The following is a 121,896-nucleotide window of genomic DNA, read 5'->3' as shown; positions in this document are numbered from 1 at the left end:
GGCTGGGGCCAAGGCGTGCGGCGCTCTGGCGACACCCAATCAGAAACGTGGCCGGGCTTTGGCGGGAGGCGGGAAAGCTGCGGCTGTGCAGATTTGGCGCGAGCGCGTCTGGGCTCTCCGGCTGACGGTGTGGTGTTTGTCCAGGATCCTGTCGTGGACAGTCCCTTTAGTTTTCTGTGGGAGACGTGAGAAGGCGCCGGCACTGAGGTGACGCAGCACTGTGAGGTGGAAAGGAGAGGAGGCCCGAGTCCTGGGGGGCGGCGGAGTTGGGTGAGGGGCTAGGGCGAGGACCGCGGGTTCCGTAAGAGGAGGAGAGCTCAGATCGCGGGAGGGTGAGAAGGTCGGGGTAGGGAAGGGAGACGTGCGCCCTCGGAGTGCTCTGGCAGTTGTGCTGAGTGCGGCAGGAGGGAGACGTTCCCCGAACATCTGGGGCTATGTGGGGCCGAGAGTTGGGTAGAGCGGGGATTGAGTGCGGAGTGAGGGCTTGAGGAAGCCTGTAAATGTGGGAGGCTGCTGGGCTAAGCTGGTGTTAACGATGTACCCCGTGCCTGGAGCCAGGGGGGTAGAAGTACTATGGACGCCAATTAAGATCGACTTGTTATTGTATGTCTCGAGTGGTTAAAAATTTGGGCTCTGGAGCCAGAATGCCTGGTCTTATATCCTGCTTTGCTGTGACGTTGGGCCTCTCTGCCTCTGTTTTTTTATCATTAAGATAAGGATAATAGTACCTACCTCTAAGGTGGTTGTAAAACTTAAAGGAGTTAATACCTAAAATGTTTATGACAGCCTTTTACTCGTAGTAGGTGGTGTTCGCTATTGTTGCATAGATTCGGATATGAAGCAAAATTAAATGCTAAAATATTGTTACAATATAATCTACTTATGAAATGAATTTCGATCTTCGGTATAAGTTACATGTTAGTTGTTTTTTCTTCACTTTTACATATTGACTGGCTGTCCTGTTCTCTTTTTTGTACGCAGCTGTGTTGCCGTCATGCCTCAAACCCGCTCCCAGTCACAGGCTACAATCAGTTTTCCAAAAAAGAAACAGCCTCGGACATTGGACAAAGCTAAAAACTCCAGTGACACCAAACTAGAACTGGCAAATGTCCAGGCCATACCCCGTTCTCCTTGTGCAAAAATTCTGCCTCTTAGCCCCAGAAAACGTCTGGGTAAGCTATCCATTATTTGAGTACAACTTTTTGTCTGGTAGCTCTCGACCTCTCTTTCTCAATAATAAGATGCCTTTGAAACAGCTTCCTGAGTTCAGTTAAGACCACTCTGTTCCCTTTGGTTATTTTCAGAATGGTTGCTAAGTGCTTACTGAACTTCAGAGTTAAGCTACTTATTGAGATCACTTTCTGAACTACTTAATAGGTCTGATCTTCAGTTCCTTAATACTGAACTTGGTTCTGTCAGTGTTTTAAACGACCTTGCAGTTAGTTATATAGTATTTTGAAACTTGCCTCGTTAGTTGTGAAATTAAGAAAAACAGGTGACAATTCTTGTTTTAGAGCAGTGGTTGGTAATCCTTTCTTTTTTCTTTCCTTTTTTTTTAAAATTATTTTTTGTTTGTTTTTTCCTTTCTTGTTTTAGATCATCTGTTTTTAATGAGGGGTGATTTGGTAGGATCTGGAGACATTTTTAGTTGTCATAACTGAGGGGGTGATACTGATATAGTGAATAAAGGCTGGGAATGCTGCTCAATATTCTACAGTGCACAGGACAGTCCCCCACAATGAAAAATTACTTGGTCCAAGATATCAATGGTGCCAAGGTTGGGAAACCCTGTTTTAGAGCAATCCTAGAATTTCATCCCACTAAAACCTCTACCAACTAGTAAGACTCAGTGGTGCCATCTGGTGGCCACTATTTGCTTCTGGATGAGAGGCATTTTATTTTGGTGGTTCTGACCGTGATAGAAATTCATCCCCCTTTTTGGGGGGGATGCAGAGATCTTTCCAAGTCCTTTTACTATCCACTGCTATGAATGACCACATTTTGCTTTTAATGTTTCAGGTGACGACAACCTGTGTAACACTCCCCGTTTACCTCCCTGTTCTCCACCAAAGCAAAGCAAGAAAGAAAATGGTCCCCCTCGCTCACATACATCTAAAGGGCGCAGATTGGTATTTGACAATCAGCTGACAACGGAATCTCCTAGCAAAAGAGAACAAGCCAGACTTCACCAAAACAAAATATGTTCCTCAGTTCCAAAAGGTCAAGACATTGCAACAAATTCTGAGCAGAGATGTCCACTGGAGAAAGAATCTGCGTGTCTGAGACTTCTCAAGCAAGAAGGTTGGTTCTTACATGGCAACTGTTAGTGCAGCCTCATAAACATGGCTGGTGATTCCAAGTGAAACCTGGTGGGTCTTCTCAGTCACCTCTGTTGTGTCTAATTGTCCTTTCATGTCTGGCACAGGTACTTGCTACCAGCAAGCAAAGCAGGTCCTGACTACAGCTGTCCCAGATCAGCTGCCTGCAAGGGAAAAGGAGATGGATGTCATCAGGAATTTCCTGAGGGAGCACATCTGTGGGAAGAAAGCTGGAAGTCTTTATCTTTCTGGTGCTCCTGGAACTGGAAAAACTGCCTGCTTAAGCCGAATTCTGCAAGACCTCAAGGTACATTGAGAGTCTGAATTATGATGCTCTTGCCAAAATGACACTTGGTTATCAAGGGTTAAGAAAAAGTAGAAGTGCTTAGGGCACTGCAGTTTTCCCCAAAATAAGACATTTTTAATTTCACTGTCTAAATCTTTCCAAATGAAAGTGGACCTTATTCTCTTGTATGCTGTTAACTCTTCAAAGACACTTCAGGTTCCATCAAACCTTTATCTGAGGCCAAAATAACTCGCATGTTTGCATTTTTCTAGAAGGAACTGAAAAGCTTTAAAACTATCATGCTGAATTGCATGTCCTTGAGGAGTGCCCAGGCTGTATTCCCAGCCATTGCTCAGGAGATTTGTCAGGAAGAAGTATCCAGGCCAGCTGGGAAGGACATAATGAGGAAACTGGAAAACCATATGACTGCGGAGAAGGGCCCCATGATGTAAGCATTGCTCTGCTGCATGTTGCTCTGTGAAAATCTGCAGGATCCATTGCCCACAAACTCACATTCTCGTCTCTTGAATGTATCAGTTTGCTCATAAAAAGAACATTTCCTATATTTTCTCTCTGAGGGGTAGTTACATAAGCTTAAAGGGAAAGAAGAAAAGAAAAAACAAAAGCCTTCTAATTTTAAATTGGGGGAAAATGTTTTTAAACTAATTACTTGAAAAACCTGTATGTTACTTTCTGGTGATGATGGGGGGTATCATCATAACAGTGACTGGAGGTGGGACAGATTATGATCTTCAAACTGGTCTTTTTTTTTTTTTTTTTTTTTTGCCGTATGTGGGCCTCTCACTGTTGTGGCCTCTCCCGTTGCGGAGCACAGGCTCCGGACGCGCAGGCTCAGCGGCCATAGCTGACGGGCCTAGCCACTCCGTGGCATGTGGGTTCTTCCCGGACCGGGGCACGAACCCGTGTCCCCTGCTTCGGCAGGCGGACTCTCAACCACTGCGCCACCAGGGAAGCCCTGGTCTTTTTTTTTTTTTTTTTTTTTTTGCGGTACGCGGGCCTCTCACCGTTGTGGCCTCTCCCGTTGCGGAGCACAGGCTCCGGACGCGCAGGCTCAGCGGCCATGGCTCACGGGCCCAGCTGCTCCACGGCATGTGGGATCTTCCCGGACCGGGGCACGAACCTGTGTCCCCTGCGTCGGCAGGCGGACTCTCAACCACTGCGCCACCAGGGAAGCCCTTCAAACTGGTCTTAGCTGTAGGAATGTGACCTAGTGTCAGCCCAGATCAAACAGATTGGAGAGTTAAGGTGAACATGGATACTAATTGTTTCTCTTTTTTTGTAGTGTGTTGGTGTTGGACGAGATGGATCAGCTGGACAGCAGAGGGCAGGATGTACTGTACACACTGTTTGAATGGCCATGGCTAAGCAATTCTCGGTTGGTGCTGATTGGTTAGTGCTCTGTTGTTTATGTTACATGGTGGTTCTAAAGACCTTTTTCTAATCTCTTCAGTTTATTCATCACATATTTTGTTTTGTTTTGTTTTTTGGCTGTGCCATGCAGCTTGCGGGATCTTAGTTCCCCGACGAGGGATTTAACCTGGGCCCCAGCAGTGAAAATGCCGAGTCCTAACCACTGGACCACCAGGGAATTCCCTTATCAACTATTATTTGATCTTACACCAGCTTTCTGCTTTCTTACCAAAATAAGAAAGTTACTATAAGATAATAGGAACCTTAATCTAAGTCAAGTCAACTTTGTTAACTCTGGATAGAAATGACATAATGCTGCATTTCAGAGACAATTGATTTTGGGAGTATCTGATCCTGCTTATAATTGAACAATTCTAAACATAACTCAAAAAGAGCATTCTTCGATGATTATACACATCTTATCTAATGGGTATTGAGGGTGGGGGTGGGGGAAAGTGCGAAGCAACTGTTGGAATGCTGGATTATAACTGGAAATTTTATTCAGTTTTTTGGTGGGTGTTTTTTTGTTTTTTTAATATTTATTTATTTGGCTGCACTGGGTCTTAGTTGCAGCGTGCGGGATCTAGTTCCCTGACCAGGGATCAAACCCGGGCCCCTGCATTGGGAGCGTGGAGTCTTAACCACTGGACCATCAGGGAAGTTCCTTATTCAGCTTTCAGAGGGTTTGGTTTTCCTTTTACGATGATTTGACCAATGATGCTTAGTGTCATTTATCTCCTCCTCAGGTATTGCTAATACCCTGGATCTCACAGACAGAATCCTGCCAAGGCTTCAAGCTAGAGAAAAATGTAAGCCACGGCTGTTGAACTTCCCACCTTATACCAAAAATCAGATAGCCGCTATCCTGCAGGATCGACTTAATCAGGTGAGTGCCAAGCACTGTACCAAGCTGAGTGTTCCTTGTATCACCTGTGAAGGTGGTTCAAAAATATTTTGCTTTGATTGCATTACTAAACAGGGAGTTCCTATAGCCCATTCATTTTTATATGAATTTCTACTCTTGGCTCCATTTTAGATGCCTTAGTGTTGGAATAAAAAGAGTTAGAGGAGTCACCCAAATGCTTCTCTAATGGCCTTTTAAAATAGGACCCATGGGGACTTCCCTGGTGGCGCAGTGGTTAAGAATCCGCCTGCCAATGCAGGGAACACGGGTTCGAGCCCTGGTCTGGGAAGATCCCACATGCTGTGGAGCAACTAAGCCCAAGCGCCACAACTACTGAGCCTGCGCTCTAGAGCCCGCGAGCTACAACTACTGAGCCCGCGTGCCACAGCTACTGAAGCCTGAGTGCCTAGAGCCTGTACTCCACAACAAGAGAATCCACCTCAGTGAGAAGCCCGCCCACCACGAAGCCCGCCCACCCCGCTCACCGCAGCTAGAGAAAGCCTGTACGCAGCAACGAAGACCCAACACAGCCCTAAATAAATAAATAAATTTATAAAATAGGACCTATGAAAACACTTTCTCTATTGGAAATGACCAAATAGATTTTAGTTTAGTTTAGTTTTGCTAATTTGAGTTTCAAGTGCTTTTTTTTCCCTTTGTGAACCTCTACCACATTCCTACAAAATGCTTAAATGTATGAAATCCCCATTTACTTCTAAGCAGAAAAGGCGTCTTAGACCCTAAAGGTTGGTCAATCAAGTCTGGGACCTAAATTGCAGAGGGGAAGTCTTATAGTTCAAACTGTCATCTTCTATGTCTTGTTCAAAGGCATCTAAAGATCAGGTCCTGGACAATGCTGCCATTCAGTTCTGTGCCCGCAAAGTCTCTGCTGTTTCGGGAGATGTTCGCAAAGCGCTAGATGTTTGCAGGTGAGTTATGGCACTGTTGGCTGCTTTTATTAAAAAAAAGAAGTGCTGTTGATTGTCTCATGTAACTCAAGTGAATGTGGCTTAAGAGGCTCCATTCTGCCACTTTTTACGCTTAGAAAGGAGGACTTGTTTCTCAGTGGGGAGCTCTGCATTTCCACCGGTGTTAATGTCTGAAACATTATCAGTCCATTACCTACAGAGGGAGAAACAAATGAGATGTTGCTGGCACTCCCTGTGGTGATTATAGATTGGTTAATTACATTTGTATTAAAAAAGACTCCAGTTTACTTTTCCATTAGCTGGTCTCAAGCAGGTTTATTTATGGACCTGAACCATCTTTGCCTTTAGACTTTTTTTTCCCTTCCTTTGCTTTTGTGAGCACCCCTTCCTCCAGTTTGTGGTCCCCCACAGTTGTACTCCAGACCTCTCTCTCCCTTCCCATCCCCCGGCCCCTCCTGCTGGGGAAAGCCTCTGTGCTGACTGATGAAATTTCTTCCTTCCCAGTAGGGACACTTGGTCCATTAAAATGATACTTGCTGTGTTGGCCCGCTGGTCCAACTTCCCCCTACTGCGATGCAGAAGATCCAGGTCTGGCTTATGGCTTCCTGTGGGCAAAGTACTTTGGAGAGAGCAGTGGGAGAGTAAGCTCTTCCTATTGCTAGATGGTGTCATCCTGGATTTGAAAGTTTCCCCTAGTCAGCGAACTACTTGGGTAAAGACTGCAACTATGAGCAAGAGTCAAGTAGGCCAGTGTGGTTCTAGCCTACACATATCCTGTGCGGAGATAACTGAGGACCCTCCTCTTAGGTCTGGTGTGTATGGGCGGTACTGGCTCTCTTAGTCAAGCACCCACACTACGTGTCCTCTCTCCCATCCATGACAGGTTTTCCTTGTTCAAAATGTTATCATTGGCTCAGTGTACGATGACTTACTTGGCCTCTGTAATAGGAAACCATGTAGTGTTGAAGTTTCTCAGATTCCCTGGTCCATGAATTATTTCAAGGCAATTAAGTCCCCTGGAGCTGAGACATAACCCAGTTTTGTCTGGGGGCTTTAAAGTTATAAGACATGTTGCTTTTTGTTAATGTGCCTGTTTTCGAGCTTTGGTGGTTTGGTGTGGTGTTTGGTTTGGCTCAGCCTAAATTAATTTTAGAAATTTTTTTTTTTACAGGAGAGCTATTGAAATTGTAGAGTCGGATGTCAAAAGCCAGACTATCCTCAAACCACTGTCTGAATGTGAGTAGTTTATCTCCTTTCTGTCTTCCTTTATAATTGGAAGCTTAACTTCTCTGAGGAAGGAGATAGAGAGCTGAAATGAGCATAGTTAAATCCACAGTTAAATCCACACTCACCCATTTGTGTACGGGTGTCGTGTTTTTCATCAATTTCATCCACTTTATTTCCATCTTGCCTGCCAGTGCTATAATCCATGTGTTACTGGAAATGAGTTCTCCAGGGTGTTACATGAATGGTTGGGACAGAGTCAGTTTTCTTTCCAAGCTCTAGGAATGAAAACTAGACAGTAAGGTTGGATCAGCTTCTCTCTGGGTACTTACGTTGAGTGCACTTTACATCTCAACATAGGTGAAAGCAAAGCCTGGGAAGTAAGAGAGTCAGACAGGAAAGAATTGTGTTCAACTTGAGATATCACAAGCCTTTAAACAAGTCTAGGAGGATGGAGGTACAAAGATAGTATTGCTACGGTAAACTGCAGCCGTTTACAAAAATGACAAAATTAATTTTCCTTTCCTTCAACCTTGTTCTCTTAGCTATGGCAGATGTAAAATGTCCATGAACTACATACCTTGTGTTTAATATCCACTCTTAATCTTTAGAAACAGGACAGTCTGATTTGATTGTTTCTTCCTTCACTCCTGCACTGGTTGAGTGTTACTAAAATTGTTTCTAGCACCATAGTTCCACAGAAAACTCTTTTTTTCATCAACTTGTTGAAAGAAAATTAATAAAAGTATTTCAGAATTAGCCAAACTTAGTGCTTAGACTGATAGGTAATATTTGCCAATGCATAGACTAGATACTGGTTTCTCTTCAACTTTTCACATTATTTCCTTTTTTCCCTTACCAATAACATTTAGGCTTATCAGTGGACCCTGTGAGCACTGCCTACACACATACAACTAAAAGGGGTTGTGAATTCCTGTCATAAATTATTAATCTAATTCCTGTCTTTTGACCTCTGGTAGGTGTGGTTAGCTTTTTACAGGCTCCGGACGCGCAGGCCCAGCGGCCATGGCTCATGGACCCAGCCGCTCCGCGGCACGCGGGATCCTCCCAGACCGGGGCACGAACCCGTGTCCCCTGCATCGGCAGGCGGACTCTCAACTACTGAGCCACCAGGGAAGTCCCGGTGTGGTTAGCTTTTAATGGCTCTAGAAAGGTATAGGGAGACTGACTTGAAATAAATATAAGAGGACACTCTCCAATAAATAGCACTAACTGGGCTTTGACACAGCGTGGGTACACCAGTGTTGAAGATACTCAGATACAAGCTGGATAGGTGACCACTTTTTTTTTTTTTTTTTTTTGCTGTACGCGGGCCTCTCACTGCTGTGGCCTCTCCCGTTGCGGAGCACAGGCTCCGGACGCACAGGCTCAGCGGCCATGGCTCACGGGCCCAGCTGCTCCGCGGTATGTGGGATCTTCCCAGACCGGGGCACGAACCCGCGTCCCCTGCATCGGCAGACGGACTCTCAACCACTGCGCCACCAGGGAAGCCCAGTGACCACTTTTTGGGATTGTTTTGAAGAGACTCAGCTGTTGGTAGGGAGCGAGACTAGACCTCTAAATTCCTCTCAACTTTAAGATTCTGCTTGTTTGATCGCTGATCTCCAGTTTCTCCATGATGATTAGTCCTCGGTAGCATCCCATTTGTGATCATGAAATAGAAGCAGACTCTTGTGAGACAACTGACCTGGTCTCAGGAAGTAACCTTAGGCAAAGGTTGTTACAGAGCAAATCGCTCCCCTGTTTTGCAATTCCTGTGTCCAAACAATGAGGCCACAATCCTCCGAAGCTTGTTGGCAGTTTCCCAACCTCCAGACTCTGAGATGGTGCTATCTGCTAAGATATCCAGTGACATTTTCTCAAGTGTTGCTCTCCTGGAGATCAGCTTGGGCAAATGAACCCAACCTCAGAGGTCATTTGGGGAGGCTATCTAGAGGACTTAGGTAGGATTGTCCATGTTTAGCCACTCTTTTTTTGATGTGGACCATTTTTAAAGTCTTTATTGAATTTGTTACAATATTGCTTCTGTTTTATGTTTTGGTTTTTTGGCCGTGAGGCATGTGGGATCTTAGTTCCCCAACCAGGGATCGAACATGCACCCCCTGCATTGGAAGGTGAAGTCTTAACCACTGGACCGCCAGGGAAGTCCCCTAGCCACTCATTTGATTTGAAATATTAGGTAATTTTTTGAGCCTTTAAAAATGACCAGGGACTTCCCTGGTGGCACAGTGGTTAAGCATCTGCCTGCCAATGCAGGGGACACAGGTTCGAGTCCTGGCCCGGGAAGGATCCCACATGCCGCGGAGCAACTAAGCCTGTGCACCACAACTACTGAGCCTGTACTCTAGAGCCCACGAGCCACAACTCTGGAAACCGGTGTGCCTAGAGCCCGTGCTCTGCAACAAGAGAAGCCACCGCAATGAGAGACGCCCGCCCCACAACAAAGAGTAGCCCGTGCTCGCCGCAACAAGAAAAATCCTGCTCGCAGCAACAAAGACCCAACGCAGTCAAAAATAAATAAATGAATTTAAAAAAAAAAAAAAAGACCAGGCCCAGCCATCTTTGTTTCAAGGTTCTATCCTTTGCCTTTGAGATATTAGGAACCTTCCAAGCAAGGCTGAGTACATTGGTTCTCTGTCTGGTCCTTATTCTTTCATGAGGTGGATTTTGTCTCTCTGACATTAAATTGCACTCTACAGGATAAAATTGCTCACTGTTCTGCCCAGAAGAAGGATAACTGTACTTTCCAAGTCATGTCACACTTTGGCATCTTTCTAAGGATCACATTTTGTCTCATCCTTTGGCTTCTAGTTACAGAATTGGAACTTCTGCTTTGCTCTTGAATTTCCTTCTGTTAAAACTTAATATCATCTGTCTCAATACCCACAATATTTTAAAAATCTAATTAAGCTTGATTTATTTACTTTATAGGTAAATCACCCTCTGAGTCACTGGTTCCCAAGCAGGTTGGTGTTATTCACATATCACAAGTCATTTCGGAAGTTGATGGAAACAGAATGACTTTGAGCCAAGAAGGAGCACAAGATTCCTTCCCTCTTCAGCAGAAGATCTTGGTCTGCTCTTTGCTGCTCTTGACCAGGCAGCTGAAAACCAAAGAGGTCACTCTGGGGAAGGTTAGTTGGGAATCTCAGCAGATGGAGCTGGGGTGGAGATGAGAATCTGCTTTGCAGAGCAGATATTTTCCAAAAGGCCTATCACGCTCCAGCTGATGTGAATTAAAAATGGATTTTAACAGTAAGAATAAGTACTGGTATCATGTAAAAGGCAGCTGACTTTATTTCCCTTGGGTTGTGGTTGAGACTTTACCATTAATCTTCTCCCCTTTATTTCTGCCTCTCCCTATGAAATATATAAAGCCCCTTTCTTGCATTACAGTATAGGTTTTTGGCAGTATCTCCAAAATGCCTTTTCAAGGATTTCATTGAAAAGGGAGAGAATTAGGGTATTCAGATAACTATTTTGCAAACCCAGATTCACATTCTTTTAAAAGATTACAGGGTTACAAGAGATATGACTTTTGGGCTTCCCTGGTGGCACAGTGGTTGAGAGTCCGCCTGCCGATGCAGGGGACACGGGTTCGTGCCCCGGTCTGGGAAGATCCCACATGCCGCGGAGCGGCTGGGCCTGTGAGCCATGGCCGCTGGGACCGCGCGTCCGGAGCCTGTGCTCCACGGCCGGAGAGGCCACAGCAGTGAGAGGCCCGCGTACCGCAAAAAAAAAAAAAAAAAAGATATGACCTTTAAGCAACATTTGTTCTCCCTTGTTTCCTCTCAGTTATATGAAGCCTATAGTAACGTCTGTCGCAAACAGCAGGTGGCAGCTGTGGACCAGTCAGAGTGTTTGTCACTTTCAGGGCTCTTGGAGGCCAGAGGCATTTTCGGATTAAAGAAAAACAAGGAAACGCGTTTCGCAAAGGTACAACGAACTGCTTCTTTGTGACATTGCTTTTAACTGTCCTGCTTTGGCGAGCTTATCTTTTGCTAAAGTAAAGATTTAAAAATGACCACAATTAGATAAACAATTTTTTTGTTAGGTAGGGTTTAAGGTGTGTGAAGATAGGGCTGTAGTATGAATGAGATTTTTTATTTTTTCGGGCTGTTGCAAAAGCAGTGTTTAACTTGCTTGCCTCTTGTGAGACAAGTTTAATACGGTAGAAGTTTGTGTAATAAAAACTGCTTTTGTGAGTTCTCCACCATGAAAAGTGCTTTTCTCTTTGCAGGTGTCTCTGAAGATTGAAGAGAAGGAAATAGAGCATGCTCTGAAGGACAAAGCTTTAGTTGGAAATATCTTAGCTACTGGATTGCCTTAAATTCTTTTCTTTTATACTAATACTCTGCCTAAAAGTATCTGGCTGGCATTTGGAGAGGGATGGAATCTTCATTTTATTACTTTATATACACTTAGGTCTGAAAGCAAACATGACCTTTTTTACTTAAAACTGATAAAATTTAAGCTATAAATTCGTGAATATTAGCACAGAATTATTTATCTTTGGGTCTTATTATGTTTATGCATTAAAAACAACCAAGTAGACCCTTTTTAATTACATTCACTGCCTCTACCTCTAGTGTGCCTCTAACCAACATGCTTGCAAGTATACAGACTTAGGCTGTGGAAAGTTTATATATTTATCTCTGTTTCCTCAAACATTGGTGTATTTTAAAGAATTTTTGGACTAGAGGAAGAAGAATGAAAAAGGGGTTGATCCAGGAAAATCAGCAAGTCCACGTGGAGATCTGGAGGACACTTTGATCAAAGAATGTCTTTCTGTTTGGAGTATACTGTGTTCATGTTGCACATACTTCCACGTTGTGACTTTTTTTTTTTTGCGGTACGCGGGCCTCTCACTGTTGTGGCCTCTCCTGTTGCGGAGCACAGGCTCCGGATGCGCAGGCTCAGCAGCCATGGCTCACGGGCCCAGCCGCTCCGCGGCATGTGGGACCCTCCCGGACCGGGGCACGAACCCGTGTCCCCTGCATCGGCAGGCGGACTCTCAACCACTGCACCACCAGGAAGCCCCCACATTGTGACATGTTAAAGACTCATTGAGTGTCTTGGGCACTCCCAAGCTTGTGGAGGTGGTAAGGAGGATGTGACTACAGGCTGTGAATATATTTATTTTCAAGTTGCATTCTTTGTTTTCTTAAGCAGTCACATTTCAGGAGAGCTCAGACTTTCAGAAGGCAATGTGAAAATTGTGAAAATCCTCCCCAAACTGTCCCACTGTCCTGGCTGCCCTCAGATGAAGCCACTTGTTTCAAGATGCCTTCATCTGGGGTTGGATTTTCAATGACACCTCATTTTCCCAGTCTTCTAGGTAAATGCATCCATACGGTTACTCAAGTCTCCCCTCTCTTCTGGGTTTGGTTTCCAGTGGCATTAAATGGCAATTTGTGACAGGGACGCCAGAGGGCACCATTATAACACTGACTGCCTCGAAAGTGCAGGCATAGGGCTGGGGTAGTTTTGAGAGAAGGGGAAAAGAGAAACTTAAGTTTGCTTCATTTGGGAGGTTGCTGTACTTTTATAACTCGAGCAAATACTTGGAATGCAAACCATGTGTGCTATGAATGGTCTGAGAGCCAGTGACCAAGTCTGCTGCTCCCTGAGCTCTTGTGCCTCCTCCCGCCTTCCCAACATGGCTTGGGTTTGAGAACTTGATATGTGTACAAATGATCTGTTGGCCACTGTTTCGTTCATGCTGCCCACTGTATCCTTGCAATGTGATCTGGTCTACAGCAGGTGGTATGGGATAGAAGGGCACACAGAGCCCTCTGAAATGAACACTACCCACCGGTGTGTGTAGCAGCGCATAGTCTATAGACAGGAGTCTGACTGTCTCACCGTCACACTCCTTTACTAGAGCATTCATTCCCTCTGAGAGCAATTTGTGAGGGGAGGACACAGTTCTATACCTAGAAGCTTGGAAAGTGTCTGGGGCTATAAGGGTTAACCAGCATAATTGCAGAGATTGTCCGAAGGCTGATGGAAAGCAGAGACTGAATGGGATTGAGAACAGATGCGGGGCTTGATTTAAATTACATTTTATTGGATGCTGCAGCCTTAAGAGACGTGACTGCTTTACAGTTTGTTTCCACACTGTGGGCAGCTGCTGTCTGTTCTGTGTCCACAGTAGGATCCTGCCCAAAAAGGAGCAGCCTCCCCACCTCGTTGTGTTGGAGGCTTGGCGCCTTCCTCTTAACTGCAGGGCTGGAGTCAGGAACATGGCTTGCCTCGCAGTGGGGCTGCTATGCATCCTCCATGGCTCTGAGCCAAGATCGCGTTTGCAGATTCAAAGGGGCCAAATTTCTTTCCCCTCTACCTCCTTTCTCTCCCTTTCCCCTGGTATTTGGAAATCAGGTTTTCTGTGTACTAGTTTGTTAGTTTCCTTTCCTTCCATTCTCCCCACACTGTCAATTTCTAGGTCATTGATGCTCTTAAGACTTGAGCAATTGGAGCAGGGTTGGTTCTGTCAGTGATGCGTGAAGCTGACTTAGAGTCCCTGTTTGGCTTCTGCTGCCCTTGTGGGAGCAACACCTGATGCATGTTTGTCAGCGAGGTCTTCAGTGTGATTCAGACAGCTGGAGCAGACTGAGGGGGCAGAAAGTCCTTTTCTCACTGAAGCTGACAGCTCTGGGAAGGTGGTGGGATTTTTAAGGGGCTGGGCTGAGCCTGTGGTTACTTGTTTTTTGCCAGGAGCATAGGCTGTTTCACAGGGAGTAGTGGCAGAGATGCTGACCTACATTCTTCCTCTTGAAGGTGGTGGGCTGTGTGTCTGTATCCTGGTTTATTTATTTTTCTTCACAGTAGCAGATGAAGCTTCCATAGAGTGTTGGTGGGTATTGCCATGGAACGCACACAGACACAATAAAACTGGCATGAGTTTCAACCCCAGAGCTGCAACTGACATTTCTGGCTCAGTGAAGACCTGCCTGTGGCTGGATGACTGGCAAGACAGTGTGAGGTCCAAGCTATCCAGAGATCCAGAAAGTCGGCAGAGCTCTCTTTCTTCCCCTTCATTGCTCCCTGCCTTTATTCAGTGTCCTTTTAAGATGCAGCAATAAGAATTGGGAAGGAGGAAAGAGATACGACTTGGGGCTTTTAAAAAATATCTGTGGAGAGGTTACCTTGACTACTGAGGGAGACAAAAAGAGAGAGCCGAGATGGAGATTTTATTTACATTTGTATCTGTCCCCAGCACTTAGTACAGTGCCTGAGACCTGGGAGGTATTCAATAAACTTGTTGAGTGAACAGATACATGACCAAGTAAGATGCTGCCTCTCCCTCCATCTTGAGGACAGTTCTAATCTGGAGGCAGACATTGCTCGTGCTTTTGCACCGAGGTGGAGAAGGCCATTGTGAAAGAGGGGTGCTCCATCCTACAACATGTGTCAGCACAGCATTTATCAGCCTCACAGATGCGTTCCAGTGGCTCCCTCTGATGTGGTATTTTGCTTGAGGCAACTTCCATGTTGCTCCCAGGAAGCCTTGGCTTTGGGGAGAGAGTCCACCTACAGGCTGGGAAGAAGGGGTGCCTGTCTGGATGTTCCCTAATGTCCCTAGAGATGGGCCAGAAGCTGTGCCTCTAGTTGGCAAGGTATCAGGGAGAAACCCACCTCTGATGTCCCACTTTTATTTTTTTGCCGTACGCGGGCCTCTCACTGTTGTGGCCTCTCCCGTTGCAGAGCACAGGCTCTGGACGCGCAGGCTCAGCGGCCATGGCTCACGGGCCCAGCCGCTCCGCGGCATGTGGGATCTTCCTGGACCGGGGCACGAACCCGCATCCTCTGCATCGGCAGGCGGACTCTCAACCACTGCGCCACCAGGGAAACCCTCTGATGTCCCACTTTTTAACTTCTGGGGAAAGATGTGATCTCCGGTTCCTCCCGAAAAGATCAGGTGCCCTCGAAGACATTTCTGTCTTAAGCTACGAACAGCAGCAGGTCTCTGTCTCCCAGAAGAGGTGGTTCTGTAGCGGAAGAAGCCTTGCCCTCTGGCCTCCGCTTGATTTCAACCCCAGCCCAAGGCGCTGGCAGGAGAAGCTAATTGGGTGCAAGGGGCCTGGGTGAAGGCTGTCTGAAGACTGGCGAAAGGAGAGAGCCAGCTCTTTTTTAAAAAAGCTCTAATTGAGTTCTGAATCAGCCTGGCTCCCTTTGATCCCTCCTCTGTTTCCCACACTGCATGAAAGAGCTAGATCAGCACTTTATAACACGGGTGCGTCTGCTCCCCACACCCCCACACACCCCCACCCCCACCCTCGTGCTCTCTGCTGCTGCCATCCACTGCTTGTCTCCTTCAGTTAAGATAATGAAGATGCTGAGAGATAAAATATGTATTTAATAAGGGTGGGGGGAGGGAGGCGGGAAGGGACAGCCGGGGCCTTCCCTAGTTTGGGGCCCCGCCAAGACTCAAGCTGAAGGCGAAGCCAGAGTAGGACTTGGCCCCAGGGTGTAGGGGTTTCCGGCCCCCGATCCCGCTGACTTCACTGCCTGCTGCTTGCCCTAAATTCCCCCACCTCCACCCTCTCAGCCCCACACTCCTTTCTTTCCTCCCTGCTCGCTCCCAGTGGCAAAAAGGGAGTCTTGCTTCAACCTTATTTTCAGCTGGTAGCTTGGCCTTTGGTGCAGTGCCCCCCACCCCAGAGTCAGCTGCAAGGTCGGGCTAGGGCAGCCCCTCCAGCCTGGGCCTGTTGAAGCTGTGGGTTCACAGTATGGGGTGGGGGGGGGGTGAAAAAGGCTGGAGTTAATGAAGACCAGCTGTAGCCTGGGTTCTGCCCACAGTTAGCTGCAGGCCATCCTTTGGTGGTGGTTGGAGGGATGGAGGTGTGTGACCTCCATCCCTGGGCACAAGGATATCCTGTGGCAGCTGAGGCCTGTGCTGCTCTGTGAGCATGGCTTTATCCTTAGGTTGTAAGGGAGTAGTCTGTTTCCCTCTTCCTCTACTCCTCCCCTCCCCAAATGACACTCAGCCCTTATTGAGCTTTATAACTGTAGTGGTGGCCCAGCTGAGATTTGAATATCTCCGGGCTCTTCTGTAAACACTCATTAACTGCCTGGGAAGAACCGAGAGCCCTGTTTAACAGCTGGGAGAGAACTGAGGCAGATTAGGGTGAAAGGCTTGACCTGAGCTCACCCCATGGACTCCACCCCGGGGCCCTCCAAACTTCCCGTCCAGCTCCTTTCCCCAGTTCCTGCCTCTTCCAGGAAGAAGACATGCCCTCTCCCTTCCCTCGACTCTGTCCCTGACTTCCCCTGGCCCTTCACCCCATGACATTTTCCCTGCCCTGGTGCTGGAGATATGTGCAACTCTCCTTGCAAAATGTTCTCCCCCCAGCCCTCTGCAGCTTTCCCTGGCCCACCTGGCCCACCAACCCTGAGTTCTCCCTCTGGAGAAGGTGGGCTATCCTAAACGGGGTCTGTAACCTTGAAGTTGATCTAATTGTGCATAAGAGGCCCTCTGCCCCTCTATATTTATCCTAAGTCGTACCTGGGAAAATATTCTTTCTTTTACGTATTCATTCTACTAAAGTCTCAGGATCCTATTAAGGGCTGGGTAGGGGCCCGAGTTGACCCCTAGGTTCTGCATCCCCTTCGTTCACTGACAATTGCCATTTCTGCTAATGGATGCAACCCAAATTCCCCCAGCCCCACCTGCTTATACTCTCACCTGGCTCTGTATATCGGCACACACTCCCAGATCTAAGGATATAGAACTGCCAGTTTCCAACTGCTATCCAAGTCATACTGCTCTTTTTACTTGCTGGAAATCAGGACTTTTATTTCCCACTTGACGTGGTCTTCTAGGCAGTTAGGAATAGTGGGGGAGAGAAGGGGAGACTGTGCTCTGTCTAGGAGGGGGAGGGTAGAAGTGAGCTCCCATCCAAAGTGAACTCCCCCTTCCCCAAATTCTCAATAGCCAAGCTACTTGGGAGTGATTAGGAAAGCGATCTTAACCCCAGCTTCAGTCCCAAAGCCCAAATTCATCTGGTCAGGGCAGGCAGAAGAAATGTCTTCTTCTCCTGTCCCATAATATCCTCAGCTAAAATCAGCCATGTGCTGTGAATTTGACACTGGGGACTCTTGCTGTCCCAGCCCATGACTCAGACCTCGTCTTTCTACCGTGAGTTCTTTCTGCCCCATCAATTCAGCTCTGCATCCGCTGACCCAGTCAGGGACGGTGGGAGAGGGTGGGGAGAGCCTCCTGGTTGGAGAGTGGGCTTTAGGACCCAACGGGAACCCGTGCCTCTTGCAGCAGCCTAACCCAGAAGCAGGGGGGAATCCTGAATCGAGCTGAGAGGGCTTCCCCAGTTCTCCTGGGAACCCCATCGCCCCCCGCCGGCACGCACCTGAGCAGGTAGGACCACGCACACCCCTTCCCAATTCTCCCTCGGCCGCCTTCCGCCTGGCCTCTCCGCTTCTGATCTGGTCTTTTCCCTCTCGGCAGTTCAGGCTTTCCCCATGCCTCCTCCCCCACTGCTCGCTGTAGTCCAGGGAGGTGGGAGCCTGGGAGCTGAAGGGTGTCTGGAAGCTCAGAGCCCCTGCGCCCTCCGGCGCCCTTGCTGCACGCCCCTCGAGGCATTCCCGTTCTCTATCTAAGAATGGCAAGTGGGGGGAAGGTCTGCCCGGGCCCCAGCCCCTGCACCCTCCTTTGCAGTATTGCCTAATCCCCCTTCCCCCACCTCACCTCGAGAGGAGAATTGGCAGAGCTGGGGTAACAGAGAGCCGGACAGGGAGCCGGACGGGGACCCGAGACTCCCTGGGAGATTTCTCTCTTGCTTCCTCTCTGCCCCCCCAGCCCTAAGAGCTCAGGACTTTGCCCCCCACTCCCTACTCACCTTGTAGAACCAGAGCCCCCTTCCAGGCTCATTGCACACTTGAGTGGCCAAAGGCTTTGCTGGAGGGTAGTGGAGGTTGTGAACAATTCTGTGTGTGTGTGTGTGTGTGTGTGTGTGTGTGTGTGGCCTTTTTCTCTGGGGAAAGTTCTTTCAGGTTAAAGAGCTGTCTTTCCCATCCCTGCCAACACCTCAACACCTATGAAAAGCGCCCCCCCCACTGTGAGTCTGTGTGTGTGTGTGTGTGTGTGTGTGTGTGTGTGTGTGTACCATATGGTTGTAAGATCTATAATCTTAGGATGGAGGTGACTGGGTGCCTTGAGACATCCCAGAGTGTGGCCCAGGCCAGAACAGACTCAGCCCAGATGGCTGGGGAAGGGGGTGTGGACCAGATCAGGGAGGCCGCCCAGCCATGCCAGCTCCCTGGGCTCCTTGGCTTTCAGAGCTCAGGCTCCTGGTGTTACCCCAAAGCTTCTGCCCTCCTGCAGGCTCTCTGGGAGAGGGTTGGATGATAGCTACTGTTTACAGTGACTTGTTTGTCCCTCTCATTGGGGGCTGAGAGGCCTTGTTCTCTGAAGATCTAGGGCATCTCCTTCTGGCTTGGTGGGTTTGCAGGAGGGGTGTATGGCTTGTCGGGGTAACCGTGTTTGTAAGTGTGGGTGTCGCCTCTGGGCGTAGCAGACTGGGGTGGGGAGCAATGGAAGAGATGGGTCATGTTTTGAGGGAACCCCTCTAGCTCTCTGTGTGGTAGGTGAGTGGCACATCCCTATCTGGTAACTCTGTCTGGGTGTGGGGTGTGTTCTATATCCCTCCATGACCCCCCAGATCCCCGAAGGGTTGGTTTTAGAGGAAAACTTGGATAATAGCGTGACTTCATTCTGCTCTTGACCCAGGAAGGAAAGTAAATTCTGAGTGTGAGGTGTGAGCGGTGCACTGAGAATCAGGCCTGAATGTGAGACTCAGCTCGGTCTTTTAACTATGTGCATTCATACAGCTCTCTAAGCCTCTGGTTTCTTCATTTATAAAAATGGCTATAGTAACAAGACCCACTTGCCTAATAGAGATACGGCCATAAAGACCTCATAAAGCAATGTATCCTACAGCCCAGTGCAAATGGTAGTAATGGCGCCGGCGGGGGGGGGGCGGGGGGGGTTTCTAGGATGGGATTCTCTTTCTAATCTAGGTCATCTCTCCGTCTTCAGCTCCCTTCCCCCATCCTTGCCCATCTGGGGGATGGAGGAAGCAGACAGGGTTTTTGCCCCAGGGGCTGCAGAATTCCCCTAATGTAGGTTGTAGCTGGCCCCCAGCTCTTTTCCTCTGGGGCTCTACACCTTCTCCCCTGAGCCCCATCTCCACCTTCCTCCTGTCATTCCTGTTCAGCGTCCTTGTGCCTGTCTCTCCCCTGCCCAGTGGCCTCCTTGTCCGGCTCACTGGGCAGGAGCCCTAATCGGATTCGACAGCTGAGATATGTGTGGCGGCTGAGAGCAGGCAGGAGGGAAGCCAGTGGGAGGATGGTATGAGGGCTGCCCCTGGCACTGCCCAGGCCTCCTAGGCACCACCTTGGGCCTGCTGACTCCTGGCTTGGCTTGGCCCCAGGGAAGGGGTGCCAGGGGAAGCTCAGGAACGAACAGGCTGGGGTCTGGAGATAAGGGAACTGGAGAACACACCTAGGACCCCAGGACCTCTTTGATATTTAGTGCCTTTAACCTCAGCATTTCGGACTTTGACCAGGAGGAGAGGAGAGTAGGTGAGAGACCGGCTGGCCCGGCCCCCTGCCCATCCCCAGGGCTCTGCTTTCTTCTCTCTTCTTGTTCAGAAATGTGTTTGCTTGCCCCATCCAGCCCCTCTGGCCAGTTCCTCCTTAAGGGCCACATCTGGGAGCTGCTGGGGCACCATGTGTCTGCCTCACTCTGGGCTGTTTCCTCCACTCCAAGGTATTTCTCTCATTCACTCTCTGGGCCGGGCGCCAGGACTCCTGGGTTTCCCGCCTGCCTCATGGTGCAGGGCTGCTCTGCAGGCCTCCAGAGAATCGCTAAGCCGGTTTCCTTCCTCCTGCGTGGGGAGGGCCTTCTCCCAGGGCTGGGAGGTGTCAGAAATCCCAGGTGGGTTAGGGGTCGGGGCACTGTAGCCCCTGGTGCCCCAGCACCCCGGCCCCTCCCTCCTAACCTCTGACTCAGCTTCAGGGCAGCATCTGCCCAGCCTGGCAGGCATGGCCTCTTCTTGCCTCCAGGCTTCCATCTTTCCGTGTGGGAGCCAAGATCTAGCCTCTTGAGCTTTTTTCCCATGGTATCTGGGGGGGGGGGCTACCAAAACCCCTCTGTCTGCACCCACACGTTTGGGGGGGCGGGGGATTAGTGTAATTGAGGCTGGGGCACTATTTTGTCTTCCTTCCAGCTGGGCCAGGATGAAGAAAACCAGCACAAACTTCCCCACACCAATTCCCTCTGCCCTCAAAAGACCAGTCAGTGGAGCCAGGCCCTGCCCTTTCGGTGCCCACAATGTGGTTGGCACTGATTTTTCAGAAATTGGGAAGGTTTCCCTCTAGACCGCTGGCCTCCTCTCTCCTCCTCCCGTGGGGTAAGGACAGCTCTCTGATTGTAGGCACTTCTGGGCAGGCCTCCCCCTAGAGAAGGGGTGTGGGATGCCCTCGAGATGGCCAAGTTGGCACTAGCCCCAGGCTGGAGGGCTGGACCTGATTTGGGGCTGGGAGTTTGTGGGGGAGAGCAGGACATGGGCCTCCCTGCCCCCCTCATTTCCTGCTCTTTGGGCAGCTGTGGGCGAGAAAGGCTGCAGGGACTATTTTTAGTTGGTCTGTCCCCTGGCAGGAGGGACGTGCAGAAAAGCACGGGGCAGGCAGAGGGGCTGGCCAAGGTGAGGGTAAGCAGGCGGGTGGGGGAGTGAGGCAGGGCCAGAGGGGCAGCAGACAGAGCAAGGATGCGTGGCGGGCAGGGGTAGAACCTTGAGAGGGGGAGAGGGTCCTGACCTGGTAGATGGGCTGGACTGGGCTCTCTCTGTCCAAATAGACTCAGAACCAGAGGGGCTTTAGAGGTGCCTGGACCATCCCTCCCCCTTACAGAGGGCAAGACTGAGGGCATGTGACTTGCCCTAGGACCTTCAACCAGTCGTTGACTGCACTGGAACCCCAGCCCAGGCCCCTTGCACTGTTTGCTTTTCTCTTGTCATGGTCTCTCCCCCGACCTGGCTGTGCTCCCTCCCCTCCTGCAGCAAGGGCTGGGTTCCTGGTTTGTTTCCTTCTCTGCTTGTTTACACAGGGTCTCCGGTAAACCCCAGCTGGGTGTGTTTGTAAGTCTCCACCATGTGGAGAGAGTCTGTGTCCAGGCTGGAAGGAGGTCAGGGCTGGGGTTTGTTTAGGTGGCCTGTGGCCACAGATGTGAATCAAGGTGCTGGGCAGGTTCCAAAAGTCTCACAGGCTGGCGAGCCGGGAGCTTGGAGACCCCTTTGAGAAGGGGCATCTCGGTCTAACTCCATTTTAGAGACCCAGAGAGGGCTGGGGGTTGTGCCTACAGTCCCAGGATGGGTTAGAGACAGACCAAGGGCTAGGATGCAGCTTTCCAGACTCTCCAGAGCCTTTTGTGAGTGCCCATCCTGCCGTGCCTAGGTCAAGGTGGTTGTTTGCCAATCCGCCTCAACCAGGAAGGGGGTAGGCATGGGGAGATTGCTGTTGGCTTCTGATCACAGTCAGAAGTGAGCCCTTCTGAGGCCTAGAGGCAGAGGCAGCTGGTTGGAGGTGCAGGGTAAGAAAGTTCAGTGCAGAAACATGGTTCCTCAGAATTCAGCCTCATCCCCAGGGCCACCATGTTGCACAGCTGCAGGGGGCGCCATTCCATAGACCAGGGTATGAATGGCACCCTCTCTCTCCAGTTGTTCAGAGCCCTGCCTGTGTAGCCGCTGATGGTGCTTCTGTCCCCCACCTTCTTTCTTTGAATCAGCTTCAGATGCTGCTGGAAGAAGGTGTCCCAGACAGGCTTGAATCCAACTCCCCACCCTCCCTCCTGCCACCCGATGGCTCCTAGTCCCCTGCCACGGTCTCAGTGGGCCACAGATTGGGTGCAGGGGCCCCTACCCCCTCTCCGCTCAGTTTCTATGTCTCTGGGGGGCTTTCTTATCATTCCCCCCCCCATCAGGCAGGCTGCAGTGTATGAGAAATCAATAGTGCAAATGGATTGAGGTTGTTCAGCCGGTCGGCTCCTCTTGGGCCCCATCAACTCTCCCAGGACTTGGGGAGTTACTCAGTCCACTTCTGGCTCAACATACGCAGAGATACACACACCTAGTGGTTGTAGCCTGGGCACTGAGCACGGGAATTATTCTTTCTGTCCATCGCTGTCTTCTCTCTCATTCTCTCTCTCTCCCTCTCTCTCATATACTGGGCTGGTCTTAGCATGACAAATACCCTTGAACATTTATTGTTTTCTAGCTTGGGTGGAGTCCACTGCCAGCCAGAGGTGGGAGGGGAGCAGGTGGGTGAGGCAGGCTGTGCCCAGGGAGGAGGACGAGCTGGGGAAGGGATTGGGTGGCAGCCCACCCCATCAGCCTCTGGTAACTCGATCCCTGCACCCCACCCTCCCGATTCCCCTCCTGCTGAACAACTTCAGCAGCTGCTGGCAGAAGCAGGGCTGGCAGAAGTGTGTATGAGTGCATGTGTGTATTTGGGGGGGGGGCAGGTGGTGGTGAGAGGGGCTGTGGCGGCAGGAGGTGTTGCCAAGACATGTTAAAGGAGACTCACAGCCTGGGTACAACTTGGGTGGCAGGCGGAGGCGGGGCTGGGAGAGTGGGTGGTGAGTGATGGGCAAAGGGCAGGCTTCAGGGGAGAGGCAGGGCAGCCCAGGGGGTCTCACAAAACTTGTCTGCACTGGAGCAGGGCCTGGCATGGTGGGGGTGAGCAGTGGGGAGGGGGCAGGGGTGGGTAAAGCCATGGCTTGCCCCAGGATGCCTGTAATGCACATAACCATGGAGGACACAGCCTGCCCCTGTCCCCAGTCCCTGGGCTGTTCCTGCTGGATATCACAGTCTCGGTGACTAAGTCACTTCTGTCCTGGGGCTGGCAAGGTGCCAGGCTCAGCTCTTCTCGGTAGGTGAGTCACTGCCCTGGCATCTCCCCCGGATGCAGCTGAGTCACTGGCCGTGCCTGCTGGGCAGGTGGGCATCGTGCTTGCGGGTGGGGTTGGGGACTATGTGTGGAGCCCCCAGCATCTTCTCTGATCTCTCTCTGGCATTCCCTGGCCCCACCCACAACTCTGCAGAGCCAGGCAAGGCTGGTGTTTCTTCCATATGCTCTGCTGAGAGGGTAAAGGAAGAGGGAGCAGGGTACCGCATGGAAATGTATTTCGTTCAGAGTAAATGGGAGGGCGTGTGAGGAGGGGATTGTGGGTTTGAATCTTAGGTCTGCCATCGACAAGCTGTATGACCTTGAGCAAGGCAATTCCCTGGTGAAGCCTCAGTTTCCTCATCTGTACAATGGAAACAGGAGCCCTGCCCTAGATGACCCTCCAGGACCGTGAGAATCAGATGTGCGGAGCCATGAGGGGGCTTTGGGGATGAGCTGGGTGGCTGCGGAGGGGGAGAGGAGTCTGTTGGGGTCGGTTCGGGTTCCAGCAGACACCTCCACCCCACTTGCATCCAGATGGTCAAAGTTTCCCATCCTCTGTTCCGATGATTACCAATGATGCAGGAGTTCCCCACAGGCCATGAAAGGGAGGCCTTGTTTTGGGGGAAGTGTGGGCTCTCCCGGGGTGTTTCACAGCTGTTTTGTATCTCCTTTGTCTGTGTGGGGGGCCTGTCACCGGGCCTGCACCTATCAGGGCTCTCTCAGATTTCCTCTAGTGGGAAGAGGGATCCCTGTCTTGGGCAGCCAGCTGCTCAGGCTCCTCCCCCAGCCCATCTCCTTCTGCCTGCAGCAGGGGAAGGGTAGGCCCCAAGAAGGAGTGTCTTTTTTAAGGAGTGAGGAGCACCTGGGACTGTGGCTTTTCTCCCTCTGCCAGTCTCCTGCTGCCTCCTTCTCCCTCCTGCATGAGGGTCCCTGGAGGGTGTGGGGGGGGTGGGGACACTGGAGTGGGCCCAGCACAGCTGGAGTTCAGCTGGGCAGGGAGGGAGTGCCCTCAAGGTGTGCAGGCTGTATGCTTGTATACCTGGGTGCGGATCTTCTGTGCGTGAGCAACTGCCCCCTGTGGGGAGCAGGTTTGTGGGCGCATGAATTTCTTCCCTCATGTGCCTGAGGGTCTACTGCTCTGTCCAGGAGTGTGCCACACTTGCACCCTCTGCTTCATGACCTTGTGCATATGCACAGATGCCTGTCTTGTATGTGCTTGTTCTGTGTGCATACATGTGCATACATATGTGCATACAGGTGTGCTCTGAATGTGCACGTGCGTGTGCACATATGCGTGTCCTGGGTGTGCATTTGCACACCTGCATCTCCGTGTGCGCGAGCGTACCTGACCCTCTGTGCTGGCAGGTGTACATGAAGGCCACCCTTCGTGGGAGGCAGTATACCTGTGTTTGTGCACACTTGTATTTCTGTGTCTGTGATCCTTCCCCTCTAGCCTCCGCGGGAAGGAAGACTGGTAGAATGTAGGCCAGGAGGAGCCTGTGCGGGCTTAGGGGCTGGCTGGCACTAAGTCCCCTCCCAGGCTGGTCCCTCATCGGGGCGGCGCCCCCTGCTGCTGGCTGGACTCAAGCTAGAACGCCTTTGGGGGGGGGAGCTGGGGGGGAAGGGGTTAAGCGTCGGCGTCCACATCTGGGAGCCATTGGCGCATTCCTGCCTGCTGAGCGCATGTTTGCGGATGGATCTGGACGGGACAGGGTGGGAGGGGCTGGGCGGGCGGTTCGCACCGGCGGACGGAAATCCAGACGGGAGCGGGAGACGGCCAGGCCCAGCAGGCGGGAAGGGGCCTGGGGAAGCGTTGCCCGGACGCTCTCCCCCTGTGCCGCCGGACCTCAGGGCACAGCGTCCCGCCGACCCTGCTTGTCCTATCTCACCCAGGCTGGGGCCCCAAAGCTGGAGAGAGACAGATACCTCGGTCCTAGACCCGGCTGTGCAACCGGTGCCAGGGTGATCGGGGACTAAACCCGTGTCCACTCCCAGCCTGCGGTTCCTTGTCTATAAAGCGGGGGCCGTCGGGCCGGTGGGTTTGAGAGCTCAGCCAGCCGGGTCAGGGGTGGAGGCCTGGGAGTGTGGCACTTCCCCTTCCAGTGGGAAGTCCTGTGGGGTTACTTGTGGCTACTTCTCTGACCGGGGACGGGGAGGGGGGTGTTCCCTATTGATTCCTCTTTCTCTCCCCCAGTGGACTGCTAGAGGTGGGGAGATGGTCCTCCCAAACGGAGCAGCAGGCTGGGAGGGGGCTTGTGGCTGTGTTGGGGATTGGGGTCTCTGCAGAGGGAGAGTAATTCAGATCCTGCCCCGCTGGAACAAGAATGCGAGCTTTCCTGGCTCCTCCAGCCTGGGCCAGGAGAAAGAAGCTTTGGGTCTGAGAGTCCCGTAGCATGTAGGGGTGCTCCTGGGCGCCCCCTACTCGGCTCTTGGAAGATCACAAGAGCCGCTGTCCTTTTTGGGGGAGGGTTCTGGGGTTTGCTGAAGGGTTGGGTCGGGCCAGAGTTCCTCCGACCCACTTGAGCTGGAAACGTGTTTGGGGGAGACAAGGTGAGCAGGTGTACTTGAGGGCGGTCTACCTGCTTTTGCACTCCTTTTTTGCCAGTGAGAAAATTAGGATTTAGAGAGAGGAAGCGACTTGCTCAAGGTCACACAGCTCTCATTTTCAAGGGTTGCTGGAGGAGGATTATAATTATGGGAGTCAGGGGCTTGACAGATAGGGCCGGAGTCACTGTATTCGCTTCCATATTACGTCGCAGTCCCTCTAACCCCGGTTTAGGTGTGAGGGGTGTGTGCGTATGATCCTTGCCCCTGTGAGTGTGAAGAGTGTGTGATACCGCACACTGCAGTCCTTTCTCTACCGAGCCCTCCTTCCATTTTTTGCGCAGAACTCCCCCTTCTCGCTCTGAATGTCTCCTTTTGGGTCAGAGGGAGGGATTCTCCCAGATTCCCACGGTCCAGCCTTCTGCTAGGCGCGGCTCCTTTAAGACTCGCCCTTTCCCGGGTCTGTTAAGGGGAGGGGGGGCGTGATACTGTGGGCCCGCCCCTGGTTGCTGATTGGTCGGAGGGCGGACGGGGGCGGGCCCGAGGGTGAGGGCCTCCCCGCTGCTCGGTACCCTCCGCCCCCCGGTCTGGGGCTCCGGGTAAAGTTTCAGCCTCCGCACGTGACTCGCCATGGCCGCTGCTTTCGCCCCGCGCCCCTGAGCCGCGGCCCCCCAAACCGCTCCTCTCCCTGGACCCCGCAACCCCTGACGCCGAACGGCTCCAAGGCTCAGGGTCAGGGCAGACGCCTTGCTCGCGGGCGACCCGGACGGATTGCTTCCCCCCACTGCGAGGTAACCTCTCCCCCGGGGATTTTAGAGAGCCTCCGGCTCCCGCAGGCATCGCGGCCCCTTGGCCTGCTCCTGAGAGGACCCGTGGGCGGGGACCCGGTGCCGGACGGGTTCCGACGGGAACCTGGGGTTTCCTAGGCTTCCCAACCCCGCGCCACCGTGCTCAGGGTGGGGGAGCCCCGTCTGTCTGCGCCCGTGTCTTCGCGCGAAGCCGTGAGGCGTCTGGGGCCGTCTGCCGCGCGTGTCTCCGGCGCCCGAGCTGTGGCAGAACCGCCGCTGGGAACTCCTGCTCTCTCTCACTTTTCTCCTTACAAACAAGCAAAACAAAAAGACTTTCAAACCTGTTTGGGGAGAGATCGGATGCCCAACGGACTAGCCCCCTCCTTCTTTCTCTCCTGTTATCTGAGCCGCCCTGTGGTTTGGGGAGAATCAGCCCGGGGGCCCACCCCCACCAGAGGCAGCCGGTTGGGGGGCGGGGCCCATTCAGCTGGTGTCCCCCGTGGAGCACGGGGAGCCGTCAGATTGGGGACGGGAGCCAGTGCAGCCAGGGAGGGATGTCTCTGGGTCGGGTGGCACCATGGAGTCATGGAAGCTTTTGCGGGTGTAGGGAGGAAGGAATAGATTGGTCGTCCTTGCTCTGCTGAGGGTGTCTGGGACCTGGTGCCACCCAGAAGGCGGGGAAGCTGCTAGCCAGATGTGTATGTGGGAGGGGGGCGCTGGAAAATCTGCTTGGCAATGCCCCTTCTCCTCTCTGGACATTGCCCTATTGTCAGGCTACGTGAGAAGGAGGCCAGGCCTCCAGTGTGCTAGGCTGGGGATGGGGACTAACTCATGTGGAAATCAGATAAGAAAAGCCCCCCGGTCTTGGAGACGCTTTTCCACCGTTCATCCTACCTTGGATAGGTTGCCCACGTGCTGGCATGGAGGGGTACCCTTGGCCCCCACTAGTGCCAGCTCCCTCTTCTGTAACCAGATTGCCTTCTACCTGCGAGATGAGTGCACGAGTGTGTGTGTGTGTGTGTGTGTGTGTGTGTGTGTGTTTTCAGAGGAACACTCCCCCACTCCCCCACCCCATGCTGCTTACCCCCAACCCTCACTTCCGCTCCTAACTGCCATTCCTCCTCCAGTTTCCTGGTTAGGAGATTCAGGGATATCTCTTGTCCCTTCCCTGGCTGCAGTGGTCATAGGGCAGGGTTCTGGGGAAGTGGTTCAGTAAGGTTGCCAGGTCTCGCTAGGAAACGGGCTCAAGCCCCAAACTCTCTTCCAGGGCTTGTGCTTGATGGGGAGGCTGGGCTGGGGAAGCCCCAGGGTGCCGTGGGGGGTGGTTTGGAGCCTTGGGGCTTCCCCTGTGAGGGGTGGAGAGGAGTCTGGGGGAGGGAATAAGAGAAAGAGTATTTGGACCTGGAGGAAGAAGAGGGGTAGTTGTGGAATCAGGGAGTTTGTGGCTATGAAAGATGTTGGTGCAGTGGGAGGGGCTAGGACGTCAGTTCTGCCTGGGAGTCTGGGCCATGTCAGTCCTGAGACAGAGCGGTCACTAGGGTCAGACTGGAGTTGACCCTTGGGAGCTGAGGATCTTGGATTTGGAGGGTGTTAATGAGTGTGCATGTGGTGGTCACCTCAGGACTTTCCCGGCCAGACTGATGAGGGCAGTGCAGATGCAGTGGCAGTTCTGAGAAGACCCTGGGCTTGGAACCGCTTAATCCCGGCCACCTCCTCTTATAGCCCCCAAATCCCCATCCTTCAGGTTGACCCTAAATGCCCCTGCTACCACTCTGGGAAATCTCTCTGGTCCCCCTCCACCTCCCAGCCATGTGGCAGCCTGGCAGGAAGCTAGCTGCGGGCAGCCCCATCCTGATCACCCCCATGCCGCCCTGCTGGGCATAGTCACCCACATGTACCATGACGTGGTTCCTGCCACCATGTCTATTGTGGGGGGAAAGGGCATTGTCTGAGTGGCCCTTAAGGTCTGTTTTGGGGGTACTGACCCAGACTCCAGTTAATTAGCTCCCCTTCCCCTAAATCATTTGGTCTTGGAAGCTGGCTCTGCCCTCTGGGAACCCCTCCACCCCCACCCTGTGCCACTCCTTGCTCAGACTTGAGGGTATTAGGTGGGTTGTCCTCAGAACTATGTGACAGGGTGGGGCCTGCCCCCAGATAAAACCTCAGTGCCCCATTCCCTGTCCTCTGGGTGGCAGGGGCAGGGCAGGACCCAGACTGTGCTGTACGGGTGGGTGTGTTTGGGACTCTGTGGGGTCCATTTAGGAGCTCTGTCTGGGTTTGGGGGTGATGGGCATCTGGGGAAGGTAATCCTATCCCTGTGATGAGTAAATGGGGTAATCTCCACTCGCCCAGCACCCCACACCCTTTCTAGTGGTGGTGGTTTGGGGAGTGTGGGAAGCTGGCAGGGCTCCTGGCAAGATGGCCAGGGTTGTCTTGACTTACTGGGTTTTGGGAAAGGAGTGTGGCAACTGATACCCCAGTTCCCAGGGCTTTGGCTCCATGTCCTCTCTGACGCCTGCTGTCTTTCCTCCCTCTGTTCCCCTTTCCACCCTCTGGCTGCTGTACGGAGCCCACAGGGTTTGTGGGGGGATGTGGGGTGGGAGCGAAGGCCTGGCTCTCCGTGTGTGTCCAGGGAGTGTTCTGGGGATGGGCAGGATTGGCTGAGGGAGTCTGGGTGTCCCTGCAGAGTGGGCGGCACTCGGGGACCAGGCCCACAGTGTGAGAATGTGTCAGTGTCGGTGTGTCTGTCCTGTCTGGCTTGGGCGTGGGCGTCTCTTGCTTCGTCTGGATCTTGCCTCCCGCTCCAGTCCCCGCCCCCCCTCCCTCTCAGCTGGGACCGCCTGCTTGCTCTCTCTCTCTCTCTGCAACTGGAGCCTCCCTTGCCTGTTCCTGGAATTTGGAGAGGAGGAGGAGGAAGAGGCAGGCAGACAGACCTCCCACACTCCAGCCCGCCCGGCCTGGCATCGTGGGGAAATGAAATAGGTGCGGTGGAACTAAGGTTTCCCTGCCTTCCCCAGACCCTCCAACACACATCACAGAGTCCAGGGGGCCAGGTCTTACAGAAGGGGCCTGGGCTGCCCCCTCCCCACCAGGCAGCAGTGCCTCCTTCTTTTACCCAGCATCCTGCTGGCCAGGGCCCCTGCCTGGACCTCAGGCACCACTGTCAGCCTGGGGAGCGGGTGGGGGATTAGACTGCTGCCAGCCTGGCCAGCACCTGTTGCCAACCCCCAGCCCTGTAACTGGAGCAGGCCAGGGAGGGGGGCTGCAAAATGACAGGTGGAATTTCTGCAACCAGGCAACCCCCCACCCACTGGATATGCCTTTCCCTTCCGGCCCCGGAACAAGGAAAGCCTACCCCCCCCCCACCAAGTGTCAACCTGATCTGGTGGGTGATGTCCCTGTCCTGCCTGTGGGGGTTATAGGGCCCAGGACATGGGCAAGGGGATGAGTTTATTGCTGCTTGCCCGATGACCGCCAGCCGCATCGCTGGCTCGCTGGCTGCAGGGCTGGGCTGCCCTTGTCGTGTTTTCTGAGCTCGGCTGCTCTGGCTGGGCTGGGGGGTATGGGGGTGTGTGGATGGGGGTGGTTCTCTGTTAATGTTTTAATTGCATAAAAACTGGGAGCTCAGCTCCGGGCCAGTGGGGAGTCTGGGTCTGGCTAGCCGCCCGGTTTGGGCTAAATATAGTCTGGGACATCTGCAGAGAAGGGGAGGGGGGTGGCGGGAGGTTCCATTCCCCCCGCCTCCGGCCAAGGTGCCCTCGTCTGGGCGAGCACCTTGGAGCAGGGAGGGGGATTCCTCAGCAGGAAAGGCAGGGGAGAGGCGGTGGGGGCTGGGCACTATTGAGACCTCGCCTGCCTGGAAGCCAGGAGACGCCTGAGCTGAACCCGGAGGCTCAGGAACTGGGCTGGAGTGGGGCGCGCCGGGGCGGATCCAGTGGCCCTGCTCGATTTTCCCCAGAGCTGCCTGAGGTCAGGCAGTCTCTGTGTGTCACTGCGCCCCGGTGGTGTGCCACCGTGACCCACTCGCTCTATGTGTGCCTGTGTGTACACACCTACCTTGGAGTAGCTCCCTCCCGGCTCCTCCCCTGGAGCCTCTGTCCCCTGGGTCCTACCGCAGGTCCCCAGCCTTCCTTCCTTGTGTCCCTCGCCCCACAGTAAACCTTCAGCCCAGGAATCGAGACTTGAGAAGGGGAAGCTGCGGTGGGGAGTTCTCTGATCTCCAGTCACGGCAGGAAGTGGAAGGGAGGGGGACCCAAAGGGGAGAACCGTGAGTGGCAGGCGGGAAGGGAGGGCCCGTCAGCCCTGCGACCGACTGCGCACACTGCAGTGGGGTCGGGTGTGTGTGTGTGGCCACCTTCCCAGCTGACCCCTTCCCTCCAGTTCCAAGTAGGGGAAACTTAGGGGACAGCTGATTCCCCAGGGGCTGCTAACAATCTTTCTCGCCCCCCCCCACTGAAAAAACTGGCTTCCTGTCACGTGGCTGTCACTTCCTGGCCCTCTGTGGTTCCCGGGATGTTTGTTGTTGGTTGCCATGGAGATGGCCGCCTTGGGCACTACCCTGGTTCTCTTGGGGAGGGAGCTGCCCCTCCCCCTAGGCCCACAGTTTTGGGGGGGGATTGGGGGGCATGCCCAGGGGGCTGTTTCAAGCTGAGTGTGTGTGGTCTCCGATGCCCCAGATCCCCCAGGGCACCCCAGACTTCTGTCTGTGGGAAGGAGTCACAGCCACCTACTCAGACTGAGCGTCGGGGAGACTGTGACCACGTCTGGCTGTGCTTGGCTGACTGTGAATCTGACCGATTGTGCAGACCCTGTCCCCTCCAGCCTGGGTCCCGCAGTCCCAGAAAGATGCCCGTTCTTGGAACCTCCGCGCCCTCTCCCCTTTCCCTTTGGAGGCTTCTCCCGTCCTGTGTTCTCATGGAAACTACCTTCCCCAGGGAGTTTCTGTGGTTTCTTGGGGTCCAGGCTGGAGTAGGGAGGGGCTCTGGGCAGGATCCCCAGTTGTGTGTGTTTTGGGGCCGGGGAGGTGGTGGTCTGCAGGGCCTCCTCTCCCCTCCACACACAGCCTGCACCCGCTTCACCCTGATACCGCAGGCCCTGTGCTTTAAGGGGCTGGTCCTGGGACTTTGTGACCATCCGCCCCACCCCCTGGTGGGCTTCCCTGTTCAGCTGGGGGTGGAGAGGGGAAGAGATTCCCCCTAGTTCTAGCCCCACCTGAGTAGGTGGGTGTGGAGCGTGGGGCGTAGGAAGTTCCTGGGGGTCGCTGGATGGGGGGTGTGGGGCGGGGCACGGTCTGACTCAGGCCTGGTCTGGGGTCAGAGCCAAAAGGATATCCTGAGGCGGGAGGGGGGCGGGGGCGGGCGTTCCCGGCTTCCCTGCAGCCCGGGTCCCTAGGGAAGGACGCCGGGAGGGGGCTGGTAGCACTGGGTCGTGCGGACAGTCTGTCCGCCCCGGGGTAGGGTTGGGGCAGAGCTGAGGGGTTGGGGGAGGCGGGTTGCAGCCGCGCAGCCGCGCACATACCTGCTGCTCTGTGTGTTCGGCAGACCCCGCCCCTTGTGAGAGTTATGCTTCCTGCACCGCGGAGAGGGGAGACAGTGGTGAGGGGGCAGCTGCCAAGGTGGGGGTGGGGAAAGCCCCGTGCCAGGCTGGCTGTGAGGACGGTGGTTTCCAGGCTGGGGGGGTGTCCCCTTTTGTCTGTGCCCCTTCGGTCCCCGACCCGGACAGAGCTGCCTTTGTGTGGTCCACACACTCCTGTGGTCTGGCTGCGGCCTCGGCAGCCTCATCTCTTCCTCTTCCTGTTTTCTTCCTTCCCTGTGGGCCCATCCCTCTCCTTGAGGCCTGGGCTGCCCCCTGCCCTTTCACCTGTTCTCTGCTCCAAGAGAAGACTGGGTGGGAGGCTTCAGCTCTGGTTCCGGGTGGGCCCCTCAGCCGCCCTGGGCTTCGGAGGCCCTGGGCACATCTCCCAGGGGGCTCTGGGGTGCAGCCCCTGGGGTGCGGAGTCGGGACACTGCCCTGACCAGCAGACATCCCCCCCACACACACTTCCTCCTCCCAGCACCTGGCCTGTCCTGGGCTTGGGTTGTCCAGTTGCCCTTTCTGCCTGGTATTCAGTCACTGCGGGGATGATGGCCCGTGGAGGTCAGGCAGCCCTGTGTAGCTGGGGCAGAAGCTTGGGCGGGTACAAGTTGGGGAGACACCAGATCCACTTTTCTGGGACTAGGTGCTGTGTCTTGAGGCAGTGGGCAGTGGCAGCATCCAGAGGCCAGACGCTGGACTTCAGCACTCCCCTGACTCTCTCCGTAGATGTGCTCAGGCCCTGCACGTGCTTGGGGCAGGTTTTCCAACAAGTCCCAGCTCCAGCGAGGCAGGCCCGGGCTTCTGAGGACTCGTGGGGAAGAGGTGCCCTCCACTGTCCCAACCTCACCCCGCTGGTCCTTCTCAGGCCCTCCTGGGGTGGTCTCTTTCAAAATGAGGCTGGCCTTGCTGGCTTCCTGCAGCCCAGAGTCTGGAGAGCAAAAGGTAAACAGAGGACCGGAGTGGCCAGGAGAGAGGGGCCTCTGGAAAAAGGGGGAAAAGGGAGTAATGTTCACCATTCTGCTGATCTGAGGAGTGTGGGGGAGGGGAGAGATTTTGGCTTTGCGTGTATGTGAGTGTGTGTGTATTTTTCTGGAAAGTTTATAAATAGTTCCAGCCCACTGTTCTGGTTTGAAATCTGCCCTGTCCCGCCCTGCCCTGCTCTGCCAGCTCCTGACAGGGGAGGGGGTCCAGAGGGGCTGGATCTTTGCTTCTGTCAGGGCTGGAGTCCCTGTCCCCCACCCCCAAGTTGAGCTGGAGCTTTGGGTGTCATTTGCATATGATTCACTGACTGTCTAGAATGCCTAGGAAAGCCCCTGTCCCCCCTTCTTTTAAGCGCCCCAATCCTTATCCCCTCCTCTCAGCCCGTCCAGGACTGCCTGGCTTCTATTCCTTGCGAGCCATAGTAGTGGGGTAGCCTGGGAAGCAGAGAGGAGGGATTGGGTGAAGAAGGGGGGCAGGGCCAGCTGGGTTTGGGGACCCCTGGCTCCTCTTCCCTGAGGGTAGGGGGGGAAATCGTCTATTCCTCTTTCCCTCCTCCCCTCCCCATGTCCAAAGGTTTCCCTTTTTTGGTTTGTGAAATGAAAGAAGGGAATTTGGGAAAGGGTTGTGGTCAGGCCTCCACCCACACCCCGAATATTCCTCTCCCCACATTCCTGTCCTCAGTCTGGGGGGAAGCAGACCCTGGAAAATGGGTAATTCTCCCGCTCAGCCCTGTCAGCAGCTGCTAGCCCTGGCTGGGGAAGGGACAGCAGACATACTGCCCAGGGAGGCCCCGACCTGGTGCTGGCAGGCGCGGGGGAGGGAGGGGACCTGTTGCCCAGCACCTCCTGTGTGCCGGGTGGGCGCTGTGCTAGGTGCTTTCCAGGACTTTTATCTCTTAAATCACACAGCCGGTTGTTGAGGTAGGCAGTTCACAGACGAGTAAACAGATGCTTAGAGAGGTTAAGTGACTCGCCTAAGGTCACCCAAAGTGGCAGAGCTGAGATTTGACCCTTCAGACTTCTGGTTCTTTCTGTTGTCTTCACAGCTTGGCCAACATTTGCCTTTTTCTCCAGATGTGTGACTCTGGGGACATAAAGAACGGGTAGCTGGGGACACCTGACACTGGGGGAGGGATCCTGGAGCCTTTTGAGGGTGAGGGAGGCCCCAGCGGGCAGGGGTGCCTGGCTGGTGGCAGGTGCTCTGGCCCTCCCCCCCCACCCCCCCTTTCTGCTGTGCCGAGGCTGGGCTCCGGGTTTGGGAGGTGTGGGCCTGTGGTTTTTCTCTCCCTCAAGGGAGGGTGCCCACGGGCAGTGGAGGTGGCGGGCATAGGGTGGAGGTTGGATGTGGGTAATTTGTTTTCCCTTTCTTTGGTGCTGGTTTTGATTCTCTGACAGTGTCTTCTCCACCCCTGGGTGCAGGGGGCCAGGGCCCAGGCATCTCCCCAAGGGTCGTAGTTCCAGAGGGACCTTCTGAGGCCAGGGCTGTGCTCTTTGGCCCCGCCCCCATCATCCCTGCCCTTGCCCATCCCTGTTCCCTGGTCAGCCTGGCCCTTGGCCCATTTCTGTAACCTTTGCCCCTTCCCTTGGCTCAAGGCCTTCCCCAGGGAGCTAACTGCATTGAAGTTTGCAGGCTGAGCTCCTTTAGTGAGGCTCCGATGGGGGTGGGGAACACCTTCCAGCCTCTCCCTGGGGTGTGTATCTGTGGCTGAGGTTTGAAGTACGGTCCAGTTTCAAACTCCTCAGGGGCAGAATTGAGGCATTAAGGCGGCTGTCGTTAATCTCTCCTCTGGGGTCAAGGGTTGGCTCCAGAGGGTCCAGATCGAATCTGCTGCTGCCCCCCACCCCGCAAAAGCTGGGTCAGGAGGCCTGGGTTCTGGAGTGAATGGCTTCCTGGGCCTCACCTCAGAGAGGCCGGCCCCCATTTGGACGTGAATCCACCGGCGTGCTTCTCTGTGTCTGTGGACCCTGCTGTGTACTGGGGGGCCGGCCCGCAGGGAGGCAGGTGCAGAGGTTCGCCTGGCGGGGTGAGGGCCAGGGTAAGTGCAGTTTGGGAAACTCTGAGGCTGTGGTTGTGCGTCTGTGGGGAGCTGTGTCCCGGTCCGGGCATGCAGGCCTGGAGCCGGCTTCACTGTGTGTGGAGCCCAGGTGTGGAGGGATCGCATCTCCGGATTTCCTCTCCTCATGTGTCACGTGCGTGCCCGCACGCACCCAGGCTAGGTGTGCAAGCACGCGTGCTCTTGTCCACCGGACGCTTTCCCTGGAGCTGCGCGTGTGAGTTTCTGCAAGTGGGTGTGCGCATATGTGAGGGTCTGACTGTCAACGCTGGTGAGGCTCAGCCAACCCCTCCCTCCCTTGCTGGCTCGAGTTTCCCTTGTGTGGCGCCCCTCGGGGTTGTGGGGGGCCAGGGCGGCAGCTGGCCAACGGGTGGGGTCCCTGCTCCTCTGACGTCAGCCTCGCAGCCCGGGAGGGAATTGACAGGGGCGTGGGGAAGGAAGGGGGCACCTCATTCAGGAGTAAGAAGAGAGGCCCTATGGTCGTCATAATTAGTAACAGTCAAAATCATGCTCGTTAACAATAGGGGAGCTGCCCCCTTCCTTGCAAGTACCTGTCCCCCTCCCCCTCCCTCAGCCCCGCACAGTCACAGGCTGGCTGGCCGGCGCGGCTGGGACCCGAAGTCCTGGCCTCGTCCATAGTGGCCTTGGCAGAACTCCCCCATCCCAGGCATGGTCCGCAGCCAAACGCTGGCCATGTGTGTGTCCTCTGGACTCCAGGTCCGAGCCTGGAGCCTGGAGCCTGGCACCGCCGGAGCTTGGGGAGGAAGGGCTTGGAAAGGGAGGTAGTCCTTATTTGGGATCTCTGTGGCCCTGTCTTCTTTTCTTTTCTCTCTCCTTCCTCCCCGCCTTTCTTTCTTCTTAACAGCTTTATGGAGATATAATTCATATACCATAAAATTCACCCATTAGAGTGTACAATTCACTGGTTTTAATATATTCACAAGAGTTGTGCACCTGTCACCACAATCACTTTTAGAAAATTTTCATCACTCCAGAAAGAGCCCCCATACCATTCAGCAGTCACTTCCCATTTCCCTCGGACCCATGCCCCAGCCCCTGGTAACCACAGTCTACTTTCTGCCTTTATAGATTTGCCTATTTTGGACATTTCACATCAACGGAATCATACAATAGGTAGTCTTTTACAACTAGCATCATGTTTGCGGGGTTTATCCATGTTGTCGTGTATATCGGTACTTTGTTCCTTTTTATGGCAGAATAACATTCCATTGTATGGATGTACAACTTTTTATTTATCCGTTCATCAGTTGATGGACATTTGGGTCGGTTCTACTTTTTGGCTGTTAGGAGTGCTGGTATGAACAGCCACACCCACGTACAAGTTTGTGTGTGGACTTATGTTTTAACTTCTCTTGGGTAGATACCTAGAAGTGGAATTGCCGGGTCGTATAACTCTTGTGTTTAACCTCTTAAGGAACTGCCACACTGTTTTCCAAAGCAGCTGCACCATTTTACATTCCCACCAGCAACGTCTGAGTGTTTTAGTTTCTCCGCATCCTCACGTACTTGTTATCAGTGTTTTTGATTATAGCCATCTTAGTGGATGCAGAGTGGTATCTCATTGTGGTTTTGCTTGGCCACGTTTCTTTCTCTCTTTTCTTTTGTCTCTCACATATGTCATATGTGTGGGTATACGCACACACTCATATATAAATACGTGCATATTTATTGATACTGTTTATATATATCCTCCTGGACCTCTTGTGGATGCTTCTTTTTCTCCGTCTCGTTCTCTGCTCTTGTTGCTGCCTGTCTGTCTCACCGTGACGTGGAATTTCTGGGTTCATCTCTGTCTCTTGCTACCCGTGGTGTTATCTCTGCATGTCCTCGCGTCCCAGCTGTTCAAACAGGGTATGGATTTGTGGATGCACTGGTGGAGGGGCATCTGGCCTTTCATCTTCTGCCCACCTCCCACCCTCTCCAGGGAGGTTGCTTCTGCAGACAGAGTATGTGGGTGAACTCTGAGATCAGTCTCCCTTGCCCCTCCATTGCCTGGGAGTAGGGGGCTTCCACCCTGGGCAGTCCCTGCCCATCATGCTGTTGGGCAATGGAGGTGATACCCAGGAGTCCTCAGGTCCCATTTCCCTATTTGTATGTATGTAAACGGGCCTCCCCTCCAGCCCGTGGGACAGACCCATCTGGGGTGCTCGGGCTTGGATTTGGGGGGGAAGTGGTGTAAGCGGGGGCCCCCTGGCTTAGGAGTCATTTTTCTGAGAAGTGCCACCGCTTTAGGGAAGCGGCTTTTCCTCCCCCTCCCTCCTCCCTTCAAGCACACGTTCTCTGCATCTTGACCTCAGGTAACCCGCTTTGGGGGGAGGAGGGCCAGCTGCCTTCCTCTGCTGCAGGAATCTTCTGGGGTGGCATGGCACCGGGGACCCTTTCCTCTCAGGATTGTGGGTGAGAAGTCCTCCTCGGCTCTGGGCTCTGTCCCCGTCTCCCCAGCCTGGCTCTGCTGTCCTGCCACCCCCAGCAGTGTCTGGGCCCTACTCCCAGGCCGTCTCTGCCAGCCAGGCATGGTGCCAGCTGTCTGCTCAGCCGGGTGCCACGGGAAAATCGCCGGCCGCCCAGGTTGGGGAGCTCCGCGGGGAATGCCCGTGCGCCTGCTCCTCAGTGCCCACTCACCTGTCTTTTTTCTCTCTGCAGCATCACAGGACATGGCCTCCCCAGCCACCTAGCTCGGGCCCACCTAGGAGAGGGATCCTTTCGGCGTCCTGAAGGCCAGCTCTGGACCTTCCTGGGAAAGTGTCAGCTCACAGAAGTGTGTGACCAAAGGACCGGCTCTTGGGACGTCCCCCAGCCCACCTGGCCCCCAACTGGAGTGGGGGCTCCAGGAGGCTGAGATCAGCCTGCTAGCCTTGGACCGCAGCTCCAGGACAGAAGGGGGGGTGGGCTGACCACCCAAACCCCCTCTGGGCCCAGGCCCCATGACCCGAGGAGAGGCGGCCTGAAGCCTGCCAGAGCCTTCGGCCAGACTGTCTGCCTGCCCTTCTGACTGTGGCTGCTTGGCATGGCCAGTAACAGCAGCTCTTGCCCAACACCTGGGGGCGGGCACCTCAATGGATACCCGGTGCCCCCCTACGCCTTCTTCTTCCCCCCCATGCTGGGTGGACTCTCCCCACCGGGCGCTCTGACCACTCTCCAGCACCAGCTTCCAGTTAGCGGCTATAGCACGCCATCCCCGGCCAGTAAGTGGAGTGGTGGGCATGGTGGGAGGGGCGGTGGAGGGCGGCAGGCGAGGTGGGCCTCTAGGCACATCTCTTCGGCAGTGGCGAGGGCTCCTCCAGACAAGGGGGATCGTTGTTTGGGGGGCTTGTAGGCTGATGGCTGTGACTGCGTTTGGTGTTGCGGGGGACAGAGGGAGAGCTGAACAGTGCTGTCCTCCGGCGCCTCTCACGCCGCCCCCCACCCAGTGCTCTGCCGTGGAGGGCCTTATAAATAGCTCCAAGGACTGGACACGGAGGCTGGAGGCGGGTAAACAAACCTCTCGACATTTGGTGGAAATGGCAGCTCTACTGCGAGCAGCGCCCCACCTCCGCCCCGCCCCATCCAGTGCCTCTGGGGGAAGGGGCCTGAAGGCGTAGAGTCCCCTCCCCTCGCCTTGGCCAGGCTAGGTGGTGCTTCCCTTTGTGGGGAGGGTGAAGGGGGGCCCACAGGCAGCCTGGTGGGTCGGGGCAGGGTCCCAGGAGGGGGCGCTCAGCCTGGACTCCGACTGTGGATGCAAGCCTGCTCTTGGCCGGGCCTGTGTTTCCTCTCCGCCTCCGCCTTCTGCCACAGGGGTCGCCTGTTGGCTGGGTGGGGGTCTTGGTAACCTTCCCTGGCTGGCCGAGCCAGGTAGTGGGAGGTGGCGGCAGCTATGGCCAGCTGGCAGAGTCCAGGCCTCGGGCCTGCCAGGACGCTTACAGTAACTCGGGCCCCCAGGGCCCAGCTGGGCGCCGGGCCAGGGCTTGGCGGGGGGGAGGGAGCCGGGGCCTGGCCTGGGGCAGGAGGGGGTGGAAACAGCAGAAGGGGGCCGTGGACGGCGGGCTGGCTGGTCAGCTGCTGACCTGGGAAACGTGTCCCACCTCTCCTGGCAGGCAGGTACTGAATACCCTGCCCCGGGCACCCACCGCCTCTCCCGTGGCCACTGGCAACATGCCTGGCGCCGCTGCCCTGTGCGCCCCGGCTGGGCTGGGTCAGTGCCCCCTTCCCAGTGTGGGGGCAGCGCCCTCTCCCCGGAGCCAGGGAGTCTCTTTGTCCCTGGGGCAGGCCCTGGCTGGGCGCCTCACTGCCCACACTGGCCGGCTGCCCACTGCCACCACTGCTTCCTGGCTCACCTCCTCTGGCTGCCCGGTGGCCCCCTCCCTCCCAGGCCCCACCAGCCACTGGGAGCAGGGGCTCTAAGTCTGTGCTCCTTTAGGTCCTTACCCTTTGTGCCCTGGGGCAGGGGGCAGGCGGCTGCTGCCTACTCAAACCTCCACCTTCTGTTTCCTCCCTTGGGGGTGTGCAGCCGCCAGCACTTTGACCTGGGAGTCGGAGTTGGAAGCCCGCCCGCCGATTCTGGCCTGGTCTTCAGTCTATGCTAGGTGATGGGGGAGGCCAGTGTCTGGGTTCGGGGCTGCTGGGGAAGGAGCGGGTGTGTCTGTGTGGGGTAGTGCCTGCGTCCATGGGGACTGGGATTCATATCCCAGCTCCAGTGACTGGAGTGTCTGCTTCCTGCCAGGGTGGGGTTTTCAGGGAGGGAGACATCGACATCGAGGGTGCTCAGCCTGGTGCCGGTGGACAGCTTGCTCTTCCCGAGGTGATAGGAACAGAGCCCCAGACACTCTGTCCACCTGGGGCCTGGCTCATGGAGGGTTGGATGGGGCTGGGCCTGACCCCTGACCTTGCCCTGTCTTGTGCCGGACAAGCAAATGTTTTACCCTTCTTTGAATGTTGCAAGCTTCTTCCTCTTTCTTAGAGGTGGGTGGGGAGGGTTTCCGGATACCCCACTTCCCATCCTGCTAACCTTCATCCCCCAGGGTGGGGTGCCCACATTTCGGGTTAGGCAATGCCCCTTCCTGCCCCCTCCCTTTGTGAGCCTGTGGGTTGCCCTGTCCCTTCCTAGTAAACAACAACTTCTCTTCCTACCCATGGCCCCAGCCTCTGAGCTTCTCCCTGACCTTCCCCTTCTCTGGGACCAGAGGTGTGGCCAGGAACCTGAGGGAGCCCTGCATCTCCCTCCTTCTTGGGCAGGGCTGAGGGGCTTGGAGACCCTGGCTCTCAGCGCTGGGTAGCGAAGCGTGACAGATCAAAGCTCAGGCATGGAGGCAGCCTCGCCTTCCCCGCTCTCCCCACCTGGGGGCTGGTGCTGGGGGTCAGGCAGTTCCTAGGAGGGGTGGACATCTGTGGCCCCCATTCCTGTAAGGAGCGATTACATGCTCTGGTCCTCTGCCGCCCTTTCTGTAGGCAACCTGGCACATGAGGCTCCCTCCTCCCACTTCCCACCAACACAGGTGTTTGGTAGTCCTCCCTCCACCTCCCATTCCTCTCCCCAGGTCAGGAGGAGGCTGGACCTTGGGTGTACCCTTCAAAGACCCGGGGGCCTGTGGAAGGACAGAACTGTTCTCCAGGTCACTGGGGACAGGTGGGTATCTTTTCTGCTGTCGGCTCCCTGGGAGACGGAGTGGCAAGCTCCAGAGATAGGCCAGGATCCCCCCTCTAGACCAGCCCCTGGGGCGTGGTCTCTGAGGACTGGTACTTACTGTGGAGGGTTGGGATTCAGTGTGCCTTGGGGGGAGGGTCAGGGTTGGGTGTGTTTTAGGGGTGGGGAGGTCAAGGTTGGGTGTGTGTTGGGGAGGGAGTCGATGGCTTATGTGTATTGGGTGAGAGGGTCCGAGTGCGTCTGAGGAGAATCAGACCCAGAGCCCGGGAGGGGTGTCAGTTTGTGTGCTGGAGGGGGCGGTGACTTAGGGCACAGAGGGTGTAAGGGGGAGGCGTCTGTGATTGTGTTGTGTGTTTGGGGAGGGAAGGGTCTTTATTTCTTATCACTAGTCTAGGCTGGAGAGGAAACAAACCTGCCTTTTTTGTTGCTCCCCTGGGAATTCCACGGGGTCGGGGAGCGGGGGGTGGGTGGGTGGAGGAGAGGTGGAGTACGCTGTGTAGCGAGTTCTGGCTTTGCCACTTACTAGATGTGATAACCTCTCTGAGCACGTGTCCTCGTCTGTAACCCAGGGATCTGACCAGAACCTCCCTCAGAGGGCTGAGATTAGGCGAGATCTTTGCTGTAATGCACTCTGGTCTTCACCTTGCCTGTGATCATGCTGTCTCCTTGCCGTGGTACCCTGTGTTACGACAGTGGAAAGGGACCGTGGCCCTTTCTGGGTGGGGGCTGGAGAGAACGGGAGGCTAACATCTGTGGAGCACCTACTGTGTGCCTGGGACTTTATCTCTGTTTTACAAATCTTAATCCCGACAATCCTGGGAGAGGGACATTATCTCCATTTACACATGAGGAAACAGCACCGGTGGTTAAGTGGCTGAGCTAAGTGACCTTACAGCTGGGCTGTTTTCTACCATCCAGATAGGCAGCTGCGGGAGGGTATTGTGGGGAGCCCTCCTGGGTGTGGGGAGCTCAGGGCCATGGTAAAACCCCCTCTCCCATGGCTGAAGCCCCGCTTCTGCCTCAGGACCTTCTGCTTTCACCCAGTAGGGGGCGTAGGGGACGGCCTCCCCCCTAGCCACGCCCCCTTTTCTGTTTTTGATCCTGAAGGCTGGAGGGAAAGACCGATAAGAGGCCTGGGCCAGATCTCCATCCTGTCCTGGAAGCTGCGGATACAATCTGTTCACACCCATCCTCGCCCCCAGATCAGCCCACTGCAGCCCGGGGAGTTTGCAGAGCTCAGCGGGCACCCTCCCTGCATCTCCATCCAGACAGACACTGTAGGAACAGAGTGTAAAAGCTACCGTTCTTATTTTGTTTCCATTTGTGGAGTGGGGGCAGGGAGGTTGGAAGCTATCTGTAGAGGAGCTGGGGATGGGAGCCCCGAAAGACTGGGTCCAGACTTTTCCTTTCCATCCACACATTTGCTGTGTGGCCCTGGGGTCTGGGGGAGCCTGGAGAGACTGGAGGGTGTGAGCCCTTCTCCTTTCCCTCTCCTCTGCCACTCCCCTTTTCAGTCTGTATCCTCCCTCCCCCTGCTCCTGCCCACTCTTTCCCTGGACAATAGGAGGGACAGCCCAGGGAGAGGGGGGACTGCTAGCAGTGCCCTCCCTAGGGTCCAAAATGCAGAGTCAGCCAAAAGACTGTTGGACAGGGTTTTGAATGAAAATGCGGCCCCCTCACCTTTTATCTCCAAGCATTGATAGTGCACAGGCCCCCTCAGGGCAGGATCCCAGCATGGGCAGGGGGAGGGGACTCAGGGAAGGAAGCCTGTCCTCTTAGGCTGGCCAAGACCTGAGACACTGTGTCTGCCCGTGCCAAGGGCCCTGTGCCCATGGGGATGTGCCAGTGCAGGCCCTGACTACCCTTTGAGGGGTAGTGTCTGTGGAAAGAGGAAGTGTTTCCCTTCTCCAAATCACTTTGGGGCGGTGCCTACAACGCCCTCCTTCTCTGCGTTTTCAGTGGTGGGGCACAGCCCATGGAGCTGGACCTCCCAGGGTAGACTGGAGGCCCTCTGCCCCGACTAGATCAGAAATAGAGGCCCTCCCCTCCCCATTTTGACTTCTGAGCTGCTGGGAACCTCAGCCCACGGCCCAAGTTCCCCTTGGCAGAAGTCTTAAAGGACAGCTCTTCCTGCGCAGCCTTGGGCAGATCACTCAACCTCTCTCGAGTCTGAGTCTGTTTCCTCCTCTTTAAAGCAAGACTCCTAATTCGTTGCTTGCTGGGCAAGTTGCTATGAGGCCACGGTGACCTGCTTGCTGGTGAGGGCCTGGGCGAGCTTCAAGTACCCTGCAAAAGCAGTGATGACGAGGGTTGGGTGGAGCCGGGCATTGTCTTGGGGGATGGCTACCCTGTACTGGGACCTGATGTCCGTCTGGCCCCGGGTCTCATGACGTCCTGTTTGTTATCCCCTCCAGATGGGGTTGGGGACTGGAGGGACCCCTGCCTGGCACAAGCGGAGGCCACTTCAGTTCTGCCCATACCTGCTGAGGGCCTGCTAAGCACACAGTCCTGGAGGAGTTGTGGGGGACACGGCAGAGGAGGACGGGGCCCCAGGCCTGCCACTCGGTCCTCCGCACGTCCCCCGCTGCCCCCCCCCCCAGGCGGCCAGAACCTTCCTTTTTCCCTCTTCTCCCATTGCCCCAGGACACTGCGTTCTGCTCTGACTTGCCCCATGACCTTGCTGTTGCCCAGAACAGGCATCTCACCCCGACTTCTCCACTTCTCTAGCTCCGGAAATCCTATCCATCTTTCAAGGAATATCTCGAATACCGCCTCTTCTCAGAAGCCTTCACAGATGTTCCCGCTTCCTTGCTCACTCGCTCCCTCCTTTGAAGGCCCGCAGGTCCTTATTTTTTCTCTTAACAACACTCATCTCTCTACCATGAAGTGACTCTCTCCACCTGGTACCTGCAGTGAGCTGTATCATTTGGGAGATCTTTTACTGATCACCAGGTCTTCGATGGCAGGGACAGCCCCAGATCCGTTAGTACCTTGAAGCTGTGAACACAAGGCCTAGCACATAACTGGTGCCCAGGATCTACGTCGTTTGGGAGGAGATACCAAGGGCTGTGGAAGCAGTCTGCCCTCCTCCCCAGCAATCTCATAGACAGCCAAGGCTTGCACCCAGCCTTCCACCTGCAGCCCAGACCTCACTTAGGTGAGACCTCACTCTGGAGCCCAACACCCACCCGTCCACCTGCCCAGCAGACTTTTGTACTTCGCACTCTTGGAAACTTTGCTGTAGCACAAGCCACACACCAGAGTCCTCTTTGCTACCTCCTTTCCCACACTACCCCCTATCCGACCCCCCCCCCCCGCCACATTGATGACTTTCCTCTATCACCACTGCCAGTTTCTTGGGCTGTGCTGCTATTGTGTGCTGCCTGGACTGTTCTAACTGGTCTCTCTTGCCCTCCTACCATCCATTCTTCATACAGCTTCACACGGTTAAATCTGATTTATAACACTGTAAATCAGATCTTGCCTCTCCTTTGCTTGGAACCTTTTTGTGGTTTCTCCCTGCATTTGAGATAAAATCCAGCAAGCTCACCTGGTCTGGCCTCAGCCCACCTCTCCAGCCTGGGCCTCTGCTCCTTTTTCTTTTGAATTTTATGTTATGTCCTCTGTTAGTTCACCAACGTCTGTAACCCCAGGACCCTTGCACAGGCTCTTTTACTGGGATTCCACTCCTTCCTACTCTTTACCTAACTTCTAAACTTCTACTTTCTTTAGGTCTCTGCTTTGACCTTCCAACCTAAATTAGGTGCCTACATTAATTCTTCAAAGCATACTTTATGTGCTTACTTGTGTCATAATACCAATTATCTCAGTTTGCAATTATTTATAATATGCAGTAATAAACATAAATATATATATTTGTGATTATTTGCTAAGTGGCTGTTGCACCATAAGGTCTGCAAATGCAGGCTCCCCAGGGTATCCACCTGGGAGGTGCTCAGAAAATAGTTTTCCTCGAATCGGCCTGGCATGGTGGGAATATGGGCTTTGATGGCAGAAAGTTCAAATACTCACTCTACCCTTTAATAGCAGTGTGATCTTGGACAACCCACCTAACCTTGCTAAGACCTTAGTTTCTTTATTTGTGAAATAGGAATAATACCACTTATCTCTTACGAGTTGCTGTGAGGATTAAATGACCACATATGTTAGGAACCTGGCTTTTAGACGGTTCTATCCTCGGGAAGCACGTAAATTCCTATCAAATGAGGGAGCTCTGCTGCAGGGTCAGAGGGAGCAATAAGATACTCTCTTCTCCTGGGGCATTCCCCCCGCCCCCCCCGCCCCCCCGCCCCCCCCGCCCCCCCGCCGCGCCTTCCTGCACCTACCCAACCCAGGTCTTTCTTCCAGTGAAACCGGCATCCCGAGGGCTTCCGGGAGGAAGTGGTCAGCTGAAAGGCACCAGCCCCTCCTTTTCTCTCTCCAGGGCTAGACGGTGCGGTGGGGGGCCCATGCTGGTTCCGCCTGTGGGAGACACCCTGGGCGGGGCTTTGCTCGACTGAAGCACGCCGGGCATTGCGGGGAGAGCCCCCTCTGCACGCGTTTGTGTCAAAGCGCCCGAGCTGCCGCATCGGGTTCCGGCGGGCGGGCGGCCGGAGTCACACATGATGTCACAGACAATGACACAAGCCGGGTGTCTCATTCCCACGCGGTGCCCGAGCTGCACAATGTCATACCCGGGACACCCGGCACGGCGCTAACACTTGGCCACACGCACCCCAGACCTTCGCCTCCTGCCGCCACTCTCCGCGTCTCCGGGGGAGCGGCCCGACCGGGCAGGGGGCTGGCGGGTGAGCCCCGCGGGCAGGCTGGCGAGCGGGTGATGTCACGGGCAGCGGTGGGTGGGTCACCCGGAGGTGAGGCGCCGCCAGGCGAGTTCAGAGAGAGTTCAGCCGCATTGCATTAGGCAAATGAGGTCCGGGCTGGGTGGGGGTGTGTGTTGGGGGAGGACAGCGGGACCATCCCCCTCCTCCCGCCCACCACCTCCCTCGCCTTGGCATCGCGGGGCCGGGGACTGACCAAAGCACGGGGGAGGCTGGGAGCCGGAACTGGGACGGGGGAGACGCCCGCCCCTCTTCCGTCCTGGAGCAGCCCCCTCCTCTCCCGGTCCCCAGCCTCCGTCAGTACTCCGTGCACTCCTCCTCTCGAGCCTTTTACCCCTTCCGTCCCCTCTTCTCTCCTCCTCCTGCCCGGGCTCCCCGCCACTTGCCTTCCATGGCCCGCCTCTCCCTCTCAGTTCCCGGTTTGGCGCCCGCTGCTGCCGGACCCGCCGGGAAAGGGTTAAGGCAGGGGCGGTGCCTGGACGGGACGGGGCGGAGGAAAGGGGGTGGGACTGCAGGGGAGGGGGCGCGTAGGCCGGGGCTGGGGGCCCGCGGCGCGCACCGCCGGAGACCGAGCGCAGGGCGGCCGCCCCTTGCCTGGTGGAGGCGGAGGCGGAGCCGCGCGGTCCCAACCCCACCCGGAATCCTCGCCCCGGAGAAGCCCGGGAGCCCCGGCTGGGAGGAGGAAGTGCTCGGTGACTCCCCGCCCCGCGCCGATCGCGCCCCCGGCAGGCGCACTCGGGGAGCCGCGGGACGCTGCCTCGGACACTATGAGACTCGCGACGGGAGCCCCCTCGAGGTGAAGACGCCGAGTTCCCGGGCCTCGGCCGGGCGTTCCCGGGGTCAGCCGAAGGACCCCCACCCCCCAGTCCCCCCGCCCCCAGTACACACAACTTCCCTGCTTTTCACCTGGGACTCGCAGAGCGGCCGGCCGACTTGGACGCGGGACTAAGGGCAGAGGGCGGCCCCCGGCCCGGGTCTCCAGTCGGGGCGGGGGGGACGTGCCCCTCGCCCCCAGCAGCTCTCGGATGGCGCCGCCGGCTGAGTGAGGGAGGCGGCGCGCAGGACTTATCCGCCCGGACCTCTTGTCTTCGCGGGGAAGATGTACGAGAGTGTGGACGTGGGGGCACTCACCCCCACCCCCAATCCCTTCCTGGTGGTGGATTTTTATAACCAGAACCGGGCCTGTTTGCTCCCGGAGAAGGGGCTCCCTGCCCCCGGTCCCTACTCCACCCCGCTCCGGACTCCGCTTTGGAATGGCTCAAACCACTGTAGGTACCGGCCTATCCCTCCTATTGTGGGAGCTGGGGGGTGAGGGTGGGCTGTAGGGCTTCCGCTCCACCAGGAGATGCAGGCCTGGGGGCGTAGTGAGGGTCTTGTCTCTACCCTACCCTCCACTTTCCCTTGTTTCTCTTGCTGAAAGTAGGGTGCCCTTGTTGGACAATTGGACTCCCCCGAGTAACCCTGGGCGCTATTTCTGTTGTATTTGGACTGAGGAACTTTGGGGGTTCCTCCTTTCAGGAAACGTTTGTTCATCTCTCCTTCCACTTTTTGCAGGGGAAGTGAAGCCCCTTGCCCCCAGTTTATATTCTTCTTGCTTGCAATCCGATAGCTTCACAGCTGAGTGGTCCTTTCTCCCACCCTGAAGGGTGGGGTAAAGGTCCTATCTGTGGGCTTGTCTGCTTCTAGGAGGAGGGGCCTCCTCCCCAGATCCCACCCCTGCCAAAGCTTTGGGGAGAGCCTGTCCCGGGCGACAGCTGCTGCCCCCAGCTCTTGAATGTCAGGGGAGCGCTCCATTTCTTTGGTGTTGGCAGTGGGGTGTGGCAGGAAGGGGCAACTCCGTCAGATACCCGTCGGCCAGCCTAACCGACCCTTACACCTTGGGGAAGGGCACCTGTCCATCTGAGGGTTGTCCTGGCCCTAGACACTTGGCTGGCACAGGCTTCTATGCCAGGAAAGGAGGGGAGAAGCTACTCTGGTGGGAAGAATCCCCCTCCCCATGATCCTAATACGGTTTGTTCTCTGGAGGATGAGTTTGATTTTTTTGTGGGTCTGGGGCTACTCTGGAAATGAGGGCTGCATCCCCTCCCAGCTCAGCCGTGTCCTTTTGTTACCGTGTTTTCACCTGGGGATGAGGCAGGCACTGGGCTGTCCCTTCTTAAGAGGGCCGCTGCTGATGAGAACCCTGGAGTCCTGGCACCTCCTCTCCTCGCCGTCCTCTGGCTGGGTTCAGGCTTCCCTGGAAGGGAGAGGCCCTGTACACTGGCGGGAGCTGTGAGTGCCTGGGGTGCACACCTGGGCATGTTTATACCCAGCTGTGAGGTAGTGTACCTGGTGGGGGAGAGCGGTGCTTAGGCGTTATTGTTACTTGGCTCCGGTTCTGTCCTCTCCCCTGCTCTGGGCTCAACTCTTCCCTGGGGGGCTTCTCCCACCCTCCCGGCCTGGCTGCCTCTCCCTTGCCTGCCAGGGAGGAGGGGTAGAGTGGGTCTCTGGGGGCCTGGCAGATTGCAGTAGGTTGAAGGGCAACCCGCAATGCCTTTGCTCTGGGAAGAGAGACCTGAGGTGCAGAGACGCCCATCCCTGCCCCTTTCAGAGCCACCTCACCCCCAGCCTTTATTGTCCCGCCCCCTGACCTTTGCCTCTGGGGCAGATTGCCTGGGAGGCTGCAGGCTGCAGACCGTGGGAGGGAGGGCGGGGTGTGCGTGGGTGCACTTTAGGAAAAAAAAAAGACAGGCGAGAGGTGTGACACACACTGGGACCCTTCTTCCCATCCTTCCAGAACTGGAGGAAGGTGTTCCCTGCTAAGTGGGATACTTGGGGCATGGCTGCCATGGGCACTCCCTCCACAGCCTTGGCCACTTTTGCCAGAGGACTGGGGAGGAGATGGGATCCGAGGCCTTGGGCTCCAGCCCTTGGGGGCAGCTCAGCTCTTTCTGGCCCCAAACTGGCCAGGCGAGGTAGGGGGAAGCCTGGAGGCCCTCGGGCAATGGGGGAAGTGGAGGCCTGTTCCCCCGCACCGTGTGTGGGGCAGCGTGGAGCCAGAGGCCCCGGCTCCCCTGTTCCCGTGGCGGGAGTGTCGGGTCTGTGGCAGTGGGTTCTGCCCCCAAAGCTTAGTGGGCCGGGAAAGTGGCTGGGAGGGTTGTGGTGTGGTACAGGCTGGGAAGGCCTGGAAGCTGGGGGTGGTGACTTGAGTGTGTCTACAGTACACGGGCTCATGACCGAACCCCTGGGTGTGTGTAGGTCCTCTGGTGACAGGAGCCCTCCTGCCCCCTCACACCGAGTTCTCCACTCTCTGCTGCCACCTCCACCAAAGGTGGGAAGAGACTGCACGTGGGCTTGGGGAGAAGACCTTCGCGATCCTGCAGGGCCCCGGGGACCTTGCCCCCCTCCCCCAGAATCCCCGTTTTGGGGCGCCAGAGGACAAGGGGTACAAAGGATGTGGCTCTCCATCTGTCCCCCACCAATCTCGCGGCTCACGCCTCCGCCCGCTCCCAGACGTCCAAGAATGTGAAGCACGTGGATGCCCGTAGTGGGGGGAGGGGGGAGATGCTTATCGGCGGCCGCTGGGTAGGGGCCTTCTTCCGCCGCCGCCGCCGCCGCCGCGCTACACCCAGAGTCACCCCCACCCTCCTCTGGGGTGGAGGAAGGGCGAGGCCCAGCGCCGTGCGCCCCCTCCCCGCCCCTCCCCGCGGGCTGCCAGCGGAGCTGCGGAGGAGCGGGCGCCAGCAGGATTGGGAGGGGAGCCGCTGGCCGGGGGCCCGGCTGATTTCCTGCAGATCTCCTCCAGGAAACCGGCCCCTTGTGCGGGCCTGCGAGCGGCTCTGGGGCGCGGGGACTCCGGAGCGTTCTGCCCACCAGGAGCCGAGCGGGGGCGGGGGAGGGGCAGCCTGGCAGCGCGGGCGGGAGGGGACGCCTGGCTCCCTGGGCCGGTGCCATCCGTTCGCTGGGCGCTGGAACTTTTGAGCTGAGAAGGTGTGGTGCTTCTCCCGCCTCGTCCTTCTGCAGGAAGAGGAGAGATTTGTGGGCTGGGGCCTCTGGGGAGGGAGGTGAGCGGGAAGGGGCCAGGCCGTGGCAGTCCTTCCCCCGCTGGGTGTGCAGAGTTAAGGCTGCGTCCTGACTCTTGCAGAGGCTGGGAGCGTCCTAGAGTGCCCCTGCTCCCCTTGGCTGCTGGCTGGTGGCCCGGGAGGTGGGGACTGAGCCGGGGCTCTGGGTGCAAAGGGCACAGTGGGAAACCTCAGAGCTGTTACCTGGGTGACAGGTGGGGATGTGCTGGGCGTGGGGCGTGCAGACCAGTGTGATAGCCTCAGAGGCAGCCAGCTGCTGTGGGGTGGGCCGCAGGGAGGCCTCAATGAGCCCAAACTGTGTACCCTCACCTTCGGTCATCTCCCCCGTCCTGCCAAAAAGTGCAATTTAAAAAGCACATTCTTCCAGTTTCATAAACAGCCTCTGGACTTTGCCTCAGCTCCAAATTTCTACAGACCTTTGCCTCCCCAGTCAGTCCCTGGTCTTAAGCTGCCTGTCCCTCATCTGGGTACCCCCTGTGTCTCCCCACGGCCCCCTCCCCTTAACCCCACTCCATACCCCAAAGCTCTCTCTGTCCTTTCTCCCCCTCTCCTCTGGTCCATTTTAGAGGTCGGGCCTTGGGGGAGGTGGGTCCAGGGCAAAGACTGGATGGGGAGGGAGAGAGGGAGGGGAGGGAGGTCAGAGCCTCCTTCCTCTCTGGTCAGAACTCTGACTGGGATTCTAGGCCATGATCCTCCCCACACCCCCTTGTCCTTGACACCCCACCCCCACCCCCCACCAGTCTGGATTGTCTATTGTGACTCCTTTTACGTCTTGGAAAAAGTTAGCACAACAAAGGGCTCCTTTGTCGCTCACCCCTCTGCCTCCTGGCCTCACCCAGGCCCCCCAACCCCGCCCCCCCCCCCAGCAGCTGTTCTCAGGCCTCTCGCCTGTCTGATTTGCTTGTCTGGCCTCTGGGAGAGTGAGGTGGGGAAAACCAGGCCAGGACGGTTCGATTTGGGGTGAGGAGCAGAGGGTGGGGGAGGTCAGCGATGAGTCCGGCTGGGTGCGGGGCTGGTGTCGGCAGTCACTGATCCTTTGCTGCAGGCCGCCCTCTGGGCAGGGGCAGGGACGTGGGGCCACAGCAGTGCTGGTCGGCCGGACTGACCAGGGAAGTGGTGCCCAGGCCCAGCTAAGAGCCAGGGAAGGCCTGCCAAGGTTGTTGGCCTGGCTCCCTGTCAGCAACCGCCTGGCAGTCCCTAGTTGTGTTTGCAGGTAAAGGGGGAGGGTGGTAGCATGCAGCTAGCCAGCCCCCCACCGCTCCCCGCCCCCATCCACGTGCTGCTTTTCTCCGTGCCTGGGCTTCGGGGCCACATGAGCCATGAGGTGCTCGGGCAGGAACTGTGGGCCCCTTTGAATTCCAGAACCTCGTGTGCTGGAGTTTGGGGTGAGACTAGATGGGATTCTGGGGTGTGGGAGGAAGCAGGGATCTATCTCCTCAGGGAGGCATCCTTGCCCCTCCTTGGCCCTGGGCACGTGGACTTAGCAAAGCTTCAGGAGGGTGCTGGGTGGCCCCTTGGGAATCTGGGGTTGACTGGGTCACAGTTCTCATCCAGGACAGTACACCCCCAGCTGTCCTGGCTTCGGGCACAGACAGCCCCCCCTGTTCTGCCTGGGGTGATGGGCATGGGGCCAGGCACTGGGGAGGATTTGTAGGGGGAGCTGCCCTTGCTGGCTAGGTCACCCGCCTGGCTGCCCTCTTAGAGCTGAATAACAGGAGGGGAGGGGAATAGTAACCGGGACACAGGGCATAGTATCGTATGGAGGCCAGACAGACAGCGCATTGATGGGAACAGACCCCCTTTGTCATGCTTTTCCCCCCAGACAGGGGGCACCCAGAGCAATGGGCTTCCGGGGCCCACAGGGACTCTTCTCCTTGTCTCCAGGGGGTCCCCCTGCTTATCTCAGGGAGTCCCCACCTGCTGTGCCCCAGCATTTGTGACTGTGCACACCCTGCCTTGGGTCCCTGGCCAGGGGATTGTTAGGGTGGAGGAGGGGCTGTGGCTGCTGGCAGAGGGGGTGGAGGGGGGAGCGGAAGCAGAGGGGGTGGGGGAGTGGCCGGCTTTGAATATCCTGTTGACCCCAGTTTCCTCTGTCCCCAGCTTGTGTCCTCTTCCCTCCCTCCTCATCAGGCCTTAACTCCTTCCTAACATAGGGGAGATGGGGCGGGGCTGCCCAGAGTCCAGGGCTGTGGAGCCAGGCTGACACCCACGCCCAAGCGCCAAGTACTGCCACATCCGTGTACAAATCTGATGGTTTATTATCTGCTCCTTCTGGTTTTGAAGGTGGGGTCCTGCGGAAGCAGGCAGGACTGAGGGGGTGCTGGAGCTTCATCGGCAGCCCCATTTCCCCAGTCGGGCTGGGAAGTCCCAGGTTTCCTGAGACCGTGTCCCTGCCCCAGAGTTTGACTCCTGGCAGCAGTGGGGTGGCTGGGAGAGGCTCCTGGGAGAGATCAGGAGGCAGGGTGGGCACTGTACTAAGGATGGTGACCTGGGTCTCTAACCGCCCTTCTCCTCTTGTCTCTCTAGCCATTGAGACCCAGAGCAGCAGTTCCGAAGAGATAGTGCCCAGCCCCCCCTCGCCACCCCCTCTCCCCCGCATCTACAAGCCTTGCTTTGTCTGTCAAGACAAATCCTCAGGCTACCACTATGGGGTCAGCGCTTGTGAGGGCTGCAAGGTGAGTTGAGGGGGTCATTGGGAAGGACATCCCTGATTAGATAAATGGGATGTTCCCACTGCCGAGGGCTGGGACTGTGCCGGTGGTGGTGGTGGTGGTGGTGGTAGTGGGTGTCCCTGAAGCTGCTGCTTTTACTTCTGTGCGGGAGGTGGCAGCAGCCTTGGAGGAGGGGAAGCCTTCAGCAGAACCTCCTTCCCCGTAGATGAGCAGGGGTCCCCCAAACCAGAGGTCCCCCTCCTGCCTCAGCTCTTTTCCCCATCATCTCCATCCTCCAGCTGGCAGGGTGTACACCCGCTCTGCTACCGATGCCCGGGTTGCCATGGTGAGCTAGCTGCCGACTGGCTCTTGGCTGGGGACCCAGGAGGCCTGCCCTCTGTGGCCCTGCCTGAACCTCGCCATGGCAGCCTGGCAAGAGGCCGTTAGGAGCAGGCGCCTTGCCTTGGCCTCTCCTTCAGGTGCCCAGGCTGTGGGCTTCCCAGAGTCTGGCTGGATTTCCACGTGCCCATGTTTGGCTCCAGGGTGCAGATGTGGCTGCCACCTTCCCAGCAGCTGTGGGCATGGCCTCTCCTCCTCCTCTCCCCAGGGCTTGAGCCTCTGTACCCGTTTCTTCCCCAGAGATTGGGGTTCCGAAGCTGCACAGCTTTGAGGCTTGGGGCCCTGGGCTGCCCCTCAGTGTGGGGCAGAGATAAGCGCAAAGCACCAGGCCTTGGACTCTGTGTCTGCCTGTCCTGTCTGGTTGTTCTTGGTCTGCCGTAGCCTGTCTGTCGGTCTCTCTGTTAGCCCGTGTGGGCAGCCCCTGACCAGCCTGGTCTACCTGTGATCAGTCTGTGCGCATCTGCCTGGTTAGCGAATGTGTGTTTTGCTGCCCTGCTCCCGAGCGCGCTCTCCACCTGTCTGGCCAGCCTGTGTGTGTGTCTGTGTGGCCCCTCCTGCTTGCCTTCTCTTCTTGTGCTCTGAGCCCAGGGCTGTGGGTTCCAGAGCTCTGCCTCTCTCTCCTCTAGCCCCATCTGCCTCTTTACTTGACTCACCAGCAGCCCGAGGTCCTTTTCCCCAGGAGAGAGGAAGCTGGGTCTATGCGTGTGGGTTGGGGGAAGCCCTCTGCCCACCTGCAGTGTTGAGGCAGCAGGTACTGGGATTCTTCTCGGGGTATCCTTGTAGGTGGACCCTTCCCTCTGCCTTATCTGGTCTACTCAGGTAGTTGATGTCCGAAGCCCTTGGGGGCAGCAGCCACCTGGCCCTCTGCTCCCACGGCTGAGGCCACGGGCCAGCGCTCTTCCTACTGTGGGTGTGGCTGACCTGACTCCCTGCCCTCCATACCCAGGGCTTCTTCCGCCGCAGCATCCAGAAGAACATGGTGTACACGTGTCATCGGGACAAGAACTGCATCATCAACAAGGTGACCCGGAACCGCTGCCAGTACTGCCGGCTGCAGAAGTGCTTCGAAGTGGGCATGTCCAAGGAGTGTGAGTGCCGTGGGCAGGGCGGGGCCGTGCGTTGGGCAGGGCACGAGTGCCTGGCCCCTAAAGCTGGGTGATCAGGGGCTTGGGGATGTGTGTGTGGATGTGAACGGCCGTGCTCGTGACGTGGTGTGCAGGCTTGTGGTTGAAGACGGTTCACCTGTAGCTTCAGGGACCTGTCTGTCTCACGAGTTGTGTGTCCCTGTGCGGACAGCCCTTCCTGTTCGCGTGAGGCGGGCTGCGTGTGCTCGCTCACGTGCATGCGTGTGTCTGCGCCCGCTGCCTTGCTTGCCGGCCCTGCTTGGCTTTGGGGTGGGGCTCAGAGGCCTCCCCGAGTCCCTCCGGATTGTGCATCTCAGGACAGGGGTGCTGCTGGGTATTTCTTGTGTGTGTGTGGGGGGGGCCGGGGAGGTGCTGCAGGCATAGGGATCTTAGAGCCTTTGTCTGGTGGAACCTGGGACCGGGAGTTGGAAGAGAGGATTGAGACTTCCCCGATCCCAGAGGAACGGGGGCTTCCAGTTTGGGCTCAGCTGAGGCCCGATGGAGGGAGAGAGGGAGGGCTGGACAGGGAGACCCTCTTGTGTTGAAATCATGGGTGTTGCCGTGGTGACCGGTGATTGATGATGTCAGAGATGAATGACGCTGACAGACGCCTCCTTGTCTGCGTGGCCGTTGCCATGGTGCCTGAGCCATGGGGGATGGGGTGGGGGAGGGGGCTGCAGGACCCTCTAGCCCTTTGTGGGCAGGGCAGTGGAAGAAGGAAGCTGGGAGGGGACGAGGGGGGGACACGAGCAGCCCCAGACAGGAGCAGAGGGATCCTGCAGCACCCGGCCACCTCCTGCCTCAGGAGGAAGGGGCTGCGTTGTCCGGAGCCCAGGAAGTGGCTGCTGTGCGCTGCAGAGCGGGTGACAACTTGGGACCCACAGGCCTGGGACCCTTCCCTGCAGGGCCCGGAACCACCTCCTCCCTCTGCTTCTGCCACCTTCCGCTCCCAGAGCTTTTCATCACAGAAGGGCCAGGGTGGGGACCCCCTCTCCCTTCCACCACCAACTCCCCCTTTCCCTCCCTCCTTCTCCTCTCTGGCTGCTCTGTGCCCCGGAGCTGAGCAGCTGCCATTTCAATAGAATTAAAGCTTCCGAATGATAAACGTCTTGTCACAGCTGCAATTTTCTCTTCCCAAATTATCCCCCCACTCTCTCTCTCCCTCTCCCTTCTCTCCCTTGCACTTTATTGAATTTGCAGAATCGACATGAGTGATCTCCAAATTATGCCTGCCCCCCCCCACCGCTGCCCCTCCCTGGGCCCCCCACCCCCACCCTCTCTTCCTCCAGCGTCAGCAGCCGCCGCCACTGGTCCTGTGAGTGATTGTGTGTCTGGGCTAATCGGCTGGTAACGACCCCATCGCTTCTTTAAAGCCGAGTGGTGTGTGCGGCTCAGCGCCCCCGGTGATTTGTCAGCTCCCCCGGCTAATGGGCCGAGAGATTCTCCCACCCGGGCCCCCCACTCTCAGGCTGGGGAGCCCTACTCTTCGCCTGGCCGCCCATCCCCGGGACCCCAGGGAGACGGCTGCCCGGAGGGCTGGGGGATGGTGGAGGCAGGAGCCGGTCCTTCCTGGAGGCAGGGGGAGCGGGAGGCAGGGAGGCCGAGCCCAGACGTGGGACACTCGCCACACGTGCCTTCAGCCCTGGACCCCCGCGCGTGCGCACCCGGAGTGTGAGCTGGAGTAGATGCGTGGGAGAGCAGGCGTGCGTGCGGTGGTCACGGGGCCCTGGGGCAGGCCTCGGTGTGTGGCCCGGGTGGGCACGGCGGGGGGCGGGGGGGGCACCGTGTGTTGCCGTCCCGCCTGCCTGTGCGCTCGCGTGTGTACGCATTCATGTGCGCGCCCCCGCCGGGTGGCCTCCTGCGCAGCCGGCTGCTCTCGGTCTGGTGGGAGGAGCTCGGGCTGGGGATGGACGGGCTTGGGGACGAACCGCCGGCCGCACTTGCCCTCTAACCGCGCGGCCTGGCCCCTCCACAGCCGTGAGGAACGACCGAAACAAGAAGAAGAAGGAGGCGCCCAAGCCCGAGTGCTCCGAGAGCTACACGCTGACGCCGGAGGTGGGGGAGCTCATCGAGAAGGTGCGCAAAGCGCATCAGGAGACCTTCCCCGCCCTCTGCCAGCTGGGCAAATACACTACGGTACGGCCCCCCGGGGGCACCCCTTCTTCTGCCAGGCCTGCCCCTCCGCACCCCTGCCTGGGCCACCGCCGCGTCCCCTCCACCCCCACCCCGCCTCCCCTTCCTCCCCGCCGCCTCCCATCAAGGAGCTCTCAGGAAGTGAAGGCAGTAGAGGGCAGGTCTGCGGGGGCTGGTGGAGCCAGGCTGAGAAGGGTGCCACGAGGGGAAGGCCCTCACTCTCCCCCGTCCTCCCAGAACAACAGCTCAGAACAGCGTGTCTCTCTGGACATTGACCTCTGGGACAAGTTCAGTGAACTCTCCACCAAGTGCATCATTAAGACTGTGGAGTTCGCCAAGCAGCTGCCCGGCTTCACCACCCTCACCATTGCGGACCAGATCACCCTTCTCAAGGCTGCCTGCCTGGACATCCTGGTGAGGGTCTGCACCCTGCCCACCTGGGCACTACCCCCGTGTCCTTGGAGGATGTCCTGCCACTCAAATAACCACCTCCCTAAACGTCCATCTGGAATCGACCTGTCCAAATACCCACCCACCCAAATAGCCACCCTTCCTCTCCCCCATGTGTCCACTTAGCCACTCAGCCCCCGGATGTGCACTGGGTCACCCGTATAGCTATACACGCATGCATCCACCCTCAGTCCATCTTTCCATCGGACCTTCCTTCCAACCACCTGTCTTCCCATCTGTTCAGTCTAATAAAGATTCTCCTGGGACCCTGTGTGGCCAGGCCTTGAACTGGGTGTCAGGAGCAGAGGTGAACACACCACTGTCCCCTCTCGAAAATCTTCTATTGGTGGAGGCAACAGATATGTAAACAGAGCTTGCAAAACTGTGATAAGCGCTGGCTGGAGATGGGGGAGGGCTGTCCCCTCCCTGAAGGACAGAGAGCCACACTGCTGGACCCTAGGGAGGACGCCCCAGCGGAGGTAGCATCTAGGAGTTTGTAGAAGGGGCATGTGAAGCGGCTGCTGGTGTGGGACCAGCTGGATTCAGGGGACTGCAGGGCATCTGCTGGGGCCAGAGGGTGGGCTGGACTGGAGGCAGGATGGGGGCGGATGGGATTGTCAAATCCAGGGCTGGAGGGAGGACTGTCCTCCCTGTCTTCCCTGATGGGCTCAGCCCACCTGTCCCTTCTGGACCACCTCTAAGGTGGTTGAGATGTGGAATGTTGTGGTGGGACGTGACCAGGCTGCTCTTCCTGATAGGGGTGGGGTGGCAGGTGGGATGCAAGAGGCAGGATCAGGGTTTGAGAGAGTTGAAGACAGTATACATTTACGGAGCTCTTGTTGCGTACCCAGTCCTGGGAACTGTAGGCATAAATCCACTGCGGTCTTTGCCTTCTTGGAAATTCTAGTTTCCCTCTTAATTCTCTGCGTGGAGGCAGGATGAGCTAGATCAGCTGTCTAATATAGAGGCCACTGGTCATGTGTGGCTATTTAAATTTAAATTAATTAAAATTAAATTCAGTTCAGTTTTTGAGTTGCACTTGCCACATTTCAAGTGCCCAGCAGCCACATCGTGGCCGGTGGCTACTGTACTGCACGGTGCAGACGTAGAACGTGTCCAGCATTGCAGCAGGTTCTATGGGACAGCACTGGTCTGGCTGCCTGCCAGGTGGTCCTCGGGGGTTGCTGGTGCTAGAGGCGCTGGGGGATGTGAGTTCCTGAACCCGAGAACCCTCTGCACCCAGATCCTGCGGATCTGCACGCGGTACACGCCCGAGCAGGACACAATGACCTTCTCGGATGGGCTGACCCTGAACCGGACCCAGATGCACAATGCCGGCTTCGGGCCTCTCACGGACCTGGTCTTCGCCTTCGCCAACCAGCTGCTGCCCCTGGAGATGGACGATGCTGAGACCGGGCTGCTCAGTGCCATCTGCCTCATCTGTGGAGGTGGGCAGGGCGCCTGGGTCTGGGGGCCAGGCCCAGGGTGGTGGTGTGACCCCCAGAGCCTCTCCTGGGGAGAAGCTCAGGGATCATCAGATCAGAAAGGGACCTGTCAGACCCTTGTCAGACCCCTGTTAGAGGGGGAAACCGAGTCCCAGAGGCGCAGGGTCTGGTCTGCGGCCACACGGCAAGGGAGTCGTGATGGAGACCTGGATTCTGGTTCCGTTTCCAGGCAGTGCTCCTTGTAGGGGGCTTAGGAGTGAGGACCTGAAGGTCAGGCCACCCAGGTTCAAGTCCTGGCCAAACGCTGACCTTCAACAGGTTGTTGAACTTCTCTGAGCCTCTGTTTCTGTAAAATGGGGGCAGTAATGGTCTTCCCTTCATAAAGTCGATGGGAGGATTAGGAGATAATAAATAAGGCACAGTGTGCCCAGAGTAAGACCCAGTGAATGTTGGCTGCTGTCATTATTTTATTATTATGAGTTCTACCTTATCAGGCTGGTGTCTAGAATAATGGGCAGGAGTGGGAGACCTGTCTCTACTTAAGGTGGCACTGCCTGTGTTCAGGGATCCCACCTCCATGAACTTGGCTCTCAGGGGGACCTTTGGACAACCCCTGTCCCCAGCCCCTCTTTGCTCACATCTGAGAGCCTCTCAGGGCCTTTGTGTGTGGGGACCGCCCCCGCCCTCCCCCCGCCCCCCGGCAGAGAAGCTCAGCCCGTGGTCTGGGCAGGCGTGCCCCCTGGTGGTCAAGGCTGGAAGTGCAGCTGTGATCCTCGCTGGGCTAGGGCAGCTACTCAGCCGGCATTTCTGCTTCCTCAGACCGGCAGGACCTGGAGCAGCCAGACAGGGTGGACATGCTTCAGGAGCCGCTGCTTGAGGCACTGAAGGTCTATGTGCGGAAACGGAGGCCCAGCCGCCCACACATGTTCCCCAAGATGCTGATGAAGATCACAGACCTGCGAAGCATCAGTGCTAAGGGTGAGGCTCCCACACCTGGAGATGCCCCATGTGTCTGCTGGGGCTGGGCCCCAACACCTGGCCCAGGACCCACCGTCCACGTCCAGGGTCAGGCCTCCTGCATCTGAGCTGACATCCCACGTCTTTGTGCCCATGTGATGCCCCACTCACCGGACCCCACCTTGCCTAGGTGGGTGACCCCTGCCTGTGAGCCCCAAGGGGGCAGTGTCATCTTTGCGTGGTGGTTAAGGGCTCTGGAGCCAGACTGTGTGGGTGTGTGTCCTTGAGCAGGTCAGACAGCAGCTCGGAGCCTCAGTTTCCCATCTGAGGAGTGGGGATAATGATGGTGTTTACAGAGTTGTTTCGAGATGTCAGTAGGAGAGTCCACAGCACACAGCGCATAGGAAGGGCCCAGTGTCAAGCCCAGGCAGTCTGACCCCAGAGCCCGAGTTTGGGACCACTTTGCCCTGCTGCCCCTCAGCCGTGGGGGCTTAGGAGGGCTGCCTTATGTCAAAGAGCTGAGCCCCGAGTTCAGTGCACGGTGGAAGCTGATATGGGTAGTACTGACCCTCCCACCCCCTCCACCCTCCCTCCTGGAGCCACAATTGCTTGTGGGGCTGGAGGAGCAGGGTGGGCATGCTGACCTCTGTCCCTCCTTTCCTGCAGGGGCTGAGCGGGTCATCACGCTGAAGATGGAGATCCCGGGCTCCATGCCACCTCTCATCCAGGAAATGTTGGAGAACTCAGAGGGCCTGGACACTCTGAGCGGACAAGCGGGGGGCGGAGGGCGGGATGGGGGTGGCCTGGCTCCCCCGCCCGGCAGCTGCAGCCCCAGCCTCAGCCCCAGCTCAAACAGAAGCAGCCCGACCACGCACTCCCCGTGACTGCCCGTGGACACAGCCCTTGCCCCGTGCCCTGGCTTTTCTCTGCCTTTCTACCAACCATGCGACCCCTGCCAGCCCTGCCCCCCACCTGTCCTCCCTTCCCTGGGGGACCGGAGGGAGGCGGTGGCGACTCTTCGGACAGAGGCCCGGGCCTGCGATGGACTGCCCGCTCCTGCAGATGTCAGGGCTGACATCGGGGGCAAGGACTGAGTGAGGACCCCTGGTCCCGGACCTCAGGATGGGGCCCGGGGGCCTCGTGTTCATCAAGACACCCCTCTGCCCACCTCTCCACATCTTCATCACCAGCAAATGCCAGGACCTGGCTCCCCCATCCTCAGAACTCACAAGCCATTGCCCCCCCGTTGGGGAGCCCCCCTGCCTCGGTTGGTGACAGAGGGGGTGGGCCGGGGTGGGGGACTCCCCCTGTACATACCCTGCCGTACCAACCCCCAGGTATTAATTCTTGCTGGTTTTGTTTTTATTTTAATTTTTTTTTTTTTTGGTTTTGATTTTTTTAATAAGAATTTTCATTTTAAGCACATTTATACTGAAGGAATCTGTGCGGTGTATTGGGGGGAGCTGGATTCAGAGCTGGAGGGGGGTGGGTCCTGGGGGAGGGGAGTGGCTCAGAAGGGGCCCCCTCTCTCCCTAAGTCCCTGTGCCCCCAAGCCCTCCTCCCCAGCCTTTTCCTCTTCAGTTTTCTCTTTAAAACTGTGAAGTACTAACTTTCCGAGGCCTGCCCTCCCCTCTCCCTCTGCCTAACCACTGGGCGTGGACAGTTTCCCGGCAACCCCTGGAAGGAGGGGGCTCCCCCAAGAGATGGGGCAGGGGCAAAGCAAGGGGGCCTCAGAACATAAAGGCGTGTGTTTCTCAGCCTCCTGTCCTTGGCACAGCTGCCTCCCCATCAGAGCCCACATCATTGAAGCCCTCCAGCCCCCCCACCCCCGAGCCCCGTGAAGGGGCTGGCCAGGGGATCCGAGCTGCCCCTGCCCCCCAGCCTCACAGCCACCAGCACCGCCCACAGGGCCCCCAGATACACACACACACACACACACACACACACACACACACACACACACACACACACACACACACACACACACACACACACACACACACACACACACACACACACAGTGGACAGACGGGCCGGCAGACACTTGTGGCCCGAGTTCCTCCATTTCCCTGGCCTGCCCCACCCCACCCCCGTGCCCCCTCCTTGCCCCGCAGGACGGGCCTACAGGGGGCCCCCTCCCGTCACCCCTGCACCCCTGGGTTTGGGGAGCTGGCTCTGCCCTGCCCTCCTTGCCCCGGGGTTGGGGTCTCATCCCCCCAGAGCCCGCTGGTGCACCTGTTACTGTTGGACTTTCCACTGAGATCTACTGGATAAAGAATAAAGTTATATTTATTCTACACGTGCCTCAGAGCCTCGCTGCCTTGCCGCCTTCTCTCGGTGTCTGGGCAGGGGCTGGGGGTTAGCTGTGGGCGCTGGGGGGGCCAAGCCGCCTTCAGAGCCTGCCTTGCTGTGCTGGGATCTTTGGAGACCGTGTGGAAGGAGATGGGCCTGCCCTTAGAAAGCCCTTGGTCTAGGGGCTTTCACAGCCCGTTAGGGACCCCAGTGTGGAGTGGGGGGAGGGGAGAAAGGGAGAGCCTGCCTGCGCCTTCAGGGAGTCCCCGTTCCGAGGGAGAAAGCCACCTCGGCCCTCAGAGTCCCTAGCCCTTGGGAAGCCAGAGGTTGAGTCTGGGGGGTCACTTAGTGGCAGAGTTCTATTTTTGGAGTGACCACAGATGACCTTCACAGCAGGAGTGGCAGTTGGCATGGGGACCTGGGTCAGGGGCTTATTGCAAACTAAGAAGAGCTCAGGATTGGGATGGAAACTTGGGAGGCCCGCCCTCTTGTCCCTCTGCCTCCAGGAAGAATTGTCCTGCCCTCCCCTGTCCACCCCTAAGCTCACTTCTGTGGGCAGGAGGCACAGAGGACAGACAGGTGACAGGGCACTTGGATGCTCCTGGTTGAGAGGATGGAGTGTGACAGGCCTTGAGGGTCCTCAGAAGCCAGTTCCCCCCCCTTCCCCGCCACTACACATCAAGGCCCAGAGAGGGCAGTGCCCTTGCCCTTGGTCACACAGCAAGTTAGTGGCAGATCGGGGAACAGTACTAAGGGCTCCTACCTCTCAGCCAGGGCTCTTTCCTGGATCCCTGAAGCCCTTGAAGAAGCATCAGGCACTGAGATCTTGGGGGCGGGGACGTCTGGGGAGGTGGCAGTGGAGGCTGCGTTTGGGGAGGGTTAGCGGGGCGCCTGGGCGAGAAGAGATTCCTGGGCGGGAAGAGCTCCTTCCACGGGGGTCCACCTGCCATTTATACTTCAGCCATCAGGTGGCGCCAGATCCTCACTTATGTCACAGTCTGGCCCAGGCTGGAGAGGGTGCTGAGGACCGAGGCTCTCTTCCTCTAGCAAATACTTTCTAACACTTTCTAACAGGTTTCTTTATGAACCTGACATAATTTAACATAACATACCAAACACATGCTTTAAAAAGTCACCACGCTGGCACACTATATTGTAAAGGAGAAATTCAGGGAAAGTACTGTGAATTTCCACGTGTCAATGCTTGGGCCCAATCACTGGGCGGATAGGACACAGTCTTATACTTGCTTCTCTTTTTTTAATGAACATTTGGATTTAAAAGAAGTAAGAAGGTCGGAAGCTATTCTGTACAAGGAGCCCAGGAAAATTAAAGAGTATGGGTGGATAAAAACCAAGAATGAATAATAAAACCATGCCAAAAAAAAAAAAAAGTCCCAAACTAAACCCTTAATGTTTTATATGTAAAACAGGGTCAGGTAATTATAAAGAGGCTGTTCACTATGTAAATGTCAGTGGGACATTCTAAAGGAGTGTGTGACAATTCTTTATTGTGGGGGGACATTGGCATTCTTAGTCCCTACCCGCCAAATGCCAAGAGGGTGCCCCTCCCTGTGACGACTAAAGCAGTGACGCCCACACTTACGAAGCGCCCCCCTTGGGATAGTAACTTTGCTGCTGGGGCTCGAGGTTGCGCTGGATGGTTCATAGTTCACTGTAGAGCAGAGTTTCTTATCTACGGCACAAGTGACATTCTGGGCTATGAATTATTTGCTGAGACGGGCCGTCCTGCACACAGTAGGTGTTTAGCAGCAACCCTGGCTTCTATCCACTAGTCGCACCTTCCCTCAAGCTGTGACAACCAAATATATCTGCAGACGTTGCCCAATGTCCCCTGGGGGGAAAAATCGCCCCCAGTTGAGAACCACTGCTGGAGTCTGGTCATCGAGGGCTGACGTGGGCTTTGCCTATGGGAGCACAGGGCAGAGGCATTTAACCAGGCCTGAAGCAGGGCTTGGACGGCTTCCCGGAACAGGTGCTCTCTCCCAGCTAAATCTCTAAGGGGAAGAGTTAGCCAGGTGGAATGCAGAGGTAATAAAAAGCTCCTGGTTGTCAGAAACTATCCCCAGCTCTGTGTTTTAACCATTTTGGGTTTCGGTGGAAAAGGCAGAACAGGTGAAGCTGTAGAGGCTGGGACGGGCTGGTCAAGGCCAATTCAGGAGCTGGACTTGATCCTGAGGGCAATGGCAGTGAAGGATTTGAAGCTAGTGAGTGAGGTGTTCAGATTAGAATTGCAGGGGGCGGGAGCAGAGGCTAGGAAGGGAGTACCCCAGGCCATCGGTGACCGGCTGACCCTGGGCAGCCTCTGAAGGGGTGGAGAAGAGTGGCCAAGGGGAGGAAATGCTTAGGTGGTAAAACAGGAGGACCAGGTGATTGATGGGATATGGAAGGCGGGCAGAGGACGGGCTCTGGCAACAACAGACGGAGGTGGCCAGGGTGGATGGGGACCCCAGCAACTGAGAGGAGAGCTAAGGAAGCTGGGGCACCATGTGAGTTGCTGGTGACCCCCTCCATGCCCCTCACTCCACTCCGGCCACACCAGCCTCCTTGTTGGCCTCCAAGACCTCCAGCTTATTCCCGCCTCAGGACCTTTGTTCTCGCCATTCCCTCCAACGGGAATGCTCTTCCTGGAGAAGCTTCATGGCTGGCAACTTGGTATGTTCTTGCTCCCCGTCACTCCTCAGGGGTGTCACTCTCTCTCCCCTTACTCTTTACACTGGTACAGTCTATATTTATTGTCCACCAGAATGTGAGCTTCACAGGGGCAAGTTTTGTTCACCGCTGGAGCCCAACACCTGAATCTGCTAATAGCAGCCACTCGCCACGGGTGGCGGCCGAGTCTTAGATATGCGGCTGGTCCAAATTGAGATGTGCTCCAAGCGCAGAACACACCCCAGACTTCAAAGACTTAGTACAAAACGAAGAATATAAAACATCTCCTCGATACTTTTTTTATATTGCGTGTTGAAAAAGTACTTAAAGAAAATATATTACTAAAATGAATTTCACCTGTTTCCTTTCACTTTGTAATGTGGCTAATGGAAAACTTGGAATTATATGGGTGGCTCACCTCCTCTTCCTATGAAACAGTGCTCATCTTGAACACTGCCTGGTATACACTATGTGCTCAAGAAGTATTTGTTTAATGAATATATATGGAAAACAGCTGGACATTCACATCTGAGTTTGCATGGAAGGGTCCAGGCGGCAGACGCAGAACTCACTGTAGGTGGAGGGACGGTAGCACACACCGTGAGCGTGGATAAGTGCTTGGGCCTGGGGAACACCACCAGTTCCTCATCCAGACCAAGTTTACTGAGCACCTACTATGGGCCTGTGAGGAGGAGAGAGCTATGCATCCAGCAGTAGTGCTGCCTTGGGGCCTCCAGCTCTGGTTTGGGGCTTGGGCTGTCTGTAAAGGAAGCCATCTAGTTTCTTCCCAGGTGAGACCAAAAGGCAGGTAGGCATTAATTAGCTAGCGGAAGGGGGCAGTGCAGAGAGGGAGGCCGCTCCAGGCAAAGGAACAGCATGTTGAAACACTTAGAAGCAAGATTGGGTACCGTGCTTGGTAGGAACAGAAAACTCGGCATGGTTTGGGGCATGGCGACCTTGGAGAAGCCAAGGGGAGGGAGCCTGATGAAGCAGGGCCAGACGTGCAGGGCTTCAAAAGCCTCGTTCAGGTGCTGGACTTACCCTGAGGATGGGGGAGCCCCAAGGACGTAAGTAGGGGAGCTATTTAGAAAGACTCCTCCAGCTGCTGTGTGGAGCCAGGCAGGAAAGCTGAGGAAGAGGCGTGAAGGAAAAAGGAGGACAGAGAGGAAGCGACCGGGGACACGGAAGACCGGGGCGCTGGCAGCCTGCTCGGCAGGGTCTGGTGGAGCCCCGGAGGCGTGGTTAGATGGTGGAGCCCCGGAGGCGTGGTTGGATGGTGGCCCCTGGAGTTTTCAGTTTGCTGCTGGCTGCTTACGGAGAGCATCCCCACTGGGGCAGTGAAGGAGGAAGAAGATGGGGGCAGAGGAGAGACAGGAGGGGAAAAGGATGCAGACACGTAGACAGATCCTTGTATTTCCCCGGGGGTGGGGCCGCGGCGGGGAGGGAGGAGGGGAAGCGGGTGATGGCTGCGGGAAAATGCAGGGCCAGGAGCACACGTTCTGGGGGAGGTTTCTTCTGAGGATGTCTATGGACTGGGGTAACAGCAGCAGGGTGAAGAGGGGGAAGCCAGAAAACAGTCCTGCCCTCTGACCCCACTGCCCACCCCCACTCTATCTCCATGAAAGGAGGGCCTAGCCACCTTGCCCAGGCCACAAGGCTGAGAGTGTAGATGGTGCCCAGACTGAGGCCTCCCCTCCCGCTCCCGTCCTGTGTGGGCTCCAGCAGGAGGGCAGACCATCCCATGACGCCCCTGCAGGTAGGGAGGGAGCCACCGTGGCTGCTGCTGGCACTGGGTCCTGGCCACTCGCACAGTGCGCGTCAGAGATCACACACACAGCTCACACAGGGCGCACAGATGCACGCGCATACGCAGAACGCACACGGGGTAGGCCCACACGTGCGCAGAGAGCCTGCAGAGGATGGACATGTGCTTGTGCACACGCGTGCACAACCAGAGCTCTCCCAGGATATATGCGTGCATGCGCACACACGCAAGAGCTCACACAGGTTTGACGTGCGCTTGGGCACCCACAGCTCACACCGTATGTATGTGTACATGTGTACACAGAGGGCCCACACAGAGGCCACGCCTCAGTCTGAACAAGGAGAGGCCCCCAGGGATGCTGGTATCACCGTTGTTTTTGTCCCCAGTAAAACAACCCGGGCTCCACCGGACCCTCCACTTTGCACTAGCTCTGCCCTCCTCTTGTCCACTTTCTCTCAGCACCCAACCCCCCCCCCCCCCCAGCCTCCTTCCTTTCTGCCTGGATGACGGCACCAAGGACCGGCCTTAGTTCCTTAGATGTCCCCAGCTTGGCTGGGAGCTGCGGATGCTGCCCGGCGGGCCATGCCCCCTGTGTGTCATCTGCTGGGCAGGGGACCCTGCGAACAGTTGCTGCAGAGCTGCTTCTCGCTCCGGGGTAGTGGGGTCTGGCCTCTGACCTCACCCCCGCCCCAGGCAGCTCTAGATGGCCAGGTCCTGGCGGACGGTGGCCAGCGATGCCTTGCTGCGGCCGCTGCCGCCCTCGCTGTCGCAGGTCGGCGCCCGGTGAGCATAGGAGGGCGGGGCGTAGGGGTCGGGGCCCGGGTGCCTGGCGGGCAGGGCGGGCGGCGGCGGTGGGAGCAGCTGCTGCGCCTCCTCGTGCGCGCGGTTGCAGCGGTTGTCGCGCTCGGCCTCCTGGCGACAGTGGCCGGCGCGCGGGCGGCCCTTCCAGAGCAGGTGTCCCAGCTCGGCCACGCTGAGCAGCGCCGAGAGCAGCCCCACGGCGAAGTAGAAGATCACGAAGACGGTCTTTTCGGTGGGCCGGCTCACGAAGCAGTCCACCGTGTGTGGGCACGGGGCACCGGCGCACACGAAGTGCGGGGCCACGCGGAAGCCGTAGAGCAACGCCTGGCCCGCCAGGAAGGCCAGCTCGGCCAGCAGGCGCAGCGCCACGCTCAGCAGGTAGCAGCGGCGCGCGCGGCGGCCCCCCGGGCGCCCCGGGGTCCCCAGCGACCCTGCCCCACCGGCCGCGCCGCCCGGCTCCTTGCTGGCCCGGTGCACAGAGTAGATGACGAAGAGCACCGGGGGCGCCGACAGCAGCAGGATGTGGAAGAGCCAGAAGCGGTAGTGGGAGACGGGGAAGGCGCGGTCGTAGCAGGTCTGGCGACAGCCCGGCTGCAGCGTGTTGCACACGAACTCCTCCTGCTCGTCCTCGAACACGGCGCCGCCCACCGTGGCCAGCACCAGGATGCGGAAGATCAGCATGACCACCAGCCACAGGCGGCCCACGAGCGGCGACTGCAGCTGCACGGCGTCCAGCAGCGAGCCGAGGAACGCCCACTCCCCCATGGCGCTGGGGATGGACGCGGGGCGGGCAGTCAGAGGCTGAAGGATCGGGATCCCCAGCCCTCCGTGCCCGTCGGGGTGGAGTCAGTTGGACCTCCTCTAACTTCGAGGTGAGCCAGGGGGTCAGCCAGGCCTGGGTTTAACAGGGACTTTGTGGGAACAAAGGGCTTAGGAAGGGGGGCGGGGCGGGAAGGGTTAGGTGATTCTCCACTATGGGCGCTGGGGAGGAGCTCCACTTTGGTGCTCTAGTCAGACACCCACGGGCCTGCTGGGTTGAACCCTTTGCTCCTCCAGAGTCCAGGTTGGTGGGAAAGGGCCTTGGAGATCAGCCCGCCCCCCACCCCCCACGGCCTCTGACTGCATTTGTAGAAGCGGGAACCCAGCAGCGCCCTCGTGCTCAAGGATGCTTTCTGTGGGCAAGAGTGGTGCCTCAAACCCAGCTCTCCGTCAGACCCAATTTGGTACCCCTGGGAGAAGTGGAGTCAGCAGACCCAGAAGGACCCACCTCCTTCTTTCTCCGCCCATTTTCCTGCCCTTTTTACTGCAGTGAACTGCTCTCAAAATTGGGGAGCGGACTCAAAGGTAACGCCGCTTCCATAACTCTACCCAATGTCCTAGGTGTCCCCCGCCATCTGAGCCCAGCATGGCAGGAATGCCGGCCCAGCTTCTCCCATCTCCTCCCTGGTGTCCCTCTGTTTCCAGCCTCCCATATCTCCCGAGAACCCCCCCAACTCCCCCCACCCCTCACAGGTCCCACAGGCCCCTGATGCCCCCAGACTCTCACCCGTACGTAACCACTCGCCCTGTAGCTGACGCGGGGATGTTAAAGCCGAGTAAAGGACCTTGGGAGGTGGCTGGGACCTGTTCCTCCTGGTCCCTCTTTCATTTTCCCTTTCGGATTTTGCCCGGGATGGATGACAAGACAGGATGGCCGAGAGGGGCTAGCTCTCCCCTTCTCTTAAAGGGACAGGGTGACCCTGTTGGCTGGCTCCACCCCTGAGAACAGACCCAGGGCCACACCCCTTGCTGGGCTCTGCCAACCTCCCTTTCCATCCCCTCACTCGCCCCCACCCCACGGCTGTGTCCCCAACTGGAAATGAGGGAAGGGGTTAACCAGGGCTGCCTCTCTCTCTCTTTTTTTAAAATAAATTTATTTATTTTTGGCCGCGTTGGATCTTCGTTGCTGCGTGCGGGCTTTCTCTAGTTGCGGTGAGCTGGGGCTACTCTTCGTTGCGGTGCACGGGCTTCTCATTGCGGTGGCTTCTCTTGTTGCCAAGCACGGGCTCTAGGCGCGCGGGCTTCAGTAGTTGTGGCTCGCAGGCTTCAGTAGTTGTGGCTCACGGGCTCTAGAGCACAGGCTCAGTAGTTGTGGCGCATGGGTTTAGTTGTTCTGTGGCATGTGGGATCTTCCTGGACCAGGGCTCGAACCTGTGTCCCCTGCATTGGCAGGCGGATTCTTAACCACTGTGCCACCAGGGAAGCCCCAGAGCTCCCTCTATCGCCAATCACCAATAAATTCCCCCAAACTGGAAGGTTTAGGTCCACTATCAAGTGACTGTCCCGTCTTCAGGGCTGGAGCAAGGTTTGCTGCGGTGTTGGAGGCACTGGTATTTTTTTAAAATTAATTAATTAATTAATTTATGGCTGTGTTGGGTCTTCGTTTCTGTGCGAGGGCTTTCTCTAGTTGTGGCGAGCGGGGGCCACCCTTCATCGCAGTGCGTGGGCCTGTCACTATTGCGGCCTCTGTTGTTGCGGAGCACAGGCTCCAGATGCGCAGGCTCAGTAGTTGTGGCTCACGGGCCCAGTTGCTCCGCGGCATGTGGGATCCTCCCAGACCAGGGCCCGAACCCATGTGCCCTGCATTGGCAGGCAGATTCTCAACCACTGCGCCACCAGGGAAGCCCGGAGGCACTGGTATTTTAAGAGGCAGCAGACACCCGGTAACTCTCCTTCTAGCTCTGCCACTGCTCACCTTGGACCAGTCGCTCAGCTCTTCTGGGCCAGAGTCTCCTGGCTTGTCAGCTGGGGAGCCTGGGCCGGCTGACCTCCAAGTTCCCTTCCGGCTCTGCGTCTTAATGCTAAGGTCCCAGCCATGTTACAGAGAACAAAAAAGTCCGAGCCTGGAAGAAATTCCCTTTTGGAAAAACCTTGAAGTATCAGGAGTATCTGGCTTTGGGACTTAAATAAAAGCTTCTGCTTCCTTCCTGCTTTTCTGTAATTTCCAGATTTACTGTAATGAGTGTGTCATTTCATAATGCAAAAAATAAATAGAAAGCAAGGCTTCTTTTCCCCCATAAGGCTCTGAACTGAGTCACCTACTGCTCTAGGTGGCAGGAGAAGCTGTCCCATAGGGGAGGAGAGTTAGGACGACCAATGGTGACCTGAGCGGCCAGGGAGGGGACACTCCCAGGTTGAGCACTTGTTTGTTCTCTCTGCCTTTTCAGGAGTCTGCCCAACCCACACCATTCCACTCGTCCACCTGTGCAACTGCTCCGGGCCAGGCCCTGCGCCCCACTTATCGCGCGAGTTAGCTCGCTTAGCCCTCCTGGTGAGCCGGCAGCAGGGCAGCTGAGACTCAGAGCGCTAAGCCACTTGGTACACTCACGCGGCAAGAAAGAGCGGCTCCGGGCCGCACGCCCAGCCTCACTGGTTCGGAGACCGTGTTCTTAAGCACATCGTGGAACTGTCCCCTTTCCAGCCTGGCTGGGCTTCCCAGGTGGTGTCCCAGGGCCTAACAGTCCCCAGGGCTTTGTGTGGGGCTGGTGGGGGCCGTGCCAGGACTCTGTCCTCTTCAGCTATGGGGGCCGATGGGGATCCCTGGCACGATTTCAAGAAGGGGTGGGAAAGGTATCCTTCACCCACACTGGCTCAGGGGCCTGGCCCAGCCTGGAAAAACCCTAGGTTAATGCTTGGGAGTGCTGGGGTTCCCTTGGGACTGGGCCTGGGTGGGGAGACACTGGCCTGGACCAAGTCCAAAGGAAAGAACATGCTGGGGCCCATTCCAAAAACAGGATGTGACGTTGAGGGCACTGCTGACCTCCCCATTCCCAGCCTCCACCTGCTTCTGGCTAAAGCTGCTCCCTGCCCCCTGCCCCCCGGCCACGGGGGCTCAGCACATACCTCATCTCCCCTGGAATGGGCCCTGCCCTGGACGCATGGCCACTGCCGGGTCAGGCCACCAGCCCAGCCTGGAAAAATCCTCATCAGACCAGACCCATCTGCCCGTGGAGAGTGGAAAGTGGCAGAGGTGGTGGGCTGGGCTGGGGGGGGTGGGGGACATGGAGCCCACGGTCACCCTGTGCTGTCCCCAGTCCCTGATACCACAGGGCCAGACACAGGAGACTCTACAATCTCCGGGGCCCATCCTTCCTCCCAGACAGCGCCGTCCAGCCTGGGAGGAGGTGTCGCTGTTGTTGCCCAGAGCTGGCGGCACGTGGCCCTGTTCTTGGCCAAATGTGAGGTCTGGGGCTGGGCTCAGAGCCTGTCCTGCCCTGGTCCACGTTCAGTCTCTGTCCCAGACACCTCACCCTGACCCGTCAGGCTGTGGAGCCACTTCCCATGCATGTCCATCACACATGAACACACACATGCAGGCACACGCATGTTGGCACCTGGTAAATTAATACTCGTGACATCATCAACGCACGGCTGTATTTTCTCTCCCCTGTGTCCCTCTAACATTTAAAAAAGTCTTTACATAAATACTGCCTTTTAGTGAGGCCTTTCCTTGCTGCCCTAACTGGAATTTAACCCCTGACCTCTATCCCCTTTCTTAGCTTTATTACCTTTGCACTGACCACTTCATAACATACTTTATATTTTTCTTATTTATCCTGTGTAGCATCCATCTCCTCCGTTAGCGTGTAAGCTCCATGAGGGCAGGGATTTTTGGTGCTTTATACACTGTCTTGACCCCAACACCTAGAACAGTTCCTGGCACTTAGTAGAAGATCAGTAAATATGTGTGGGGCAACAGAATGAATGAAATGGGGTGAGAGGATTGCGGGAGGTGCAGAGCTCCTCTGCCCCAAGAAGATGAGGACGCTGCTGGTCCGTTGGACACTCTGGTCTCTTCCAGGGCTTTGATCACTTACATGGCCAAGGGTCTTTGGAAATCTTGCTGTGCATTGGACCAGTAAAAGTAATTGCAGATCTGAAGGCAGCTTGGAGTTGGCTTGTTTTTACTGATTCCTTTTTGTTTTTCAGAGCAACTTGACTGCCTTCTCTCAAGACGTCATTATCAGGAGACTACAATTCTCCTCAGAAGATGCTTTAATGGAAATCACCATCTCCTCTTTAGTCATTCCAAGAGCATCCACTTTGATGTGGTTGAGAAATATCGTGAAGGTGATTCTGTGTTCAACTCTAGCCACAGCTCAGCGGCTTGGCAAACTGTCTCCTCATTCTCCACAGGTAAATTGTCACTAATGAGAGTGCCTATCAGTAGGTCAGGTGGAGGCTGCATGGAGGCTTTCTGGTGGTACCTGACGCGAACTTGTGGCCACCAGTTTTTAGCATTTTAATTCCTTACAACTGAAGGGGTCGGCAAAACTCAACGATTCTCCTCATTTATTATTTTTAAATTAAATACTCTTGACATGGTTGCAACACATATTCTACTTGTAGGAAGCATGTTGTTGCATAAAACTGTTCTACAGTGTTGTCATTTATTGCCGCGTGACCATGTGTGCACACGTTACTCTTAAGTATAAGGCAGTGTAGTGACACCAATGTTCCCTAGGTGTGAGTGTGTCTACTATCACTAGTTCATTCATAAACAGGGCCGGGAATAAGAAATACACACTGCAAGAATCAACTTACCGCAAGGGAGTTCAGTGCCTTCCGTGGCATGTAATAGGCCAGTGAGGAGCTGCTCTTTGTTAGTTTTAACTGTTCCAGCAGACACAGCATATTCGAGATTGATCTCTTCTCGTGATGCACAGGACTGTGTTCTATTACTATGTTTAGGGCCAGACTGGAAAAGTCAGTCTTTCTAATGAAAGAGGATCAAGTGAATGATTCCTAAGTAAAGAAAGGACGATCTTCATGTGATCTTTTTTTTTTTTGCTTTTATTTAAAAAAAGTTTTAATTGATGTATAGTTGACTTACAATATTGTGTAAGTTTCCGGTGTACAGCAAAGTGACTCAGATATATATATGTATATTTCTTTCTAAAAATTCTCTTCCATTATGGGTTATTACAAGATATTGAATATAGTTCCTTGTGCTTACAGTAAATCCTTGTTGTTTATCTAGTTTATATATGGTAGTGTGTATCTGTTAATCCTATACTCCTAACTTATCCCTCCCCCCTCCCCTTTGGTAACCCTCCCCTTTGTTTTCTATGTCTGTGAGTCTGTTTCTGTTTTGTAAATAAGTTCATTTGTACTATTTTTTAGATTATACGTATAAGTGATATCATATAATATTTGTCTTTCTCCATCTGACTTACTTCACTTAGTATGATAATCTCCAAGTCCATCCATGTTGCTGCAAATGGCATTATTTCATTCTTTTTTATGGCTAAGTAGTATTCCATTGTGTATATATACCACATCTTCTTTATCCATTCATCTATCGAAGGACACTTAGGTTGTTTCCATGTCTTGGCTATTGTAAATAGTCCTGCAATGAACATTGTGGTGCTTGGATCTTTTCTGGATATATGCCCAGGAGTGGGATTGCTGGATCATATGGTAGCTCCATTTTTAGTTTTGTAAGATACCTCCATACTGTTTTCCACAGTGGCTGCACCAATTTACATTCCCACCAACAGTGTAGGAGGATTTCCTTTTCGCCACACCCTCTCCAGCATTTATTATTTGTAGACTTTTATTTTTTAAGGTTCTTTTCCTATGTAGGTCATTACAGAGCATTGAGTAGAGTTCCCTGTACTGCACAGCAGGTTATTATTAGTTATCTATTTTATATAGTAGTGTGTATATGTCAGTCCCAATCTCCCAGTTTATCCCTCCCCCACCTCCTCCTTATCGCTTGGTAACCATAAGTTTGTTTTCTATATCTGAGACTCTACTTCTGTTTCGTAAATAAGTTCATTTGTGCCCTTTTTTTAGATTCCACATGTAAGTGATATCATATGATATTTGTCTTTCTGTGTCTGACTTTACTCAGTATGACAATCTCTAGGTCCATCCATGTTGCTGCAAATGGCATTATTTTGTTCTTTTTTATTGCTGAGTAATATTCCATTGTATATATGTGCCACATCTTCTTTATCCATTCTTCTGTTGATGGACATTTAGGTTGATGGACATTTAGGTTGCTTCCATGACCTGGCTATTGTAAATAGCGCTGCTATGAACATTGGGGTGCATGACTCTTTTTGAATTATGGTTTTCTCAGGGTATATGCCCAGGAGTGGGACTGCTGGATCATACGGTAGTTCTAGTTTTAGTTTTTTAAGGAACCTCCATAATGTTCTCCATAGTGGCTGCACCAATTTACATTCCCACCAACAGTGTAGGAGGGTTCCCCTTTCTCCACGCTCTCTCCAGCATTTATTATTTGTAGACTTTTTTTTTTTAAGCAGTTGTTAACATTTAATGAATCTCCCACCAGGTGGCTTCAAGCTACTAGGACACGTGCCCCACCCACACCCTTAATCTTCTCAGCTCTTCTGCTGAAGAATCTGGCCTTTACGATGCAGGCCGCTTTGGGAGTTTTCCTTCCTCAGAACATTGTATTGATAGTAGCCTGAAGGTACCACATCAATGATAGGAGCAGCTCATCTTGTTCTTGACAACATTTACCCGTGTCTGCTCACCAACCAAGGTTCCACAATTTATCACGGTTCAGAGCTGGGCAGAAGCTCTGGTCTCTCTTTAAGTGGTAATGCCAGATAACAACTTTCCCAAAGTATCCTGGGTGATATTTGTGGAAGTTGATCCTGTGGTGATGCATGCCACCAGCATTACCGTGGCCTCCCGGGTGCTTCCGGTGTTTGCTGTTGCAGCTGTGGCTGTATCTCATGTGGCCCTAAGTTTCCAGGTCTCCCTCAGTCTGGATGGCTGTAGACTTTTTGATGATGGCCATTATGACCGGTGTGATACCTCATTGTAGTTTTTTTTTTTTTGCGGTACATGGGCCTCTCACTGTTGTGGCCTCTCCCGTTGCGGAGCACAGGCTCTGGACACACAGGCTCAGCGGCCATGGCTCACGGGCCCAGCCGCTCCGCAGCATGTGGGATCTTCCCAGACCGGGGCACGAACCCGTGTCCCCTGCATAGGCAGGCGGACTCTCACCACTATGCCACCAGGGAAGCCCTTTTGTTTTCTTAAAAATAAATTTTATTTATTTATTTTTGGCTGCGTTGGGTCTTCGTTGCTGTGTGTGGGCTTTCTCTAGTTGTGGCGAGCGGGTCTACTCTTCGTTGCGGTGCGCGGGCTTCTTATTGTGGTGGCTTCTCTTGTTACGGAGCACGGGCTCTAGAAGAGTGGGCTTCAGTAGTTGTGGCACGCGGGCTCAGTAGTTGTGGTGCGCGGGCTTAGTTGCTCCGCAGCATGTGGGATCTTCCCGGACCAGGAACTGAACCTGTGTCCCCTGCATTGACAGGTGGATTCTTAACCACTGTGCCACCAGGGAAGTCCCTCGTAGTTTTGATCTGGATTTCTTTACAGGTCCATGTGATCTTCTCTGCAGCATTCAGAACCAAGGCTGCCACATCCACTATCCTAGGTCATCCTGGGTTCTTTAGGTACCAAAATGGACTTTGGAGAAAAACAGAACCAACAGGAGGTATATATATATATATGATTCGTTATAGGAATTAGCTCAGTTATGGAGGCTGGGAAGTCCCAAGATCTGCCATCAGCAAACTGGAGAATTAGGAAAGCTGGGGGTGTAATTCAGTTTGAGTCTGAAGGCCTGAGACCCAGGAGCACTGACATCCAAGGGCAGAAGATAGACGCCTCAGCTTAGAGCGAATTCACCCTCCCTCTACCTTTCTGTTCTCAGTGGATTGGATGATCCCACCCGCATTGGTGGGAATCATCTTAACTCAGTCTACTGAGTTACATGCTAATCTTTGCCAGAGACACCCTCACAGACACACTCAGAAGTAACAGTTTACCAGCTATCTGGGCATGCCTTAACCCGGTCAAGTTGACACATACAATTAACCATCACAGGGTTTTTCAGTACAGCCTGCTCAGATTTGCAAGGAGGCAGCCCATGAGTGAAAAACACCTGAGGGCAACTCCTGGAGTGGTACCAGTTCAGCGTCATGTTAGAACTGGAACCCATATATTACTTTTATAAACAGAAAAAAAATTAAAAGTTATTTTCATTTTGAAAGAAAACATGTAACATCACTATTTTTGTAAGCTATGGGAAGATACAAAGAAGAAAACAAAAATCACCCAAATCTCATTAACCAGAGAAAAGCAACTGACATTTTGCTGCAACTTGCAATAAGGCCTTTCAATGCATATTGCATTCTCGAACTTTAGTGTGCACCAGGATTAGCTGGGGTGCTTGTTAATACAAGTGCTTTTAAGTCAGTAGTTCTGGGGTGGGCCCGATAATGAGAATTTCTAACCACCTCTCCAGTCTTGCTGCCACAGTCAGTCCAGAGGCCACACGCAGAGAAGCACTGGTCCAGAGTTTACACCTCTGCTGTTCCAAGCAGGGTCTCCAACCAGTACTATTGACATCACTTGGGAACCTGTTAGTAATACAATTTCAGGCCCCACCCCAGACCTACTGAATCAGAATCTGCGGTTTAACAAGATCCCTAAGGGATTTGAAACACAGGTTTGAGAAGCACTGGTTTATATTTGAGCCTCATACTGTCTGAAAGATAGCTTTTCCTCCCTACTTTATTGTGATCTAATTTACACACAGTAAAATGCACCATTTTATAATTGAGTTTTGACAAATTATATTAAGAGTTTGGTATCTTTTCCCCCCTCTTCCTAACAGAATGAGAACTTTCCTGTGCTACCAAATATTTTGGGAAAACATGACTTTTAACTGATTCTATAATACATGGTAAGTAAGGATGTGCCAGTTTAATTAGTTCTTCTGTTGTGGGACATCTGTGCTGTTCCCGGTTTCTCACCAGTGTAAACGATGCTTCAGTGAACTCTTTTGGACACAAACGTTTCATTTTTCAGACAATAATTTTCCAAAAGTGTTATTACTGAGGCAGGCAAGAACAAACATCCATTACGGTAGGAAAAAAAGTTAATTAAAAAATTTTCTATGTGGGAATTCCCTGGTGGTCCAGTGGTTAGGACTCTGCGCTCTTGCTGCCGAGGGCCTGGGTTCAATCCCTGGTCAGAGAACTAAGATCCCGTAAGCCACGAGGCACAGCCAAAAAACAAACGCAGATTTGCTATGTGTTTGGGTTTCAGGAAAAATGGCCAGAAATCATTTAAAAAAATTCCACTGCAGGAGGAAGAGAGGGATGCAATGTATCCTAAACAAAAAGGCTTAGAAAACTTATTGTATCACTTATCAACTAATTTTTGAATCCCTTATTTTCTCAATAGCCATTCTTTTGTAATTTATAGTTGATGTAATATGTATTTATCTAAGCAATGTTGCATATGTGTAAGGAATAACTACATTCTATAAAGGGTTTAAATGTGTATAACCACGAAGTTTATTAGCACTAAAATTTTTAACTCCTAGAATGTCAGTGGCTTAAGGAATGAAGAGTCAAGGACTGAATTCACTTGTTTCAGTTAGCAAGTGCATTACTGATCAGGAGAGAACTTCTAGTTTCGAGAGGGAAACATTCCTGATTTTTTCCTTTCCAAAGAAGGTTTATATGCTTTTGTCCCACGATTTAGTTTGTAAACAAATGCATACATACCAGACAGGGATTTCACCTTTGACTTGTAACCTGCTTTCTTCACTCAGCAATGTCCTAAATACCTTTTTATGTCAATAAATAATATGCACGATCATTCTTTTTTTTTTTTTTTTTGCGGTACGCGGGCCTCTCACTGTTGTGGCCTCTCCCGTAGCGGAGCACAGGCTCCGGACGCGCAGGCTCAGCAGCCATGGCTCACGGGCCCAGCCGCTCCGCGGCATGTGGGATCCTCCCGGACCGGGGCACGAACCCGTGTCGCCTGCATCAGCAGGCGGACTCCCAACCACTGCGCCACCAGGGAAGCCCTGCACGATCATTCTTAATGAGCACCTGGTATTCCTCATTGTACCATAATTTGTTTAAACTAATTGTTTTGCCAGATGTCTCTTGTTGGACATTTAGTTTACTTTCAATTTTATTATTACAGAAACTTTTTTTTTTTTTTGCGGTACGCGGGCCTCTCACTGCTGTGGCCTCTCCCGTTGCAGAGCACAGGCTCCGGACGCGCAGGCTCAGCAGCCATGGCTCACGGGCCCAGCCGCTCCGCGGCATATGGGATCCTCCCAGACCGGGGCACGAACCCGCGTCCCCTGCATCGGCAGGGGGACTCTTAACCACTGCGCCACCACGGAAGCCCTATTACAGAAACCTTAATAGGCATATTTGTATGTGGCTTTTTTTTGCAATAATTACAGATTTACATGTAGTTGTGAGAAATAATACAGAGATCCCTTATACACTTTGCCTACTTTCCCCCAATGGTAGCATTTTGTAAAATTATGTTGTAACCAGGATACTGATATCTTTTGTTACTTGAACTTGCATTTGTGTGTATTTACATAGCTTTTTGCACATGTCCAATTCTCCTGAACTAAATTTCTTAAAGTGAGAATTGCTGGGACAAAGAGTTTGACCTTTTCGTCCAGGTTCTAGTGAAAGGGCTCATTTTCCATATCTTTATCAACACCACCCTTGGGGATATGTTTAGGCTATCCCTCTGTAACGCAAGACTACTTTTCTTCTAGTACTTCTTTAGTTTTGTTTTTGATATTTAGTCTATTTGAGGGACTTCCCTGGCAGAGTGATTAAGACTCCAATGCTCCCAATGCAGGGGGCATGGGTTCTATCCCTGGTTGGGGAAATAAGATCCCAAGTGCCACATGGTGTCACCAAAAAAAAAAAAAAAAGTCTATTTGAACTTAACTTTCTGGTAAGATGGGAGGAAGGGGTTAGATTTTTCTAAATTTTTTTCCCCTAAATGATTAGCCAGTTTCCCCAATATAACTTATTGATATCATCAAGCAGTTGACTAGTTTATCAAAATATTGTTAAAGTAGGGAATCATTTAAAAAAATAAGTTTATATTTAAAGTTATTTATTGATGTAGGGCCAATGCCTTTTGAGTGTGGAAGAGGTGAATTTAGCTCCCACGTTTAAAAATCTCAGGAATAAACCTGGTTGGCCCCAGTTAGGTCATGGTGCCTCTCCCTCAGAACTATCACTATGGCCAGGAGCAGGCACATCAGAAAATGATCAGAATAGTTCTCAAAACCATTTTACAGTGAAGAGTGAAGAAGGATATATTTTAGACTAAGGAAAAGAGTGTAGTGCAGGGGGAAAATGGGCAACAATCACGGGTTGCAATATCTACAACATTTTATTAAAGCACAAAATTGTTGGAATTAAGCTAAATAGAGAAAACATAGTAAATAGTTACGAAAAACATTGATAACACCACTCAACTCACACACATATAACGAATGCAGGAAGGTCTTAAAAAGTTTACAAGTTGAAAATTATGGAGATTTCCTCAAACTGGATGTAACAGCTCGCTGCTGAGTATGGCATCAATATAATATATAAGATCTTTGAGAGAATGCTGTCCCCGACTCTTCTGCAATCTAGTGCCTCCTAGAAATTTGTTCCTTGGGAGATTCAGACTCACAGGCAGCCAGAGGGGACAAGTCAAGAGTTGAGATAATCTCAACTTAGGGTCTAATTTTCTTCATCTAATTGACTGTGTTGAGGTTATAGAGACACAGCCATGGTGTTTTTCTTCAGCTCATTCAAAAAGATATGAAGAATATGAACAATTTTTCACTGCTTAAAAATTCAGCACATAAAAGGCTGAGCGAGAAGTATTTGGTACTGGAACTACATAAAGTTCTATCTGATGGAAAATTATCTATGAAACTAAGATAAAACAGAGAAACTCATCATGCTGTATCTCATATTTTCAGAAAGTAGGCAGAGTAGAAACTTTTACGTCAAAGTGCTCCAATTTTAGCTTAATGAGTGGTCAAACTACATTATGCTGAAGTGACCACACAACTGCCTCTAGAGCCCAGAAGAACCTAAAATCAGATTTAAAAGACAAAAGAAAACAGACTCAATACATATACAAAGCAGAGAAAAAACAATCCCACGAGATGGTCACTACTTAGACAGTATTATATAAAGATAAGGGACACTTGGGCTCTACTTCACTTTGATGGTTCTGAATTAAAACTACCTTCCCCAAACTAAATTCAGAGGGGAAGAAACTGAGAGATTCACATAAATTTAAAACCAGTCTTGAGCTCAATAAGACAATTACTTAAAATAATCACCTCACATTTTAAAACAGATCATCTTCATCTGATTCTTCGAGGTACTTTATAGGTTTCTTTGTCCGTCCCGATTTTGCCCGAGAAGCCACAGCTGAGTCTAAGTCCAGGTGGAAGTCATCACTGTCCTCCTTGGGTTTCTAAAAGAGAAAAGCCCAAGTAGTTTGTACAATGTCAACCTGACAGCAGAATTTCGATGCAAAAAATATATCAACAGACTACAACTCAAGGAGTTTTCCACCTTCTAATGAGTAGTAAGAAATTGGGACTTCCCTGGTGGCACAGGGAATCCGCCTGCCAATGCAGGGGACACAGGTTCGAGCCCTGGTCCGGGAAGATCCCACATGCCTCAGAGCAACAAAGCCCGTGCACCGCAACTACTGAGCCTACGCTCTAGAGCCCGCGCGCCACGACTACTGAAGCCTGCGTGCCTAGAGCCCGTGCTCCAAAAGAGAACCACAGTGAGAAGCCCGCGTACTACGACGAAGAGTAGACCCTGCTCGCGGCAACTAGAGAAAGCCCACGTGCAGCAATGAAGACCCAACGGGGCCAAAAATAAATAAATAAATTTTTAAAAAAAATAGAAAGGAAAGAAATAGACTGAAGGCAACTCTCTCATTGACTAATTAGTGGCATATTTAACTTTTTTACAACTAAACTACGTAGAGTAAAAGGCTAACGGACTATGGGATTTAAATTTATTTCCTTAAAAATGTGCCAAATTATTAGGAGCAAAGCTTGGTTATGTGCTTCAAAATACCTACAGCAAAAGGACTGACTAGGATAAATACCTTGCTTGTGACTGCTTTAGAAATCATTTTCTCAAAATTAGAGTCGGAATCATCAGAAGTGGACGGCTTCCTTTTGCGGTGACTCTTGGTTTTGGGGGGATTAGGCTTTTTAGAGACATCAGAATCCAAGTCTGGATCCTTTTTGGTTCCTTTTGGTGCAGCCCTTTTTTTGGCCCCTGTAGTAGAGGTGGAAGACTGACCTGCAAGTGAACACAGGAATTTGTCAGGGACACTCTTAGCTGAATTGTTCCCACAGTGAACCTTCTTTAGCAACCTGTTGACTGCTTATATTTAACATAGGAAAAGACAACCTAACAGAGATGAAATGCATTAGAGAATCAAAGTATTCTTAAGCATATGATTTTTTTGTAGGTATATGCTTCATGTTAAACATTTGCAACTGTTTCTAACTCCCATCCCTGTCATAGAAATGAGCTAACTAACACCTGGCATTTTGAGAAACATGCTATTTTTAAACCTTTTGACTAGCAATTTTGATTATGAAGATCTAAAGATTTGTTTTCAGTTGGTAAAGGCTTAATTTCAATATAGTAAATTTGGGGAATAAAAATTGAAGCTGACTTGTGGCAGCCAGTAGCTAATCCCAATATTAACCCATCTCAAAGACTGAGGCTCACTTTTTGCTGCCATCTTCTTCACTGTCACATTCTTTTTAGGAACAGGGTTTGTGGTTTTAGTTGCAGCTGGGAAATCAGCAGCAGGAGAGCTTGGAGGAGGTGGTACATTATCCTTGGCATCATCAGCGTTAAGGTCCGTTACTTCAAATGGAAAGGAAAATAATACATATAAGCAATACATGAAAATCTGTTTACTGCTTTTGTCCCTGCTCTGAATTTCTATTTAAACACAAAGTCTGTGACTTTCCTGGAATATTTCAAACACGCTTTTATAACTCTGTTCTAATTACTGAGTTCTTCATGAGCAAACAATAAGTTTTTGTATCTCTAGCACCTAGCATAGTACCTGGCAAGCAAATGATTACTTTTAGTACATTTAGTTTAAATGTAGAACCTATTTATGTGCAAAACTAAACCTAATGAACAATATCAATGTAATGCTAACAAGAACCCACATTTATTTTCAAAGACAGGACTTGGATGATGTAGGCCGGGTTAGAAGCCGGGTGGACCTGAGTGCTCCAATAAAGCAGACATCTCACTACTTTTACTTAACATACCTGATGTGGCACTTTTCTGTGGCTTCAGTTCTTTGTTAGTATGTCTAGAATAATAATAATAAAAAAATCCTGATGACCAATTCTAAATGTGTCAACAAAGAATATATCCTCAGCTATTAAAAACAATCATGATAAAATCCCTATTAGAGAGGATACTTACTTTGGGGAAGTTGTGGTCCTAGGTGGACTAGCATCTGATGGGACACGATCTTCATCTTGAGTGTTTTCATCAAAATCTGAGAAATCTTCATCTGAATCCAAATCCATTGTGAATTTGGTTTTTGCTGTTAAAAATATACATATACAAAGAATCAAAGAGGATAACAGGAGAAATATTTAATCCACAGATTAATATAACATTTCCTGAAGATATAAGCTTCAGTTTAATCTTCTAAAAGATGTTTTAGTTTCTCAAAAATGTAATTACTGCTCTAAGATATAACAATTTCTGGGATTATGTGCCTTGAAATAGATTGCCCATTCAAATCTTCACTCTTCCTTACTTGCTGCTCTCCGTGGCTCTTTTTCTCGGGGAGGGACATCAAAATTACTTTCGTTACTGTCTATATCTGATTCCGAATCAGACCAGGGGTTTCTCTTTTTGGCTTTCTTGACTGGTTTAAATGGCAATGTAGTTTGTTTCTTTGTCTTGGTACCTGGAAGGGAGATAGGAATTAACCATGTTTACATATTCTTTGACTCACTTTTCTCCATCTATCATCCATCCATCCTTCAAATATTTATTGAACTCTGTGCTAGTACTGGGAATAGAATGGTGAACAGAAAAGGACATAGTCCCCCTTTCTGTGGAGCTTATAGTTTGGTTATCTAATCCCATATATAATAATAATCCCACATGGTATATATGTTTACATAGGGCATGTAGTATGTATGCATATGTATATAAATAAGAGGGTTTTCCAAGAAAGAGATGCTTAAGTTAACTAGTTGAAGGGAGTTGGATGACAAAACATTCCAGTTTAGGAAATAACATGTACAAAGCCCTGTGAGAAAACATAGTGCACTTAGGAAACTGAAAGAAATCCATTATGGCTGGAAAGCAGAAGTCAGAGGGAGAGTGGCTGGTCTTTTTTTAAAAGTCTTTGGCTGCACCCCGCGGCATGTGGGACCTTAGTTCCCTGACCGACCAGGGATCGAACCTGCGCCGCCGCCTGCATTGGAAGGCGGAGTCTAACTACTGGACCACCGGGGAAGTCCCAAGAGAGTGGCTGGTCTTGTTAAGGATTTTGTTTTAAACAGGGAATCAATATGACCAGATTTGCATTTTAGAGTTCTCTCAGACTGTAGTGTGGAGATGGGAAAGGCACAAGAACAGATGCAAGATCAACAGAAGGTTACTGCTGAAGTCAAGGCGAGGGAAACAGCTCAAAGGGAACAGAATGGCTGGGACCGAACCTCGAGGAGCATTTAATGGCTGAGTTAAGGAGGTTTAAAGTCACTAAGTCTTGTTAATTCTTTTCCTCAAATGTCTCTCATACCAATCCTTTGCTATTTATTTCCCTCATCTAGGCCCAAAGATAAGGACAGACTCCTTATTGATCTGACTTAGTCCTTTCTTCATATTCTTCCTTCATACACCTACCTATTTCATATCTCCTAGTTGAATCTAATCTTATCCATCCTCCTCCAACAACCTGGTTTTCTAACTCTCCATAATCTGGTTTAACTATTTTCTACTATTTTCCACTCTGTTAAGGGGCCTTCTCATCGTCCCATGCATATTATATGTCCATTTGCCTTCTCCCAGTCTAGAATACCTAAATCTTACCCAATCTTTAAGACTCTAAACCAAGTTTTACCTCTTTCACAAAGCCTCTGCAATCTACATGTACCCACACTGATCTCACCTTTCTCTAAATCCCTACAATGGCTAGTATGTACTGCTTTACCTTTCTTTCCTGATAAACCTCTTGAGGGTAAGCGCCATGCTTCCCCACTTCTTGTGTCCTCACAAGACTTGAGATAGTGATGGGAAACGTGAATGTTCAAAATACTTATCTGATTCACTGCTTTTATATGCTAATTGATTGCTAGGTAGGTTTAAAGTTAAATATGTGCTGTATTATAAGGCCAATATATAATTTTCCACAACACAGCACACACAACATACTTTTATTACTTCTTTTTAATACTAAGATGTTTCCAATTATTTTATTCATCTTTGTATTCCCCACAGAACTGAACGTTATCTATCAAAAGTAGATACTCAAGGATAGACATATACATCAATCAATGGAATAGTTAAGAATCCATAAATAAACCTTAATATTTATGGTCAATAGATTTTTGGCAATGGTGAAGACAATTCAACAGGGAAGAAGGTTTTTCAATATATGGTGCTGGGTCAACTGGATATCCACATGCAAAAGAATGAAGTTGACCCCTTCCTTATGCCATATACAACTTAATTCAAAATTACCTAAATGTAAGAGCTAAAACTAAAAACTCTTAGAAGAAGATAAGGGGTAAATCTTTTCTTTTCTTCTTTTTCGCCATGCCGCACAGCTTGTGGGATCTTAGTTCCCCAACTAGGGATTGAACCCGGGCCCATAGCAATGAAAGCATGGAGTCCTAACCACTAGACTGCCAGGGAATACCCTAGGGGTAAATCTTAATGACCTTGGATTTGGCAAAAGATTAGATATGACACCAAAAACATGAGCAACAAAAGAAAAAAAGAAGATAAATTAGACTTCATCAAAATTAAAAACTTGTGCTTCAAAGGACACCATCAAGAAAATGAAAAGATAATCCACAGGCTGGCAGAAAATATTTGAGAATCATATATCTGATAAAGGTCTGGCATCTGGAATATAAAGAACTCTTACAACTAACTCAACAATAAAAAGATAAATAACCCAATTAAAAAATGGGCAAAGGATCTGAATAGACATTTCGCCAAAGAAATATAAAAGCCCCAAAGTGGAAACAATTCAAACATCTAGCAGCTGGCGAACAAATAAATATAATGTGGTATATTCATACAATGAAAAACTATTTGGCAACAAAATAGAATGAAGTATTGATACATGTTACTACATGAATGATCCTTGAAAACATGCTAAGTGAAGAAGCCAGCCACAGAAGAACATATTATATGATTCCATTCATAGGAAATGTCCAGAATAGGCAATCTAGACACAGAAAGTAAATTGGTGGTTGCCTAGAGGGAGGGGGAGTTGGGAGAAGATGGGGGGTGACCAGTAATTGCGTACAGTGTTTCTTTCCAGGACAAGAAACTGTTCTAAAACTGAGTATACTAAAACCACTGAATGGTACACTTTAAATGAGTGAATTTGGTATGTGAATATCTCAATGAAGAAGTTAGAAAAAAGTAGATATTCAGTAAAGGCATAATCAAATGGTTAACAGAATTTTTACTTCTATTTAATTTACTGAGTGAGTGTTAAGTATATCCCAGGCATGGTGTTGAACTCTAGGGATAAAACAACATGACTAAGATATGGTGACTGTCCTCAAGAAGCTTTACATATGAATATATTACATATATTAAAACCTCATAACTGGCTAGAAAGTGAAATCTAATAAACTGAACACTTTCTTTAGATCCCAACAAAGTATTTCATTACAAAATGATCTCTTCTAAAATAAATCAAATCCCAAGGACAATGTTAGGGAAGTTCAAGTATACTTCAGATATAGCCCTTCTTCATGTACCTCAATAAGAACTTTTGAACATCTGTATGGAACGTACTAGGTAACAAACATAATTTAGTCTCAACTCTATATGATTTTCCTTAAAATGTTTTAATACCTGGTTCTATTTTCTGTTTCTTTTCTAATCTCTGTTTTAGGCCTTCTATTTCCATCCCATCCTCTCGAGAGCTTCCTTCAGTATTTTCATTCTAAAAGACAGCAAGACAAAAATGGTTAAGTTCTGCCCGTTTATTATTTGGAATAATATAAGGTCAAATATACAAATATATATCTGTCAAAGAGTGATTTTTTTTTTCTTTGTATTTTGGCTAAGAGCTCTGAATAAAAAAGGGTATGGGTATGACTTTTTCAAGATACTTAAACATTAAAAAAATCAGGCTCATAAGAAAGGAAAGTTATGATTAGTTGATAAATTCCTGAGTACGGGATTAGAAGTTTTATGATTAGTTCAATTTTAAGTGGAAAAATACTTAAAGTGTTTTATGTATAATGCTTTCAAGAGTATTACCTTAATTTTTTTTTTAATTTTCTTTTCTGCCTCTGCTTTCATCTCTATGGTCACTTGGGGGATGACTCTTTTTCCACATGGAGAAGGCAAAACTTCTGCCCTTTGTGTTTTTTTCCCCTTTGCTTTCCCACCTTTCCCAGGAAGTCCTATTTGTTCATCTTGTTTCTCCTTTGCTTCAACAGCCTACAAAAGGTTGATATAAAAAAGCAAGTTTAGGGAAGAGATATGGGAACATATGTATAACTGATTCACTTTGTTATAAAGCAGAAACTAACACACCATTGCAAACCAATTATACTCCAATAAAGATGTAAGAAAAAAAAAAAAGAAAGCAAGTTTATAAGCTAACAAAGACATTACAGCATCGATGCCACTTTATAGGGACAGAATAAAAGGCAACGGTTAAACTGATTTCAATTTGTTACATCTTAACATAAATTTGTGATAAGCTGTTCTATCAAGTATACCACCAATATTAAGGCATACTTTGTAAACTCAATTAAGAAATAAGAAAGGATGTGATTCCAGTAATGTACATTTATCCAATCAACTGATTACAAGCTGGACATCCAAACTGAAGTACAATAATATAAATCTACATGTTAGGCCTTTTATCTTAATTTATGAAATACTTTTTCTTATGTTAAGATAATACTGGAGAACAAACCACATTAGCAATTTTGGTAACAGAGGATCTCCTGAAACTACTGATTAGCTAGCCCTGAAGGAAACTATTTTTGTCCTTTCAGGTTTACTTGAGGGACTGGGCTGGTTTTCTTCCGTGTTTGAATTCTCTTTATCTTCTCAGTCCCAATAGGTGAAAAATCAACTCCTGCCCTTTCCCCTCTTTGTCCAAAAACTTTTAGGTAGTATGTTTCTTGGCACCATTTACTTTATTCTAACTAGTTTCTAACAATGTTATTTTATGTGTTATCTTGGAATGTATCTCCATGCCTCCTATATTCTTTCTATTGCCAATTGTGAAATTTCTTGACAAAGAGGTATATTGCTAGAATACATTATTTCATTAATAAAAATTCTAACACAGGCATTATAAACTACATACCTCCAGCTCTTCAACAAAAGCAGCCAAGTCTTCTTTCCACAAATCTGATGGACTCTTTCTCTTTAATGTTTCTAGCTCTTGCTCCTTCATAAGATAGTCAGAAAATTAAGTTAATTTATGTGCATAAACAGCATTTTCCCAAAGCACACAATTTACTTTCACCATTGGAATACAACCAAGCAACATGTACTATCCATCAACAACTCACTTTTTCATTTCTTAGTCTGCACAGTTCATCTTTCTTTTCCTTGGTTAGATACCAAAGAGGCATATCAAGAAGGTAGTTGAAGGTTGGTCCAGAATCTGTTACAGAGTCACTCTTTTCAGTTTCCTTTTCATTGTCACTCTCTTCATTTTCTTCTTCATCTGCAACCTAAAGGAGAAATTAAAATGTAGCTTTAATAGGAAATGTGAAACATAGACATTAGACTATACATAGTCTTTAATAAGACAGAAAATGCTAACCAAGAAGTTACCTTTTGCTGGGCTTCTTTCCAAGCCTTCACAGGATCCGAATCATAACCTCTTTGAATCAGAACTTTAATTAATTCTTTCTTAGGCTTGTTTTCTGTTTAAACAAATGTGAACAGAGATAGTAGTTTTGAGCAATATTTTAGGAAAGGGATAAGGTTTTACCATATTAAGTGAAAAGATTAAAACTGGAGATTAAACTGTCTTCTTGCATAAATTTGTACATCCTGGTGGATAGTCAAGTCTGCTCCTAAACCACTGACAAATGTAAATTACCACAAGGGGGCAGTCAAATCATATATGAGGTAGTGACTTAATCATAACTTGAATAACAAGACAATCAAAACCTTTATTTCTGATAAATATTGACCTCAATTATATCCCCTGGTCTTCTATTTATTTATTTATTTTTAAAATTTATTTATTTATTATTTATTTTTGGCTGTGTTGGGTCTTCACTGCTGCTCATGGGCTTTCTCTAGTTGCGGCGAGCCAGGGCTACTCTTCGTTGCGGTGCGCAGGCTTCTCATTGCGGTGGCTTCTCTTGTTGCGGAGCACGGGCTCTAGGCACACGGGCTTCAGTAGTTGTGGCACGCAGGCTCAGTAGTTGTGGCTTGCGAGCTCTAGAGCGCAGGCTCAGTAGTTGTGGCGCACGGGCTTAGTTGCTCCGTGGCATGTGGGATCTTCCCGGACCAGGGCTTGAAACCACGTCCCCTGCATTGGCAGGAGCCTCTCCCGTTGCGGAGCACAGGCTCTGGACGCGCAGGCTCAGCGGCCATGGCTCACAGGCCCAGCCGCTCGGTGGCATGTGGGATCTACCAGGACCGGGGCACGAACCCGTGTCCCCTGCATCGGCCGGTGGACTCTCAACCACTGCGCCACCAGGGAAGCCCGGCAGGAGGATTCTTAACCACTGCGCCACCAGGGGAGTCTCCTCCCTGGTCTTTTAATTTCAACACCCGAGTGGGCAAGTTTTTAGTGCCACTCATTCAGACATTGATTTCTCTTGATTATAGTCCCCTATAATGCATTTGTTCCCTTTTTTCTATAGCACCCCTCTCCCAAAGTTTACTGCAATCAATTTGTTAGACTTTGAGGGACACTGAGAGTTACTAGTTATAATAGAGTGAGGTTTTGAGTACCACCTTTCATCAATTAACTTGATATAGGTCACACTTTTAGGCCCTCTATATTTACTCCTCAAGAAGACTGGATAGTCTCTAGTATTTCCTAAATTCCAGTCAACTAAATACTTTTTACTTTTTATTTTTCCTTGAGTCATATCCAATATTACTTATTTTAGCTTTGTCTTAAGCAATATCATCTGTGAAATTAGGGGACTGATATGCCATCGTTATTGTATTTTAAAATATCCATGAAAATGAACATGTAACTACTAAGTTAAACATTTTCATGTACCATCAGAAAATGATCCTGTGATCACTGGTAACTTGTGTTGTCATGTTTTGGGACTTGCTACTACAACCCATAGTTACCTGGCTTTTCTAGTTTACTCTGGCCAGAGCTGAGCCATTTCTTTCAACCCTCCAGCTTTAGTCAAAACTGTTTTCTTCCTGGTTACTTAAACTCTGATTTAGTTGCTTCTAGAATGTCTTAAAAAAATTCCCTTAGACATGACTTTCAGTCTTGAGTATACCATTTACTTATAATATAAGCCATTTAAAATCCTCCTTCCTTTTTTTGTTTTTCTATCAGACTTATCTCTGCTCTTTATCAATCAGTTTACACAGGGACCTCTTCTAGCTCTCTGTTCTTTTCCTGTCTAAATGTTAACTAAATCTTGATTTCTCACGACGCTCAATCTAGGAAAAGCTATCTCTTTTAAACTATAAATGCTAATTTAGGTATTTGAAAGAAATACCTGTACGTGTAACCAGTGGAAATAAACGGATTTTGCCCGCCCTCTCCATCATCCCTCTCACCAAAAATGTTTAAAGGAAGTGAGGTACGATAGTAATTTTAGTACAGGAAGTTATTGTTCCAAAAACATACCAATGATTATTTTGCCATCTATTTTCTCTAAGATAAAGCGAGCCTGATTATTCAGTTTAGCAGATTCAGCGCCAAGCATCCCCAGAAGCCATTCTTTTCTTAATCCATAATATTTAAGCCTGAGTTCAAAGAAGTCTCTTAGAATATCCAACACTGTGTCGTATTTCTTTAAACAGCCTACGTGGTCAAAAAGCACCTAGAAAAGAAAAACAAGATTGGAGTCAACAACAGATAAATTGGCTAAACTTTAATCGTTTTAGAGAAATGACTTTATCCTTTGAAACTGTAAAAGTAGCCTAAGATATCCTTTTAAAATTGATATTAATCTTTAATATAAATGGAAACATATATATTTCTCATGAAACAAGACATACCATAGAGTTGCATGTGAGACTAGTTTGGAGTTTGAAGACTTTGTGTAGTCCAACTCTCTCTGCCTCTGCCAGTTTTTCTTCAGTCATCTTCACAACAAACTTCACAGTGGTGTCTGTGTGGTATTCCCTATAATCTGTTATCAGAGGGGGTGTCTTCTCAGTGCCATTCAACATGGGTTCTAGAACCTGTTCTTTATATGTCTAAAGAAAGAAATAATCCTTCTGTAAGTTTCTCAAACATAGGCTCCTGAATATTCAACAAACATCAGTATAAAAAATGTTTCCCCTATCACAAAAATCAAAAAAGAAACCCATAATTACGTACCTGGGTCCATGTTCTGATGGGAAGCTCTGAGATTTCAATGGTTGTAGAATTAAGAATAGACATCTCACCACTAATCACATATTGATTTGGAGCCAGCTCTTCAATAGTACCCTTGAAGTTCTTGTAACTTGGAAGCTAAATTAGTATTTTAAAAAAGAATATTTTCTAAATGTGATACTAAAACAAATCCCAACAGCATTAAACAATAAATCTAATATTAAGCATGAAATAAATTTTCTATTTGTGTCTTCTTTAACCATATCAACTGCTGAATTGAAACCAGAGGAAAACTAATAAGGTTCCTAGTACCACAGAATAGTTACCATTGGCAAAGGTTCTTCTCCATCCATCAAACGTCTGATGTTATTCACAACTTCACGAACATCAAAGTTGGGGATTTTGCAGGACCACCCAGTACCAATTCCTTCAGCGCCATTTATCAGCACCATGGGTATAATAGGAATGTACCATTCAGGCTCAACACGTTGGTTGTCATCATATAAAAACCTTAACGTGTGATCATCTTTTGGTGGAAATAACAACCGAGCCAAAGGGCTAAAGAAAACAAAGAATGTTATTTTAGAAAAATATTGGCTTTGACACAACTTTCACGGAAAGAACATATGTTATCTCAGATATATACATGAAAATTACTTTGGCTTTACTTGCTGACTAATATTCATTTACCAATATTATTTTTTGAGTACTTTCTACATGCCAGGCACTGCAGATATAAAGCCTCAGTCTTTAAGGAGCTCAGTACAGGGAGATATTCTAGTACAGGCATTTTGTCAGGCGGTACGGTAAATGCTAAATAGAAAAATAAAGTAGCTAAGATTGATTGAGGGGATGCTAAGGAATGGTAAGCACTTTCTGATAGGATAACATTTGAGCAGAGAAGAAACTGAGAGAAAGAGTACTGCAAGCAGAGGGACCAGTAAGTCAGAGGCCCTGAAGGCATGTTTGACTATAGGCAAAGAGGCCAGGTGTGTTTGAAGCAGAGATAGTAGGAGATGGAATCAAAAGACATGGGGAGTGGGAGCACATATCATATAGAGTCTGGTTTGCTAAAATAGGGCTTTAGTTTTTCTCTGAAGGAAGAAGTTGGAAGGTTCTGAACCAGAGTAACCTATTTTAAAAAATCAACTGGCTGCCAAAAGAAAGAAGAATGGTAGAATATAATAGTCTGTATGAATATAATGAATGGGGTGGCTTAGTATTTTCCAATGTGGAGCCCACAGGGATGCAAATGTGGAGAAAAGGAGTCAAAGGTAACTCCAAATTTTGAGCCTGAGAATTAGAAGGATGGCTTTCCATTTACTGAGAAAGGGACTAAGGATATGGTTTTGAATTTAACGTTTGAGATACTTATTAGACATCCAGGTGGTAAATGTTGAGAGGGGACATGAAATTTAGAGGGTAGGGCTGGAGCTATGAGACTGGATGTACGAGGTACCATCCATGGATGGGAAGGCAGTATAGTTAGTGGAAAGAGGTCTGATGAAGGAGCCCTAGGGCAGGCCAGTATTTGGAGGTTGGGAAGATGAGAATGACCCAGTGAAGACTAATAGGGAGGAGAACCAACAGTCTGGTGTCTTGGAGGACAAATAATGAAAGAAGACTTTCAAGGATGGAGTGATTACCGTACCCTATGCTGTTGAAAAGTTGAATAAGATGACAGGTGAAAACTGACCACTCATAATGTACTTTCCATAGACTTGTAAAGGAAGTAAAATTTCAACTTGTGGTATTTAAGAAGAATCAAGTTCTTTACTCCGGCTCAAACTCTACAGGGTTTCCCAACCTTGGCACTACTGCCATCTTTCTTCTTTGCCGTGGGGGTGCCGCCCTGTGCATTACAGAGTGTTTAGCAATATCCCTGGCCTCTGCTCACTAGATGCCAGTGGCATGGCTCCCTAGTCATGACAATCAAAAATGTCTCCAGACATTGCCACATGTGCCCTGAAGGGTAAAATCTACCCTGGTTGAGAACCACCGCTCTATATGGAGAAAGAGAATAAAATAAAAGAAATGGGAGTAAAAACATTTATAGTTTGGCAAGGAAACAATACTTCTAAGGGATACAAAGGCTAAGCTATCAAACTGAAATAGATTTTTGACTTTCTACTCATTGCAAAGAGTAGCATAGTTAAACTTTAAAGAGCTAGTTTTAAACAATTAATAATCCAAGCATCTGCATCAAAAATCTATTTTCCGATTAACTGGATTTTTCTATTTTTGGTCAACTAAATCTCACAATACTTCAAAATCGGAAATGGCAATTCACAAAAAAATCGGAAGCATACCCACCTGAGCATTGTGAAGATGTATCGAGGACTAGCAGAATCCTTGCCACCATGCAGCCTGGTACCAAACTGACCAATGGGCTGCAAGAGGTTCAGATTATTGCTACCCACAAAGTTCTGAGCCAAATTGATAATGGTCATCATTAGTGACATCTGTGGGTGGGGGGAAAAAGATTCATTAATCTAATCTGTAGTCTCTCAATAATAACATGTTTGTTATCATGAGTGTGTTTCACTATAATCCTGTAAGGTTTTATGAAGTGTAGATATTTATTGGCTTTTCCCAGATAAATACATGGCAGGAGTAGTACCCTAAACCTAAGAATTCTGGCTCCAAGTTCAGGGATCTTGCCTTCCAGTAATTTCTATCAAGTCCTACTCAACCTTGAAGGTATAGCTCCTCTATTCACCCTCAGCAGAATGAAATATTTCCTCCTTTGTGTGAAACATTTTGCTCATTTCTATTCTAGCATGTATCACTATTCTATAGGGGGTGTGTGTGTGTGTGTGTGTTTGTATGTGAGATATAATCCTCTGGTTAAACTGTGATTATACCTTAAAGGTAGAGAACATGTATGATTTATCTTTGTATACTTGGTACATGCTAAGCATTCAACAAATGTTTACTATGTGAACACTTACTGAGTACCTGCCATATTTTGATTGAAGCAACAGGCAAGACAATCATTACCTTTAAGGTTCTAGAAACTTATAGGCAATCTAATTCTTTAAAACTGTTTTACATAATAAATGCAAAAAAAGCAATTTCAATTACAAAATAAAAAATGAACAGGTGTATGTTTGTATTGATATAAAGTCAAACAATTTAGACATATATGAAAAATTGGAAAGTTGCCCTTTCCAATTCCCAGCGATAACCAAAGTTAACAATTTGGAGTGTATCCTTCCTTTAAGTATTATTCTGCCCCTTTTTTCTTTTCCCTCACCTGACAATAGAACATGGACATTCTTCAATGTTAGTACATATAGATTTACTTAAGTTATATCACTAATTCCATTCATAGATGTGTCATAATTTATAATAATTTTCCAATTGATGGACACTTTCCATGTCTAAATTTTGGCGTAACAAAGTTATAGCAAACATCACTAAATCTCTTTGAACACAGATCCTTGCATATCTTTTGATCTATTATAGTATCCTTACAGGAACATTATTTTTATAAACAGATTTGTTAGGTCAAAAAATAAGCAATTTTATAGTTTGATATATTCCACCACATTGTTCTCTACTATGGATGTATAGCTTATACTTTCATCAACTGTTTGGAGAATGACTTTGCAGGTATTTCTGCTATAATGCTTTCTGGAAACATTATAGATTATGTGTTTACCTCACCATGATGATAAGAGGACATCTCAGCTACTGACCCAGCTAACTGGGCAACCTTCACCTCTCGCTTGTCATTCCGTTTGAAACATGTAAACAAAACCTTTCTCTGACCTGGCTTCAAACCTTTAAAATGAAAGAAGTGCAAATATTAATATCCTCAAATTAACCATTTCGGGGCATTGATTCCCATCTTATGATAAAAATAGAACTCACCATCCACCATAGATGGGATAGACCTCTCATTATCAGAATTTGAGAACAGGATAAGTTCCTTATTTATGAAGTCATTATATGTCAGATATGTGGTAGTTTGCCCATATAAGTAATCCTGAGGAACCAAAGAGAGTATTACATGATCTAGTTTAAAATAAAAAATATCAATGGTCTTAACAATGCTTAATACAAAAATAAAACAAAAACACATGTTAGCATTATCACTTCTATGATAATTGTTAACTCCCTCAAAAGCAAAGAATTATGAAGTATTTTATGTTTTAAAGACAAAATGAATTTAATTGCTGCACAATCAGGAAAAAAGTGCATTGACTCTGTAGTTTTTTTCAGGTCCAATACATTTATGCAGCAGTCTAAATAAGAATAAGGATATTTATAAATAGTTATCCATTAACTTTTTAACTGAGGTACTTATTATTCAGTAACTTTAATTTGCTATAATGTCAATTCTAAAGGTAATAAATAGTACATTTTGTGAGATATATTTAACATTTTTTTACCTCAGGAAGGCCAAGTAACTTTCGTTGCCTTCTATCTTCCATGAAATGAGTTAACCATTCCTTTCGATCATCTATCTGTTTTTTGCTAAAGGCCTACAAATTAGAAGATGAAAAAGATGTCACTGGCACGAATAGGTTCCAAAATATTTCTTCTATAAAAAGTTAACAAATAAACAACAAAAACTCAGTTTCTAAAATATCTGGCTCCTTTCTTTGGGATATGCTTACTAAAAACAATCTATTTTATAAAACATTTTATTATATGAAAATTTAAATGTTTCAACTGACTAGTTGAAGCATTGATTTTTAAAACTAGAAGGTATGTGTGAAATACACTCAAACTCACCAGGCTGATTGCAGCATCATCTTCGGGACCTGAGTATTTGAATTGGATACGATGTCTTTTCATATCTGCAAAGTACTCTTTAGCTTCTTTTGATGTGCTGGTGCCCAAACCTACAAAACCAAGAACACCAAGTTACTCCATATAATACTGTACAATGGAATATAACAAAATGGGAAGTTCTATGTGAGTTTCATTTCAAACCTTTGTAATACTTGACTTTCCATTTTTTATGATTTGGCGTAGAACTCTTCCATTCTTCAAACTCAGGAAGGCTATAGAATGCCACTTCTTGCTTGTTTTTAGACACCTGAGGTAAAAAACACATCGCTGTGGCTTTCCACACTTCAGGGTCCCCTGCATACCATCATACATCACTGGGGTTATATGTGTATCCAGGGTTGAGGAGTAGGGCCTTAAAATATCCATTATGGTATCTTAGAAATTAGTATACCTTTACAATGGGAGTGATAAATTCCTCCAGAAAACGATGGTGCAGAAGAGAGGGCCAGTTATGATGGATAAAATTAATCAGCAAGCCTTTGATATGGGAACCGTCTTGGTCCTAGAAATATTTGGAAAGCCAAAACACAAAAGAATTGTTTAGAAACTAAAAAGATTATGATTGACTTACTGGTAATTTCTCAAAATTTTTTCTATGGGGATTAAAAAAAAGGCTATTCAAATTCAGACTCACTTAACTTATATATGTAATATACATAAAATACAAACATAATATATCTTATTAGATGTGGATTAAAAATAATGAACAAAGCTCCAGTTAAGTAATTTCCTTTCATGGCAGAAAAGCAATGCAACAATAAGATGTGTTTAATTTAGGTTAACAATCTAAAATATTTGCTATCGGGCTTCCCTGGTGGTACAGTGGTTAAGAATCCACCTGCCAATGCAGGGGACACGGGTTCGAACCCTGGTCCTGGAAGATCCCACATGCCGCGGAGCAACTAAGTCCGTGTGCCACAACTACTGAGCCCGTGTGCCACAACTACTGAAGCCCGCATGCCTAGAGCCCGTGCTCCGCAACAAGAGAAGCCAACGCAATGAGAAGCCTGTGCACTGCAACGAACAGTAGCCCCTGCTTGCTGCAACTAGAGAAAGCCAGCGCACAGCAATGAAGACCCAACACAGCCAAAAATAAATAAATAAATAAAATTTAAAAATTTAAAATATTTGATAATAAATCTGACCTGATCTGTCATAATCATTATCTTCCCATAACGCAGAGTCTTCAATGAATCTTCATCTTCATAGTTTTTCTTGTACTGAAGACCCACAATCTTGATTATATTGTTAATTTCAGCATTTTCCATTATCTGAAATGGATGTATAGCCAAAAATGTACTATTTTGTTTATAAACTTTAAAAGAACAAAGAATTACAACAGTATATGTTGCTTGGGTTTTCTTGAACTCCAGTATTTTGAGTTACTAGCCTATATGTCAGTAAGTCAGAAAGATCTGTTAAGATATGCTATAGTGTACCCAATTTCCTAAAATAACAAAAAAATATCCAAGGTGTATTTCAAAATGCCCAATAAAGGAATGAAATACAAGCATGAAGTCCTGCATTATAAAATTAGATTTAGATTCTGAAGATAGTTTTTATATATTCTACCTGTTTATGAGAAGCTTCTCGAACATTAAGCATTTTTCCTCTAAGAGGGAAAACCCCGTACTTGTCTCTCCCAACCACACCAAGGCCTGAAACAGCCAAAGTTTTAGCTGAGTCTCCCTCTGTCAGGATAAGTGTACACTCAGTGGAGTTTCGGCCTCCTAAAATAAACAAATTAATATTAGCACATTTAGTTCAACCTCAAATATACTAACTCAGACATGTGATAAAACACAAATAATTTACAATTCATAACAAGTTGGCTGAGGAGTCAAATGGAGGTAAGTAATTAGATCCATAGTTTAGCTTAAGTTTGTAATAAAGTCTTAAGTTTCTTAGACTAATTTCTCATGACAATTATACTGTTGCTAAACATTCATTTAATCATATTACATTTAATATATTTGTTGGTGATGAGGTTTAAGACATGCTACCCCAAAATATGGCACCTTGGCATACTGAATACCTTAAGCTGACGGAATTTTGAGAAAATGGTAGAAGCAGAAAGATCTCCTAACCTCCCCGTTAAACTTCGCCCCTGAAGCATGTCGTAAGACCCTCATGAGGAGATGCCCTCTTTATACCTGGTGGAAAGGAATATTCTAATCCAAGATTGAGGGTCACCAAGAATCTGAATGAAAAGGCCTTGCTAAGTTTCCCCAAGTTTACTATACTTAGCTCATAATCATTATCCTATCATATCTTTCCACAACTTTCCACTCTTCATCAAAACTAGCATAAAACCACTTAGGTTTAACCATTTCTTTGAGTCTGCATTTCCTTACAATTTTCTGGTGTCACAAAAAATCATATTAAATAAATTCACATGCTTTTTTCCTGTTAATCTGTCTTTGTCAGTTTAATTTTCAGAGATAGCCAGGAACCTAAGAAGGTTGAGAAGACTTTTTTCTCCTCTACATTAGGTAATAGATTACTGTATAAACATTCTTGTTTTATACCCCCAAATAATCATCTCAACACTACTTTTAACAGCTAAAAATTGAAATGACCCAAGTGTTCAATAACAGGGAACTGGTTGATTTTTAACAAAGTACAAATATTCCGTTGAGTATTAAGTGTCAAGGGAAAAATACCCACAGTATGCTGTTAATGAATAAAACAAATAACTGAACTTCAAGATTTAAAGTTTGGAAACATGATTAAATGTGTACCTGCATCATTGGCATCATCAAGTTTGGGAATTCCTTTGATTCTGTTATGTTTTACAGCTGAACACTTCTTGTTTAACTGGACTTGGGCCTTAAATTTCACCCAGTTTAGTATGCTTTCTACAATACCACAGCCAATTGCCTGAAAATGAGAGGATTCATGTTAGGGAAGAAGAGTTCTGTCAGAAATCTGGAGTACAAATGAGCTCACACAAAAATAAAAAGAATTCAAAGATGAAAAGAGGTAGAAAAGTAATGTCTGGATAGAGGGTGGCACATCTTCCTGCCTCAGGTTACCACTACTGAGGGAGCTGGTTCCTTTGGGTTCATTCATTCAATAAATATTTATTGACTACATACTTATATTGTGCCAGGCACTGAGCTGCATGTGGAGATCTATTGGTTAAAACAAATTAGACATGGTCCTTGTCCTCAAGGAGTTTAGTTTACTACAAGGAAGACAGAAATAAAATGAGAAATTACAAGTGTGACAGGTGTTACAGATAAGTGAAAAGCATGTTATATATAGTAATGCATGTCCAGTGTTATATGGGAACAAACTTAGGGAAAGAAGTAGAAAGTAAAAGCTTTCCTGAGGAAATGACATTTAAGACCTAAAGTAGTTGGGGACTTCCCTTTGGTCCACTGGGTAAGACTCTGTGCTCCCAATGCAGGGGCCTTGGGTTCGATCCCTGGTCAGGGAACTAGATCCTGCATACATGCTGCATCTAGAGTCTGCATGCCGCACCTAAGAAGTCCGCATGCTGCAACTAAAGATTCCGCATGCTGCAATGAAGATCCCACGTGCCACAACTAAGACCTGGCACAGCATGCATAAATAAATAAATAAATAAATATTTAAAAAAAAAAGACTTAAAATAGCCAAGTGTAAAGCATTTCAGGCAGAGTAATCCTCTGCCTGAAATGTGAAAAAGCTCTAAGGAGGGGGAAGAGTACTCTGCTTTTGAGTCATTTAAAGCCAGTAGAAGTGAAGCTTAGATAATGTAGGAAAAGTGGTACTGAGATGAGGTTGGAAATGGCAGGGTCTTGCAGGCCAAATTAAGGAATTTGGATTTAGATTTATGCAACCTAGTGGTTAGTTGGGGCCTTTGACTAAAACAGGAAATAGTTTTGTTTTCTGGGGGTGGGGGAGTTCCTTGTATGGCGATCAGTTAGTACGGAGAGAACTAATTCAGTTTTGGATGTGTCCACTGAGAGCAACTTTAGGCATTCAATGCTCGGTAAGCAGTTAGATGGGTTAAATTCAGTAGTGATCTAAACTGGTGACATGTAATGGGTAAATATAGATGGTGTATAGATGGTGATTAAGGGCTTGGTAAGACCTGGTAAGAGGTAAGAGTTGTTTTTTTATTTCCTTTTCAGAGTGAGAAGACATGTGGGAGGAAGCTTTATTTCTGCAGGGCTGAGAAGGGCAATGGAAAATAAAGGAAGGTGCTTCTATTTTTTATTTTCCTCTAAGTACTCACAGCTTTGATGAATTTTTCACTCAACGGGCACGTTGATCCAAAGCTCTTGACTTGTAAAGTCATGTTCTCTTTTGTCTGGGAGTCGAAGGTTGGGTTTTCAATTAAGGCGTTCACAAAAATCCACATGTGATTTTTTACCTGCAGTAAAAGTTGATAATAAATCACTAAAAACTTACTCATGCCTTGCTTTATTTATAGCCTTTCTCCTCTTTCTTGACTTTAGAAAAAGAACACTGCGTTAAAGTATCATACCTGATGTGCTTTTACTGCAACACCACCCTTGTTCTTTTTCTTCACAACATCAACAAGTTTAGTCACAATCTGATCAGCTACATAATCAACATGTCTGCCACCCTAATGAGGAAAAATACCAAACTGTAAATTCATTACCCTCAAAATTATAATAATAAAACATTAAAAAAAATCTAATTTAGCTTCCTTTATGCCAAGGTAGCCAAATATTCAAGTTCATTTTATAAATTTAAACAATAATACTTATATGTAAAGGTAAATCATGATTAATAATTCAAAAATAAAATTACCTTGGAAGTAGCAATGCTGTTGACAAAGCTGATTTGCTGAAAGCCTTTTTCACTCATTGTTAAACACACTTCCCACCTGGGGTTTACTTGTTCATGGATAATTTTCAGTGCATTGCCAGTTTCATCTACCTTATCCTTCAGATACATATCTACATAGCTACGGAATCCTTTTATCTAAACAGGAATTAAAAATAATAGTATGAAAAATTTATTTAAAGTAAATTAAAAAGTAGATTGTAAAGATTTTTCAAAACTAATGAAATGGTGTTCACTGATGGGCATAAGAGGATGGTCATTAAAAGACACAAAAGGATTTATTTAGGAGATTCTTTGAGAAAGACTTTAGTGAACTTAAAATGAGCTAACTGATTTAAAAAAATGTAGCATAATGTTTTCTTTACAGGAACATATTTGAGAAGTGGTTAAGAAAAATATATGGGATGGAAAAAAAAAAATCAGCATTGCCTTTGACAATGATCTCAATTCCCTCATTGCCCACACCCAGGAAAGTACTTACTGGAAGCTTATTTCCATTGAGAAAGACCTTGACATCTTTAGTGGATCCAGCAATATCATATGCTCTTCTAACCATCAGTGCAACAATATCTTTGTCTAGGCTTTGCATTTTAAACTTAGATAAATCAGGGTGGAAGGTAATACATGTATAATCTTCTCCACTAAAGGGCTTGAGTTCCATCTCACCAGCTCTCCCCATGTTATCCCTCCATGTCTATGGAAATAAAGAATAGAGGAGAGAGAAAAAATTCAAGTAATCTCACAAACTAGAACTAAATAACGCAAATTTACAAGTCCTAAAAAACCCTCCCAAACAAACAAAAACCAAAACCCCCCCCAACTCCCCCAATATATGTTTATGAATAATTTCCCATGATGTAATAGCTTATAAATTATGTCAAACCATTAATACCAATATAAATTGCTATAGTACAATTTATAATCAAGGCACAAGATACCTATTTACTTGCCTGTTTGAACATTTTCTTGTATTCTCTACTGGCTGTTTCCACAGTAAATTTGGTACTGAATATGTTACACAATTTGGCTCCATAGCCATTTCGACCACCTGGGCAAATAAAGGTAAAATACTATTTAATTGTTCTTATCTCATTAACAGCTTTATTTCTTAATCACTGGCAATGTTATTCAATTACAGAGATTTATTTCCATGCTTTTAACCTTTATGCCACAGACAGTCATTTAAAAGATGTATTTTTTTTCAGCAACAAATATGTTTTTTATTTTCCTCAATACTCTACCCGTTACTTTCTTTTCTTCATCATCATAGTTACTAGAAGTTAGGAGCTGTCCAAAGATGAGAGCTGGGACATACATCTTCTCAACTTTGTGTTCAACAACAGGAATACCTTTTCCATTATTCCATATACTAATTAAATTATTCTCCCTAAGAAAAGAAGAGTGAAAAAAATTTTTATAAAACAGATGTTAAATTAGTGCTTAATATTTTTTAATATTTAAATATTATTATCTCTAAAATACATGAGTTCACAAGTCTCAATTTCTTTATGACGCTTTTTCATATACACCTTTTGAACGTCGGCATGCTTAGTTCCTAACACTCCTGAAATAGGAGCCAAGAGAAAAACAATAAATCAATCCTTTTCCAACACCTGAGCAGACACTGATAATATTGAAAAAATAGGAAATTTTAAAATGTTAGGATAAACAAAGGGAAATGATTTATGCCCAATGGAAAGAAAAGGACAAAATTTGGAAACAATATTATTATATCACTTTTAAGGGGATCATCTGTACTGTCCCAGCACCCTTAGCTTTCCCACCCAACAAAGTACATTGCAAAACAAATATGAAAGGACATTATTAACTGTAAACTTCCCTGCTCGCCAATAAAATGCTAAAAATTTATTTGGACTTACTTATCTCTTAGTTATTTTAATTCTAAGAAGATAATATATTTTAGTTATAACCGGAAACAAACTATGGTTCTTATTACAAATAGTACTGAGTATTATCTACAAAAAAGACTAACTAAATCTAGCTTAACATTTTTTAAAAGACTATGATATCAAGTCCTTAGGAGCATTTGAGTACATCATTAACACGTTTCCCAAAAAGTCTAAAGTATAGTTTATGTTATAACTCATCAGGCTAATAACAAGGGGAAGCAACACCCTGACTACCCACAAAGGGGGACATTTATAAGCAGAAATGTTAGATCAAATTATTCTCTATCACCACCTGCTGGTTTACTATTTGAATAGCATCATGAGAAAAAGTTAACAGCTATAGACTCCAGAATACTTAGAGCAGTTAGTGGAGATGCTTACTAAAATATTTAGGGATGAAGTGTCATAAAGACTGTAATTTATTTTGAAATGATTCAGAAAAAATATAGATGGGGCAAATATGGCAAAGTGTTGATAACTGTTGGATCTAGATTGTAGGTATCATAGATTGTTCATTTTAGCCTTCTACCTTTCTGCACTTTTGCAAACTCCCATTTAAAAAAAAGCCAACTTTACTATAAATCAAAGTAAATGCAACTAACAGTAACAATGAGCTATAAAAAACAAAAGACTAAGCAAGAGACTTACGGGTCAATTGTGACTCTAATACAAGACATTTTGGGGTCCCTTTGTTTGTTGTCTGCAGCATTGACTGAAAGAAGATAAAATACACATTGGTAAAAAATTAAAGTATTTTAAAAAACATCCTTTAACTCTAAGACATAAAAAGAAAAAAATCTCAAGCAGCACAGGAATATCATTAATGAGGTTCATTTAGCAATTTTTATTCATAGGCCCGTTTCTAGGAAAGAAGTCAACTTCCTAGATTCCAGTAGACTGCCTCACCTTTGCCAACTGTTGTTTGAAAGGATAGGATTTCTGGCTACAGAGGGTTTGCTAGGAATGATACTTCTTAGAAAGGATCTGACCAGTGGACCTTTGTATTAAAGCATATACTCACCTGCATATAGCTGATTCACTTTGTTATACAGCAGAAACTAACACAACATTGTTAAGCAATTATATTCTAATAAAGATGTTTAAAAAAAAAAAAAGAATACACTCACCTAGAATCTCATCAAAGATTTTGTACAAACCAGGAACAAAAGTGACTTCCCTATAGTTAATGCCAATATCTTCATCGTAAACCCACATTTGCTGGAAATAAGGCAAAGAAATATGGTTACTTTGACCATATATTTATTCTATTTTACCATCATGACTACTGTAAAGTCTTCTGGATTAGTAGGATAACATACATGATAGATTAGGTCAGTTCCAGTGACACTCCAAGTAAATGAAGTACGGAAAATTAACCTGGAAAAGTATACATTTTAACTACTTAGGAACTGCATTTAATTAGCTTGGTTTTACCTGGGTCACTGATTCCACAGAGCCAATGTAGGTGTCTGGGCGGAGCAGAATATGTTCCAGTTGTGTTTTCTTTTGATAGATTCTTTCAATAGACAGTCTTTTCTTAGCATCTTCATTTTTCTTTGTTTTGTTGACTTGCATATTGTCATCTACAGGCTGACAATTTTTTAAAAATTGAAGAGAAGGTATTTTGAGTCACGGGTTTATCAGAAACCATAAACAAAACACCTATCATAGTGATCTGCTTACACACACTATAAGAAATCACAACCTTTTAGTAGTTATCAGTGGAGTTGACATCGTTTTGTACAAACATGGCAGTTTAAGTTACTGCAGCCAGGTTCCCAGGCGTCCGTTTAAATTGACATATTATTTTGCCAAGTGTATCTGACATGGAAATACTTTTACGTGTTAGACGCCATCAATAGCATACACCCCCTTCTTTCACCTACTCCACACATATTTACTGAGTGCCTACTAGGTCCCAGGCAAATAATAGATTCTAATTCAGCAGCAGCAGCAGTTTGCGAGGCTATGGGTCCCATCCTTTGGGCACGTTAACGTTTTGAACACTGGAGGGATGTATTTTGAGCACCTCGGGGCTGCCGGCTGCACAGTGGGAACCCTGTGCCTTGCTCTGCACCTTCCAAGGTCAGGGGCGTTCAATCCCATTTTCAGCCCCAGGTAGAAGAGGAGAGCATCTGTCTGTGCCGCTTAAAGCCCCACGCGGACCATGATCCCACCGATCTACTCCAGGACTAAGTGAATTCCTAGACACAGTAAAAACACAACTGCACACCCTAGAAGCCAGGTTAGCCGATAATACTTCGCTATTAGCACGAGAAAGGGGTTTCAGCCTCTTCGCGATCACGCCGAGCCCAGGGGACCCGGATCGACGCGGAACACCGACGCCCAGTCAGCCTCTGCCGGACCACAGCCCAGACGCCTCCCTCTCTCACAGGCAGCCGAAGGGATGCCGGGCCGCGTTGAGGCCCCGCGACGCGACCCTTCCGCGAGCCGTACCTGCAGTGGTGACATCTCCATGGTGACGGTCGTGAAGGACGGCTCGAGAACCCTGCAAGCGACTATGCCGGAGCAAACTGAGACAATCACGGAGCAAACCTCTTCTCCACAGACGTTCGTCGGTTAAGAGAGCGCTTCCACTCCGGTTTGAGCTTTCCGCTAGCCCGCCCAAACCAGGTAAGCCAATCCCTGAGGCGCTCTCACTGGCACCGATCCGAAAAGCCAATCAGAGCTGTCCTTTTATATCCACCAATGAATGACTGAGCTGGCCGGGGGCCCGTTCGAATGAACCAATTAGACAAGGGAAGCGGGACTAGAACACATTCAAAAGGCACCACTCGGAATCGTAGCCGAGAGACGGACAGGGAATCTAGCCAATGACGGGGGCTGGCTTGTTCTCCGTGTGTAACTCTGAGGAGATCCGCTGTGGAAATGGGAGGGGTTTTTCTGAGGTCCGAGCTGGGGTAAAAAGAGAAAAGTAGAGGGTATGTATCCCTCAGGAGCTGCTAACGTCTTTCAGACCACCGAAATCTAAAAACCGTCCTCCATCCTGAGGTGTTTTTTTTTTTTTTTTTTTTTTTTTTAGCGAGAAGAACGGGAGTCCTAGCTCCGTTTCCTGAGGAAACAGCGCCGGCTTTCTGGACAGACACCCCGTGATTTGGTTCAGTTCAGCGAACAGGCTCTGGCGTCTGCCTCAAACTCCGTCCCCACACCCCCCAACTTTATTTATTTATTTAATAAATGTATTTATTTATTTATTTGGCTGCGTTGGGTCTTCATTGCTACGCATGGGCTTTCTCTAGTTGCAGCGAGCGGGGGGCTACTCTTCGTTGCAGTGCGCAGGCTCGGTGGCTTCTCTTGCTGCAGAGCACGGGCTCTAGGCGTGCGGGCTTCAGTAGTTGTGGCACCCGGGCTCAGTAGTTGTGGCTTGCGGTCTCTAGAGCGCAGGCTCAGTAGTTGTGGCACATGGGCTTAGTTGCTCCGCGGCATGTGGGATCGTCCCGGACCAGGGCTCGAACCCATGTCCTCTGCATTGGCAGGCAGATTCTTAACCACTGCGCCACTAGGGAAGTCCCCCAAATTTATTTTTTAAGAAACAAAAGCTGTATAGTTGGTGGGTTTTCGTATAATAGAAGGGCATAGAGAGACCACACAGAAGAGAGAGCAGCATTCCGGGCCCCGGGGAAGAGCGGCGTGGGGCTGCGACTGGTCAATCAAAGGGAATAATTTATAGTCACCACCTCAGGAGTTGAGGATGGTTTAGGGGCCATTCTAAGACCATAACTTTTCCCTCAGACGGCCAGCAGGATGCCCTCGTACTTGTTACTTTTGCTCTCCTCTGATTTAAATTCCCTGAGCCCTGCAGTCCAGATTTGACGAGGAAATGCCAAAGACGTTTACTCTGACGTCTAAATGTTTGAATGGGTTTCTTCTGTCCTCCTCAATCCACAAGGTTAAAATGACAAAAAAAAAAAAAAAAAAAAGTCGTTGCCTTTAAAAGATGCTAGAAAAAATAACTGCACAATTAGAGTGACTACGAACCCATCAGGACCACCTCCTTCCAATCATTATTCCCCTAGTTTCAATCCCGACTCAGCAATTTGCCAGTCGTGTGGTTTTGATGGAGGCAGGCTTCTCAGTGTTTTCTTTTCCTCCTCTCAAAAAAGAGAAGAATAACTGTTACCGCAGAGTGGTGTGAGGATTACAGGACATAAACATAAGGTGTTTAGAATAGTAAACTAACAGAATCAGAATCAGGAAGCAGGGATTTTCCTTAGGTTGGCATGACAATTTGTGGATTTAATCCCTCTTTTTTTTCCTTCGAAAAGAAATCAGGTCAACCAATTGTTAAATCACCGCAGAGTATCCAATGCCCACTCTGCTGGCAAAGCCCCAGGGAGGGCCAGTGAGGAGGGGGTGTGTTGTGACAGGAAGTCAAGGATGGAAGTGGCCCATGGACTAGGGTAATTGGAAAAGCCAAAGGAATGGAGTTTTGGCATTGCTCTGGTCCCTGTCCTCTTGCTCTCCTGGCCTCCAGTAGTTTCTGAGTGTTTTCAGCTCCACCCTGCTCAACACCTGCTCTGTACTGATACAGAAAGGCAGCCTCAGGCTTCCCTGGTGGCGCAGTGGTTGAGAGTCCACCTGCCGATGCAGGGGACTTGGGTTCGTGCCCCGGTCCAGGAAGATCCCACATGCCACAGAGTGGCGGGGCCCGTGAGCCACGGCCGCTGAGCCTGCACGTCCGGAGACTGTGCTCCGCAACGGGAGAGGCCACAGCAGTGAGAGGCCCGCGTACCGTAAAAAAAAAAAAAGAAAGGCAGCCTCAATGCACAGGACCACCAGGGTCTCAGAGCAGTTGTAGGGAAGCCCATCCACATCCAGTAGCTTCTGCCCATCTGGAAGGCTGAGCAGGTCCTAGGCTCCGGGGCCAGCCTGTCATTCTCTGCAGCTTCCCCAAGACAGAGGGTGACCCTGACAGAGACCAGCCATGCCTTCTACCTCTTGGAACACAGAGGCCCCAGGTGGTAAGGGTAGGTGGGCATCCTCCCCCAAGGATGGCAATCCAGCCTCTGCCTCTTGGCCTCCACCTTGTAGCTCATCCTAGCCTGCAGTTCCCTGCAAGACCCATCAGGGGATGAGGCGATGGGAATTTAATAAGCAGCTCCAGCCCTATTTTCTGGTACCCAGCTTTAAATATCCCTGCAGTTTAGCCTGATCCTGACTGTGTGGGTCTTTGTTCCAAAGGCCCTGAAGCAGAACTGGGGAGTCAAAAGGAATTTGGAGTCATACATGCCTGAGTCAGAAATCTCTCTGAGCCTCAATTTCCCCATGTCATTATCCTTTATCAAAGGTACAGAGGGCTAAATGAGATATGGAAGCACCTAAGACAACCTTCCAGTCCTCCAGCCCAGGATGGTCTTGTGGTGGCAGTGGGGGTAGGCTTCTCTTCGGGACACAAGCTATTTCTCTTTCAGCCCCTCCTCCTTTCCAAAGCTTATCACAGAGGGTCCTGCAGGACTTGAGGTAGGAGAGGGGGAAGAAGGGAGTCTGGGACAGGTGGCCTGGGAGGCATCGTCCACAAAGAGAGAGTTCTAGGTGCCTGCTAGCCTCTAGTCCTGGGAGGCAAGAAGGGATTGGGGGTCAGTTCCAAGGAGAGAGGGGGCTGCCATCACCCTCATCCTCCCCTTACCCCTCCTTCCCCCAATTCCGCAGGGGCCCAAACTAGATACTCTGGACCTTGCCCCCATCTTTACACCCACCTGTAGGGGCAAAGTTGAGTAGCTGAGTCAGATTCCTGATTTGCTGGGTGTATGACCTTGGGCGAGTCACTCAGGCTCACTGTACCTCCACTTCTTCATCTAAAATGGGGATAATGAGAGTACCTCCTCACAGGGTGGGTAACACATGCAAAGCCCTTAGTGCATTGCTTGGCAAATTAGTAAGTGCTCAAAACATGTTAGCAGTTATTACCTCTACTCCTTTTCAAGACCTTCCTCCCCAATCCTGGTCCATTTTAACAAAGCCATTCTTCCAAAACCAATTCAAAATTTCCCTCTTCCAAGGAGTCTCCAGAGAATCTTCTCAGGCCATCTTTTTTTATTGAGGCTCCCTCGAGACCTTTGGAGTACATTTGCATATGCGGATGAGTTCCTTTCATCAGTATTTCTTCTGGGTGTTGTGTGTTTCCTGTCTCTCCACTCAGTGGGGGAGGGGTCTCCATCCTCCCACTGGGAACTCCCCTTGGAAGGGCAGTGTTTCTTTCCTCTAGAATGAAGTTGATCTAGGTGTACTGATATGGAAATATCACTAAGATATATTGTTAAGTTTAAAAAAGTGAGGTAAAGAATAGTGTGTAGGGCATAATCCCATTTGGGTAAATGTTTACGTATGCATTGAAAAACATCTGGAAGGAATTGTAAACATATGGAGGCAAAGGAAAACTTTTCATGTTTTCCCTTCTATCCTATGTGAAAAATTTAAAATTCTAGACATATTATTTTTATAATGTGACAAGTTAGCTTAAATAAGCAAAATTTAAAAGATTTCCCTCAGTAATCATGGGTCTGGGTAATTCTCTGTTTCATTACCTTTTGCCATGTGGCTTTCTAAGTGTTTGTTTTCCTCCATGCCCTACACCCTTCTCACTGCTGTCCCTTTTCCCCACCTCAGAGAACATGGCATACCTGACTATACAAGTTTATGTGAGAATGTGAGCTTCGTAGATAGAGAGGTTTTCAATATACGGGGGAAACTTGCAGTTGATTGAACCCAGTGGTGAAGACTCTGCAGAAAAACTCAATCTTTGGACCAAATTGAGGGACAGTGTGTAGTGGTGGGAAGTCCTAGCTCAGCTGTGTCGTCACTAGTTGCATGACCTTGGGCACATCTCCTCTCTCTAGGTCTCAGTTTCCCCACCTGTAAACTGAAGCCTATGCCTTCCTCAGTCTTCGAGAGGTGATGGTGAGAATGGGGAGGTTGGTTAGAGGAGGTGAGGCCCAGGTTCTTCAACCCAGAGAAGCTCCATTTTCATCTTCTATGTCCTGTGTAAGATTCTGTGCAAGATTTCATTTGAAAATGATGATCCACTGCTTACATTAAAAAAACAAACGAACATAAATGAACAAACAAAAACCCTGGGCAAATGATTTTTAAGGGGGGGGAGCCCTTCTTGTTTTAACACTGTGTGATTGCAAATATAACTTTTTGTGCATTGAGTTGGTTTAAATCAGGGTATGTCTGCATCTTTGTCTTCCCCTCCCCCACCAGTGCCCAGCCTGGAGCTGCACCAGAGCTCAAGCCCACTGGAGTTTACATTTCTATGAATTGTGCTACAAATTATTTATCAGATTCAAGTCTAGTATTATTTAAACACGTACGTTTTACTCGTTTAACAGAGTGATTTTTCAAAAAGCCTAATCAGGGTTTCTCTGGTGGTGCAGTGGTTGAGAGTCCGCCTGCCGATGCAGGGGACACGGGTTCGTGCCCCGGTCCGGGAGGATCCCACATGCTGCAGAGCGGCTGAGCCTTGGCATCCGGAGCCTTGGCATCCGGAGCCTGTGCTCCACAACGGGAGAGGCCACAGCAGTGAGAGGCCCGCGTACTGCAAAAAAAAAAAAAAAAAAAAAAAAAAAAAAAAAAGCCTAATCAAGTGGGGAAATGTAATATAGCCCCTGTCTGGAGTAGCCTCTGCTTGGAATGATGTCTGTGATGGTTAATTTTCTGTGTCAGCTTGGCTACCCTAGGGTATCCGGTGTTTGGTCAAACTCCAGTCTAGATATTGCTGTGAAGGTATTTTGTAGATGTAATTAGCATCATCTACAACCAGTTGACCTTAAGTAAAAGGAGTAACCCTTTATAATACCAGTGGGCCTCATCTGATCAGTTGAAGGACTTAAGAGCAGAAAACTGAGGTTTCCCAGAAAGAATTCTGCCTCAAGACTGTAACATAGAAATCCTGCAAGAGTCTCCAGGCTGCCGGTCTGCCCTACAGATTGCAGACTTGTCAACCCCCATAATCGGAGCCAGTTCCTTAGAATAAATCGGATATATGTAAATTTCTGAGTGCCGGTTATGTACTAGATACTATAATAAGCACTTTACATAATTTCCCCCCCGATCTTTACAAAGACCTTTTAAACTGAGAAAACTGAGGCTTGGAGGGGTTAGGTGATTTCCTCAAGATTGTGAATTTCTACTTACCTTTCAAGACTTAGATCCGAAGTCTCCTCCCTTGAAGCTCTTCCTAACCACTCTGGCTCCTCTGTTTCCTTGGCATCCAGGGCATTTCTCTCTATTACGCAGCACTGACCGTGGTGTGTTTACCTGCAGGGCTCCGTGTTCAGACCACAAGCACTTCTGAAGGCAGGGACTGCCTGCGTCTTTGGAATCCTCGGCACCTTGTACGATGCCCATTATTCCCCAGGAGGCTCTTCGCTAACGGTACTATCAGTACTCTCATTGTCCACCTGGGGGCAGCATACCAGCAGCAAAACCCCTGTTTCAGGAGCGCAGGACTCTGGAGGGCTGGCCTGGCAAAGTCAAACACTAAAGTGAAGGGAAATGCCTCTGCTTGCGCCCCCAACTGGAAGCTAGGGCCCACTGTACCAACCGTTTGCTCCATCCTCCGGGGATTCAGTGGAAAGCTCAGTATCTATTACTGATGTTGTCTGGGCTGCCGTTGGGGACACTGGGACTGTCCTGGAGCATCTGGGCCTGGACTCTCTCCCCAGTGAGGGAGTTGCAGGAAAGAAAACCCAGAAGAGGCAGAAGAGGTCAGCTGCAAGTGTCCCAGGAGAGACTTTTCCTGAGTAAGTCTGCATCCCCATGAGGTGAAAAGGCGAGGAATTCTCCACTAGGGCGAATGAATCCTACTCCTAACTGGAAAGTGGATAAAGTCAGCAGGCCCAGCAATCTGATTCACAAGCCCTCCTCCTCCTCCGGTTCTCTCAGCTATTCTGTTCTTCCCAGATCACTTTTTTTCTTGGCCTTGCCACTCAGCTTGCTGGATCTTAGTTCCCTGACCAGGGATCGAACCTGGGCACCTCTAAGGATGGGGTGAGGTGGGGGTGTGCTTAGGTGTGGTGCTCCTCTATCCACATGCCTCACGTGCGCTCAGCAGAGAGGTGGGACTCGGGTTAGGTCTGCCCTCTGGAAGCAGAGCCAGGGCAGTCCCACGGGGTCTCTGTAGACACCCTCCTACCTCTTTTTCTTGGGGCAACCTGAATACAGAAGGTGTGTGTTGGGGGGTAGTGATGGGGGTACTGGCAGTAGGGAGGAGGGTGTCCACTGATGCCACTCGGAAAGAGGTGGAGCAGATGAAGGAATGAGGGGAACAGCAGGGTATTGCAAAGGACAAATTTTGAGCAAACAAATGAGAGAAGAGAGGATGAAGGGAGCATCTGGAATCATTTATTCTGAGGGGAAAAAAATACTTTCACAGGCTTCACTGACATATGAGAAGTGAGATGTCTAAGATCACACAATTCCCAGACTATTGATGTTCTACTACATACACTGCCTCCTCAAAGCCAATTAATCTCTAACAGTGGATGGTGAGATCTGAAAGGCAGATTTGAGAACATTGCTTCAGGGAGGAAGAGGAAGTAAGAGAGAAAGAGGGGACAGCAGCCATGAAGGAGGGGTCCTCTGTCCTGTCCTCTCAGGGAGATCCAGCTGAGCATAGATGACATTTCCAGATGGACCTGGGGCTCCAGGAGGCCCCTCCAAGCCTATGGGACAAACCTAGGGCATCCATGGAGCCTTCCTCTGCTTTTTGGCCCTGTACTGGGAAGGGGGGTAGAACACAGGATGAGATGAGCTCTTCAGTCCTGGGGAAAGACCCCCAAAGGGAGAGAGACAGGGGGGAGAGAGGGGAGGTAGGGTAGAGGGTCAGTGAACCAACAGTAGATATTCCTGAACATCTATTTTGTGCCAGTCTAAGACCACACAGGGATGCGTTGGACACAGTGTCTTACATGTGAGCAGCATTTGTTATGGGAAAGGTTGTAGGGAAGGATGGAGGTGAGGTGCTAAAGAAAAGGAGGGAGGGAGAAAGTAAAGAAACGGGGAAGAGGAGGAGAGAAAAGCCCAGTTGCCGACGTCCAGTAACTCACATTCTACTCACGGCAATAGGACAACCAGAAAAATGATGGCTAAAACTCAAACTCAGCGATAAGTGGGCAGTCCCCAGAAAGAAGTTAAAAAGGGTGTTGAGGGAGTTGCAGGCGGGCTCGGGATAGAGGAGACTGGGTGCCAAGGTGAGTGGACCTGGCTGACTTGTCTGGCCTGGAGGAAACTCTTGCCCAGAGGGTTCCCACCGGTCCCTGACCTCCATGGGACCCCATGTGGGCTTGGCAGCCTTGGACAGCCAGGGCTGCCCTGCGGTTCCTGGGAGCCCACCAGTCCCAGTCCCTAGGTATCCAGGTGGTCCTGGGAGTCATCATGGCCAGGGTATCCCTGATGTCCTGGGGGTTCTGGAAACCACTGGCAGCCAGGGGGACCAGGAGGCCTGATTCCATCCTATATGTGGAAGGAGAGGCAGGAGGGGTGGAGGTGAACCACAGAAGGGGAGTGTATGTATTTGGGGTGAGGCACGTTTGTAGGGGAAGGCAATGGGGCTAAGCCAGGAGCCCTGATGGGAGTAGAAAGTTATCAGAGGTTTAGAAATTTTGGTCCCAACCCTGACCTTAGAGGAGAGAGGTGCCAGAGATTGAGTTCAATCACCAATGACCAATGATTTAACCAGTCATGCCCATGTAATGAAGCCTCCATAAAACCAAAAGGATGGGATTTGGGGAGCTCCTGCATCAGAGAACACTCACAGTGCTAAGAGAGTGGCTGGGTAGGAGAAGCTCCACCCACCTTTCCCCATACCTTGCCCTATGTCTGTCTTCCATCTGGCTGTTCCTGAGTTATATCCTTTTATAATAAACCAGTAATCTAGTAAGTAAAATGTTTCTCTGAGTTTTGTGAGGTGCCCCAGCAAATTAATTGAACCCAAGGCGGGGCGTCATTGGAACTTCTTATATATAACTGGTCAGTCAGAAGCCCAGGTGACAACCTGAGCTTGTGATTGGCATCTGAAGGTGAGGGGGGGTGGTATTGTTGGACTGAGCCCTTAACCTGTGGGATCTGATGCCATCTCCAGGTAGACAGTGAGAATTGAGTTAAATTGTAGGACACCAAGCTAGTGTTGTAGAATGTCTTGATGGTGTTGGAAAACCCACACATCAGACTAGGTGTCAGAATTGCAGGGGGCATTAGGGTGGGACCCTGAAAGGCAGGAGTAGGCTGGGGTGTGGTGCTGTGTACCTCTACCTGCATCCATCTGTCCCTCTGGCCGTCTCATCTCTTTGGGCTCCAGACCCTTCCCTCCCTCTCCTAATGCATACTTGCTTGTTTGTTTGCTGGTGCGGGGAGCCTGAGTAGAGGCTGAATGTCAGTGTGATTTGACAAAACGTTGAGCTACTAATTTGTAACCTGTGTTCTGGGATATATGTCCTTTCACTTATGTGGAGAGCCTCATTTGATACTCCTGATAGCCCTATAGAGTGAAGTAGGGACTGGCATCCCCATTTTACAGATGAGGAAACTGAGGACCATCATGGTGAAGAGACAAGCCCACAGTGCACAGTTAATCAGGGCACAGCTGGGATTTGAACCCCTAGCTCTGACTGCAAGAGCTCTCTGACCTATAGCTTGTGCACCCCAACCTAAGGGCAAAGCTCGTCTCCATTACGGGCTGTCTGGTTTTCCCCTGGCTTTGGGACCAGCTTCTGCTGCTCTTTAGATCGTCATGACTGGGTGGTGGTGAGGAACAGACTGCACAGTTATTGAGGATTACTGGCTCCAAATATCAAGTCTCTGGGAACAGTGAGGGCTGAGGGGTGAGAGCGGGAGGAATACAGGCTTTAGGAGAGAAGAGGATGGGGGTTATGTGAAAGAGGGGATGTGGCGGGGGTGCCAGGTGGAGCTCTATCATCCCCCAAAAGGATTTAACTCACGTTTAGTTCCATGAGACCTTAATCCGGTCTTCTGATTACCTGAAGTCCCATCTATAAAATGGGTTTATAGGGTTACCATGGTGATCAATCATCATCATGGCTAATATGTATGTGTGCCGGGCACTGCGCCGACTGCTCTACATAGACAGTCTCTGTAGGTTCTCGCACAGCTCTCTATCAGGCTGGGCTGGTGTTATTCCTCTTTTACAACAGAGAGCGTTTAAGGATAAGAGGGAGGATGTCATTTGGCTGAAGTCACAGGGCTAGGAAATGGCAAATCCAGAATTCAGTGCCGGCGCTTTGGTTTCAGGCGCTTCACCTCACTAACCTGGCTGGTCATGGCCAATAACTAACACTCATTGGACACTTAATAAGGAGCAGGCATCACTGTAAGCATTTTACGCAGATATGTTCATTTAATCACTATAGCCGCCCTATATAACATGATGGGTGATTAATATGAAAGATGAAGGCACCCAGGCATAGAGAGATGTGCTAACTTATTCTAAATCTACTGCCAGAAGTCCAGTCCAGGCAGGATGACTTGAGAGCTAGGGCTCTTTAAAAAAATAAACAAAAAAGTTTTTTCTTAGAAACATTAAAGTGTAACATACAGAAAAGTGCAGAAATAAGAAACGTTTAGCTCAGTGAACATTCACATAGTGAATACACTATGTAACTAAATAATGAACATTACCTGTACCCCATAAGACCCCTTCCAGTGATTATTCCCACCCTTCTCCCCAAAAGTAACCTGATTTCTAAAACCATAGATTAGCTTTGCCTGCTTTTGAATAAGAGAATCATACAGTATTAATCTGTTTAACGTGTCATTCATCTATGTTGTTGGATGTAGCGATAGTTTATTCAGTTATAGATTTATCTATTCTACTATTGATTCCAATGTTGGGCTGAATAATGCCGCTATGAATACTCTTATACGTGTGTTTTGGAATACACACAAATAAACACACACAGACATTTCTACTGGGTGTATTCTCGGGGTGGGATTGTTGGTTGCTTCCAAGTGGTTGTACAAGTTTGTTTTCTTGCCAGCATTGTACGAGAATCCCCTTACTCCACATTCTGGTACTGTCAAATTTAAAATCGTTACCAAGTCTGGTGGAGGATATGTAGTAGTATTCCATTATGTTTTTCCATATGTATGTATTTATTTATTATTTTTTGCGGTACGCAGGCCTCTCACTGTTGTGGCCTCTCCCGTTGCGGAGCACGGGCTCCGGACACGCAGGCTCAGCGGCCATGGCTCACGGGCCCAGCCGCTTCGCGCCATGTGGGATCTTCCCGGACCGGGGCACGAACCCGCGTCCCCTGCATCGGCAGGCGGACTCCCAACCACTGCGCTACCAGGGAAGCCCTCCATATGTATTTATTAAACGAGGTATAACCAGAAGGAAGCACTCTGTACAGCGTCTTGTAACAACCTTACGAGGCTGGTATGGTTATCATCCCTATTTTGCAGATGAGGGAATGGAGGCCATAGTTACTCCTTTCCCCCTTCCCTTCTTGCAGTCTACTCACTTGTCCTGGGGGGGGTGTGTGTCTTCCTCACTTTTCCCCAGTGGTGTTGGGATGTTGGTTACCAAGTTTGGGAAGCTCCTCTGACCAGGACGTTCTCCTGGGTGGGGAGAAGAGGAAGGCTGGGGTGAAGTGGGCGGGGGTGGGGAGGAAAGAAAGGGTGAGACATCAAGCCTGATGTGAGGGGCCAGAGCTCTTGGCTCTGGACGTGGGGTGACGGGGCCAGAAGGGAGGTCTGGGACTAAGCAGAAGGTGCGACCGGGGCTATCTGTGAACTCCTGGTGCTGGTAGGGAGAGGGTGACGCATGCGGCTGGGGAATAGGGCCCCTGTGTGTGTGAGTGCTGGGATCTCTCTGGAACCCAGACCCTGTCTCTTGGGTTTTACTGACTCTGAGGACTCCTCTGTGGGGTCTCTAATCCTAGAGCTCTTTTGGGGGCGATTCTGTGGGGTCAGCAGTCCCTTGGTAGAGACTCTTTGGGATTTTCTAAGGGGTAGGTAGCACTCTTTCTCCAGGGCCAAGGGAGTAAGAGGCAGGGTTTGGAGTCTTCCAGGGAGTGTGTGGAAAGGACTTGGGGTCTGCTCTGATTCTGAGCTTCTGAGCTATCAGGCCAAGAGGCACCTGGCAAGCAGACACCTTGCTCTTAACAGGTGTCAGGGGAGGCAGGGAGTATGATTTTCCCACCCTAACATCTGTCTCTCCTGGCCCGGAGTTGCCTCTGTGTCTCTACTTTTGCAAGTGTCTTCTGAATAGATTCGCCCAGGTAGCATCTGCTTTTTCTCCCCCGCCCACTGCCCCCATCTCCACCTTCCCTGAGTCTCGAACCCGTGGCTTGCTGGCGATGCTCTGGCAGCAGGGGTAGCATGGCACAGGGGGCTAAGTCTGCAGCAGGCAGTAACTGTATCTCGCTTACGTCTTGGCTGGATTACTTACTCGCTGTGTGCCTTTGGGAGAGCCTTATCACGTCTCTGGGTGGTGACAGAGCTCTCAAAGAGCCCAGCATCATTCACTCGGCTCATCTGCTGTGCAGGCTTTGAGCAATGAGACAGAGATTTTGCCAGTGCCAGTAAGCCTGGAAACAGTGCAAACTCTGGAGGGTTGGAAGCCATGCCAACACTGGGCCTAGGACCATGTAAAAGAACTCCAGAGGTTCTAGATTCCTAGACTGCTCCAGCTGGAAAGGACTTCACAATTCAATGAGCTCCCCTCCCCCCATTTTACAGGTGGTAAAACTGAAACCGAGGAAGGGCAAGTGGCCACAAAGCTCGCAAGCAGCAGAGCAGGATGGACTGGAGATATGAAACTGGATCCCGGCCAGCCCAACGGCAGATGGGCTCTCCTTTCCCCACTCTCTCCCCTGCCTGGGTGTTCACTTCTGGAGCTGCATGACCTGAGGGAAGGACTCAGGCTCTGTCCTCTGGACCAGACCTCCCTCTGTGCTGTGGAGTCTTTGTGGAGATCCTTGCTCTCCTGATCTGGTCTCGCCAAGTGTGGGGCCCAGGTGGGCAAGGAGGCAGCCATACTGAGATGCCGTTGCTCAGCCCACACCTGGGGCGACTACGAAGGATGTTGTATCGGGGGCTTGGACATCAGCCAACATGGAGGGAAGCTGAGCTCCCTATTTGGTGTGGGCACAGTGGACAGTGCAGGGCAGCCAGACAGGGGCTGGGAAGCCAGAGTTATGGGGAGGCCTGGGGCCCCGTCCCACGTCAATGTCCCCTCTGCTCTGATTAGCCTGCACGCTGCACCGTAGTCTTTTGCTCTCAGCATTTGTTTACAATGCTTCCGACCAGCTGTTTTGGAAGGCAGTAAACCATAAGGGTTAATCACACAGACCCTGGAGCCAGGCTGCCTGGGTTCACATCCCTGATCTTCCACTTACTTGCTGTGTGACCTTGAGTAAGTTACATACCTCTCTGTGCCTCACCTTCCCTATCTTAAAAAGGGGATAATGAGAGTGACTAACTACTTCATGAGGTTGTTGTGAAGGGGACATAGTGAAGCACTCAGAACATGTCCAGTGTGAGGTCCACGCTCATTAAATGTTAATCTTCATCATTATGTACACTTTGCCTACTCCATCCTATGAGATGCTCCCTGGGGCAAGCCCATCAGATCGGGGGTTTCCCTGAGGACAGGACTGTGTCTTTCCCTTGGGAATAGAGCTCTTTTTCTTATTGATTATCTAAGAAGCCCAGCTGGAGCCCAGTAGACATTTGATACTGACCTAACAAGGGAGCTAGTGAGGGTGTGGGGTGGAAGAGGCTGAAGGGAGCGAGGCTTTTCACCCCTCCATTAGGAGCATCTTCCTGGCCCCCCTGGGTGTCCAGGAGGTGAGGGACAGACAGGGATGCTGAGGGGAAGGAAGAGTTTCTTTTACCCGTAGAGCCCTGGGCTGGGGAAGACCACAGAGAAGGAGAACCAGGTTTCTGCCTCTGGGGGGCTCCCTGTCGTCAAATAGACAGCAGTCAGGTGGAGAAAACCAATACGCAGCATCTGCTTCTCATTCCTCGGGTTCCAAAGCCCTTTCTCTTCCATTATCTCACTTTTTCTTGCAATCATCCTGTGGGGCAAGCCCAATTATTCTCTCTCTCTCTCTCTCCTTTAACAGAGGATGAAAATGACCCTTCAAGACATTAAGTGTGTGTCCAAAGTCACAAAACTCTTTTTTTAAAAAATGGAAGTATAGTTAATTTACAAGGTTATGTTAGTTTCTGGTGAACAAAGCTCTTAAGTGGCTGTGCTGCTACTCGAACCCAGGTCCAGGGACTCCAAATCCCATGCCCTTTATATACAGCCTCTCGCAGACACCAGCAGGCCAGAGGAGGAGGAGATACTAAACCCAGTCCACCGGGAACTTCTGGTCTGGTGGGGGACACACAGATCCTGCCACCGAGGGATCTCCAGCCACGTGGAGAAGTTAGTTTCCACCAGGGAGGGACAGGAGGGAGCAAACATTTGGTGTCTACTGTTTGCTGGGTACTGCACGGGTCACTCTTTCTTTCTCTCTCTTCCCTCCCCACCCGTTTTTCTTTCTTACCATTTTCCAGGTAAGGACAGGAATAAAGACGCAGACGTAGAGAATGGACTTGAGGACACAGGGAGGGGGAAGGGTAAGCTGGGACGAAGTGAGACAGTGACATGGACTTACATATACTACCAAACGTAAGATAGATAGCTAGTGGGAAGCAGCCGTGTAGCACGGGGAGATCAACTCTGTGCTTTGTGACCACCTAGAGAGGTGGGATAGGGAGGGTGGGAGGGAGATGCCACAGGGAGGAGATATGGGGATATATGTATATGTATAGCTGATTCACTTTGTTATAAAGCAGAAACTAACACACCATTGTAGAGCAATTATACTCCAATAAAGATGTTAAAAAAAAAAAAAGAAAACAAAAGTGAAGCTCAGTGAAGCTCAGAGAGTAACTTGTTTCAGGTTCCCCGGTGACCTTGGTGGCAAAACTGGGATAGAATCCAGGTTAGCCTGATGCTACCTGTGTTTGTTCCTCTAGCATGGAAGACCATTGGCTCAAGGGTCACCTCCTCCATGAAGTCTTTCCACGCCCTGGAGGTCGAACTGACCATTTGTGCCTCTGGCCCTCTGCCCCCTATAAAGACCCCCAGGGCACCTGCACTTATTTTATTCACATGTCTGTCTCCCCTCACTAGGCAGTAAGCTCCCTGAGGGCGGACAGTGGTCTCAGCTGTGTCTGGATCCCCTGGATGTAGCACAAAGCCTGCACACAACAGGCGCTCAGTAAAGGTGGGTTGCATGAATGGTGGGGGGGCCTCCTCGTGTTCATTTTCCTGCCTCCCAGGAATTATCCTAGATGGTGATGGGGGTGAGCCCGAGGATGGATTGGGGGGCTGCTGGGGTAGGAGTGTGGGCATCCGTCTCACCTGGAAACCTGTCCAGATTTCCTACACTCACCTGCATTCATGCTTCATCGCCAGTTCTGCCCTCCTTCCTCCATGTCCCAGTACCTTTATGCCTCCCAGGTCTGCGGTCTCTAGAAGACAAGTCTGGCATTGGGATCAGAACTATTCTTCCTGGTCCCATTTTATTCTCACAAGAGCTTCAAAAGCTAGGCTAGGTGGAGATGACTTACCTCCATTGCAGTTAGGGACATTCGAGCTCCAAGGGGTGGTGTCCAAGTTCACACAATAATTTTGTAGCAGAACTGGGTCCATTGATGGTGAAGGACGGGGAGGGGCCTGGGGGCAGTTTTCTGAATCAGGGACAGGCCAGGGTTCCCCCAGAGACTTGAGGATCCTGGTTCTCTTTACCCTTCTCCAAGGCAGATGGGGCAGAAGAGACCCCAGTAGCCCATGAGACGGCGCGGAGAGAATCCCAGAATCTTGTCCTCGGCCATAACTCCCCAGCCCTCCTGCAGTCTTTATGGTTGCCAGTAGGTGCCGTCAGTTTGCAACTTTTCGTTCTGCCCCTGCAGGTCCAGCTTCTAGCTCCTCTTCCTCCTCTCACCTGGACAGTCTGTACTTGCAGAAAGTAGGAGAAGGCCCAATCCCTGGGAGATTGAAAAAACCCCTGCGCTGGGAGAGGAAGCAGGAAGAGGGTCTCTGATCTGCACTTCAGCTTGGCTGCCCTGCAGCTCTCTAGGCCAAGCCAAACAAATCCACAGCAGGTCACCAGGTATGCCTGGACGGGCGCCGTTACCCTGAAATCAGCTCCAGGATAGCAGAAAGTTTTGTGGGGGAGGATGGGTAAACCCCGGGGGGACCTGGGAGACCACCTAGGAGAGGAGTCCCTTCTCCACATGCTACTCTAGAACCCCTCCTAATCCCAGCAAGACTGAGGCAAAGGGTAGGGGATACAGGCACCAACAGGATCTCACAGAGGGCCTAGCCACCCCTGACACTAGCCCAGATAGCTCTGCTGGGTGCATTAGAAAAAGGCACCCCTTTCTCAAAACGCTTGAGTGCCATCTGCTGGAAAGCAGTCACAACAGCTATACAAGTCTACGATGACTACCGGAGAAATGGTGCCCCCTGGAGTTGTGCAATGCGCAATGTGCACTTGAGAGTGGCAATCTCCTCAGCTGATATCCCTCTGGGAGTGGGTCTGGGCAGTAAAGCAAACATCCAGGAAGGCGCAAGCGTCTTGGCACCTCCCTCTCCCGGTGCGAGTTCTGTTGATGCCATTCTGTGTAAGGCAGAGGGGACAGGGGCCCAAATGAACCCTGGGGAGATTGGGGGCAGGGGCAGGTTGGAAGGGGCAAGTGGGGAGAGAGCCTATCAACCTCTTAGGGCCATTAGGCCCTTCTGGGCCCCCTTTCCCCTCCTCACCAGACTTGGTCTCCAGCGGCTGAGACTGGAAGCACTGGAGTGGGGTGGGAAGGACTCTGGCCAGGGAGACTGAATCCCCGGAGCTGGGAGTCCGGGCTAGGAGGTCGCCGCGCTCTCAGTGCGGGGGGACTGCGGGGCCATCTCAGTGGGGTCCGGGGAGAATCCTCCCAGGTCGGGGGAGGGGGCCACGGAGCCGCCCCTTCGCTTTCGCTCGCCCTTCGCTGCCCTCCCGGGCTCCGGTTCAGAAGCGCTCTCGGCGCCTGCCGTGGCTTCCAAACTGCGCCGCCTTCTCCTGCGGCAGAAAAGGACTTTCAGATGTAGTAGCGGCGGCGGCGGCGGCAGCAGCGACGACTTAGGACAGCGCCCCCTCCCCCTAACCGCCGCCTCTCCTTCTCCCTCTCCCTGGGCCCCCCTCCCCTCCCCCCTGCCCCCTCCCCCCTTCCCCCCCCCCCCGGGAAGGCGCTGGGGGTGTGGCCAGGGGCCGGTATAAAGTCCGGGGGAGCCGGTCCCGGGCAGCAGCTCAGACCCCTGCCCCCCTACAGCCAGCCGCCTGGGCCGGGCCGAGGATGCGGCGCAGCGCCAGGCTCGCTCTCCTCCGGCCCGCTTGCTAACTTCCTCGGCTTCGTCCTTGTCCGCCAGCGGAGCCGCCCCGTGTCCCCGCGCCCTCCGGGTCGGGTCCTCCAGGCGCGCCGGGAGCTGCCTCTGTGTCCCCCGCTGTCCGCCCGTGCCCCGTCCTCGCCCGGTCATGCTGCCCCTGTGCCTCGTGGCCGCGCTGCTGCTGGCCGCCGGGCCCGGGCCGAGCCTGGGCGACGAAGCCATCCACTGCCCGCCCTGCTCCGAGGAGAAGCTGGCGCGCTGCCGCCCCCCCGTGGGCTGCGAGGAGCTGGTGCGAGAGCCGGGCTGCGGCTGTTGCGCCACTTGCGCCCTGGGCAAGGGGATGCCCTGCGGGGTGTACACCCCCCGCTGCGGCTCCGGCCTGCGCTGCTACCCGCCCCGGGGCGTGGAGAAGCCCCTGCACACGCTGGTGCACGGGCAAGGCGTGTGTATGGAACTGGCAGAGATCGAGGCTATCCAGGAAAGCCTGCAGCCCTCTGGTAAGGTGCCCCAGCCCTTGCACGCCCTCCCTGGGGTCCTCCCCTCCCAGAAGCCCCTTCCCCATTCGGGTTGGCCTGAAAGGCTCTTGAAAATCCCCTGTGAGCTGAGCAGAAGGCAGGTATGTGGCAGGGCCTGACTGGCACGGGACAGGGTCAGCCAAGGAAACTGCTGTCAAGTCCCTAGCAGCCTGTTGCCACCATCAAAGAGGACTCTGTCCCATCCCTCCATCTCAGGGGTGTCTATTTGGGAAGAGAGGTCTCAGTGGTAGTCCTGGCTGCTGGGGCAAGAGTGGAAAATGAAGTGACCTGGCCCAGCCCACAGCCTGCAAGTGAGCAGTCTAGGGCCATATACCTGGAGGATGGGGTTGGTGGCAGTGGAGGCGTTCTGTTCCTGATCCAGGGACCTCCCCTCACCCTGGACACGAGTGGAGGCCCCAGGGGTCTGCGAAGCCAGGGCTCGGGCTTTTGACATTGAGGTGGGGTGGAGTGGGACATGTAAATTAGAGTGGCTTTGGTGGTGAGGGGCATCAGAGTGGCCCTTCCTCAAAGCCCCAGGCCGGCTCACCTAGCTTTTTGAGAGGTATTG

The 121,896-nt window shown here is 50.9% G+C and overlaps 5 protein-coding genes across 9 annotated transcripts in view; 3 read left to right on the top strand and 2 right to left on the bottom strand.

The window, feature by feature from the left end:
* Positions 1–981: 981 nt before the first annotated feature.
* Positions 982–11,443, top strand: CDC6 (cell division cycle 6; the record flags this gene model as incomplete). 2 transcript variants are annotated; one of them, XM_082678659.1, is made up of 11 exons in its annotated part: positions 982–1,172; positions 2,020–2,301; positions 2,426–2,625; positions 2,877–3,052; positions 3,908–4,014; positions 4,782–4,921; positions 5,768–5,868; positions 7,040–7,104; positions 10,045–10,247; positions 10,909–11,049; positions 11,354–11,443. In XM_082678659.1, 11 exons carry the CDS (start codon positions 995–997, stop codon positions 11,441–11,443), a joined length of 1,683 nt encoding a protein of 560 aa, XP_082534785.1. The 2 variants fall into 2 exon arrangements, with proteins under 2 accessions (XP_082534785.1, XP_082534786.1); XM_082678660.1 differs by having other exon boundaries at positions 995–1,172; positions 2,880–3,052.
* Positions 11,444–26,245: 14,802 nt separating this feature from the next.
* On the top strand, positions 26,246–61,015 carry RARA (retinoic acid receptor alpha). Of its 2 annotated transcripts, XM_082678944.1 has the most exons (9): positions 26,246–26,411; positions 37,681–38,222; positions 52,086–52,234; positions 53,556–53,697; positions 55,709–55,869; positions 56,104–56,280; positions 57,560–57,764; positions 58,581–58,739; positions 59,385–61,015. In XM_082678944.1, the coding sequence occupies exons 2-9, from the start codon at positions 38,045–38,047 to the stop codon at positions 59,600–59,602; spliced, it is 1,389 nt and encodes a 462-aa protein (XP_082535070.1). In that variant the 5' UTR covers positions 26,246–26,411; positions 37,681–38,044; the 3' UTR covers positions 59,603–61,015. The 2 variants fall into 2 exon arrangements, with proteins under 2 accessions (XP_082535070.1, XP_082535071.1); XM_082678945.1 differs by lacking the exons at positions 26,246–26,411; positions 37,681–38,222 and adding an exon at positions 46,439–46,766.
* A 5,129-nt stretch (positions 61,016–66,144) lies between these two features.
* Positions 66,145–67,011, bottom strand: GJD3 (gap junction protein delta 3; the record flags this gene model as incomplete). The annotated part of the gene is made up of 1 exon (XM_082678291.1): positions 66,145–67,011. The coding sequence occupies one exon, from the start codon at positions 67,009–67,011 to the stop codon at positions 66,145–66,147; it is 867 nt and encodes a 288-aa protein (XP_082534417.1).
* Positions 67,012–79,464: 12,453 nt separating this feature from the next.
* On the bottom strand, positions 79,465–103,889 carry TOP2A (DNA topoisomerase II alpha; the record flags this gene model as incomplete). Of its 3 annotated transcripts, none has more annotated exons than XM_082679764.1 (35): positions 79,465–79,593; positions 80,245–80,444; positions 80,883–81,023; positions 81,428–81,486; positions 81,603–81,726; positions 81,946–82,098; positions 85,239–85,329; positions 85,650–85,832; positions 86,716–86,799; positions 86,924–87,088; positions 87,192–87,283; positions 89,200–89,395; positions 89,574–89,774; positions 89,899–90,033; positions 90,222–90,453; positions 92,209–92,357; positions 93,560–93,681; positions 93,772–93,886; positions 94,293–94,385; positions 94,639–94,748; positions 94,840–94,945; positions 95,090–95,200; positions 95,844–95,969; positions 96,271–96,428; positions 97,440–97,578; positions 98,924–99,061; positions 99,176–99,277; positions 99,466–99,639; positions 99,983–100,195; positions 100,452–100,549; positions 100,743–100,888; positions 102,060–102,123; positions 102,539–102,629; positions 102,846–103,001; positions 103,869–103,889. In XM_082679764.1, 35 exons carry the CDS (start codon positions 103,887–103,889, stop codon positions 79,465–79,467), a joined length of 4,617 nt encoding a protein of 1,538 aa, XP_082535890.1. The 3 variants fall into 3 exon arrangements, with proteins under 3 accessions (XP_082535890.1, XP_082535891.1, XP_082535892.1); XM_082679765.1 differs by having other exon boundaries at positions 81,443–81,486; XM_082679766.1 differs by lacking the exon at positions 80,883–81,023 and having other exon boundaries at positions 81,443–81,486.
* Positions 103,890–120,736: 16,847 nt separating this feature from the next.
* IGFBP4 (insulin like growth factor binding protein 4) overlaps positions 120,737–121,896 on the top strand; it is a 12,305-nt gene continuing 11,145 nt past the window's right edge. Inside the window, exon 1 of the mRNA XM_082679579.1 lies at positions 120,737–121,310. Coding sequence (XP_082535705.1) covers positions 120,962–121,310 — 349 coding nt within the window. The 5' untranslated portion in view covers positions 120,737–120,961. The remainder of the gene's footprint in view (positions 121,311–121,896) is intronic.

Source organism: Grampus griseus, assembly GCF_964374135.1.
Source record: "Grampus griseus genome assembly, chromosome: 20".
Lineage (NCBI taxonomy): Eukaryota > Metazoa > Chordata > Mammalia > Artiodactyla > Delphinidae > Grampus > Grampus griseus.
The sequence above is the reverse complement of the archived record's forward strand: the minus strand, read 5'-3'. Positions and strand labels throughout refer to the sequence as shown.

Bases quoted from the DNA above. Each gene is read 5' to 3' on its own strand.
- RARA (XM_082678944.1), top strand. From the start codon at position 38,045: ATGGCCAGTAACAGCAGCTCTTGCCCAACACCTGGGGGCGGGCACCTC. The intron at 38,223-52,085 runs GTAAGTGGAGTG...TTGTCTCTCTAG, and splicing joins TAGCACGCCATCCCCGGCCA to CCATTGAGACCCAGAGCAGC. The intron at 58,740-59,384 runs GTGAGGCTCCCA...CCTTTCCTGCAG, and splicing joins GCGAAGCATCAGTGCTAAGG to GGGCTGAGCGGGTCATCACG.